The sequence below is a fragment of the Lichenostomus cassidix genome, chromosome 4 (assembly GCF_008360975.1).
Source record: "Lichenostomus cassidix isolate B80296 chromosome 4, HeHo_3.0, whole genome shotgun sequence".
Lineage (NCBI taxonomy): Eukaryota > Metazoa > Chordata > Aves > Passeriformes > Meliphagidae > Lichenostomus > Lichenostomus cassidix.
Genome location: NC_139484.1, coordinates 44,694,484 through 44,826,932, shown reverse-complemented (window position 1 = coordinate 44,826,932; position 132,449 = coordinate 44,694,484). Strand labels below are relative to the sequence as shown.

At 41.5% G+C, this 132,449-nt stretch overlaps 2 protein-coding genes across 3 annotated transcripts; one reads left to right on the top strand and one right to left on the bottom strand.

Moving 5' to 3' along the window:
- Positions 1-49,840: 49,840 nt before the first annotated feature.
- On the bottom strand, positions 49,841-81,049 carry CHIC2 (cysteine rich hydrophobic domain 2). Of its 2 annotated transcripts, XM_085058951.1 has the most exons (7): positions 80,713-81,049; positions 73,910-73,964; positions 73,613-73,768; positions 60,232-60,288; positions 60,006-60,065; positions 57,510-57,564; positions 49,841-57,089 (listed from the first exon to the last, which is right to left on the bottom strand). In XM_085058951.1, the coding sequence occupies exons 1-6, from the start codon at positions 80,829-80,831 to the stop codon at positions 57,511-57,513; spliced, it is 501 nt and encodes a 166-aa protein (XP_084915077.1). In that variant the 5' UTR covers positions 80,832-81,049; the 3' UTR covers positions 49,841-57,089; position 57,510. The 2 variants fall into 2 exon arrangements, with proteins under 2 accessions (XP_084915077.1, XP_084915078.1); XM_085058952.1 differs by lacking the exon at positions 57,510-57,564 and having other exon boundaries at positions 80,713-81,046.
- A 14,344-nt stretch (positions 81,050-95,393) lies between these two features.
- On the top strand, positions 95,394-98,142 carry GSX2 (GS homeobox 2). Its single transcript, XM_085058950.1, has 2 exons — positions 95,394-97,540; positions 97,728-98,142. The coding sequence occupies exons 1-2, from the start codon at positions 97,084-97,086 to the stop codon at positions 98,066-98,068; spliced, it is 798 nt and encodes a 265-aa protein (XP_084915076.1). The 5' UTR covers positions 95,394-97,083; the 3' UTR covers positions 98,069-98,142.
- The last annotated feature ends 34,307 nt before the right edge of the window (positions 98,143-132,449 follow it).

Sequence of the window (132,449 nt, the reverse complement as noted above, 5' to 3'; positions counted from 1 at the left end):
AGATAAAGGGATGACTTGTCTTTTGGTCCAAATCTTCTGTCTTTGAGGCCCACGTCTGTTCCAAACCACACAAAAGAAAGATTTCAGCTCTGATTTATTCTGTGATAGGCAATGGAGGGAACTCATGCCATTCCACTCCTCACTCCCATCTATGTGCTCCTGTAGCTACAGCCCTTGGTACAACGTGATTTGCCTAACCTTCATAATTTAATGAATTTTGGTAGGGGTGAATGGCATAACTTAATTAAAATGTTTCCCCCAACAAATACTATGTATATGCTCAAGTATCCATTTGTACTGAATTTCCTTCTTCAAGGGCTTCTTTCCTGCAGGAAATAATTTTTTTAAAATCAAAGCAAGGAACACACTTTTCCCCTTGACCACTAGTATCAGCATTAGTTCCATATTAAAGTTTTGTAGGAGTCCAGAAATGATACTTTCTCTATATTAAACTCATCCTTGGAGATTTTCCCTTTCAGACAAATCTGCTGCTCTGATTCACATTAGGGATGGGACAACACAAAGAGTAGTCTGACAGCACATTTTGAAAGGAAACTTTTAAGGTGGCAGAAAGCTTTGGAGATTTGTATCTGATGTACCCTAACTTGTTGGCAATTTTTGTGTGCACACCAGACCTGGTGGCTGGATTACTTGCCAGAAGCATGTCACCCAACTAAAGCAAACTATATCACATCGATTGTACACTATCTCTTAATGGTTTCTAAGCAGTGACTTCATCAGGGCTCTGACACACAGTTAGTGGTTCATGCAGACTAAATAACATTATGCAGAACTTCCTTTGTTCTAAAGCCTGTTTTTCATGTAGAGAGGGATCCAAGGCTTATCCCAGACTAGGTCTCTTTGATTAAACACAACGTAATTCTATTTTTCCGCTGTGTGCCAACAACAATCACCATATCTATCAGTTCAGCCACATAGCTGTCAAATTTAGATGCTGCATTTACTTTTCTAAAGCCATTATCAACCAGATTTGTTCACCTAATTTCAGTGGAGTTACAAGACAGAGCCATACTACGGACTTCTTGTGCTACTGTCACATCTAATTTAATCATTTTCTGCTAAGTTAAAGTCTAACCTGCCAGATTTTTGACAAATCAGAAAACCATTTCACTCTTTCTTTAACATCTAATCTCACATGAGGGTTTGTGAACAGACAGGTTTTCTGAGTGATCCACTCCATTACTGCTGTAACAGAGAGGGAAAAAATATATGAGCCTGCATCTTCCAGACAGCAGTGTGAGAGCTGTGACCACATGCAAAGAGCCAAAAATCTGAAGGAGGAATCCAAATGCTACCAAATCACATGAGTACTTAAACATGCTGGTTTTATTCATAATCAAGTCCTTCCCTTGTCACTGGGTACATCTCCACAGCCTGAGGTGGAGAGCTGCCAGGAAGTTTTCTTGGGGGGCATAGCACCCCACGGAAGAGCTTTGATGCCAAGAACAGTTTCTTTATTTTACTGTTTAAGTGTTGTTTAACAGTTCTCTGCTAATGTGCCTGAAAGCCTGAAGCTGGCTTGTACCCAGCAATGTAGCCATAGGCTTTTTTCCTGTAAACTCTCCAAAGCTCTGTTCTCCCTGTTTTTCATTATTTGTCCCTTGCTCCTGTACCCCCTTTGCTGCAGCTTCTTGGCCAGCACATCAGTGACCAGCAGCAAGGTTGTGGTATGGCTGCAGGGTCCCTGCAACCACAGTAAAGAGAGGAAGAACAGCATCCCTGTAGGATGTGCTGGCAGCCCACTGCTGCTCCTAAGGGCACAGGGAGCCAGGCGAGTTCCAGACACTTCTCAGAGTACCCTAGGAGATGGTAGGGAGAGGTGGTAGCAGGGGGTTTGACAGGAGGTTTTGAGTAGACTGAGGGTCAGCATGAGGAACTGTGTTTGGCTGTGGAGGAGGAGTTTAAAATGCAGAGATGTGCAAGTTGTGCAGAGACATGCTGGGAAAAGGCTCCGAGCGTCAACCCTGAGTGGACGTGAAACCCAGCAATCTTCACAGCTTGATGAATATATGCCATTTTGACAGGAAATGCCAAATGCCTTGAATTAATTATGTCTCTAACCTTTTCCTTCTGGAGAGAGTGCATTGGGCCATTTGAAATAACGAAGCCTGGACAAACAAACAAGAACTGAAAAGGGTAAAGTCATTGCTGTGAATCAATCTTCAGTGAAATTAATGGACATTTCCCGTCCTGCCCCTTCCCCCCTGCTCCAGTTTACTTCCACAGAGCAGAGCCCATATTTCAAAGGATTTTGCAGTAGACTCTCCACAGCAAAGCCTCAAAGAACAAAAGAAACCGGGAATTCAACAGCAATAGTCCATAGACATGAAGGGGCAGATTTAAGGTGCCTTAGAAAGCTGCAATAGATAGGAAGCAAGGTTGCTGCTGGGGAAGTACTGGCAAAGTGGTACCACACAGGGACATGCAAATTATGGTTATAATGCCAAACTGGGCCCTAAGGGACAGTAATGTTGGAAAAAATCGGAGCAGCCAAATGGAAAATTAGTAAACAAATAAATAATTAAACAAAGAGAGGCTTACATGGGAGGGCCATGAAAGGCAGGGAAAAGCACAGAAGAAAACAGTAGCAAAAGTCCAAATTGTTCATTGCCATTCAGAAACACTGGAAAAAAAAAAAACATTCACCAGAAATCATCGTCCTCAGGTTCCCTGAAGAAAAAGAATATCTAGATTAGACACACTTCATGAAGGAATTATCACATGGACCTTCAAATGAAGTGCTGATATGTTCTTTACAGGCAGAACTTCCAATGCAAACACTGAGCATTGGCCCTAGTGTCAGGTTTCTCTCTTTTATAGACAGCAAAGAGAAAATAACATTGCTGAAATCCTTAACTATTATTTTTAAAAAACTGAGCTTAGCTGTGCAGAATGATCAGTAAATCTTGCATAGATTTAGATATTTGGTGAGAGAATGAATTAATGCCAAGCCCACTGAGATATGCTACTCCCTCCCAAATTACATCTGATTTATAGATGTTTGTTATAAGAAGTTGTTTTGTCTGAGACAAAGTGCCTACCACTAAGCTACTGGGCAGACAAAACAAAGGTTGCCCTTTAAGAATGATCTCTATCCAGATACAAAACAAATTCTAAACTGAATAAATCAAGTCTTCTGTTGAAATGATTATTTGAAGCACAATTTTGGCTGTGTTCTTGATAGCTGTATTTTCACTTTTTTTTTTTCAGAATACTTCTCAAAGTTTGGCTTGGACTGAGTTTTGTATTTTAAAGAGCCTCTTTCTGTAAGTGAGTGCAAATATACAGAATGTTTTACATTTATCTGTTATTTTCACTGATCCACAAATTCCAGAGCAAGCCAGCTCTTCATTTAAGTGGGGTATATATTCCCAGATTCAAATTTCTTTGCAAGCTTACAGTCAATATTCATTTTTCCAGCAAATGGGAAAAGTCACATAGAATAAAGGATCAACCGGGAAATCCCTCTTTCTTTTATCTGTCCTCAGCTTCATAGGAGAATCTGAGGAAATTGTATTCACACTGGGACCTGGTGGGGCAGGGAATAAAAGTAGAGTGATGTCTGGCTGTGCTGAAAATTACTTTGTGCTATAGGAAAGCTGCCTGTGATGTTTCCCAGAAAACCTAACCCAAATTGCTCTTCTGCAAGATGTTTTCAGCACACAAACTGGCACTTGGGCAAAGCCCAGCTTTGCCCAGGAGACTCTCTGTCCTCGTTCTATCAAAACAGCAGGTAGGTTTTCAGAATGTATATTGTATAAGCACAGACATATGTTTAAACATGCTCAGTTTGTTTATTCATCTGTATCCACAGATGCCACCAGCCAGGCAACCACTGGGCTTGTGTTAGCCTTGCTACCTGATTTAAAAACACTAATCAGCAGCTTGCACAGGACACAAGCACACAGAGACAGGGCCACAGCATGGACTTCATTTTGATATCTGAGGAGGATGTTAATGTTCATTAATTAATGCCAGTGTTCAGATGAAAAGGTATTCAGTGAAGGTATTTACTTTTATGTTGTTTTCTAGAACTAAATGTCAGAGCAGAAGAAGGTAGGTGAGAAGTCTAAAGACAAAAAAAAAAAAAAAGAAAAGAAAAAAAAAGTCCAAACAGTTACTTCTTCCTAGGAATAAAGCTGACCATAACCTTGGGGTATTGAACGGATATTTGTACAACCAGTGATGAAATAGCTATCAATATGGACCTGTAAGAACATCATTAGAGTTCATGTCAGACGCACTTAAACCCACTGATTTCTAGACTTTGGAGAATCCTTTGTGGATGAAATCCATTCATTGACTCAAGATTCATTTTGTAATTAGATTTATACTTTTCCTACTTTGGACAAAGAAAGCTGAGATCTTTCAGAAAACAATGGTTGACAAACTGTATTAATTATAGTAGTGAGCCTCTCAGATCAAGCCCTGCCAAGCCCAAAAAAGTGGGTAAAATACCCCCAAAGCATAAAGTAAAACTTTCTGTGGCCAGTCACTGCCCTTTCAACATAAATCTCAAAAATTCTTTAACCTTTAGGATATATTACTTTCATAAAAAATAGAAAGAGTTGATTACTCAATTTCCCAGAGAATGAAGTGTAAGTATGGAAAAATTTTTCCCCAAGAACTTAATACAAAATATTTTATGGATTACTTTTCCTAATTCCTATTCCTAAATTATTGCAAAGGCAGCTGTCTGTCAATTGCAATTACTGAGAGTGAGATTTGACCAGTAGGTCACCATTCCCAGATATCCTAAACATGTCAACTTTCATTATTGTTTCTTAATATCATCCCTTCTGCAATTGTTATTTGCGTTTTACCACAAACTGGTGCCTGTTGCTTTTTTGGGTGAAATTCCTAGTTATTGAGCAGGACTAATTTATAGCTAGGCATGAAAACACATTCTTGAAAGCACTAGGCTGACTGGTAAAAGCTATTGTTTGGGTTAAAGCATAATTGAATGTGTAAGATGTACTTAGACTTGTCTCTTGTTTCTCAAAGCCTTGATCTCCCCAGTCCCTCTCAGTTCTCCTACAATTTGGGATCCAGTGCCAAAGCTTGATGTTGCATTGTTGTGTTCCTATAAACTGGTAGAGAAAGCAGAAGTACTTTGGCCATTGATTTTGGTCAACTTTTCACAAAGAGATTATTCTTTCAGGAAGTGTGAATCCTTGTGCCCAGTGATGACCTCCTACTGCAGCTGCTGTGTGTCTTAGGGAGAACAGGAGTCAAGTAAGGCAAACTTCTGTCCTTCTTCCTCTCTCTCCCAGAGCTCACTGGCTTGGAGGTTTGCCAGGATTCACAGCTGGGGTCAGATAGGGAGAGCAACAGAGGTCCAAGGTCAGACTACAGGGCTAGTGGGAGATGTTTGCTGGGGCCTGGAGGGGAGAGGAGATGGGCAATGTAATGAACTCAGAGAATGGGGATCTTGACAGAAAAATGCACTGAGGGCAAGGAGATGAATGAATTAATGAATATGGGCTCTCAAGGAACAGGGGACTTTTTTTTCTGCAGAAGCCAGACCCCATTTCTCTATCAAGCTATACAAACATTAGCTAGAAGTAGAGCAAAAATGCATTTACTGAGTGCAAGCAATTGAATTAGGGAATACAATGGAAATTAATTCACCAGCAGCTGTCCTAAAATCACCAGAAGTCAGTTTATCTTTGCCACGGGCCATCACATAGGAAAAACTTCCTGTTTGGTTTCTAAAATGTTCTACTATGGAAAAAAAAAGATACATCCACTGCGTTTCTGTTGTTTCTGATGTTTTATACCAGACCAGGTGGTGACAATAACTAGTGTCTGCATTTGACATTAGCCAGCTTTGAGGGAAGGCAGGTAAGTTGTTTCTTTCCTGCCTCAGGATGGGAAAGCTGGCCAAAGAAGGCTCTGAACTGGGGAGAAAACTTCAGATATCTTCTGTGGCAGGAAAAGTATCACGTTGGAATGGGTAAGAGCAATTTTTAGCAAAAAGTATGCCAGGAAGGGTAAACAGAAAGGTTCTTTGGATTACTGCAAGACTTTAATTGATAACACAATTAACAAAGAGACAACTCCACAGGGATGCTCAGATGCAGTCAAGATGGGCTTCTTACAAAGTTAAGTCAACATGGCACAGAAAAAAGCAGTCCCCAAGCCCTGGGGCCGAGGCCATTCCAGGCCATTGCACTCGCCATAGGGGATCTTTTTGCAGTGGCATTTTGCCATGTGTCAGCCCTTTGTTTCACCATCTTCCAGTAGCCTCTGTGCTCCTCTGGGCAGGACATCTGTCTCTGTCTGGACATCTACCTACAGCAGTGTTTGCTAAGCGAGGACCAATGGTGAGATTGGCAGTTAGGATGTGGGCAGTGAGAAAAGAAAATGTGTGGATACAGGGAAAGAAGTTGGGAGCTGAGGGAGGTGCTGTGATCAAAAACCAGAGAAGCCAAAGGAAGGGCAGGCTCACTGCAAGAAAAAGGTTGAGATATGAGGTGGCATCCCAAAGTGGGACCAGTCCCTTGCTGAGTGAGGCCCAGGGAACTGACCAAAAGAAGAAAGTAATATTGAAATACAGGAGTCAGGAAAAGGGACATGTGAGCACATGACTCAGGAACATACACTGGGCAAGGCATCACCTCTAGCACTGGTACCCAATAAGCTGGGATAGCTGCCCACCCCGGGTCAGAGCAGGGCGCTGCAGTGTGGAGGGCATTACTGCATGCAGTCTCTCAAGGCACAGTCTGGTGCCTGCCTGCCCCTTGATTGCCTGAGGCAACCAAGAGAGAACTGCACCTTGGACACATTTCTGGGAAGTGCATTTGCTATTATGAAATATAGCTGTACTTCTTGAAAAGCAGTATAATCCCCTATTTGCTAAAAGGCATGAGAAGAACTGTGCTTAGCACCACTCCCTGCTTAGCTTTGAGCTAACAGTGAACAAGAAGGAATTCTCAAAAAGAAGCTTTGAAGCTTGTTTTTCTACCTCTGGCCCCATGTGGAGCAGTTCTGCATGTGCTGGGCAGTTGCAAGAGTGCCCTGCGTTTGCACAGCTGTGAGCCCTGCAGTTTTGTGCTCACACAGAAAGATTTGCCTCACACAAACAAACAACATACCTTTGGTGTGTTATTAAGGAATAAAGGCACTTTTGTTTGGTATAAAAGAGTGAGGCAGGTTTCTTTGGTACGTTCTTCTTATGTGATTAGATAGAGAGGCTGACAAAAATAATTTTACAGCAAAGAAATCCTGGTTTCTCCAATTATTTTGCAATTATTTACTTTCAGGCAATCTCCCCCATATTAACAGTTTTCCTTTGGTGTCTACAGCTGCTGCCCCCTGCCCACACCTCTCCTTCTTTGAGTTTTGCAATGAGTCAACCCCAGGAGGTGGCTCAGGCATGGCCATAAGCTCAGTTGATATCTGAGCTGTGTTACTGAAAGCTTCTCCAGAAAGAGGAGGCTCAGAAGAGCAGATCCTCTGGGCCCTTACGTCACAAGGGAAATTACATATTCTGCACTCCTAAAGGCACTGGGGAGATGAGACTTTCAGATGTGTCAAAACAACCAGCCTAGCCATCAATCTTTTCCTACAAGGCTTGTACAACAGCCTGTTTGCCACGCATCCCTGAAGTGTGACTCTCCTGACATTATAAAACCATCTGAGATAAAATGTGGGAAAGTCAGGCAAAATGTTACAGGCAATAACATTCCTTACTTTTGCAAAACAAGCATGTTTTATGAATATGGATGTTTTACAGTGGTACAAGGGAAGCTGCAACTCGCCCTCTGCACTAGGCAGTTGGAGTTTCTGGAATGCTTTCCCAGCAAAAGCAAGGTAATAACACACTACTGAGGACAAAAAAGTGGTTGAGTAAGAAAATACTTTGAATTTGGAATTAAATGAAACCCGAGGCAAAACCAGCATTCAAGACACATTTTGAGTCATTTACTCTGCTGTCTTCATGGCTGAGGAGCTCAGCAGAAAGCCAGCCCAATGAGTGGCTTCACCATGTCCTTTTGTACAGCCCACATGCACAAGGCCAGCTCCGTTGCTCAGTGTGGGGAGAGAATGTCACAGTCCCCTGCCTGTTCCTGCAGAGGTCCTGGTGTTGCTCTTAGATGAGGCCTTCCAGGAGGCTTGGTATTCTGTTCAGCCTTTTTGCCTGAGCCTAGAAACTCCTTGTGTCCTCTTTTCCCTGTATAATACTGCCTCACTGCATCTGGACCAGGCCAGTTCCTTGGCAAGTCTCTGCTCCCAGTACAGACCATGGGCATTTTAGTAAACCTCTATGCACTGATAGCTCCTTTCCTTTGATATACTGAGCTTTAAAATGTCAAAAAGCATAGCACAGAGCTTCCTGCGCTGTGTGACCAGCCATATGGAAAATTTTGGCAGAGGAGGGAAAATGCAAACAGCAAAAACGTGTTCCTCTTGAATGAACAGAGTACCATGATACAATTTCCTATTAACACATGAGAACTGCAAATGCAGCACAGGTCCTTGTCCACAGCTCTGCATCCCTCCTAGTGCAAAATCACCTGGAAAACTCAGTGAGTTTAAGAACTGACAAAGCCTGAAGGAATGGGAAGAGGAATGTCCCCTATCAGGCATTCTGGTTCATGTCTGTTCAGTGGAAAACTCTGAGAAAATATCCATTTACACACATGGAACTGACCAAGGACTAGTGAATCCCAGCCCAAGCACTGTCTGCTCTCCCTCTTGCTGGGTACTTTGGGGCTGGCTGACCAGTGCACCCCGACCAGGCTTTCTACCCATGGATGGAGGCTCCTGAGAGCGCAGTGCAGTGAGGCCCCTGCACAAGAAGGCTCTGCTCATGCCCTTGGAGGGCCACAAGGAAGGGCACTGGAGTACACCTCTTCCCCACTGCACTCTTCATGTCCCATGGAACTGCCGCACCAGACTTGACTTCTCCCTTGGAAAAGGGATGTCATTGTCAATTTCAAGTCTTAGAAGATGGTGAAGAATTTGGCATTTGCCAAAACCAGCCATGGCAGAGTCTTATTGATCCTGTTTCTCCAGGACAGCAGACACATTATCTTGGTGCATCATCCTGCAGGTGAGAATATCTCAAAATAACAGTTGTCTCTACTGTGGGATTTGCTAGCATGTGGAAGGGCTAGCACCAGCTTTACACAGGGAATACATACAGGAAACAGAGCAGCCCTCAGACTGTGGTTGAAAATGGGGCCTGTTTTAACAGGAAGCATGACAAATCACTAAGGGTGGTTTTATGGGCTTGTGTGCTTTATTGTGCTATTTTTTCCTAAGCTCCTGTCTTCAGATGTTGGCAGCAGGTGACAAGCTCTCTAGCCAGTTATAGAGACACCTGTGTGAGTACCACCATGTGGGATGAAATTATCCTCTTGCTCCTCTTTAAACTGAAATGACAAGGAAGCTGAGATATGGGGGCAGAAAACTCCAAGGTGGAAGGGCCAACACAAGAAATAAGAAATGGCAGTGGTTCAATGGAAGACGTTAACAATTTGGAGGGTTTTCCTTTGGAAGCAGTGAAATGAAGAAGTGATGACAAACAGAGATAAGGGTAACCTATCAACATTCCTTGTAAAGCATATGGCCCTGTAAATGGGAGTTCACTGCCTGATAGTATCCATTATTGTACGTTCTGGATGCTGTGGGACTTTTCAGCAGATGCTGCTGAATCTGCCTTTTCTGCTCTGTGTTTTATTATACGGATTACAGCCTTCAAAGCTGTGAGCTGGCTTGCTTTAGATTTAAAAAAAGAAAAAAAATGGTGTTTGTCTGAGCAGTTTTCAAGTTGACTTACAACTAGCATGACCCTGAGATCTTCAGACAAAGCATCCTGACATTTATTTACTTCTGAACTTCTCCCCAAATTGTTTAAGACCAAACAAGCATGGAAAAACTGAAAAAGCACCACACTGGAAATCAACATCATGATAGTTTGAAACCTGTGTAACACTTCCAGAAAATTCCTTTGCTATTAGCCATGGTTTGCAGGAAAATACACAGCAAAGCCTGTCAGGAGCTGGGGGTCTCCACCCCACAGAACCCTTTCCCCATACTTTTCTGTCTGTTGACATTAAGTTCAAAGGCAGGTCTCTGGGAGATCTGTTTTGTCAGATGGGGTGAGTGTCTGCAGGGAGAGGTGGTTGGTAACTGGTGTGTTGTCCCCATGCACAGAATCACGGGATGCTCTGGAAAGGGACAGTGCAGCCTTGTACTCCTTATTTATTTACATAGTAGCTCATGGAGATTTAAAGGCAAAAAGAAAGCTTTGGGAGCCCAGAGCACAATGCCACAAATCTGTCCTGATGTCGACAAAGACTGAGTAGTTTAGCCTGACAGACTCTGGATTTTTGTGGGAAGGTCAGCTAAAAAAGCTTCTTTTTCCCCCAGTTTTTGAAGTAGGCATCTGTTTTAGTTTTGCTATTATTTTCCACTTGATTTATCGGCAGACTACCCAAGTGTCAAAGCCTATACAAAACAGTAGCCAGCAGCCTGACAAGGCCACCTTCAACATGCTAGGTGTCACTTTCAAAATAATTACCATGCTGGAGAAGTAAAACTTTATTTCCTGGTAGTAAGCCACATTTTCCAGCCACCTCTTGCTCTTCCCAGGAGGTAGCAATTGAGGTTTGGAGCAGCCCTGCTGGGGCTGAGATGTACCCAAACAGTCACAGAGAAGACAGGGTGGAGAGGAGAGGCAGAAGGGGTCAGCAAGGATCCATCGCCCCTAACCACCTCTGGAAGGGATGGCTCACAGCAGCACATGCCATCACTGAGGGGAGGGAAACACATCCCATTTCAGCTGAAGATTTCCTTCCTCCTTGGAGGACCTAGCTTATTTAATTAACTGGGCTATTTTCTGTTATTTATTTCTAGTCTGCAACAGAACATATCTCTATTATGTTACAGCCCAGCCCACATAAGATATACAACAAAATTTTGAGGCCTTAATTAGAAAAAAATCAAATTAAATGCTTTTAAGAATTTTTGAAAACAAGCACATATGGAGGATTTACACTATATTCATTACAAGGCTGAAGTGCTTTCCTTTCTAGGAAATACTTGCTTTTGCTACCTCTGCATACTCTGTGTTTACTGAAGTAAGAATTTTTCTCTTAGCATACATAGTTTCCCAAGTTGTACTTTTCTGTCTTCCATCAGTAAAAGAGTCTGTAAAACATTTAAAATCAAGGTAACAATACTCAAACAGTGATTTGAAAACACTGCGAAAATGCCATCAAAAAAAAGTGTGATTATATGGTAAAAAGACTGAATGAAATACATACTAGGCAGAAAAAAATCACATTGAAGCAACAAGAAATCTGAAAATGCTGAAGTAACTTTTTCAAATAAGGCAATGAAATTAACTTTCCATTGAATCATGAGCTTTTTGTTTAAGTGAAATGTTTCTTTAAGAAAAGCAAGCAACCAAGATGGGTAGAAGATCTGTTTTCCTTCTTTAATTAATCCCTGTCTCAAATTTTGAAGACCTTTCTGCCCACTGTTTTAAAGCAACATAATTTATCTTGAGTAAGGGATCCATTTAGTGATGTTCACAGTCATTCAGCTCTTTCTGCAAAGTCAGTATCCCCCCCACCCTTGATAAGACTGGCAGATTTCAGTCCAAACTATCACTGTTAAATGTCTTCACAAACATCCATCTGGCCTTGGGTGAAGGGAAATCTGTAGGCATATTTGGGTAGGGTAGCATGGAGCTTAAGAAAATATTGGAGGCAGATTTACACACTGCTTGGTTTCTATTTGCTTGCAGGGCAGAAGTTGCAAAGCTATTGGAATGCCACAATTGCTTTGTCATCTCAGATGAGTTATCAAAAGCACTTGGCTACTCCTAAGGCATAAGAGGGATTTTCTGCTAAGTGTCCAGATGCAAGCTTGTAAGAAAGTTATCTATTTATTTCAGTAGGAAAAAAATTTGACTGAAATCATAAAATTGGTAATGCAGTGAATTGTGATATTAAATCTCACATGAGAATATGTTTCATAAAAGAAAAAGTATTCCAAATACAGCAAAATTTACAGTTTAGAAGAAGCACTGTATCACTAAGAGGGCCTCTCAGTATAGCCATTTTCCCATTAAATGAAAGATTTTGATTGGAAAACCAAGCACACAAATGCAGTAACTTGACTTTACAAGGTATGGCACAAATTAAATGGAACATTGAACATGCAACTCTTATTACAGTGGTGCCCAGAAAGTCACATTTCATATATACAGGATTGTCAGAGCTACCTTGGAAAAGTGACACTTCACAAGTTACTTGCTTCGAGCTTTCCAAAGTAATTAACAATTAAAAATGGATGCAGCTGAATAGTTGCTGTTAAAACATCTTTTCCTTGGACTTACACCACAACTGGATTAAGCCCAGCTGACCTGACTCTGAAAGTGAAGGTTAAAGAGATTTTTATTTTTACCCAGTATAACGAAGTTTTACTGGTAACTAAAACTGGTGAGAAAAATACAATCAAAACCGTGTTTTGTTGCATATTTTATAGATATCATGAAAGATATATCTCCCACTGTGTTTTTAAAGACTTATTTCAGAAGCAGCATTTTAGTGCTTTATGAAAAACAGTTGGATGTTTTGTTATTTTTTGTTTCATCTTTTTCTGGTGGGTGTTGAATGCCAACACTTGCTACTCACATTTTACCAAACGTTTGAATTAAATTGGTATAAAGCAGAAAACTGCAGATAAACCCTCAGTTTAATGTAATTCGACACCAGTTTCTCTCCGATTTTAACCTGATACTTCTACGTTGCAGCAAACTGGCCTAAACCTATAATGGACAAGAGAGGGAGCTCTTTTGCTGCATCTTCTCTGCAGAAGTGTGCTTGCTTTCCTTAAAATTCAAAACTGTCTCCAGGATTTCATAACACAGGAAACAGAAGTTATTTGTTCTGCAGAAGATTAAATATTGAGCAATGTTGTTACAAAAACAAGAAAAAAGAAAAAGGCAAATAAAAAACTCCCACAACAACCCAAACCTAAACAAAAGCAAACAAGTTCCATTTGCTTTCTCTTCCAAACAGTTACTCTTTCTAAAAGTCACCTTTTCTTATTGAGCAGGAGGTCCTTCCCTCCCCCTTTCTAAAGTGTGGAAACTAGGAAAAAAAAAAAATCATTTATAAGGCTTCCTTACAAAAAATGAAGAAACCTGAAGGCTCTTATTTTCCCTGCACATCCCTGGATTGCCCATCTGAAAGGTTAATACGTTTCTGCTCCACCACATTGTTACTTGACTGCAGTTCCCAAGCTTTACCTTCCCTGGTCTCAGAGCAGCAGGTTCGCTACACCAATAAAGATCAAATTGCAAGTGGGGCAGCTTGACCTGCTGGAGCTGTGGTGCTTCAGCAGTTGAGTTCCTGGGACTCAGATGCTCCATGTGCTCCCGACAGTGAGCCACGTCAGCACAGCTCCTTCCCGGACAGCCAGCCAGGACCAAGGCTCAGGCATCCGCAGCATCCCATGGGGTTAGGACGAGTTCAGGCACTGCTCAGCATCCCTGCTGCGCCAGACCTTGGTTAAAGAACTCGTGGAAAGTGGGAAGGCACAACACCACCGCTGCTACCCAAGAGAGGGCAGAGCAGGAGCAGCGATACCCCACATTTCCCGCCCCCCGGCACCTCCTCAGTTCGGGGGGAAAATGGTAATAAATATAAAGAATACAACAAACAAATGAAGGATAGGCAAGGTTGATGAGCAAACAGAGAGGTGGGAAGGGTCCAAGGGATCACACACTGGGCTTTGCCGAACCCAGCCACATCACCCAACTGCAAACATAGAGCCCACTCCCTCCCAGCAACAAACTCCAGGCTGGATTGCAGGGAGAAAGGATCAGGCTCTTGAAGAGACAGATGCATGGTCCAAACCCAGCATTTTGCTGATATTCACTACAGCCAGGAAGCCATTTGGGCATGAACTTCATCCTAAGTTTTAAGTTGAGACGCGTTTTCCTAACAGAAGCAGGCAGCAAATCCCAAGTTCTGAGGGTGGATAGGAATTTTAAAAACATCATTCCAGTGTCAGGAAAACTGCAGCAGTTTTCTCACCGTGTCCGTGCCTACTTGAACTCCCTCCTCCAAAACAACCCCACCCAGAGATGGCTGCTGTCCCGGGAAGTGTTTTACCTCAGCACAGCTTGTATTTTGAAGAGGCAGACTGCAAGCTGTACTCATATTTTCTGATTTTAAGCTTTTTTCTTTCTTTCGTAAGTGTACCATTTGACTCAAAACCAAGAGACACCTATTCCCCAGGAATTAAAAACATTAAGCTGCGCTGTAAACAAACCAGGCCTTTACTGGACTCTAATGATGCTTCTTGTACATCTGTGCAACAGAAGTGGACTGGTGACCATAATCTACTCCATTTTTCTTCCTGTGACATAAATAATGCTCATATCCCATAAACACTGACCTGTCTCCACTCTCTGACTGGAACTTGGCAGCTCCATTCCTGCAAAGTCAGAGCCAGGAGAGCCCTGAGCAAGACTTGTGCTCGCAGGGTCACATCGTTCATCTGGGGACTGCTCGGTGGCTCAGACCCAGGCTCACTCTATTGGACATCTGTAAGGCACCAAGAGATGGAGCGAGAGAGCAGCACTGCGTTTAGCATTTAACCATCCTCTTGCACTAGGGTTCTTGGAGGGTGGCAAGGGGCAAGAAGATAGAGGTTTCCTCAGCTGTAAGGAGACCAAAGGATGAAGAATTAGAAATAAGGCACTACAATAAAAGGAAACATTAAGACATAAAAATAATTAAGCTGTTGCTTTCACCTACTCAAGATGCAATGGATGCATTCGCCATGGTCCTGATCTGCACAGTACGAAAGCCCCAGTGACAGCAATTTTAAGTGAACAATTCGTGTAGAAGCATGTGCGTAAACCTATTTAGACACAGCGGCACATGAGAGCATCCAAAATGCACTGCAAAAGAAGGAAAACCTCTCCATAAGAGTTGCTTTGGGCAAAATAAAAGAAAATTCCAGAGGCCTGGCAAAAACAAAATATGTGTACAGAGGTGAGCCCAAACCAAACAACCAGGGATCATGAGCACCGATACAAAGGATATGTACCTCATCACTACTATTCCCAAAGAGAGATTTTCCTGTTCCTATTTGAGGTCAATATGCGCACAAAAACAAACTGACAGATGTAACCGATTACAGCAAACACAAGGGAAGGGTGTGGGCAGCTACCAAAAGCCAAGAAGTGTAGTATGTCACAAGCAAATGTACAGCCTGGTGGACCCACAGTGCTTTTCCAAGCAGAGGTAGAACCTTTCCTACGCAGAGACAATGGTAATCTTGGACCATTTTTTGATGTTAGTCAAAGGATTTGGCACTGCATGAAACACAAGTGAAGTTCCTGCTCCCACAGGCTGAACTCTTAAGTCTTGTGACATGTTTAGGAGGTCAATACAATACAGCACAGATTGGTTATTTATCCAGAATTTCATGACTAGCACAGCTAAACGCAGAGCTGAATCCAATAAAATTCTTGACTGACTGTAAACTTGGCCCAACTGACTTTGATATGCAGATTTCAATCACAGTAGCGCAAAATGGTTCCATTCAGACGCAAATGCTTAACAACACTGTCCTCAGGATGGGGGGAAATAGGAGGTGAGGGATCCTAGTCTCTTCAGGCTGAGGACATATCTGAACTCTGCATCCCTGGGCAGACTCTCTGATCATTAGATGAGTGTATAACAACTGCCACCTCCTCCTCAGGCTTATTCTCAAAGACAAATGGCTAGGTGGACAGGATTTGTACACTGAACACAGAAAAGGAATTTTGAATTCCTGCCTCTTCTGGCAAGTTCCTCCCATCACCGTTTTTTGCCACTTCTTATTCTCCATCTGTTTTATTTTAATCTAAGTCGTTCTTATTTTTCACAAGGACAAGCCCTAAGAAATGCCAAAGAGCATTTGGACCCCAAGAAGTACATGGGGTGGTAATGAACATATTATCCTTCCTTTGTACCATCAGCTCGTGCAAGGGAAGGCACGTTGAAGGGCAAGGCTCTTCCACCTCCTTCTTGGACGGCTGCCCTGTAGAAGGGACTATTTTCTACTGTAATGGAGAGAGGGAGGAAGGAAAATTAAGAGACTCAGTCCTGTATCTTGCTGTCTGCACAGCTCCTGTTCAGTACAGGACACAGCACAGGCTGCTCCTCAAGATGTTTGGAGTCTGAAGGTGCTCTATGTTAAATCATTTTCATCAATGCTGAAACTGAATGTCTGGTGTCCTTACATGTGTTTTGTGACTAGTTAAAGTTTATTTAATTTTTGTATTCTTTGCAAATTCTCTCCGCATTGATTTTCTGATGCCTAACAACGTAACGCTGCAGTCAGAGCACTCAGAATGGTCCTTTTCGTATTCTTTTCCCACTAAACTACTTTGGTGAAACTTCAAGAACACTGTTATCTTTGAGAAGTCAGTGTCTATCAGGTATGGGAGAAGTTGGCTGAAGGGTCAAAAACACAGAGAGGCAGACTCAGAAAGAGGCTACTCTGCATCTGCTTGAAGGGATTAAAAGAGCGCATGGCATGTGCCTGTAAAGAAAAACATTTCATAAAAACCGCCTCTCCCATCTCTGTTTCTCTCTCGCTGTGTCTTCAAAATCTGTTGCAACAAAGGCACTCACTATTGCCCATGAGGTTTCTCATAATCAGGTTTCTGTCTCTGGAAGGCATCACTTTTCCACAGAGCACTGGATGAAATCCAAAGCACAAATTATGAGATCCATATGAGGGAAACAGATGTTTCCAGGCAATGTTTATGGGGAACAGCAAATCTTTGGGGAGACATTGAATTACATTTTCTTTAAAGCAAATACTTAAACTGTACAATAAATATCCAAAATGTAAAGCATAAGAATAGGGAAATAGACACAAAGGTGTAAGTATTTTTGTCAAAAAAAAAAAAAAAAAAAAAAAAATTAAAAAGTGCTTGCATGGATCACGTGCATTTTAGTGACTCAATATATTGGACACATGGAGCTCAGGAAGGCCCTCTGGTCAGCTAGGCAGCAGGGGGAATCATAGTGTCTCTTCAGCCTCCTGGAACTGCACAAGTCCTTAGCTGATTGTACAGACCTCACCACCTCATCCCTTCAATCACTGACCAGTGATTCCAAGGCCAGAAGGAAAAAAATCTCTTACAAGCGGAGCTTATTCCCACGTCAGGGAAAGATTGCTTTCTTTGCAGCACTGGTTTGGTGTAATCACAAGCTACCTCTCTGCCAGCCTTTGAAAAACCATCAGGCAGGGTATCTACTGAGCTCTATCAGGATGGCTTTTTTTCTTGCAGTGCAATGTCTGAGGATAGGAGCTGAGCCAAGTGAAAGAAGTGGAGCTCCTTGGACCATTTGTTTCGTAGTTCCCATTATTCTTCTCATTGTTTAAATTCAAACTGTACATCAGCATGTTCTGCCAGGGAAGAAATTAATTGCATGGGAGGAAGGAACATTCAGCTCCTGAAGCACAGTCAACATTTGCCAGCTGAGTAGCAGACGTATGGCACCCATTTGCACAGTAGCCCCACAGTCTTGTTTGAGAAGTCATGTTAGCTTAAAAAGCCATTTCTACCTTGGAGAGCTTACTCCTGTATGTAGACATTGGGCCCACATTTCTAATCGTGTATTCATCATTCCCTACTCAAAAAGATCACGTAAAACACTGGCACAGCCTAATGGAAACAAAGTCTTTGATGTGCTGCAGTTGAGTTTTCATTTTCTACACTATTAACTGAATGCTACTGTACTGGCCTGAGTCTCCTCCGAAGCCTTCTCAAAATAGATGTCTTTGCAGACTTGGTTAACTTTACGAATGATAGAGGAGAAATCACTCAGAAATTATCAACTTTTCTGCTCTACATACTGGAAAATATCTGTGTAATATGGGTATTGGAAAGGGACTCAAACTGCCAGCTGACGACACAGGACACTCTAGTCCATACAGCCTTAGAAATGCAGGGTTGGTCATGCTGGACATGGGTTGATCTCTTGCACAACCACTTCAGGGTCTCAGTAACATTTTCATCTGTGCTCGAGGCTGGCTCTGAGGCAACCATGTCCAAACCAGGCACAGCCGAGTGAACCCACAACCTGGATGAAATGCTGAGAGGTATGTCTATGCTGAGTGGGTCTTAAATAAAGTGAGGGGATGGCAGACCTTCAAAGTGGCTTGGTTTCTTTTTTTCAGAGTCAAAATGCTTGCTTTAGTAATTAGTGTGCTCCAAAATCATTCATAGCTGCTGCAATATGAAAGTGCAGAGGTGTTTATGGCATCTCAGCTAGAAGACTTGTTGATAGGCCAGTGAGTCAGGTAATAAGTTAGTAAATCAAGACCTCCAAACTCAGGAAAATTCTTAATAAGAAATTATTAAGAATTCAAGCTCAACCTATGTACTCTCAGAGACTATGGGAAAAACCTTTCACAGAGCAAGTACTTCTATCTTTTATAAGCCCAGGTCAGAAGTCTTATTGACAGACAAATATCTGTAATGACACACGATCCTTTTTGACCAGTGTTTCTAGCATAACTTCATGCTATTTCTTGAAACTGATCTAATATATGCCCTTTCTACTCAGGTGAAGGAGAGCTTCACCTATGCCTATTGAGGTCTTGCTGGTGAAATAGTCTGATACTGTCCAGGGTCACCACATTCTTCACTGTTGCTTGAGATTCAGCTGACACAGGTAAGTAGTACTTACTATGTCGTACAGAGAGTTGTAAATGAAATGGCAATATAGAGCATGAGGCAAACTGGAATTATTTTGTAATGTACTATTTCACTGTACAAAGCAGTTATGTTTATTGCATTGAAGGCTAGAAGTATTTTTGAAAGAGTGTAAAAATTCTGGTGATTTATTTGACAGTTTCTGAGAGAGGAAGATGTACCCACTGCCTTTTCACTTGCTACCTTCACAACACTGCTCCATCTGCCTTTACACACAGCATTAGGAAACAATCAATCTTTTCCAAGCATTACAAAAGCAAATACTCTTTTCCCTACCATCACAGAAGTCACCTGTTAACTCAGACTCCTGTGTCTCTCCACTTCTCGTTGGTATGTCCTCCTTAACCCTCTGATTCAGCTCTGCCTGATAGCAGCACCCCTACACCCCCTTCCTCCCCTGCTTCACTTCACTATTCTCTGGAGTGCCACCAATCTACTTTTAAAATTATTCAGAGGGATTTAGCTTCAGATCTCCAGGCTTAGATTTTTACTCTGGGCACCATCCCAAGGGAGTGCTGTGAAACTTAATTTAGCCGTCACACCTGCAAAGCTGCAGCACATAGACAGAGTCCACTAAAACTTCTGGGCTAGGATTACATTTTGTGCACTTTGTATTTTTGTGGAAATCAGCTACCAGGAAAGCTGCTGTAAACCCATGCTAGCCCAGTAAATAAATACTGCCTTTCCTACTAAGCATAGTTTCTCCAACTGGTGAAGAATGATTATACAATTAAAGCTTTCTACTGTACTTTGGTAATTTTTTTTTTTGAGAGCATGAATTTATTTTTAAGTTTGTGCATGTTAGGAATTCTCTTTAACCTCAAAAAAAAATTTCCAATTTTCATAGCAAACTTTTGTCTTCTTGGATGCAGAAACCAACTTGAAAGTATAAATCAGAACAGCTGAGATTCAACGAATATCATCAACAAGAGATGGTATCCTTTTCATTGAGGACTAGAAAAGGGTCTAATATTTTTAAACCAGTTTTTACATAAGCTCACTCTAAGTGTTAGTTTTGACAACAATAAAAAATAATAAACATTTTTTCTCCTTGGCTCCCTGTTATGTTTAGGGAGGGTCCAACAGCAAGAACAAGTGGGCAAAGGCAAAGAGAATAGATTCACAAATAAAAGCCCACTGAACAAAAATGAACTGCAGTGTTATTTACTGAGAAATTAATACAAAGGTGTGGGAAGAAATACATTGTTATTGGTGGGGTGGAGCTGGAAGCTGTGGTGGGAGATGGAATTAACCAGCTGCCATTCACAAGTGGGCATCACCCTCTTCTCCAGCCCCCCGGTAGTAGAAGATTATTTCCACTATCAGCAAATCACATCTTTCAGCAAAGGCTGGCTGTCAGCAGGGGAGGTCAGAACGGACACGTGAGTTCAGCTGTCTCGTAGTTCATGCCCAAGATCTGCTCACCAGCACCTCAGAGCACCAGAACAAACTGCACTAAAACCTACTTGCAGCAATGGCTCCAGCTTGCAGAGGACTGGAAACAAATTCCCCATCAGAGGATCTCCCACAGGCAGAGACAGCTACCCCAGTGGAGAGCTGCTCGTTTGGATTAGCGGCAGGGAGAGCCGGTAGCCCATTGCTGACAGTCACCCTGGGGGTCTGCTCTGCTCCTGTCTCCCCAGGCACTGGCTGTAAAGGTTTTGTTTTCTGTTCCCGGAGAAAATGACTCCTGCTAGACTGCTGTAAACCTATCCTGCTCAAGGACATCTTGTTTGTGTTAATCCTGTAGATTAAGCACACAGTTTTTCAGTTGCGGCTTTGTGGCTATTGTTACCAGTAAACCCCTTACAAGGCTCGTGGGCCAACGCACATTAACTTCAAGGCTGTCACTGAGATAGCTTGAACAAGGAAGAGCCCCCAAGAATCATGAGAACTGACTCTCACACCAAATACTCTAAGTTTTAAAAGAAAAGTTTGGAAGAGAATTGCCTCCTGTGATCTCTGCGTTGAAGGGTCTCAGCTGTTAGCGGCAATAGGACACACCAAAGCTGAAGATTGCAGGCTTGTGCAAGTACAGTGACCCAGTGTACACTGCAAGGGAAGCTCAGTGAGAGCTGGAGCCTCCAGGGACTCTGAGCCAAGTCTGTTGCTTGGGACTGAGCCCACAGAGCAGTCCAAATGGGGTGGTCACACCAATTGAGATAGAAAAAAAAAAAATCAGGATTTCCAATAGCATGCAGAGGCACTCTTGCACAATCTCCCCTCCTGCATTTGGCTTAGTCACACCAGGGTCTTGGCTAAGCTTGCAAGTGTACATTAAGTCATCACTCATGCACCAGGCATTTGTTGGCTTGCTGTTAATTATGAATGGCGTTACCTGTAAAATATTCACAGAAAGTTCCAGGTGGGAAGAAAAGCATAAATAACTACATATTAAGGGCTAATTTTATTCTTACAAATACACAGGAAATTAAGAACAGCTGGACCATAAAATACTTCTTTGTATACAGTGTTTTTAATATAAGTTCCATCAGTTCCCTGGACTTCACTGGTACTGAGGCTTTGCTGAACAAAAACTGACTTTTAGGTGGTGTTTCCTTGGAATCAAGGCTAGCTAAAGCATTCAGCAGGATTTTTGCAGACTTTGCTCATTTTACTTTTCTTAGGCAGATAATTCACTTTACAAACTGCGCATTGTATTTTCAAAAGAGCAATAAATCATGCAACCGATGCATGCAAGAACTTGATTCTGCACCTCATGTTTATCCTGGAGCTTGGACTTTTGTTGAGCAAGATGCAGAAGGGTCTCGCTTTAAATACAGTTAGTCTCAGGCTGACAACATTGAGCCTGAAACACTATGTTAGCTCAGAACTTCACATTTACTGATCTCAGTGGAACCACAAGCATATTTAACACGTCAGAGCACCCTGCCAGCTGGATGCACCTTTAGTGAATGCTGCACAGAAATGTGCAAAATTATCAAGTATTTTGTCTGGTACAAAGGGGCTTGCTTGCAGTTATGGTACTGGGGCATTTGTGATTTCAGCAAGACCACATTCTTCACTTGGAGAGAACTTCCTATGTCTGTGGGTTTCAGATTAAAGAGCCCCCTGCAAGTATTTCTGGACTTTAAGATAGAGAAGTCCATGTTTTCCTCACAAATAAAGACAAACTTCACCTAAAGAGGACTTAAAAGTACAGCTGCCATTCCAGAATCTTCAAATCACGATCTGGCCACACTCCAAATATCCAGGGGGAAAAAAAAGTTTGGATGCCATCAGTGCAGGGATGTTTTGGAATGTGCTAATATTTCCCAGCAGAAAGTGGCCAGGTTTGGCTCCTAGTGACTAATGAAGCTGTCATACACCATTCCTTCCTGCTGTTTAATAATACTTTCAAGAAAGGCCTTTATGGAGATGAATAGTATACTAGTGCTGCAGCTGAGGAACTGGCATGCTGTCAAAGAAAACAGAGGCCAGTTTACTATGCATGGCACTGTATTTTTCATTATACTTCACAAAGACTTGTTATTAACTGAAAATGAATTCATCATTAGGGAATAGATATTATTTAATACATAGTTCAGTATAATTTTGAGACTTGATTCAAATAGATTTCATCGTAGCAGCAAAATTATCTGTTACTCTAAATGTTGATACAGTCTTCACTCTTTTTTAGATCCTGAATTTCAGGGGATAATATCAGTCCTACCAGAAAAATTTATCGCAATGGAAATGCAGTTCATTCTTTCCACTTTCTCCTCAGTAACATATATATGCACACAAGCTGTATATCACATACACTTAATAAAGGTAGTAATTCAGCCAGCTCAGTGGTGAAAACAACACAGACATGACTGTTCCTACATTCAGATCCAGATCTCAGATTCTGCTCTGTTGGTGGAGTGATACAATCAAGTCACGCCTGTGATTTTTATATTTTTTAATCGACTTGTCAGTAACCTCAGATAATTGTGGGGCACAGCAATATTACTGCTGTGCAGCACTCATCTCAAACATGAGTCCCAACCTGTAAAAACCTACACAAATCCACAAGACTCCTATCTCAATGCTGTGTCCAGAACTGTCTCAGGCAGTTCCCCTATTTATGCACTCAGCAGGGCTGAGAAGGTGTGAAACACCTCTACACCCTTTGACTCTTGCTGTGAAGCATCTGGGAAAATCAAATGCCCTCCATAGCCACGCAAGCACTCTTCACCACATGTTTGTTTCAGATGCAAAGCAGGGAGACAAGAGACTGGCATATCTTATCAGCTCTCCACACAGAGCTCCATCAACATCAGCCAGATCAGCCTAAACTGATTTGCAGTGCGTTTGTTTGAACACAGTTGGCTTTCAGAAGCTGCAACCAGAGATCACAAGCCTTATCTGCGCAGGGAATTTTAGATAAATAGAGGAGTCGGCTTGCTATAGAGTACCTTGGGTTTGCAAAAATTCTACTTTTAACCATTTTGAATATTTGCAAGTGTAAGAGGTGGTACTGCATAGATCTAGCTTGTCCTTTCTCTATTCTGTGATGGAGGAAAACACCTCTGACCACTTTAAATCAGTATAACCCATGCATTTGGAGAGTTAATTATGGAGCAACATGGAATAAACCATTCTGCACAGAGCTCCACTCAACAGCCTCTCTTATTATGCATTCACTTATCCTTATTGAAAAGTGCAGAGTTAAAGGACTTAAAGTCAGTTAGAAGGCCCATTATTCTCTTGCAACATACTCATTTTGTCACTGCCATTTTTAAACTGCTGGCCTAGAGGTCCCAGTGTCAGATACCAGACAGCTGTATGTATTTGGAGTCACACAGGCAGATAAATTTGGCTTGGCATCTTCATACTTCTTTTGATGCTGAAACCAGCTAATTGGAGAGGAATACCAGGAGAGCTGCAATCAGTCAGTTACTTCTGTGAAGCATCTCTCCAGCAACTTCACTCTGTAAAGTGTTATTTCTGGCTTCCATCAACTGGCAAATGGCAATTTAGATAGTGGCTATTTAAACGACCTGGCCAACCATTCTAAAAACTGTAGAGTGCTCACACTAGAACTAACACACTAAAAAACCTTCAAAGGTTACACCTCTTCTTTCAAAAAGCAGAAACTTAAATCCAAGCATGAGGGATCCCTGAACCTGTTAGAAATGGGCAGGTATGTGTTTTCTTTCTTTTGTTAAAGTGGGCTTGAATCAAAACGCAGGACGATTTTGCAACTTCCAGTGTGTGATGCAGTTTTCGTGATTTAGAAAAGCCCAGAAAACAGAAAACTACAAACATATTGTTTATTGTACGAAGGCAAAATGCATTGTGCATTAGGGAAAACATTGGCAGAAGTAGCATTTTTAATCAAGGGGGCTTTTGAGCAGATCTGCAACTGAAGAATCCACAGAGTGGATCATAAAAACCAGTGAGAAGCAGTAACACCAAACACCAATGGCCAAACAACTGAATCTAGATATTATTCACCACCATTCCTGCACTACAGTCCTTTAAGCCCAGTTTGTGTTATAATACAGCTATTCCCCAACATTACATATTTAAACATGTTTAAACAACATCTTTATAAAAAACCCCTGTTTTATGGAATTTTCCCACCCCATTTGCACAGACCATATCTCTATTTATTCCTGATCCCAGTATGTAATTTTGGCAACCAAAACCATGTCTTACAGAGATAAGCAATATTTGGAAGGCATTCATAAATTTTCAATTGTCTCTCATGCAATCAACAGCTGGAAACATGCAGAGGAGCTAGTTCAAGAGAGACCACCAGCAAGTGCTGCCCACCAGAATTTCAGGGCTGTTGATGTAACGATCTCAGCACCCACAAACTGAACAGGGTGCTGTAGGCTTATGGGCACTGCCAAACACCACATTTCCCTGGGTAAGCATTCTTCCCAGTATACTTGCACTGAGTCACACAGAGCAGTGGCTTGTGGCACTGCTGCTGAAGGTGCTGCCTTTGGAATGGAAATTAACCTTTTGATTACTGGAGGCTGTGATACTGGTCTTTAGGGCATTGAGCTAGGTTCTGCTCTGGCTGAATTACAACTTCAATAGTATGATTTAAAGGGAAAATTTTATGTTAGCAGTATCACAAATGCTCACAATGCTCATGCAATATTCTGATACATGACAAAGCTCTATTCTGTAACAATTCTTCACCATAGGTGTAGCCTTTTATTTTATGTCAGTCTTCTCTTATGGCTGTCACACCCAACTGATACCAAAATATTTTAATTTCATCTGGGGAAAGCACACTGAGGAATCACAGCACTACACATGTGTTTTAAAGGGATAGTCTGGAAAACACAGTGGATGAAAGAAAATTTCTTCTAATGAAGCCATGCTGGGATATTTGAAACAAGATCCATGAACTTTAGTGTATTTGAATTGTTATGGTTCTAACAATTCCACTAGTAGTTGTGCAAATAAAGTAAAATGTTTTCATAAATTCCTGAGTCACAAAACATGGTATCAACAAATTGACAACCATATGCAGACTTGATGGGGAGAAGAAAATACAAAAAAAATCTATGGCAGATGTTTACCAGCATCTCTGCATGAATAGCCACAAGAAATTAAGAAGCAAGGAAATCTTTATTCTGTATTTCTGTCTCAAATCCACTGCCACCACTGCTTTTAGTTACCCTCCTGAGGAGAAAGGCCCAAGAAGTCCAGCTGAGCTGCTCCCTACTTGTGTCACAAAGCACTGAAGATGGTAACAGCAGCATGACACTTTTCATTGTGTGGTTTCCAAGAATCTTGAACAGAAAATTGAAGACCAGAGAACTCTGATTCATGCAGGAGCAAAACAGAAGCACTGAGAGGTTTCAGCCCATGTTATTAAGGAAGTTTTACTGAACCATCCAAGTCTGAGATATCTAGAATCTTCTTGGACTCATTTCATCCAGAGACCAAATTTCTGACAGTTTCAGGTAAAATTTTTCCCCAAGTTGTTTTTCAGTTCCTCCAGGAACTTGATAAAACAAAATGGAAAGAAGCTCTCAAAAAGTGAATTTCAACTTCACATTTAAGCCAATTTGGGCAGAATTACAAGCAGAGTACAAAAGCTATCTGAGTGATGGGAGGAGGCAATATATCCCTTGCTTCAGGAGAAACAAGAAATCACTTCTCCCTTTCCTATCCAAGAATGAATTATGTTGTCTTTCAGTCTCTCATCAAATGAGGATGCTGTTAGTGAGGGTGGCCTGCTACAGTGCCATTAGAAAAATGAAGCCTGCCCCACAGCCCATGCAGACCCACATTTATTAGTAGGCCACGGACTGTGCCTTCAGGTAGCATGAATTGGTAGTGCTGCATGGCAGCCTGGAGAGTCACATTATGCCACTAAGGGTGACTCATTCATCATAAGGTGATTATGTGCACTGCCAGTGCTCAGCAGAGCAGCTATCGGCGTCTTCTACTGAGAGGATGTTTGTTATGTTTTCCTAGAAGATCATTGCTTTCAACTTTAGACCTTCCTAATCCCCTGACAGATGCTTTAACCACAAGTTTGCTTTCATGCCTCAAGACATTCAAGTGACCACCAAATTCAGTTTCATCCCCAGAGTTTACATTATGGGCTGATTGCCCATGCTGGAAAGAGTGCCTGACATCAGGATTAAATTAACTTCAAGGACTTCAGTAGCTGACAAGTCAGCTATGCTTCCCTTCTCCACAGCTTTTCAAATCTGGCTGAAATCCCACCCTCTTCCCCCTAGGAATTGTATCCTGCCCAAAGGTATGCTTACAAGGTGTATATTTTTTAAGCCTTGAGCACCAGTTAGTTTTATATCAAGACAGTACTCCCTTTCCAAAGGATAGAACTGCTTTCCTACTGAACAATCACAGGGCTAACATCATTGCTTTACAGACTTCAGGTACCACACAACTATAGTTTACAACAACACTGAACACCATCCTACTCATCACACTTAGAGAAGAGCAGTAAATTGATAAAAGTGCAAGCATCTAAAGAGCTGATAAAAGAATAAACACTGAGCAGCCATTTATCACACAGTTTCCATCCCCGTGATCCAAGATTACTTAAAGCAATAGTTTTCCAATGTACAGGCCTAAGACTACAGTTGTTGTGCTGCAGCTCTGGAGGCAAGCTGGATTAACATATAACTTCCCAAAGTTACCAGGGGGTAATGCAACTTCAGTGCAAAAGAATACAGTTAAATTTAGAGAGAAAGATAAAGGCTAGATGGACTGGGATGTGGAAATATAGTTTGCAAATAAATCCCAATTTCTTCACTTAAAAGACTTGTTTGTGTCTGTGAATGAAAATAGAAAGATTACTTTTTTAATGAAAGGATTTGCTTGGGAAAAAATTTGTAGCCAGAAGCAGTCACTTTACATCCACAAACTGAAGGACAGATTCCACGGAACATCAATCCCAGGATGGCTAACTTCAGAGTATTGAGCCTTTCTAAAAAATATCTCCTTGTGACACATTGTCTAGACATGTCAAAGCATGAAACTGGTCTAATTAGCCTAATTAGCCTTGGGCACCTCCAGTTTCACAAGGGTACTTCAAGCAGGGAAGTTCAAGCCAGAATGCTGGCAGGTGAACTATGTCCCAGCACAGAGTGCTCTATGCCACCACGGGCATTAACATCAACTTCCACTGCAGGCTAAAAAGCTGAGCTCTCTCAGGGGTTGCTGAGGATGTTCAGCCTCTCAGAGGAGACACCAAAGACTCCAGCAAGACACTAAGCCAAATGTTAATCAGAAAACTCAACGCCTCATTAGATATGCGCTTTAGTTTAAATCCCCAGGCTGACAAGATGACTGGGACAGAGATCAGAATTCAGAAGGGTCTGTTCAGCATTGCACAGAGCCTTCTTGCAGATTAGTTGGTGGGAATATTCAGCTGTATTGAAAGAGGCAGCCATTCTTCCATGCAAACACATCAACTCCTTACAAATGTTTTGATTGCAAACTACTGCACAATGCATTCTCTGCTGCAGATAATTTGTATGTTTGTTCCTGAAAAATCCCTCCTGGTTATATGCAAACTACATCAGAGAGGAGTAGTTACTTAAATCAGTTTAGGGAATTGTAAGAAACTGGTCTGGGAAAAAGCAAATGCTGTCTGCCATATTATATCTTTTTTCAGCAGGGCTGACAGGACAGCTGCCTGTTATTACAGTGCACCCCAGGAAATGCTTAGCTGCCAAAAAAGTCCAGAGCCAGCAAGGGATTAGCAGACAAACAGAATTTATGCACCTGGGAGTCATGCAGCTAGATATGCCATCTTTGTAAGATATGATACTTCAATCTCATTTACAAAGAAACAAGTACAAACAGAAATGACTCAATGCCATCATAATTATGATAAATCTAGGAATTACTGTATGGTTTTGTGACTAGATTAAGTGGCAGTAGTTTTCATTTAACTGCAGTAATCTGTTGAAGGACTTATATAATGTCATAAATATAATGCTCTCTATTTTATGTTTAAGCTGTTCCTAAATAATGCAGCCTTAATACCACGTTAAGTGACCAGAACCTTAATGGCTCTAGAGATGAATAATGCAGATGGTGCATAGGACTTAATGATTTCATGCAACCTGTGTAATACAAAACTTTCATTTCCTTCACTTGTATCTTTTTAACAGCAAAAACTCTGTTAGACAGCCCTTTCCTCCTTGCACTGCTGCATTTGCCCTTCATAGGCATGCTCTCACAAGCCGTGGCATCTGTGTTTGCTGGGTTCAGGTGATGCCTGGTGCCAGACCCGTGTGCTCAGCCTGGGTGGGAAGGACTGGACAGCAGCCACCACATGAAGCTGAGCTGTGTTCTAAGCAACTCCCTCATTGCATTCCCATGGACCCTCATGCTCACTGCCAGCAGTTTTAAGAGGAATCAGCTTGTATCCTTATCTCCACAAAAACAGCAGCAGCAATACTGACAGCCTAAAATGTCTTTTCTGACCTCAAGATGGCTGACACATATCCAATCCAGTGTCAGTGAACTTCTAACACAGTTGCTGCATAGTCCACTGAGAAGTATCATACAAGCCTCAGTGTGCAATGGAGGTCAGATGGTCCAGGACAGTTCAGATGGGGACTTTTCCTTATGGTTATGTACATACTTACTATGCCAACATAAAGAAGTTAGTAGGAGAGACACAAATATTTAAGAATTCAATAAATTAATTCTACCCTTATTTTAGAAATACCTTCTCAACAGGCTTACAGACAGAAGTGAGAAATGCTTTAAGAAGCTTCAGGAATCAAAATTCAGAAGAGCTGTCACAACCTTGGACACAATAGCAGAGAATAGCTGGAGAGTACCAGAGTTATCCCAATTGTGGCTGGAGAGTGGCTTTCAAAAAGGAGACACCACCAACTTGTCAAGGTAGTTGCTATATCATCAGTACTGAGATTATACATTGCAGAAATACCTGGGAATAAACCTGTACTAGTAAGCACAGTGCATTTCAACAAAATTCAAGTTTGTACTAACAAAGGCTACCAATGTCTTCAGTCACTGACTTGAACATCAGATGCAGAAAATGGACTCTGATGGATCTACCATAATTGTATACAGAATTCTTTTGAGAACAGTGGCTGTGCAATTGCAGTAATAGCTCAAGGTTTGAAAACAGAAGTTAACAAACAATTCTTTCCTCTGTTTTTCTGTAAGTATAATTTAGCTGTAAAAGTTTTCTTATACTTGTATAATTTCAAGCTTACTGTTGTTATAAATTAAGAACTGTATCTACTGGATCCAGTTGCTCACTGCACTACTGAAAAGCTGAAGTTAGAAATAAAGGTCTGTATTTTCCTATATTCTGCCATCTTCTCTCTCAACCACATCTTAATCCATAACATGAAAGATGCCCCATCTGCTCCCATCTATTTTATATGATAGCTGCAAAGAGAAATCTGCTAGAGAACACTGTTCTGGAGTTGCTTGGATCAGTTAACTCAGAGGGAACTAACTCCCTGCTATGGGGATGGGAAACCTTGAGGTCATGTGCACGGAGGGGGTAACAGCAGTGGAGAGCTGAAGCCAATTACAAGTGTGTTCACATCTATTGACCTTCCCTGGAAACTCAAACAAGTAAAATGAGTGGTAGCAATTCACAAAACTCCATCAGTCCCATGAGGATGTTACAAGCAGCCTCTTCTCTTCATGAATCCCCAGTGTACAATTTGTTTCTAGTTTTCTTGCTCAGACAAAATATTGAAAAAACAGAAAACTTGAGTCTAAAAATAACTTTCCCAGTCCCTTAATTCCACTAAGCAATCTCCCAACTGCAAGCTCCTCTTCCTTATGCAATAGCATGACTAATGCAAATGCACTCCAATCTCCACCAATAAAACAAAAAAAAATCCCTAATTTTATTTGTGAATCCCACTTAGTTTCAATGTAACATAGTTGCAATAAACAAATTTCTCCATGTACCTATTGCTCAGCTCTTTAAAAACAGAAATTATCACAAATCAGTGAAAATAATACTTGCCTGAATGCTCTATATAAGCAAAACTTTTTCTAGCAAAATAATACTAAAAAGTCATTCTGAACGTAGACCATGTAACAAAATCACTGTATCAGTTTTTCTTGTCACCATTTTCAAAGTGTAATCACAAGCCATACCATTAATCAGCAGATAAAACCCATCACACATGTAGGCTTTTAGTGGTGATTTCTGCCCTGCCCCCCTCTTTCGGTTTCACTTTGTAAAGTCTCTCTCTGGAAACCTTGTGGAAGCAGAAGATTGACAGAAACTCACCAGAAATAAGCTCGAACAGTGATTATAGGGTGCTGATTTGCTCACTACCTTTCTATTCATTTTTCCATTTCCAGCAACCAGCCTCCTGCATGGTGCCTTCAGGAAAGAGCTCCAAACTGCACCAGTCACTCTATTTGCATACAGAGTGCTGACAAAGCCACGATTTACCTCTTCTGAACCCATCACTCCTCTGCATTATTCTGACAGAAATTATCTGGAGTAAAAGCTTCCTCTGTGACAAAGAAATAAAAAGCTACATAGACTTCTTTAAGTAAAGCAGGAAATCCAATGGTAAATAAAAGGTCATCTTTATCAAATTATTCATACAACAAAATACAGAAGTAGTCATAAAAGTGGGCATGAAATACAAGCCTTTTGACCTTCCAGTATAAATGCATGGCTCCATGTCTTGTTGCCTCATGAACTTTACTTGTGTTGCCTGAGGAACCCTGAATATTCTAAAATGCTGCCAAGTGAATATATAGGGGGTGGCATATAGACAGGCATCTGCAGCAATCTCAATGCAAGTGGGATACCCTGATTTCAACCTGTGCTATATGAATGGGGCTTGAACCTCGGTTTCCAGACATATAGTCTAGCTTGTAAAATGGAACTGGAAAACTGGGATATTAACAGTAGTCCAGAAGAAGCAAATGTGGCCCTGGGGGAAAAAGTAATCTACAAAGGGGAGCCATAATCCACAAGAAAAACATGTAGCCACAGAAGAGGCCACAGCTGCCTTGCATTTTGGAGAAACGGGAGGCATTTACATTGTTTATGTACACACACACACCCTTATCTCCTCATATTTTTTCTGTGGCCATAAAATGCCTTCATCAAGATTTTTGAGGACTCTCAGCATGTCTCCAATCAGGGAGGGACATGCAAGGCAGCCCACAGTAACTTCACTTGGGTACTGGCAGCTGATGAGGCACCACAGCACAGCATGCCAGCAGCACAGGCACCTGAGCCCTGTCCTCAAAGCTACTGTGCCACCCGAGAGCCATGGCACAGTGTGGTGAGGTGGCACTCCGAGGGACTGACACTGACACCAAAACCTCTGTACACTCAGGGACTTACTGCTGATTCCTGAACTAGTAATCCTTGTCTCCCCTCTCACATACTGCTTTTGCAATTGCATCTACAGTGAATGCTGGCCCCCTCCTAAAGCTGCTGAAAATCAAAATCTTTAGTCCTGAAGCTGCTTGGAGAGAATATCATAGCAACTGCAATCCTGGATGTCCTTCCAACACACTAACTCACTTCATGCTACTAGGCAGGAAACATCTGTTTCTCTTTGTTCAACCAAGTTTTCCTTATAAAGTGGTCCTAAATGTGCAATTGTGGGTCAGTTTGGACATATACTAGCAGATGAGATATTTTTACTGTATTATATAAGTTGGAAGTGAATTATACTGGAATAGCTTCAGGAGGTCCACCTAGAAATGGCAGCACACACATGGAAGTAATTTATTTCAAAAATAGAAGAGTTTGAGTGAATTTACACAGTTCATAGGGTTGTTTTTTTAAAGGCCTTTTTCTGCACTATTCCCAAGTAGGCATTTACCTAAAAAATTATTTGGTAGACAGATGCACATTGTGCTTGAGAGTACATCTACTAATGTTTCGGTATTGGAATTTAATTCCCTTTTCTCCCCAGTGGTGAATTTGCATACGTCTGGAGAAAGGAAGACTTTTACTTCAAGCAGTGTGGTTCACACAGATGCATCAACAGTAGGTGACAAGTTGCACTAGATATTTCCATGGATTTAATTTACCCTATGCTTACAGGTAAGACTAATATATAATCACTACTTTTTGTAATATTGACACTCCTTGGCTAAAGTTTCAAACACTGTAAAACAAGACTGTTAAAGCATAATTTAAAAAGTAACCTTTAAGACCTTAAAGTAGCTGGAGTCTTTAAAAATAATCAAATAGAAGGGAAACTTGAGCACTAAATTATGCTTTGACCTAGATTTTTTACATATCTATAAAATGAAATTTCCATTTGTTTGCACAAAATTAAATACATAAATTACCAAGCCATGTTTAAATTATCTATAACTGAAAGTGATTTTGCATCGATTTACTTCATAGAATGCATCCATTCACCTACTGCAGAATTCCTTTTCCTTTATCTGTTAAAGTATCCCAAAGCAGCAAGCTCACAAACAGTGACTATGTTCCCAGCTACTGCAGGGAAAAAAACACCACAAGGGATGTAAATGTTAAAAAGATGCTATCCTATAACCAGGCAGTACATAATCCTTTTGTTCCCTCAAATAATAAAGGGTAAGGCACCTGCCCACAACGCTAGACAGATCATTTCTGGATCAAGTAAAAAAATCAGGTAGTTGCTCTCATTTCCAGAAATGTTTAAGCTTACACAAGCATGTAAGCATGGTTCCTGGAAAACCTTCCAGTACAAAAAGGTCCCAATGACTCAGTGCAACAAATATTAGGAGTTCAATATCAATTTTGTGTTCTATTGCAAAAAGACAACAAAATTACACAGTCACAAGCCACTGAGAAGTAAAGGATCTGCAGAAAATATTGCTTTCTAAGGCCATAGAAGTTCATGCATAGAAAACCAGTAACAATAATTTAAAGTCAATAGAACAATTTAAGATAAATTAAATGTTCAAATGTGCATTTTACCCTTCTGTTTTCCAAAGCAAACAAACCAATACACAGAGCTATTAAGAGGGGAAAAAGAGATCACAAGGCAAGATACTTAGAGACTTAGGTATTCTTAAAGAGGAACAGAAGAAAAAAAAAAAAAAAGGAAAAAAACCCTAACCAAACCAAAAAACCTGCACCTTCTCTTATCAGAATTTCTCACTAAATTCACTGCACTTCTCTATCAAGGTTTATTTCTCAAACTGGTAGAAGTAGCAGTCAAATGATCCTGTTAATGCCATAAAAACTGAGCATATCAAATACCTTCCAGTTAACACACAAAAGGGGGCAAGCAGGTCTTCAATACACCTTTCTGACTTCCTCTGAGTCTTTGCATTTGCGACTGAGAACGGCATATCGGTTTCCCCCAAAACCATCCATGGCAACTCTTTATTTTAGTATTCAACAACTCCCCCGAACCATTTCTCAGGGCATGCTTCTCTTATGGTTAACACCAACAATCAAACATGCCCTGCTTTTTTTTTCCCCTAATAACAATAGAAGAGAGTCAGAACTGAAATAACAAAGGTACACAGATAATTCTTCCTGTGTCAGACAAGTGAACCACAGGACCATTGCTCTTCATGGCTCTCCCACTTCCCAGCCCCAAGGCAGGCAGACACCAGCCTGCACCTACAACAGGGCACATGTGTGGTTTTGTCATTTCAGTTGGCATCCAGGTGTAATAGCACTGTGACTGCACTGTGTGACCCATCCAAAAAGCTCTGACTGTGACTCTTACACTGTGACTTCCCTGGCATCTAGACTTCAAGAGTGAAAGACTAAGGGGAAGTCTTTCATGTCTCTGCAGATGAAGGTTAACTTATCTTTATTTTTACAAAGCTAAACAGATAAAAACAGCAGCTGCAGATGTACATGTAGTTCTGGATAAGAAAAGCTTCTTCACATAGCCAGCCCTGCAGTATCCCTTGTCCTAGCCAAGATTTCTGCTGAGCAAGGGTAGAGAGGCATTCAACAGATCTGTCCGTATTCTAAATCAGCAGAATGCAAGCCATTTCTAATACAGAATGATTTAGAAGCTTTAATGTTCCTCTTACAGCCAATCTATATTGACAGTCTTTATTTTTAATCCACAGGACCCTGGCCTCCCTCAAGTGCATGGGATGTACTTTCTAGCAGTGCCACAGTCCCATGGTAAAGTAGCTTTCAGTAGCAAGGTAAGTGCAAGAGTAAAGACAGTCATACAGTTAAAGCTATTGAATATTTTTGGGAAGACCATATTTTGTCTTGTAAGTTGCAACTTAGAGACATAAAAAGAAACAAGATTTTATGCTAAGCAGCCTAAAGTATGTTTTTAGAGTCTTCTGAGCAAGGACAAAGAAAAAAAAATAAACATTATGTCATAATAAATCACTAGAGAGCACCAGAGCAAGTATGCATTTAGAAGCCCAATTAAGCAATTTTAAGTCAAGCTTTGGATTGCTTGGCTTTGCAGTTTTGATGTAGGTCTTTCAGCTTATTTTATGCAACTTAAACCACACAGCATGCATTGATAATCAAGGAGCAATTTCCTCAATGTTATTCAGGTAGAATTTGATTGATTCTTCTGTTTCCAGAGTGTGACCAAAAGCCTGCTAAAATGCTTGCCAGTTAACCTGCTGAAGAAACATGGCATGTGCGCCTGATTACAAGTTAGTATACACATCTCACAATAAAACCTTAGCATGTACCTTTTCTGCTGCAGATGTGATGAATCCTTTCCTGCTTTCTGAAAAATCTTGCTTGGAACCAAGGCACTTCTACATCATCGGTAAGGTGCTCTTTGCTTTGCCAGTACATATAAGTGTTCAAGGTCAGAAACTAAGCACAAGTGAAAAATAAAAACGACCCCATCCCTGAAGCAGCTGTGGAAAAGCTGGCAATTATCTCAGAAACAAGAAGCAGCTGTGTTCAGTTCCCAATTCATCTTTACAAAGCAAACAAGGAGAGGGAGGGTCTTATATAATGAAGTGGGATTGGGAGTGGTGGGAGAACAAGTGATACTGGGGGGAAAGTGTAGAGTTAAAAGGCTGTTAATATACAGTTGGACAATCTGCCTAGAGGGCCTTGTGGTTAGTTACTGATGGCGTGGGGAGAGTATAGCCTCAGTGTTTTGAAAAAGTGTGTTTGAGTAGTAGAGATACTGAATGTGGATCTGTGAGTTAGGCATACTTTATTTGGAAAACACCAGTAAGAGCCTGGTGATAACTGTGACTGAAGAAAGATAGTCTGAAGGTGGATCTGTGTATTTTGTTTATTTCATCTGCTTCTTCCAGGGAGCCCTGCAGATGGAGGGGAAGAAAAGATCAGAGGAATTTTTTCTACCTGCTCTTTATCTTCCTAGCACACAGTCATATATCTGTAGTTGTAATGTGTATGGCTCACAATGGAGCTTTGAAAAAAAAAAGGGGGGGGGGGTTAAGATGAAAAGAAGCACTTAGCAAAGTATTATCAATGTTCATCTTGTTTTTCTTGGTTATGTGCAGGGACTGAGCTTGCCTGTATAATGATCTATTTGCAAGTTTGTCACTGGAATTACCATTTGTACATAGAACACATATATTTGCATTTGTGGCTCTGTAGGGTGACTGACCAGGTAGTTGTAAAACTATGGTGAGTTCACAGCACTGTGAGCTATTCAGGACCATGTGATACTGCAGTCATGCACATGCAGGTAACTGGGATTCTCCTTTAAAGAGTGAGAACCATTTTTGCTTTTATTTCAAATATGACTATTCTGCAAGATTCTTTTTCTTTGCAACTGGTAATTATGCATTCAACATCTATATATGCCACATTTTCATAAAGAGAATTATGGTATGCTGGGATGCACTGGGAAGAGCATTGCCAGCAGGTCAATTCCTTACAGGAATTCAGATGCTCAGGAAACTCTATCCTTTCTGGCATACGTTAGTTTCACAACAGGTAAGCAGGAAGCAATGCAGCATTTCTCATTGCTGGATGGGCTACATGGTCTAGATTGGAAATAAAAATGTTCTACCTCTCTGTCCAAAATATTTTATTGAATGATGCAAATGTACACTTGCATGAGGTTAAGGAGACATCTCCATAATGAATTTCAAACAACTCACAGTACTGCTTAATTAGAAGAGAATGCTAAAGGTCATATGAATTGTTATGGGTTATTTTCCTATTTTTTATTTCCATAGAATATTCCTCATTTCCCCTAGGCAAGTTAAAAATATTAATCTGCTAATACATCCTACAGGTTCACACCATAGTTGATGCTCTTTAACTATAATCAGCTGTAATAGCACATTTCACAGAAAAACAGGGAAAGTACAGGCAAATCTGACCAAGTGTCTTCATTTAAAATAGCACTGTCAACCCCAGGTCATTAGGTCTTTTATGGAAGAAGAGGAACTTGGGAGATCTATTTTCCATTCTGTGGCTTGATACAGCTGTTAGTGCTGTAGCTAAAAGCTGGTATTCATCTTTGAAGATAAGCTGCCCACATGTGTCTCTGGGGTTAGCCAGATGGTGGTAGCAGGCTGCTGGTGCACAACTGCGGTGTTAGTACAGCCTGAGTGGAACTAATGGGCAGAAGCGTGGGTGGGATGCTCAATGACTTAAACATTTGTTTCTTTTTTCCTCTTTCGATGATACTGGTGGTCCAGGCAGGCTAGCAAACCTTAGCTTCAATTAAGGTTGCAGGTGTGGGTTTCACACTTGTTTTTTGACATGTGGGTATTGAGAGTTCTCCTCGTCGCACATCACCGTCAGATATGCTGTACTCTAAACCACATAAACAACATCTAAAAGTATATTTTGTACTTCACACAAAAGTAAGATTGGGCTAAGATTTCTCATATAGTTAATATATTTATAATATATCCGTTAGAGGGTAGACACGCAAAACACCATTTAACAAGGATTTACTGAATATTGATTAAAACAGTCTTGCATTTAAAAATTAAAAGCTATATTTTATATCTTACTGGCTTGGCAATGCAGTTAGACAAGAATCCTGCACTGCACATTACAAATTCATATGTGATTTTTTTTCTGCAATTTGTGCTTCACAGATATTTTTTCTGAAAACCGTGTTATGGCATTTAAGGATGCTACCAAAATTCTTAGAGACAGCCATAAGGAAGGGAACAAGAAATCTCCCAGGAGGACAAGAGCATAAAAACCCAGCACTGAAGTAAGCAAATAAGAGCCCAATCTGTTGGTTTTCTGTTAGAAGCAGGCTAAAACTGACTTTTGGAAGAAAACAAACCAAACCTTTCTGTTTTTCCAGCATTCTGCCTCATTTATACAGAATCTGCTCACACTACACAAAGCTTCTTGAAGAGAAAGAAAGCTTTCTTTACCACCAGAAAATGTCCATTAATTCTATGGAAAAACCCTCTCCTTCCAGGTGTTTTTTAGACTTAGATAAATCACTATTTTAAGCACTTTACAACGTAGTCATTTTTTCACCTTAGCATTTCAAAATGGTATCCTACAAACTATCAGCTTAAATATAGGAATGCTTACTTAGGAGCTACTTCACAGTCATTCAGATTTAGTCTATTATACTAAAAATTAACCTATAACTAAAATTATATGCCCTTCACTTTCCTAGGTATATTGTAATTTTCCACAATTTCTCTTTTCAACTTTTCAACACTTAGAAAACATGAAAAGAGTTAGACTGATTTCTTATGAAAATGAACCGTCTACAGTCACAGCAGATCTACATTGGCTTATAGCCTGAACCACAAAACTTATATTATTCATTGTCCCTCATAACTTTCAGCTCATGTTTTCCTGAGTTAAATTCCTGAGTTAGACACCACAGTCCCTGCAGAAAATAATGTAATATATTGTAAAGGGAGAATTAGGAGTACCTGAACGGGACGTGCAACCGTGAGCACAGTGACTGGAGAGAAGCTGAACACAACACCCTGGGAACACCAGAGATAGAAGTATGGTTATAATTCAGCCCTCTCTGAGACCTAGGCTCTTCCTTGCAGCTTGAGATAATCTCCTTTCTCTGAGGCTGAGTTTCACAGCCCAGAAATTCTCACCAGGACACTGGCCCCTGGGCAACATCTCTCATTTCAAGTTTGGCAGAAGAAGAGCAGTGGATTTGTGGCTCTTCTTTCCTCCCCAAGGACACAGATACAGTCCTATGGCTTAAGCCAATTTCTGAAAAGTAATTTTCTATTTTGATTCCACTCTTTCAGCATGCAGGCCTGCCTCCTGTGTACAAAACCTGACTTAGCACATCTGAGACTGTCTCCTAGCCCTCATTTTGCCTTGCCACTACCCAAGCACATGGGGTACAGAATGAACACATTTCCCTTGGTTACTTCTTATTCCCTAGGGCCCCAAAAAGAAATCCCGTAAGGGTTTGGTGTCACCTTTGACTACTGAAGCAAGGGCAGCATTCAATTTCTGTACTGCTCAGTAGCAAACCTCCATTAATGTCAGTCTTCTCTCTGTTGTCTAACTCTTTTATCAAACATGAAGAATGTGGCAAAAGCCTGTCTTATATTTACATGAATTGCAACAACTTTTTACTCTCTGTTTTTCTATCACAGACAAAATATCTTCCAAACCATTCCTAACATTGACAGAAGGAGGAAAGTAACTCTTCAAACATTCAAAACCCAGTATTTTTCTAAAGTTTTCAGTTTCAAGTAAATATCACTGAAATGCTTGGTATATATCAAAGAAATCAAAACTACAAAGACCAGCAGTTTTGAAAAAATGAAAACTGTCCATGTTTTTTCTTAGTTTGAATAATGAAAAATGACCACAAGTCATTACAGGGAAGCACTGATTTTTCAAATTCTCTGCAGGATGCCAGTATGGGAGAGCACAGAAATCAAGTATAAACCACTATAAAGCAGGAAGCCATCTGCTCCTGCCTCCTACTGCTAGAAAGTTTTTAGATGGCTGTGAAGGTTGGCAGGCCTGCTCATGAAGGTGATGGCCTCAGAAAATATAGAGACACTGTGGTCAGTAAATAACTTGAGTTACAGCAGTAGGTTTTTACATTGTTTCATATGATATCTGTAGAATTTTCCAATTTTTAGGAGAAAAATTCAGCACACTCATCCTTCTGGGGTCATACTGATGTCAGAGGTGTTATAGAATGAATTATTTCAGATCTGAGAAGATAAGAAGCATTGGCTCTTAGTTATTCTAGGTACTGAAAGTATTTATTTCCCTAACATTCAGCTACGTTAGAGTCTTATTCATAATTATGTCTGTAACCAACTATCAAGCTTTTTTGTAGTCTGTTAATACAAGCAAAATTTGATGCCCATGAAAACCCACCGACATTATATGATGTTTCCAAGGTATGTTATTTGTGATAAACAGCAGCTGTGAAAGTGAAGTCCCTCCAAGTGAATGCAGAAGTCATCTTTCTTTGCAATTATTTGTCAGACTGGACTCTGGAGTCAGCAGAGGCTTGAATGTGAATGATGAACTGCACAGCAGCCCACTGTGTGTCTGTAGCCTCGGGAAGGGCAGGCGCAGCCCTGACTTTTAAACAAGGACACATAAACAGAGCCAAAATGCTGAAAGCCATCATTATAAAGCCTGAGACAAAATGTAACAACAACAACAAACAGTTGGGTAACCTTTTTGAAGTGGATATACTCCTCTTTCAGTGTTTTCTGAATCTCCTTAAATTTTGATTGGCTTTAGATTTGAAAGCAGTTGGCAGACGGTCAAAATTTAAAATTGATGAAGTACAATTGGTCTGTTCATGGGATGCTTGGAAAAGAAAATAATGATCTTTCAGACAAAAATGTTCTGAGGAAGCTAAGCCTCCATGTCAACAGATAAGAAAGCAAACAGTGGTACTGAAATGACTGGAACAAACAGTATGTAAAAGAAGGTTTTGTCCCGGAGGAATTGTAGCAAATTCAGAGGGCTCTGTACTTGGTGATCTTTAGGACATCCTTTTATGCTTCCAGGATATGCTGGCAGTATAACAAACTTCAGGGGTCATACCTAATTTGTGCAAATTGCATTAGTCCAGAGGGGAGACCTGAAAATCTGCAGCTCATAGCATAGAAGAATGATATACCCTGTATTGATCCAAAAATTTTAATACGTCAGACCTACTTATCACAGTCTTTTAGACCACCCCCCCCCAAAAAAAAAAAAAAGGGGGGGAAAAGAAGCCAACACCAAACCACTGTTGAGGTAGCTTTCACTTGTGGACAAATTCAAGAAGACATGTAATACATGTAAGTTAGCCTCCCCTTGGCAAGATGTGGGGCAGTGCTGAATCACTCTGTGTCTGTCACTTACTGTCCTCCCTGAATGAAAAGCAATGAACTTAATGGGACAGCTGCTGGGTCCTGGCTCAGCAAAATACTTGGCTTTCTAATCTCCACTGGGTCCTGAGGGCAACCTGTGAGATGCTAAGAGACTGACTAAGCTCATGACTTCTGAAGTACTGGGGCTTGAATTTTTATATCAAATTTGATCTACTTTTGCATCTGGATGACATGTCATTGTTGATGTTAGAGTAGAGAAAAGTGTGAGAGACAGAAAAACTAGAGGTGTGTAACAATGTCACCCAAACTGTCAAATACCTGAGGATTCAGCAAATTTGTCCTGTCTTCAATAACGAGGCCAACAAGATTCGGTGATCTATGAGACTTGTGTGAAAGAAGGTAAATATAAGGAAGAATTTGTTATGTGAGGGTGGTGGGACCCTGGAACAGGTTGCCCAAAGAAATTGTGGATGCCCCATAACTGGAACTGTTCAATGTCATTTTACAGGGCTTTGAGAAATCTGGTCTAGTGAAAGATGTCCCTATCCATCCTGCAGAAGGGATGGAACATGGGCTTTTTGAATGTCCCTTACAACCCAAACCATTCCGTGCTTTTTTTATGTTGGAGGATGAACACTGTGGTACCTTACGGTGAAGGGTTTGTGACATAGGGTTACACCTCTTTGGCAGATCTAGGCCACTTATTGGCATCTGTCAGACAATAAAAGAGTAATTCATAGAGTAAAAATGGAAATTATACCTTCCTGTCCCTTTCCAGACAACAATTGCTGTTAAAAGTAGAGGACGTTTTATATAATTTATAAGCCTGCTGCAGGTGAATCACTCTTTTGATCACCCAAGCTCTCAGGGGCACCAGGCAGTGTGCTGAGCCAAAGTCTGGCTTTTCTTCAGCAGGAATGGAGGAGCAGGGACAGGATTAAGTGAAGGACCTATTCTTATGGGTTTATTGGTTGTCTGCTGGAATCATTTGAACAGGTTGGGGCAGGAAAGAGAGGGCAGCAGGCTGTGCATGTAGTGTGTGGGGTGCTGGGGAGGGGATGGAAAATCTGTAACTAATAGGCATCTTTTCATCTTTCTCACTCTGTTTTCTTTCCAATGGTGCCCAGATAGGGAACAAATCTTCCCATAAACAGTAATCCTTTAGAAAGTGCTCAAGTATGGCTATTACTTAACTTCCTGATTAGTAGCAATCACCACCTGCTACTTTTGCTCCACATTGTCCAACATAATGGAAGTGCTCATTTCCCTGGCTGTGAAAAAGTAATGGGAGGGCAGTCCCTCTTCCCTGTTTCAGAAAAAAGAGCAACAGTCCCTCCTTTTCTTCTGTAACTAATCCCAGACCATATTTATCCAAGAAAATAAAATTTTATTTCTGATGACAAATAGCTGGTTAACAGATTATGATCACTAAAAAAACCAAACCAAAACCAAAACAACAAAAACCCCAAATCACCAAAGTAATCATTCTGATTTCTTTGCACTAAATTAAGGGTTCCTGCTGCAGGGCTTTTTATTGCCTGACTATGGCTTTGAGATCTCAGGAAACACCAAGCAAAGGCAATATATTCAATATTTTTGACAACTCAAACATGCCAAGACTTTGTAAAGACTTCTGCTTTCTTCAAACCATACAAGCTGAAGCTGCCAAGAGAGCTGCACATGTTGCCTTGAAAGACAGCTGTTAAAACAGTCCTCTTTGATCAAAATTCTTCCATGTTTATAGCTAGAGCAAGAGAAAGTATTATAGGATTTTCTTAGAACAGACTAAAAATCATAAAAAGAATGAAACTTGCAAAACCTGAAAAGTGCATTTGTCATGAGCGGGCATAACTTTTGAAATGCCAGTTAAAAGGAGACAACCCACGAATAGACTATGAGGATTTTCAGATTTTCTACTTCCCTAAAGTCCTCTTTTGTTTTACACTGGGAGTGGTGGTGTCCCTTCCTAGAGAAGCACAGGCAGGCAGTAGATTAGTCCTTATTTAGATGGTAAGTTCCAGCCTATTTGAATTGTATTAAGCATTCTCCTTACTTCTGTGGGATTTGTCATAAATCTTGAGTAAATATACTTAGCACAATCTCAAAGACTGAAGTTTTGATTTCTCAGAGGGCTCAAATCTTTAAGCCCTAAAACTTCTCTTGTTTAAGAGAGATAAAGCAAAAGAATCTACTTGTCAAAACAAACACAGGGTAAAAAACCCTCAGTACAACCCTAGACTTTATCTCAATGGGAAGTGGCACTCATTCGGGGCTATTCCATAGCATTCTTTGCCCAGGAGTGAAATCTATTATAGGAATTAGTATTGCCCCTTAAAATGGTAACATCACTAAGAAGCAAATGAATCCTACTCTCTTTCCCTCTCTTTTCCTATCCATTCTCCTTCTTCTAAATAGTATTCAAACGTTTCTTCAAAGGTCTTCATCCTATCTTTGTTGCCATGGTCTCTCACAGAGTTGAAACAACATTTTCAAAACTAATGCCTGCTCTAAATGCATTGTTGTTGGGATGCTGAGTCAGTTCTCTGCTGACGAGGGTGAAAGAAAGAGAATCTTTGAAAATCAGTTTTAACATTCAACTAACCTGAATGGGGAAAAGCAAGACATCTATATGCCACTAGACAGAAACAAAACTTTTCAGGGGTGAGATGCCTTGTATTTTGGAAAGAAAACCAAACTGTCATTAGGGTTTTTTGTGTCAGCTATGCTGCTTTTACTCTTTATTCATACCAGACCTGAGAAAAACAATTGCTTCTCAGAAGGAAAAAAAAAACCCCACAGAAGAATCTTGTTGATTAACACACACCTCCCCCCCAACTAAATCCTTGCTGTGGGGGTGACAGAGGATGCTTGGTATGTAGTTGTGACAGGCAGGGCTAGTTTTGGCACGGCTGAAATGAGTAGGGGGAAATGATGAAGAAGCACCATTATTTCTAAGGGAACTAACAAGATATTTTGCTTGTATTCATTCTCTGTTTGCCTCTCTTGTTTAACTACTTGGACATTTTTTGAAATAAGGTCCATCTCTAGCACACATATTTGTACAGCACAAAGGGAAACAAGCTTACTTTTCTAATTCAAACCTTTAAGCTTTATTATATAAATGAGAACATCTATTTGCTATGTAAATTAAAGCACTCCACACTCTGTACACACATTTCAAGGAAAGACAATCTTTGTCACAGACTTGCTTACATCAACTTTAAATTGTTTTTATATGCCTGGCCTCAATTTTTTTGAGATCCTTTGAACATCTGTCCTTAGCCCGTGGTCTGGCATGGCATGCTAAATTCTGTATATTTGTTCATTATTCCTACGGGAGGAATTTACATGAAAATTCTGTTGGTCTAATTATATGCCTCAGCTAGAAAAACCTATTCATCTGTCTGCAGCAAATTTCACCTTTATGAAACAGATGATGACTTTGCCAGAAACTTTCTGGACATTGTAACAACTGAAGGTTTTACAGCCTCCATTTGTAATATGGGTCATAAACTGAATTGAAGGGGGAAAAAAACCCTTAGATCATTACAGTGTTTTTGAAAACAACCCTTCATCTTCAGGGGAAAAAAAAATCACAGTTTAATGGGAAAAGATATTTGCAGCAGCTTATTAAGAGTAAAATGTAGCCTCCCCTGCTACTCGTATCTCCCAGTGTCAGGGAATGCAGGTTGTGAATGAGAAAAAGCTCAACAAGGATCCGAAACCAGCATGTTGTGGGTCTGAGTCTCTGAGAAAGTGGGACTGAATACTGGAAGTGTTTCAGGGTGACGGGATGCAGAAAGAAGAATAAATGAGGCAAGAGTTCTTCCTATACGTTAAAAATCATGAAGGAAAGTGCATTCACTAAATGGGAATGGCAAAGATCTTCCCATTTTTTCATCCTAAAGGATGAAGATGGATACACCAAAACAGAGCCAGTAATCTTGGAGTTTGCAGTTTTTAAAACTATCCACATTTTAGAAGGTTTAAAGGTATTTCTAAAGAGATGAACATAGACTGTCCATTGTGTGTACACTTCTGCTCCTTTCCACCCAATTTTCTCTGTGACCACATTGCTTTCCCCCCCCCCATTATTTTCATTCACGTCACTCTCCCCTTTTCATTTCTAATGCCTTTCCCTCCTGGTCTTTCAAATTTACCCTTTTTCTTTCTTATTTGCTCAAAATTTGCTAATTTTCACTAAACTTTTCCATGTTCTCCTAAATTCCACACTCTCAAAACTTTCATATTCCCCTTTTCTAGTCTGTTCTTGGCTTTACAGTCTTTTTAAACACTGTTTATATACTGTTGCTGGGGCTTCCATTGCCTTTTTAAGGCTTTATATATTTCCTGTCTCCAATCAGCCATATCAACCCATCAATCCTATTGCCTAATCTACCACACACTCTTCTTCCTAATCAGTCTCATAACCTGAAATCTATTTCTCCAAATAATTTTCCTTTTTGATACCAGTGCTACATCTGCGTTAATCTTTTCACTTTCCATGGCTTGGATCATCCTAGGTTCATTTGTTTTCTGCCCAATAAGCTCCTCTTCTAATGACTCCATTATCTGAGCTCCTCAGTACGTATTTCATTATCCTCATCTTCTTCCTAAATGGGTTGCTCTTTTTTTCCCCCAGCTTGACTAAAATATCCCCCCTTTTTGTAGCCATCACAGTAGCATCAGAGAGCCTGATGACCAGAATGAAAGAGAGAGCACTCTCTGCTTGCCAGCCTGGGCTTCCCCTGCTGTGTTACTTCCTCATAGCTTGTGGACTTTCTGTGGAAATTGTATATTCCCTAGGGATCCATCGGTGGGATTCACAGAGCCACGGGCAGAGGAGGGCAGCACCTCTCGCACTGCCTGCCCAATGTGCTTCAGCTGCAGGCTTTCACTCTTGATGCGTTGCACCAGAAGAGGAAGAGTTATCATCCTCATCCCCATCCTTAGAGCACAGCCGGCTCTGTCCTCGTCTTCCTCAGGCAGATTCACTGGCTGCCATGGCACAGTCTTTGGCACAAAGTGAGGCAGGATTTGCCCCCAAATCACAGACCTCACCAATGTGTCATACGAGTCAGCGTGAGTGTCTGTCGGTGCTCGGGAAGGGCTAAGAGCTAGAATAGCAAGGGTATTTCAGGTCAGGCCTGAGGCGAATTAGCAGACAAGTTGTGAAGCTTACACAACATGTGGCCACATTATGTGTGGCTCCAGTCAGCGCTTAATAGCCTGTCATTGAGCTCCACGTTTAAACAATTTGAGCAAACAGCAAACACAGAGGATGGGAGGAGAGAAAAAGACCTTCAAGGAATAAGAAAGATCAGGCTACTTAGTACACTTGATAAGCAAATATTGCAGCGGTGAGGACAATGGAGTATCTACCAGGTAGTTAGAGACACGACCAAGTTCCTACCATGCAAAAGGAACAAAATACAAAATGAAAAATATAGAATTTGCCCAGTTTTAAAATTCACTTGGCCGGCAGTTTTTTAAGCTACATTGGAAACCAGTTGTTGGTTTAGGCTGTATCTGATCATGTACATTGTAAGAGAGAAAATATATATATATATATATATGGTTTTGGTTTAGCAGCAAAGAAACCAAAAAAATGGAGAACAGAGGGAAAAAGAACAAACCAGTTTTAGTAGCAACAAAGAGTAAAGTTCAATCACATCCATATAAATAACATCAATATTAGCGCTGGAAGTAAAATATAAAATATTTTATAACAGAACTTAGAAACCATACTGCATTGTTTAGTATGAAAATAATAGCCTTTTGAGCCAGTACTGTTAGAGTACTTATTTAATCCAGTGCAGAATTGGCTATGAAACCATCCACTCTACCATGGGAATGCTTAGCTCAGTATCTGGTAGGTTGCCAGCCATTTAAAATGTTTTTGTGTTGGTTTAATGATTGTTCCCATGAGCACTGACGGTAAGGGTTGACATTAATTAAAATACTAAGTCATCAGAGCTTGCATTATGGGGAGAGAAAGAATGGGCTGGATCCAATTGTCTTCAAGGTTTTTTCGGCCTTCCACATTTTTCTCTTAGCTGCATCATTCGTGCCAAATATCCTTTTAGCTGAGGTGTTACAATGTAAACAGAATGTCTCCATAAATATAATCTTTTAAACTTTTCCACATACTTCCATTTAACTGATTAGAAGACAGTCATTAAAATCAGCTAATCATGTAATGTGGCTGTGTTCTGAATGCTAAACAAAATGCCTAAAAGACAGAGGATTTTAAAGCAGTGTCTGCTTCTCAATTTATTTCTACTGTATACTCAATAGCACACAATACAGTACGAATTCTGGGCCTTATCCTCATTAACCTCAAAACTCATTATCTCACATAAAACCAGGCCCTTTCCATAGAGTGTGTTGCAAAAGGTATGAAAAAAACCCAAATTAGAGATATATTTTGGCACACTCTGGAAACATGATGAAGTATTTAATTTAGAACTGCGAAATTAAACCAGAATGTCAAAAAATCCTGAGTAAGACCCACTGCTAAAATGATTTTTGCATCATTTGGATAGAATAGTTATCCTTATCAATTTATCTCATTTTATTAAACAATTACTCAAGATCTGTATCTTCGAAGGCACACACACAGAGGAAAAAGTCACTTAACACCTACAGTCCTCAAAAGGTCCCCCCAAAAATCAGTAAAGAGGTTGAGTTCTTCTACTCCTCCCATCCATTCCACCTGTCTATGCTTTCATCCTCCTGGCAGGGAGGGCTTAATATTACAGAGGGCAAGAATGCAAGATGAAGTTTATTCTACATATAACATGATCAATAGCCTAAGAATGAAGACTTCTGGCTTGACCAATGTGAAGAAGCAAGTTGAGCCTACATAAATGGAATGAGACATTTTCTCTGTCAGCAATATATATCATAAAGGAGACTGCTATTTACAATGCAAAAGATAGAGCAACCCTTCCTAAATATCAATCACGTTTGCTCCTTTGGATCAGAAGTAATGTGCATCTGCAACTTTGGGTCACCTCTACCTTGGTGTGAAAACCCAAATCTAAGCAAGGTGCCTGAAACCAGTTACCATCCCAGCTGGTTCACCAGCACATAGCACAGTGCTCACACTGCTTCCCATCACACCAGGGGGCTGCAAAAAAGAAATCTTCATGTCTGAGTATCTGCAACCACCACTGTGCTTTGCACATACAGACATTGCTCCTTTACCTTGTTAGTGGACAGACCTTCTCTGCTGTCCTGACATCAAACTGGGCGCAGAGGTTTTAGACCACCATAGGCAGATTTCTGTGGTGGCAAACCCTGGAACACGGGAACACTCTTTGGGTTTTTGGTGTGAATGGTCTCTGAATAATCATGTTATATAAATACACTACCTGGTCTTTGAGTTATTCAGGAGCTTATCTATGTAATGTAGAAGAGGCAGAGCAGGCAATGGAGCTCCTTGCCCTCCTACGTAGGGGCAGGAGGCCTAATGTCCTCCTGAGGCTTGTCTTCAGTGGAGCCACCTATGGACACGAGATTAAAAGGCTTGGAGTGGTTTTAAAATAATCTTTTTATTTTAAACTCTTGGGTTTATTTTGGGTTTTAAAAATTTGTTTTTCTGGTGGAGTTGCTTTTTCGGGGTGGTGATGTTGTTCTGTTTGTTTCTTTCTAAAGGACAGGCAGGCTCGCAAGGAGGAGGCAGTGCCCAGACAGCCCCACCAGCCCCTCGCCAAGAGCACCACGGAGCCCTGGAGCCAGAGTGCCCGGGTGCAGAGCCTCAGTTCAGCCTGGCCGTGGCGGTGCATCGATGAAGGCGGTCCCGCTGCTTTTGTGCCCCAGCCGAGAGCCGCGGGGAGCCGGGGTACCGCACGGGGCCCGGCCCGGAGGCCAGGGGGAGGGCGGGCGGCGAGCCCACCGCTGCGGAGGCCGAGGCGGCGCTCCTGCAGCTCCCCGGAGCTCTCGCTGTCCCGCCGCTGCCCCGCGCCCCGGGGAGCCGGGAGGGGCCCCGCCGTGCCCCGCGGCGGCGGGCGCTCGGAAGCGGCAGCGGCGGGTAATCCGCGGGGCCGGGGCGCGGCGACTGGGTGGTCCGGGCGGCCGGAGCCGCGGGCTGTCCCCCTGCCCCGGCGCCGGGCCCGGCCCGCTCCCGCTCCCGCAGCTGGGCCGGAGGCGGCCCGCAGACCGCTCTCGGCACATTTCTTCATTTCTCACTTGAGTGCCCTTCTTTAGTTCCCTTTCAACTGCCCACTTTATATCGGCTTCATTACACCACCGCTCCATTTGTGATGTAAATCGGGAAACTCAGGGAAGTTTTTCTTTTGGCCTTGTCTACGGAAGAATACCGAGAGGTATTCAAAACGTATTAACACAAATCAATGGCACCAATAAAAGCAAAATCTCCTTAGCAACATAATCTTGATTGCAAAAGGAGAACTGAGAGCATTTAGCAGAACAGTGGCCCACATGGAATACGCATTTGTCTAGAAGAATGCAGCACAAAGCCTTAAAGAGAGATGCTGAAAAAATCCAAAATTAACTCACACTGAACAGTTACTCTTTTTTTCAAAAGTACACAATTGGCTACATTAAATCTATCGTGCGCTTTTCTGCTCAGCAACATTGTATCATACCGCTTTGCAAGCGCACATTACAACACCCGGAATGCTTCACAGCGCCGGGCGGGAGCACCCCTCCCCACCCGCACGTTGGGACAGGAGCATGTCTAACACACCCCCTTATATATGTTAGAGACCTTATACACATGCACATTATAAAGAGGCTGTCAAGACTTCCATACTAGAGTAACCAAACAGCTCAAAATGTTTCATGCAAGGAAAAGCGGCTGGGTGATGAGAACCAAGGCTGTCCTCAGCACGGCGGAGAGCACAGACTTAGTTTTTGTTTATAAGGTTCAGGTTAACCACCATTTCATAGCGGATGGTCTGAAACACACGTGAGTTGCATGGATGGGACTGATTCCTTTCTGAATAGGTGGCGTCTGCCTCAACTAGATGGAGGAAACCCTATTTTGTTTGAGAGCACACTCGTATAAAACATAAAAGCATACGAACGGCCTCAACATCACCATTCAACAATAATGATAGTACATTTAATAAATCCTACTATCATTAGGGCTTGAAAAGCTTAAAGAACTCCAAATGCAGACTTAATGAAAAACCAGTTTGAAACAGTTAAGGCAGGCAATGCCTGTAATTTGGTAGCTCCAGTGTTAGAGTCATCTGAATTACCGCGAATCATTTTCTCTCCCCTCTCACACCCACACCCCACATCCCCCATTTAGACTAAAAGTATTAACTGGAAGTAAGATGAGACCTTGCATGATACAGCAGTTTCTCAGGTTTTTCCTTTTCTTCCTCTCCCTACCACCCCCTCCCCCCAACACAGATGAAAAACGGTAAGGCTTAGTAGATAGGTTAACAATTATTTTATTAGTTTATAATACATACAACTTAAGAAATGCTTTTAAAAAAGTTATATTGTAGTCCATTCCAATTCTGGGTCAGGTCAGGAAAACCCAATGTTGATGTATTAAATAATACTCTTAAAATTCAACAATAGATTAGACTCACTAATTTAGCAGACATGGTTAAATATTCTTAAATATGCATATATACAATTGTGCAGCCTTAAAACAGTCCTTTTCTTCCTATCTTCTCCTCCCAAAGCTGGGTACCCTGTGAACACAGTACTGGCTTCTAAGCTTTGAGTCTCTCACTCGGACTTAGGATATTTGAAGAGGAATGTTACAATAGCGGAAATTGCAGCAACCCCATCTTTCTAAACTCTTTGTGAGAGGAGAGAGGCCCAACAGCCAAAATTTACATCAAGTCTCTCTATAAGTAGCAGCTTCTTTAATATCCAGTTTTAGGTTAAATTATTGCTTATGCATTTTCTGCTTGACGTGGATTTTTAACATACTCTAGAATATTGGGTTTTAAGTTTTCCCTCTTGATGGTAACATCCTTTCAGTGACTTATTTACCATTACTGCTTCATCCATTTAACAGGTCTTTCCTAAGCACACACAGTCTGATCCAATTCTCTGCAAATTCTCTTATAGCAACATGAATTACACAAGTCAAATTTAGCACACAACATATAGGCACTGTTTTGTAGTTTACTGTTCTCTTTCAAATTTATGTTTGGAATGAGCTCATATTCTGATTGCCATACTCCAAACTTTATGAAAACAAGAATCTGAGTTACACTTTTCTAATCAGGAACTACTTTGCATTCCCTGTTATCTCACTGAGCCAAACTGTTCATTGACAATATTAATTAGAAGGTACACTGCATATCCTAACAAGTTAGAATGCCTGTTGCTAGCATAAAAGAATCAGAGATAAACACTTGGAGTGGATGAGTTAGATATCTATATCAGCACAATGAAACCAGTTTAAACATAGAGCCACTAAAAATATCAGTTATATTGCATCAGGATATCTGACTTTTCAAAACATTACTAAACATGACTTAAAAAATGTATTCATAAACCTAAAATATTGTAACAAAAAAAAGTCTTCAGCTGACTACTAAGTCTAGTTTTCAACACAAGGCAAAGAAACTTTCAATTATTAAGCCATAAATGAGGAGCAAACAACAACAACAAAAGGATGTTTAAATAAACATAAAAATCTGCTATCTGTCCTCTTAAAGTGAGCATTTGTCAATGGTTCCCTTCTCCGTAAAAACTACAATTAACTACAAAAAACTTACTTACCTGAACTTAAATTGTACTAACTGGATCCTACTTGTGGGGCTTAGATATACTGTCACATGACAGGAGCTGTCTGGACAAGTCAAGAATTTTCTTTGGAAACAATTAGCCATGCATTACAGGCTTCAGCTTAGGGAAAGACTGCTCTGCACTCACAGCGCAGCTCTCATCAGCAATTCCATTTTGGTCTGGCTATTTTAAATGTAGAGATGCTGTGTTTAGAAGGAAGCTTACCTTCTGCATTATTAGTCTGTATGATAGCAGAATTGTCTATCAACTAGAGCATAATAAAAATAAATTAATAACGTGTATCAAAATAAAAAAAGTTAATAGAAGTTAACACAGTCTACATAATTACTGAAATGGATTGCTAGCTTTTACTTAACTTGCATTATTCAATACCATTTCATTCTGTTCAAAACTATTTTCCATCATACTCACAGAACTCCAAACCTAATCCCAAATTCAATCTTTTGGGTGTTGCTTCTCCTAATTCCTACATTTCATCTTTTGCCTCACTAAATTTTCCCTACTGGTCTGCTATATTTTGAGGAGCCAAGCATTTATGAATCCTTTCTCAAGAAAATAAATCTTAATGAAATATTAATGAGCTAAATAAACCAGAAGACTTTTTTTAAAGGACAATTTCCATGAAAACAGTAAAATGTAATTTTATAAAACATTTATATTACCCAGGTGTTATGTGGTAGGAATACATACACCAGCACAAGCGTCAACACATGAAGTTTCATGCAAGGATTCAGGGGGTTTTAAATTTTCAAACCATCTTTAATTCAGCCTACACTGACTGAAACATCAGTGTGCAGAAAGATGAAAGTTCAAAAATTAATGAACTGCAAAGTACTGTTACCAACAAAACAATACAAATGGATATCTAATAAAGAATAAATGCATGTTTCCAGCAGTCAATTTTTTTCACTTCTAGAGTACTTCTCCCCTTGAAATTTTTCTACTTCCTTAAGAAGAATGATACTGTTTTCTTAGTACACCAGTATTCCCTGATTCACTCAGCCTACAGAGATAACTTTACAAAGAATAAACACAGGAATTAAGAAAGTAGCACCATTAGAAATAATCACTCCATCCAAATCAGAAAAAAAACCCCTTCATTTTTCCTTACCCAACATACTTTGACATTCAGCAGCCTAGTAATACAGGGTAAAAGAAGCTCTCATAACTGTATGTTGATAACATTCATAATGGTCATGCATATTACAATCAAGTTTCTAGGGTAACATTTGCAAAGTAAGCCTTCATGCAGATAGGCATTCAGCTCATTAACTCCATTTTCATATTTCCTATTAGTCCCTGAGAAGTTAATATTCTACCTACAATATGGCTATTAAAGGCATTATGATCATACACTTAGCTGTTTGTCATGGAAATGCAATGTGGCTATAGGGAGAAGCACAGAAATTACAGCAAATTAGCAATGATGAATAAAGATTTCTGAAATGCTTTCTTTTCATAAGCAAGGTTGCTGAACAGCAACATAAATGATTTTAGTCACAGATACAAAACTAGCCAGCACCACTTACCCTTAGTATGTCACTACTATGAATCCAAGACATTTGATGCTCTGAGACCTCTATAATTGAGCATTTCCTTTACACAAAATCATGTGGATTTTGACCTAATGTAGGGTCATCATGATCCTTCTTTTAATTATTCAACAGCAGTGCTGGGAGAACTTAAAAGAACCAGGGATTTTCTTCACTTAACAAGTCTTTCACCTCTTCAATTAAAGTGATCTCTTTAAATTGTTCAGAATTCAAATGGGGTTTTTGGTGGACAATTTGCATTATTGCCAGCTGCTCAAAACCCATAAACTAGGGCTCCAAAACAAGGGGACCAATTTAAATTTAAGACTTTGGGGTGGGGGGCAGAGGGAAGAGAATAAAGACAAGTTCTTTTTCCCTGGCTCCTGGCTTTTAAGCAGTTAGAGATTACATTTTAAAGCTCTTCCTACAATCTCTGGGGCTAAATAATGACTTTTAGGAAAAAATTAAATTAAAACTGACTTTGAAGTAAGCCTGTATCTGAGAGATAAAGTATTACATTTGAACACTATAGTCTTGAGAATTACAAAACCATACCTTTTAACAAATTGATTTAGAGATTATAATTTACATCTAAGTACTGTAAAAAGTCTTTACAATCTATTCTACTTAGGTTTAAGTATCGTGGGAAATTTTGGATTTGCATAAATAGGTTACAGGAAGTCAGTACATTTTTTTGTAATAGGTCAGTAAGAGTAACTTTAATAAACTATCTCCATAAACATTTTCATTTCTGGTGAAGTTTGCCAATCCCAATATAAACTTCAACTCACAGCTATTTAACAACAGATGGGCTCTTCAGAATGCTTCATGGAGGGTCAGACAGAAAGCCCTTCTCCCTCAGAACTTATTTCCACCTATCACTAAAAAATTAAAAAGAATTTGCTTCTATTATATTACAGTAAGGAAGAAACCCTTATATAGTTAAAGGCCACTATATGTAAAAATAATAATTAGCTCTCACACGGATGCATCTCACATTGATGCCTTCACCTTTAATTTAGCAGGCTAAAGATAAAATAGGCATAATTAGCATCATTTGCTAAATGATTAATATCAACTTGGTACCTAACTTAACTGTTCAAGGAAATTTGAAATAGAGACGATTATTTGTAGAAACTGCTGAGTTGCAAGAAATTGAACAAGTTAGTACAATGTAGTATTTATTTTAGCAAAGAGTAGGCTGCGTCCTGGATGTCCTACTATAGCTTCTGGTTCGCTCAAACTGTGCAATTTCATTCTTTGCCAAGTGGACAAAAAGGGTAATATATGTCTTCTCACTAGCAATCAAAATAAATAGATTTAGTATTTCAGAAACAACATCAAAGGAAAATTCTGACAACTGCCGCAGGCATTAAACAGTTGATTAAGGCTCCTGCCATCTTCAATTTCCATCATTGTAATTAATGAATTGAAAGGGATTGTATGAAAAAGTTTTGTAACATTCTTACTAGGTGAATGTACTACCTCTTCAGAAAAGTACCACTTCTGAGATAAAACTCATTTCTCTATATGCAGTTTCTCAAGTTCCTGATTATATTTTAAGTCAGAGACATTGTTTTAATAAAATATCAAAAATATTTTTGAGGGAATAAATTTTTGCCTCCTTACTAAGGGATTTAAATTTTTAATTGCTCAGAGCTCTACTCTGGATATTTGTATTAGAGTTCCTAAAGAGAAAGGCACAGCTAAAATACAGAAATGCCTGCTAACCAAGCCCATGACTGCTGATGCACCTAAAAGCAGACATGATCTTAACCATCACTATGTTTAATGTGGAAGCTTTACTAATGGGATACTCAGCAAACCTGTAAGCCACACTCTATTCACTGCTCTGGTCTCAGCACACTTCATGCCCAAAGCAACTTTATTGTTGGTGGATGTGGGTGCTGCTGGCAAGGTAGCTGTGGACAAGTACAGAACATAGTATGGGAAGTTTCGGTAGTAAACTAAGGCAAATAGCTCACGCTGAATGCGGCACTGCTATGAACATACCACAAGCCACATCCGCCACTAGAGTGGAGGGGTAGGTTTCCACACCAGTGGAAAACTGCATCCATGACACAAATTACCTGTACAGTCAAATAAAAATTTTTATAAAATCTAGGCTTCAGATGATCCAATATTCCTTTTACTGAAAACTGACACTTAATCAATATATATTTCTGGTCATTAGTATTTATCACCAGTTATCACTTCTGTTCAATTCCAACCTCTCCTCCACACCTCCAACCTCCTCAGTCTCAGCTGCCATCAGTGTTAGGTTTCTGTCCTCCTGCAGGCTGAAACTAGTCCGAGGTTATAATTAATACTTCTGGGTGAGAAAAGGAGTGCAGAAGACCCAGATTTGTACTAAAGAAGAGGTTGAAATTGAATTGATTTTTAGAAAATTATGAACAGTTACTTTGTAGAGAAACCACTGTGGCACTCTGAAGACCAAGGCCAGCACAAAATTAGGATTTGGTAACTAAAAATCATGTTCTGTCAAGTCAAAGAAACACACTTGTAGGCTGGTATGAAGAGCATAGCTGAGCTAATTTCAAAGTGAACAGCAGGAATCCACAGATGAAAGCTGAGCAAAGGATGAATTTTGGGAACAGATACAGAAGGCTTAGATTTAAGAAAACTTAAAACTTTCTAGACCACTCCTACTACGAACAATTTAGGAATATAATACTCACTAGAGAGTATTTTAGAGAGAATAAATATTTTTGAAGACATAGAAAAATAGTTCACAGCATCAAGGTACCTGTAATGCATTACCTTGAAATAAAACTTGTATTTAAAAGATTAAAAAGAGAAGACTATTCTTGTAGTGGTATCAACTTTTCATTCATACAAATAGTAAGCAGAGTATATCTGGTTCTTTTTCATATATACACATTATTGCTTGCTAACACAACTGTACAAGGAACATGTTCTTAACTTACATCAATTTTGTGTACAGTAATTTTAGATACCTAAAGTAAATTTTAAAACATGAAAGTTGCCATTAAAAAAATCCCAAAAGCTGTGTGTGAAGATATGTACAACTAAAGTATAATCAGAAGAAAAAAAATACAACTGGCCTGACCCAAGCATACATCACATATCCAGTTTAAAAAAGTCTTACACTTGTGCAGAAAATAACCTTTGTAAACCAAAATGAGCAAAAGAAAAGGTGCAATAAATAACTGCCTAACATACTTAAATTTACACTGTTGCCCAGTGTACCCTGCTTTGATCACTTTTAATACATGGCATTTGCATCTCGAACTGCACTGTTCAAGAATTCTTCAATAACTTTTTTCTGCTTATGTGGCTTTAAAATAAACAAAAAAAATCCATGAAAGGTCTTCTTGGACAATTAAGTTTTAGCAAAACAAGTCCTTCTGCACCCCTGTGTAAAGGATCTGGTAAACAGTATGAATAAAACTGGCACATGGCAAGTGACTGAATTAAAACAGCTACATTATAAAATGCAGTAATAATTTACTTTTGTGATCTTGAGTTCTACTATCCAGATGCATGCAATTCTCTCAGTGATTCTTCTAGTCTGAGTAAAATAATTCCACTTGGCTGCTTGGTTTTCTAAACTTTTTAAAGCTGAACTTTTTCAGAACCAGCTGACAGGACTTCGTCATGAAAAGCACAGAGATTTCTACTAACATCTGGGTTCCAAAAAATCACAGTTTCAAAAAGAAGTTTGTCTCCTTTTGCTAGAAGAGACTAGTCAATATCCCAAAAAGAAATAAAAGTATTTACAATTGACTAGTCACTGACAGAAGTTTCAGAACATCTTAGAAGGAACTTCAGCATGTAAATGAATGACTAAAGGGACTTGCACAATGTACAGTCAATCAGTTGTATCATATTGGGATAAAAAAATATCTGTTCACTTGTATATAATTTTCAGCTGTGTATTTATAGTAATATATATACGTACACACACGCGCGCATACATATAAAAGACTCTTTGAAAATCAAGATACATTAATAAACAGAAGTAGCAAAAGTAAAAATAACTTAAGTAGTAATTAACATTTGTGTGAAATTAATTTGCAGTTTGACCAAATGCACTTAGAACATATTCTTATTTAAAAAAACCCAACAGAAAACAACCAACCAACAAAACAAACAAACAAACACGAAAAAAAGCAACAATAACCAAAACACAAAAAAACCCCAAACCAAACAAACAAAAAAAAAGAATGAAAACCCCACAAGATTCTGTAGAACCAATGCTATGTTACTACCAGGAGAGCACCAAGCAAGGCACCATTGGAAAGACAACATACTTGAATAAGTCTCTATAAATAAATCGAACACTAATCTGGTCGAAAAATCGGTGTCTTTGGTAAAAATTCTATAAGGATGACCTGTATAAAAAGAAAACAAATATGTATTAAAGATAACAGCAATCCTATTATCTATCACAATGATAATTCACATGGTTTTGGGGTTTTTTTTAGTATATCAAGTCGTGATGAAAAGCAAAAATCACGGCGCTTGTCTGAGGTGGGAGACCATTAGAAAAGTCATGTATGATAATTGGTTTGGGGTAGAAAACCAATACTCAAAGAATCAAATTCATCTGGAAAAGTTTGCCTACTGATATGAAACACATAAACGAACTGAAGTAAGCTAATTATGTTAGAGAATTATTAAGTAGTAATTTATTTATTGGGAAAAAATTATGAAAGAGATAAATGCATTCATTAAAAAAAACAAAACAAACGAAAAAGCACCCTGAATGCACAATGCATGAAAAGTTAATTTTCAATCGCAATTCCACTTACTTCAGAATTGTTGCCACTTAATACAGGATTCTAAATCATGTTTATAGTTCAATACCTGTATAAAAAAGTGTATCAACTTTTGCAAAGCTCCCATATCTACAAATGTTCAAGTAGCTAACAAGACCTTGACAAATGCGTTTGGCATGATTATTCTTATGGTCTCAATCAAATTTAAACTATGTTTTTCTAAGTACACTATAGGGTCCACTCCAGAACACAATCCAAGTATTTATTCTCCTCTAAATAGGAAACTTAAAGAAAATGTTCACTTGTGCATTTTCTTTCTTCAGCAGCATGACCTGATTTATAAACAAATAAATGCATCTGGTAACACAAACAAGGATTCTATTTACTTGTAAGGGGAACTCACCTTTCTAAGAAGTAAAAAATTATTTCTGAATATTTTTGATTATAAAGGACAATACAACTTAGCTGCTTAGAGAATAAAGACTTCTATTTCTGCAAGCATACCAACAATCAGAAAATAAGTAAGTCTCCGATTTTACTTCTAAGGCAAACACTTTTGGAGTAACGAATACCGAAATCAGGTGTGCAAGTTTATTTTTTGAGATATTTAGAAGGGACTTATTTTCAGAAGTGATCCAAACTGCTCAAAATCCACTGATCACTGACCTGAGCCAACCACTGGATTCTGTAAAGATACCAGGGCGTCTGATACTCAGGCAAGGTTTCAAAAAGGGAGTCAGAAGTAAACACTGGAACACTGCGTTTATGCCAAAGGTTTAAGATTACCTTATCTTTCTTAATTTCATTAATTATTTACTTAATTTACCATCTACTACAGTGGATTTCAAACATCAATTAAGCAAAACACGAAATTTTGGGTACATTTCTAACTTAAAATGAAGTTTAATTTAAATCATCAGTTCGTGAAGAGTAGAGGATAGTCCTTTATTGTTTAAAATCAAATCACAAGCATATTAGGACAGTTTTTAAAGACACTAGTAAGTCAGGTCACTGAAAGCGAGAAAATGGTACAGCGAGGTTTTGTAAAAATTTTCTCATTAAGTATATACCCAGAAATAATACCAGACATTTCACAAATTGAAAATTAAATCTTTCACCTTTATCGTGTAAAACTATATGCCCATGCATATATTATTATTGTAAGCAGGTCAACTGATTTTAAATTATGTTTAATAGAATGAATATTAATCTGTAAATGTTGCTGGGCCATAGTATTTACAAACTCGTATTGTGGTTTTTTTCAATTGAATCTGCAGAACTGTTAAACTGGGTTTAACAATGTTTCCTGTAGAAAAACAAAGTTTTCAGCAAAATAAAAACACTTAATTTAGGCAAAGCTTAAGTCTACTTTCTGAACTTTGACTTATTCCACTTTCAGTAAAACTCATATCTAACCTAAAAAATTTTGTAGAATAAATGTTACAAAAACTACTTATTCAGTGAACTGAATAGAGCCATTCTGTAAAAAAAGCATTTTGAAGACCTTGTATTTCAGGCAAGAGATGAGATCTAGTGGAGAGACAGAGAAAAGAGAAAGACTAAAAGATAAAGATAATTTTAATAGAATTTTGAACTATTAAATTGCATTTAAAAGTTTTACATGCATTACAGCTTTGTTATTTCAAAAAATAGACAAAGTACTGCTTAATAGAAGATCACAGATAAGTTAGAACTAATGCAGTACATATTTCTCAAAAGCTAATCTTTGTTTTTAAAAAGCTAACCTTCCTATAGCCCAATTACGAAATCATTGAAAGAAATTATTGAAATTCCAATGTTTCTCACATTTTAGCAGCTTAATTTCATCCTATCCTATGTACTTCCAAGATATACTGAAAATGGAAATAAGCACAGCACCAAAAAAGAACAAGTTGCACGCTAAACAAACTGAAATCCGACACAGGACATCATTCATTTTAAATCACATATAACTTCTCACTGTATATTTCCAAGAAAGGTTTATGGAGTCTCAGCCAAAGACTGAGTAAATTAGAATTCCAGAGATGGACTTAAAAATATTTTTGTGACACCAATTGGAGATAGAGATACTTTCAAGATAGTTGAGGTAAGGGGCAGTGAAAATCTAAAAAGGCTAAAGGCTTCTTAAGCTCCAACAGCTCAGTTGAAAGGTTTTCTTCCATACTTTTAGACTTGATTAGCATTATATAAAATAGCCATATCTGACTTGCTGCGTAACCAAAGTTGTGGTTATTCTTTATACAGCATCTAAAATTTCACACTCCATCAGCACATGTTCAAGCTATTTTATCTTGGCAATTAATTTATTATTTTTCAGAACACAGTGAAGCCTTGTTTTCAAGTCATTCATAACTTTATAAATCAGTCCTGCACATGAAACCATGCATCTGTGAACCGTAGAAAATCCTTGCACTCAGGCGATTAAGCTCTTGACACCTTTACTGATTAATAATCATGAAAAGAATAAGATCAGAAGCAAAATAAATGATCATTTAATAGAGAAACTCACAAAACAGCCCTTTAACTTACATATTCCATCATGTTATTCGTTTCACATTTCCTTTTGCTTAGTCTCCAATGCAAGCACAGCTAGACAAGGAGGAAAGAAAAAGAAGAAAAATGAGCTGTATTTTATTGCAGCACACAGACTAGCCCATTTGTCCACCTTTCATATTTTTCGTTCAACAAAAGCATCTGTTTCCATACTGTGCAATTCAAACTCCAACAGTACGAAGCTGCTCCCTGCGGCACTCACCTTGTGGTATAACCTATTGTTTTCCCATTCTAATAACTTCTCAATCGATCTTCGTGTCTGGAAGACAAATGAGAAAGAATTTTACTCTTGACTGGTTTTAGAAAAACTTTGTTTTGCAGCTGCTTTTGTGTGAAAAGGAGAGAGGTACAGGACAGTGACTGAGTACAGGGTGGTCCACAGTACTACCAAAACTTGTCCAGTATTTTAAAGTATCTAGAACAGAAACAACTTTTTATGATAGCCAAATAAATACCTTCAACCACTTTGGAACAAGAACTGTTCATATGTATGCTCTCCTGTTCTTATGGCAGTTTTAACTTTAAAATCACAGAAATTTCAAAGGGATCTAAATATAAAAGCCAGAAACACTGCTCCTGCAGGATCAGTGGTCTGAATGCACTGCTTCTAAGGTCAGCACTTAAACTCACAAATGTTGCAAACTATTCTGCAATGCCGTAGGTCAAGTGCAAATACACAACACCCTAAATAAATGAGAAAATTGCTACACTTATATCCAGATTTTTGAGAGTGAAAAACCAAATGCAGAAAATTACAGTAAATTGCACAAATAAGTATTACCAAGTTTGTGATCAGTACACAGAGCAAACCTAATATGTGGGATTCTAAAGGAAAGGTTTACTGCCTGTGTCATCTAGATTTGACATTTCAGATAGAGAATCCTGAAAGCTGTTCTGCACAGCTTTTTAAGATTATGCATGCTAGAATTAAAGGACATTCTGTGCTGCAAAGTTTCACAGCCTTTTGAATATAATTATTCAGTTATATTTACATTTGAGAAATACATACTGACATTTATGGTCATTTGACTGCCAGAATATATATTGCCTAGCTCTAAATGGGATTTGCTACAGACTGTGAATAAAAAGAGGATAATTCATGGTGCCAGGTGTTAAGATGAGACCAACAGAGCTGCAGGTGCAAAAGGACAGAGCAATGACAAGAATCAAATACAACTTAGTGCAGCTGCAGCTTCCTTACAAGGCGGAGAGGGGTGAGGGGAAAGGATGAGAAAGCATCTTGCTGTTATTACTACAAAATACTAGTACTGTAAATGAACCTTAACAAACCAAACTAAATGCTATCATGGGAAACAAGAACGTCTGAGTAAAATAAAAATTAGAAAACAAATTATTCATTTCACCCCAAATATTAACATCTTGGTTTTCGGTTTTGAAGCATCAGCTTGTCTCTAATTTAATACTGATGCAGTTGTGGGGAAACACATCTAAGCATGTACTGTGGTCACATGATTAAAAATTAGATCATTGCTATCTATCAGTATTCATTACAGCAAATTTTTTATTACGTTTTATTTTAAAAGCACAAGTCAAAGAATTATGAGAAGGTGGACATACCAGTAACTAATTTATCACATCAATTGGAAATTGAGTATTTTTGGGGTTATTCTTATTATTATGTTTTTAAAGACAGTGCCCTTTAACAATAATCAGTAGACCTCACTTGTTTCTTTGTAAAGATAGCCTTTTAGAGTCTGCACTCCTTTTAAATGAAAATAGGGCAGCAGTTATGGTCACACTTTTGTTAATTTAGTTGCCAGTCAGCTCCAAATCAAAAGAAAATAAGGCTGCAGAGTGTAATTAACATTCAGTTCAGTCGTTTTGTCCCTTGTCTAGCCCCCAAGCTTTGTTAAAATTGCCATCTGAATGCTGAAGGCTGTAGGGAAATCGATTTGATTCTAATCGCACCATGAAAAGAACATGATCTAACTGCTTTCAGCCCTCCGTAAATCTGTACTAGGTCTTTAGCACAATGCAACTTCCAATTTAAAAAGCACTGAATGTCTCGTCAATGACTTTGTGAAGAAAAAAGAACAAGGAGCAGACATAAAAATTCCAATAGTTGTTTAAGCATTAAAGTTCATTTGCATCACAGCAAACCTGAAAAGGGCTGACCTCTCAAACCGCCTCTCAGGTCTATGAAGTTGTAGCCTTGACAAGCTCACATTGACAGAGCTCATTGACTCTGAAAGGCTACTCTATCAATGGTGAAAAATGGCAATAGGTTCTACTCTGAGCAGGCATCTGCCTGCCCACCCGCTGCTAAACCAATGGCAAAACTGATTCAAAACCTGAATCTACCTTGTAATCTTCCTTTCCAGGACCTTTTAATAATAGATTAAGATCACTATACAATTTAATTTCATTGTTTGCCCCAAAGACTGTGAAAAACATCCAAGCTTTTCAAATTCCAATAAAATTATATCTATATTACAATACATACATATAAATAAGAAATTGATAGGTACTATTAATTGCTTTATTTAAAGAAGAGGACAGTTTAAAGTCATTTGACTAGCATTAGATAATACATGCAGACCCGAGACCATGATTCTTTATCTTTCCAGAGCCTTAAATACAACACTTCCTATAGTACAATCTGGGATAGTCATAGCTCCCAAACACACCATATTATCAATACAGAAATGTTAATGAAAATTAGACTGTAAAATATTTCTGCAAAACTCAGAGCTTGGAATAAAAAGAAATGAATTAAACAGCATCACACAATTCACTATAGTAAGTTTTCTTCCTACTTGACAGGTGAAAAAAAGCACTTGCACGTGCAGCTTAATTAATCACTGCTCTTGACATCTCAATGATTTACAGTGAGGAGCAGGTGAGGATATACAAAACCAGAAAGGAACACTTGATTTGAGTGTAGCATTTCCAGCACACTAGGATGACAAGCTTGTATATTCTATCAATGGTGTACAGAAAAACCCATACAGCAAATTATTTGTTAGCCACAACAAAAGCACAAATTAAGTGGAAGAGAGACTTGCTTATTAGGAAGATTTAATACTATCCAGCTTTTAATTTTTTTCTTAACAAAACTAGTCCAATATGTGAGTAAAGAAAAAAACCTGCAATTCAAGTACACTTTTTAACATATCTATGATAAGAAAGTATGCTTTGTAACATATTTCATGAAAAAAGCAGATAGTTTTTAATGCTATCCACAGAATTTTGTGAAATAGACCTCTTCAAACATCTAGATGCAATGTTTAATGAAACATTTCTGTAAAATAACTAATTCTTTAAGGATCTTACTGTCAAACAGTGTCTTTTGAGAAATCAGACTACCGAAAACACCAGCACAGAATACAGTTTCACTAATGCTTATTGCTCCTGATCCAGTAAAATAAAGTTTTTCCCTTAAACATGGAAGAAAAAAAATTCTAAGCCTAAATACAAACTTTTCATGCAAAAACAAGGTAGTATTGATTATATTACCAACTGCAAGATGTTTCTGTTGTATCTTCGCAGTGCCTAGTGCAGTTAGCTCTAGATGGAGTTATGATCTGGACAGGAAGGCTGTGCAGCAACAGGGCCCCTCTTGCAGTGCATGACCAGGAACATACACACTACACTAAACCACACTAGCAAACGGGCCAAGGCCCCCTCAAGTCCTGCTGTAAATCAGTGAATGACTCGTACAATATTAAACAAAAGGATCTTACATGACTCCCAAAATGGTGCTAATTTGAGTACCTCCCTTTGTCTTTATTATGTGGGGAAACAACGTGGATAGCAACAACAAAATCCTTCACTAACAATTGTATTCACAGTTGTTTGGGAAAAACCAAAGAATCTCCCACTACATGCATTTGATCTCTGACTTCTCATCTGAAAATATATGTATACATAGTGCAATACTAGTCCAATAAATAGCATGAGATTTTCAAATTCCTTCATACAAAACTTTATCACAATCAAGTATTATTAGTTTTGAATATTGCCCTGAACAAATATACTTTATGCTTAAATTTCAAAATATAGAGACCACTCTAGGCAGACTTTTGTTAAGATCCTCGCATGACCAGAATTTGCATTACACACCACATAAAAAAGTCAAAGGATCCTGTTTGAAGTCCAAACTATACTATCTCCACTCACTCAAAGACAGAAATGACAGAAGCAGGAATTGCTATTCATTCTGACTACAAAATTTATACCCAAGTAATTTAGCTATCAGCACAAATGATGAAATAGAAGATGACTGAGTCACATATGCTCACTTTCAACAAACCAGAACATCCCCCAAGCCAATTTTGAGGCTCATATTGGTACCACAAAAATACCAAAGCTGTACTCAGAACACACATAACTGAATGACATACATCTGTGTTGAGAATGTCCTCATCTTGAACGCTATACCACAAGTAAACCAATATAAACTGCAAATTGGTAAGATTCGCATCTTGCTAAGGAATTCTCCATTTGTGAGGGAAAAAGATGATAAAGGTGAGACCTGAGCTGATTTCAGATCCTGACATCCTGGACTATCTGCTTCAGCACACAGCAGTTTGCAAAAGTGTCTATTTGACTACATAGGTGAACACGGAGATCTTGCATAATTTCTCCTATTACTAGCTAGGATATTTCTTTTTAGAAATTTTAGACCACTGTAAGGGTACTTGTCCCAGAAGCCACTTCAGCATCCATGCAAGAAAGCAAGTGAAACCCATACTAAACAGAAGGAAGAATATCTAGAAATAAATGTAGCAGTCTGGTGCTTCTTGTATCATCTTGAAATAACTGCCTTGTCCAACCAGATTACTATTGGTGCATCTTGCCTTACCATATCTACCACTCTGTGCACAAAGGGAGTCCAGCCTAAAGCACAGATCAAAGCTCCTGATCACACAGTGACAAATATAATCAACAGAATTCTGGAGCAGGAGAACCAACAACATCAACCAGACTTCATGAAACTTCCCATTCCAAAAAATAGCCCTGAGGATAGTCTCACACTTTCACACTATCCATAAACTAACCTCATTTGTATGGGTCTCAACCCTAGGTTGGTACATCACAAATAGATGAATTTAAAGCTTAGTGAATCAAATCACTCCAGTTACTTTCTGGAAAGGTCTCTTCCAAACTGTTTGCTGATATAAAGAGAACATCAGTGTTATTTGACACTACTGCATGCAAGTTTTTTTAATATCTAAGCCCAAGATGATTCCTCAGTTACTCTGGTTGCCCTGACTGTCAAATTCCTAGCATTTAAGAAAGCACTAAAGCCATTGAACATGTGCAGGATAGAGAAGGTGTACAGAAACATACACCCCATGTATATTACCCAGGAATAAAATGGAGAGGGTATTTTATTATCACCAATGTACTAATTGACAGATACTGGGTGAGTATATTCCAAATGCAATTTGGTCTGCAACAGAAGAACTTAGCAGAGAGAAACTATCAAAGAAAGTTCCTAGAAGTCAATTAAAGTCTTCTCTAAGTTTCCTCTCAAATATACAAAATCCAAAAGATTCAAGATGCTAAAGAGATATTTTAGCTGTCCTACAAGAGCTAAGTCACCAAATAAGTGTTGCTAGCTACTTTCTGTAATGAGGTGACAGTGACTAGAGGCAATCATTTGCGAAAACTTCATACTTTGGAGAAGCCTTGCAGAAGAAATAGTCTTAACCTTGGCAAAAATAACACACTTCCCTTGAAAAGGCCTTGAAATGTGGTAGAAAACACATTTCACAGGCGGACAGATGTTGAACTGATCCATGAAGCATCATAACTATGCTTAATGTTGTTACTTGAACTTTTCAATAAAGATTTGTAACTCATTCATTCTAGGATTAAATTCTAGCTCTGATTCTCTGTCATTATAAGGAAACAAAACCCATGAAGCTCTGATCCCTCCAAGCAAATTATTCAAATCTGGCCATGACAATCTGAAGCATCCACCTCCTGCTGAAGGACATTCTCATAGAAAAGGCCACAGAAAATGAACATGTAAAATGGAATTGACTGTAACAGGGATGAAAATAGGATCAAATCTCCACCAAATAACTCATCTGGCATCATTCTCTGTGGGAAATTTTAAACTGAATATGAATGAAAATTCTGCCTCCATCTTCTCTATTACAGTTAGAAATATTAATTTCGGTCCCTGTCATTTATTTCCAAAATATCCAGCAGTATGCTATGGAACACAATTCAAGGCCAGTGTAGGTTGAGAAGCTAAAGGATCTCTGGTTACATCTCTATTAAGAAATGAAACTGTGCCCAGAAACATTCCCATTCACTTCAAGCCAGCTGGCAGGGAATAGCTTACATCTCTATCAGTAGGTTTTCATAACCTCCGAACCACTCATAGTGCCTGAAGCATTCTGATAATGCCTATGAATTGTTACACAACACAGACCCAGAGCCTGCCAGGGACCTCTCTAGAAGTACAAATTATAAAGCACCAATTCCTAGGAACACTCCTAGGTTTAGTTTACTAGTATAGAGGAATTCTTTGACTCCTGCTGTTAGGAGTGCCTAAGGGCAGCAGCCAAGAATGGAAGAGAAGCTACATGGCCAGAAAGACTGAAAGGCAGCACAACTGGACAAAACTCCATAAAGGATTGTAAAATTCAACCCTTCACTAGTCTGCATGCTGAAGGGAATGATCCCTCTCAAAGGGACAGCCTCTACAGTCTCTTGTACATCTAGGACTGAATCAGAAAAATACAGAATCCCAAGTATGTTGATCCTGTGGCTACTTTACCAATTTACAAAAAGTAAAACTGGCTCCTTTAAAAATATTTCCCATCATCATTATTGCTCTAAATTCAATAATTTTTTCCAAAACTCAGCAAAAAATATTTTAGGAGCTACAAAATTAGAAGTACTTGGTCACTTCCCACTTTACATGTGTTTGATATGACACAAGATTTATTAATTCGTTCTATCTTCTCTTTTGGACAGCTGCCCCCCACATCCTCCCAACTGTTTTGTCAGCAATAATAGTTCTTGAACTACTATTTTCTTTGTTAAATAACTTTCTTTATACATAATGCTTGAGTTACTGAGAGCGCTACACTTTGGCAGAAAATAACATTTTGCTCTGATTCGTTTAATAAAGTGGAAAAGTGAATACTTTCCAGACCTAGGCTACTTTGAGAAAAATCAAGAGAAAAGACACAGAACTTCATTCTAGTTTTCTGTTTTACAGTAACAGTCTAACTAGCTATTGTTCAGTCAAGTGCTTTCTACTTAGTTTAATTTTATCATACAAATTTCAGGTAAATTTGCCTTCTAATTCTTCCCTCAACAGTGTTTGCATATGTTCCCTATTTGGCCTCACCTATAAGTTGCTAAAGACAGAATCCTAAAAATGCTACTTTCAAAACTGATTTCCAAATCTGACAAGTAACTAGACCATTTTTAGCATGCTCTTTTGAAATAGCTCTATGCAAATTTCAGCCAATTCACACTTGTATTTTCAGGAACATGTCAAACTGGACAGTAAGTGCAGTATGAAAAGCAATACTAACCCAAACCACGGTGTGACCTCTTTATATACCTTAGCCATCACAATGCAAAAGGGGCTGTAACATGGAAATTTTTTTGTATTAAAATGTTCAGAGACGTAATTCTAATTACAAATGCAATTAAATTTTAAATACCATTTTGAATATTCACTATACTACCCAGAAATATGCTATATTTAGGCTTTACATAAAACCAAGAATAAATGAAATCACAAATTTAACTTCAGAACACATGTTTTTGAAGTACTAAAGGGGCTGCATCTGACCTATAAAGAAAAAAAAAACTAGTATACTGTGATCTACTTATATCTGTAGTGTATTCCTCATGCCAATCTTACTGCTCTCCACCAAGCAAGTCTGCAAATTAAAAGACAAGGTTAAACTAGCTGCTCCCACACCTCATTATGCAGCAAATCACTACTATACTCTTTCAGAAAGCACATGAAAACCCAATAAACTTTTGTAGGGTGCAGTGAAGGAAATAAAATCTGATTTCAGATATAGGAAACAAAATAACCACAGTCATACACATGATTTCACATTTATTTATTCTACAAGCATTGCTACTTGAAGTTTCGTCTATGGAAGACTTGGTGACTCTTCTTCTGTCCAAAATTATAGTGAACAATTTTTAAAGCAACATATACCAGGCCGGACTCTTCTGATTCTTTTAAAGTTTCTTTTCATAGTTAATACAAAACAAACAAACAAACAAACAAAAAACATTAAAAAACCACCAACAAACCAGACCTCTGAATGCATTTGAAAACAATGGTCAAGAATGCATATTTGATACATGCAAGTTCTATTTCAAAAAAAAGTTGTTGGGATAAACATAATAAATACATTCCAATTTTAAAGATTCTTCCAAACTGAACTACAGCGTAAATTGTTGTAACAGATACTTCAAAAACAAGGCACCTTCTGTCTTAAGTAATTGCCTTGTGGAACTCCTCAGAAAAGCATTATGCTGTAAAGAGTACCTCCAGTGCAAAGTCCCTGGCAGATAAGCATAGGAGAAAAACAAACATTTTCTTCAGTTTTGAAAATAAATGTAATGTATTCATAGATTCAATAAACGGATCTAATGTATTTTAACATCAGCACCATCCATTGTCAAGCAAGACTATCGTATTTAAGAAAATTAATTCCAGCTCCTCCACCACATATTTAATTTAATCAATACTTTGGAAGTTGTAATTAGCTATGTTTATACAGCACTCTGAAGATGTGAACTGCTACAAAAGTGACAACTAATGATGAGGCTTAAGCAGCATTCATAAGCTTTGTGTGAATTCACAAACAAACAAGTAGCTCTTGAAAGTATTAGTGCAGATCACCATTAAATATCTAATTCTATTCATTTTAAGAGATTGCCCATGAAGCATTTGAAACATGCAATTTACTTGTACAATACCAGCTTTTAAGAAATCTAGCAGTACTGCAATTCTATCATAGCTTTCATTGTTACTGTTTCTGTTGAAATTATATATCCTATTTACCCATCAGAAACTACAGCATTTAGTTAATACTGCAAATGAGTGCCAATTCATTTGAAAAAGTGGCTTCAAATGGGCACCTCAGCCTGCAGTGTTTTTTGAATTATAATTCACTACGCCATTCTTTTTATTTACAGAACAACAACTTAATGTTCATTTGTACAACCTGGAATTTGTCTCAGAAAGGATGGTGCATTCTACAAGTAAAACTGCTTAAGATCATTTATGATCTAGATCTGTAAATGAGGGACTGTCGTTCCTGCAACTTTCTTGCAGCTTTTATTCATTAGAATTTAATCAAGACTATATAAAAGGAAAGAGGCAATAAGATACTGAATCAGATAAAACAGTTATTTTACTGCTGAAGAGTAAGTAGCAGGATTTTTCCAAATACCTCAGCACAAATGAAGAAAGGAAACAACGCTGTATAAAGAGTCCAAAACCAGCACTGAAAAGAAAAACCTCAGTGAAGGGAAAGCTTTCACTGCGTGGAAATGCATTAAAATTATATAATTAACAATTAAACTTACAAACATCCATGGCTTAATAAATTCCTACTTTGAAGCATTTGATGACTTAAGGAGACAAACCATTACCTTATTTTTCACTGCACAAAAAGAAGCATGTATTCCCATTACACACCAACTTTCAAAAATTCTAACTTCAGAAATTGTACTTACATTTGTGATAACTTTCCCACATGAGAACTTAAAAGTCAATGAAAGGTGGTAAAAACACAGAATGCAGAGAAAGACTAAGAAAATTATTTTAACTCTGAAGCTGCAATTGTCATTTTATCTACCTCAAAAAAAATAACCTTTTTCTGAAAAAGAGCCTCAAACTATACTAGCAATTCAAGACCATGGCAGATTGATTCAGACTCATTAAAACAGATGTTTCTCAACTGGTCATTCTGAGAAAAAAAATACTCTTTTATTAAAAGTAAGCAATTGTACAGATGAAACTGTTGTTTCATTTAGTAAAATCCTTGAGAAACATTCCCACTTGTTAGCTCACTATGTATGTAATTCAGCAAAACAAATTTATTAGTCTTCTATTTCAGCAGAAAAAGGCAAAAATGAAAACTTGTATATTTTTATTGTGCAATTAAAACACGATCTGCACAAATTTCAGGATGGAAACACGCTCATCCTGCTTTCAGAAACCGAACTCTAATTGTACAGTCAAGGGAGTCTTTTGTGATCACAGCAGGAAAGGATATAATACAGTCAGTTCCAAGTAACTGTCCTTTCACTGGGAATCACTTAGGACAGGGCTGAACTAGCAAAGCTTTCAGAGTAAAACTTCTCAGACAAGTGCAAATAATGTAAAAGAAGCAACATTTTATTTATTGATCATTTGTTATGCTTGTTTTACACAAGTGGGAAATAATTCATTGTATCTAAAATTAAAGGGAAGAAACAAGCACCTATCATCCTGGACCCGTTTCCTCAGGAAGCGAATCCCAGCTGTTGTGACTATACTTATGGCTGAGTCCAGCCAAGGAAAGATATCTGAAGAAGTCAAAGCATAGAAGATAATTTGACCAACACAACCCTCTTCCAAGACACAGGTAAAGTCAAATACAAGCAGTCTAAGAGCTCAAATGTGAGTAGTTCACACTGAATCCATGAGTCTTATGTATCAGCAAAACTGTGGCACTAGCAGCAAACCAAAACAGTAAACTTTTTTAGTTTGTTTGTTTAGTGGAAGAATATGAAGTTGCTTCTTGTCACAGTTCTACCGGAATCTATTGAGCAAACAACAGACTGGAGCCTAGATGAACCAGGTGTTATTTACAACTGCTATTTTTGCTGAGCAGCTCCGTGTTATTCACAATGCACTGTCTCCTACTTTCTTTCTAGGAAAATACATATTGTATTTCCGTGCTTCTAGGAAAATACATATTGTTAGTTTCCTGCACTTGTCACAGAACTTTCACGTAAACTGATGGAAAGTCTTAAGATTTTTCTTTCATGCAGAAGCTTGCAGATACAATTCAGTACTGAGATCTTGCAGGGTACAGTTCCAGATAAGAGGGATGTAAGGGATATATATCACTTTATATTTTCCTGCTCGGGGTCTACCAAGACAAAGTTAAATCCACCCACATCTATACAAGCAACCCAAGTGGCAATAACTTTTCACCATTTTTCTGTAAATAGCAGCCTTAACTAGAATCATTAAAATTTTTTCTGCTTGTTTCTTATACTAGAATTTCCAAATATGCCCTTGAAAAATATTCCACAGCTTTCCTCCTTAATTCCTCTACCAGAGAAAAATATTCTTTCCCAGCCATTTCCAGGATTAAAAGTTAGGAGGTTGGGAAAGCACTCTCTTCCCTTTTGCTTTGTCTTTAGGCACACAAGTTAATTAATTCTTCTCTATATATACTCTCCAGATGCCCAACAGAGACCAAGTTCTGAGTTTTCTGTCTGAGAAACAACCCTGTAAGCACACATTCATTTGCCAAGCTGCTGATCTGAAATCTCCAGAATGATTTAAATTACTTTTACTCTGGAAGAATAATCAAACTGCCATCAGTGTCTAGTGCCATTGTGCCATCTACAGTGGCACAAGATACTTTGTTTAGGCAGCTGAGTCCTAGGTTTCACTAATGCTGGACATCCAAGTGCAGAAAAGACGCAAAGGTCCATAAATGTCTTCTGGTACCAACTTTAACAGGAAAAATGCAGTATTTACTGATAGTCTGGGCCACACTCTAGAATGACTTGCAGAAGTTCAGTCACAAGTCTGTATCTATGCTACTGCTGTTTATACTCCGTCCAAGACTTCTCTCCTTATGCTTTCTATATTACAGCAACAATGACATCATTACCCTCTTTCCAGCCTCATCTGAAAAAAGGATCTGTGGTTGGGTTGGGTTTTTTTTCAGATTTATCCTTTTGGAAGAAGCTTACCTTTTTACCTTATCCCATCCAATTCTCTAACTGTTGCTTTACCATGTTCTCACACACAATGTCTCTCCTCAGCTTCAAGCAGCTTTCTAACCCCAGATGTCAGAAGCACTTGTATTTTTTCTGACACTGTTTAACAGCGTATAACAAGTTGATTAGAGGAGCCAGTCTGGAAGATGAGAGCTTGCGATGTCAGCCCCTACCAAGTTACAGCCTTTTATCATGTCATGCTACAACACATTATGTGAGAAAAATCAGTCAAACTACGTAACACCAGAAGTATTCTCGTTTAGAAGTTAAACACAGACAGTAGCAATGGAAGCTTCCATTCTGTTTAGTATTTACAGAGTTAGGCCTTGAATGGTAAAGGTAGTCTTCTCTACAAGTCACCTGCTTACCTGTTGAAGCAATCACCAGATTCTAATTTCTTCTAGCAGACTTTTGGGCTATGGATATACAATCATACTACAGGACGCTTACTAGTTTGTGACAGCTTGAAGATAAAAAACTTAGGGCTTGACATAATTCACACTGACACCAATATTTTTGTTTTGGTTAGTTTCTTCACAGACTCCAACATTACCATGAGGCTTTTCTACATTATTTTGTATTCAATTAAAACTCTAGCCTTAAGTAATCTCTTAAAGGGACTAAGCATTAAGATCTTAACACAGATAGTTAGATGATATAAAAATACCTTTAGGTTTTGTTTTAATCAAAGTTCACCTTATAATTAATTTTTCATTATTTATACAATTATTATTTATTAACTCTAAAAAATTAGGACCTTGATAAAGAAAACCATGATGATGTTCAGTGTACTGAATTGTACACAAGTTGTAGCATTAAGAGGTATTACATGAGAGAACATACACAAGCCATGACATGAAATGGAAAGATGAAAAGTACTAAATAGTGAGGAGACGATGGGGAAGCACAGAGACTTCTTGCAAAGTAGTGAAATAGAACTAGCCAAAGACAATCTTTACAGACCAGAAACAAAATAGGTGGGAGGCTAGCTTAATTAACTGCACTGAGAAAAAGGAAGTGAAAACCAGGCACATGTAATAAGCTTCTGTTGTGAACGATACACTAAGTGCCAAGTATACACATACAAAAGACTACTTTTAAGTTCTTAATGTAAAAAAAAAAAAGCATCTTATTTATCTACAGCTCAGAAGAAACACCCAAAAAGAAAATCAATTACTCTTTTTAAAAACTGCCTTTTTAACAAAAAACGTATGCTTCTTTGGGGCCACAGTGGAATCAGAAGCTCCTCAAAAAACACACTGCCACTCATGCACTGCCAAATTCTGATAATCTCAGTGTATCACAGAGAAGATGCACCTATTAAAGAGTATGTTGAAAGTTAATTCAACAACAGTAACTGTTTTACAATACATGGCTCTAGGAGGCATTCAGCTATACTACCTCTCACTGAGTTATAAGCTCAAAGTCCTGACTGGTGTCTCTTGTAACTTTAACCAGTACAGCAACTGCAGATATAAAAACGTATGAAATTAAAATGATATAAGAAAGTACTAGCACACAATTTTAATAGTGAAGGAGTAAAAAAGAAAACCAAAATGAGAACAAAACCAGTACAATCTAAGTATCAAAATTATATGAATAATTCAACTTACTCTTTTACTGAGGCAGATAACTGGCCACATACTACAACCTAAAGTGCAGCAGCAGCAAAGGCATCCACATAGTAGCCATCGTACATTAACTGGAAGATTCTTCTTAAGACAACTGTTAACTCTACTGATACTGGCTTTGAATTCTTCAGGTGCAACCTACAAAGGAAATGAAAAAAAGAAGAAACAAACTACTACAGCAGTGTAATTTATTACTTTTGCAGTGGTCTACACTTGGAACACTTGTTTTTGCAATAAAACCTCAACTCCAATTCCAAACTTCTATTCAAAGACACTCACCTTTCCAGTTAAAGATGAAGGAAATTCCGCTTCAAATTTGTTGCTTAGTCCAAACCTGCAAAAACAAAATTTAGATTGTACCAAAATTATAAACAACCCTAATTCATGCCACAAATTACAAGCACCTCATAATACTCTCAGGGTCTGTATCAGTTACAGCATTATCTTCAGGAAAACACTAGTTATTATTAAGAGTAATTCTTAAAATTATGCTAACACGCAAAAGTACACCATTGTACACAGACTGAAATCTGTCCTGCCCATAGTCTCTTCTCATAATTCCCTTGATACTATTGACTCTTCCCCAAAATCAGCAAAACCTATAAGCAATAGTGGCAAGTGAGGTAAGTGAAGTACTTAAGGGGAAAGGAGAAGCAACTTAAGGCCACAGTTTGAACTACCTCTCTCCTGTAGCAGTAGAGATATATCTTGAAGAAAAGCTCATCCAGAGCTAAATAACTGTCCAAGGCATAAAAACGGAATCAACACCAGCTTATTTTTCAGAAAATAAATGTACAGTAAGTTTCAAAACACAAAATACTAAACAACAAAACGTGGATTAAATAATAATTTTAAAGAAACATACAAATTATAAACGTAAAGCTGCAAAGCAACTTGAAATGATCTAGAGTTACTGAATCTACTGGGTTTCACAAGATCTAAAGATCAAAAGAGTTTCAGCTTGTCTATTAAAAAATGTTTTCCACCTTACAGTTGTCTGGTTGGGCTCACAAATGGATGAACCTCAAAGAAAATCTAAATATTTTCTGGCATCTGGGCTGGAGAATAACTTCTAGCAGAGATTATACAGACTATAAAGTCATTAATAACACTATATGACTGGCTACTAATTTGGTAAACAGCAGTCAGTGTAATATTTAAGTTGTAATTAAAAGGATTCTGAATACAAACCAGAGCAGTCTGTCAGATACTACAAGCAAAAATCAGAAACTAAACTGCTCAAGACGAAGTACTGGCAGCAACACCTATCACACGTTGCTCAATTGTATGCAGAAAAGCTTACCTGAGCCTTGACAGCTGAAGACTTTAAAGACATAATTCGCTTTTGCAATTGAGGAGCTAGGTATTCCCCAGAGTTCTGGGGTTGCTTTTTTTTTCTTACTGAACTGAATGATTTGCATGCCAATGGAGAACTTTGGCCAAGTAATCAAATAGGCAGTTACATGGTGAGCTGTGGTAACTTCATGAAACCCAGTAGCCAAAAGGTTGCTCAGATTATTTCTTTGCATATAAATAAAAGGTAGTGAATTTTGGGATTGCTAAACTATGTTTATGTGAAACTCAACTAAAGTTTGACAGGTACAGTTCACAAGAGAGATCTTTTATCACCACTCCTGATTCTCTCGAATATCAGCCCAATGCAAGCAGAAGCCACCAGAAACAGCAATAAAACACTGGGCACCCCTGGGAAGGTGATTAACAACATCATTTTGACTCTCCATAAAACCCTCATATAACCACATATTCAGTACTGGGTGAAGCTCTGGTACCCACATTTCATTAAGGACTTGGAGGAGTTAGGAAAAAGCAGGGAGAAGGAAGGCTAGCATAAAAAAGGGAATAAAATAGCCGCCTTAATAGACTAAAGATGACACCAAGCTGGAAAAGAGAAAGCTGAGGGGAGCATATGATTAAAGTGCAAAATTTCAGGAAGGCAGTGGATAAGGGGAGTGCTCATCACCAAATCCCACAACAGAGAACGTTGACTGAAATAAGTCAGAAATTAGTTTAAAACAGTTAAAAGGAAGTGCAGCTAAAAATAAGCCGCAAGTAGCTAACTTCTGGGTTTGCTTCCACTTGACATTAGTGATGCAAACTGTGCCAACAGATTTGAAGTGAGATTACACAAGTTCCCTGGCAAACACACTAAAGGAAAGATCATGTTGAAGGATATATCACTCACACAGCCACAGATGCCAGAGTACAACAAGAATGGACACCAGGAACAGCCAGACTTACAAGCAATTCATACACAGCAATGCCTGTTCCCAAAGTTTGCAGCAGCACACTGGGCTAGATAGTTTGGTGCTGCAGGTGAGTTTTACATAGGGTCTTAAGGCAAAGTAAGCAGGTAATTTTCTTATTACTGATTACAGGCAGTAGAATCATGGAAATGTAAAATTATTTTTGTTGGAAGGAACCAAAGATCATCTAGTCTGACCTCCCCGTCACTAGATCAGGTTGCTCAAAGCTGCATCCAACCAAACATTGAACACTTCCAATGATGGTGCATCCACAACTGCTCTGGGCAACCTGTTCCAGTTCTCATCGCCCTCATCCTTATATGCAAACTAAATCTATGCTCTTTCTGTTTAAAACTATTCCCCACTGTCCTGTCACTGCAGGCCCAAGCAAAAAGTCTCTCTCCATCTTTCTTATAAGCCTCTTTTGTATATTGAAGGGCTGCAATAAGATGTCCCTGGAGACCTTATTTACACAGAAGTTATTTACCATATTTCAGTATTTGTAACTAGAATAGTAGCTCTGCAAGTCTGTAAGTCTCTCAAAACCGGTGAAATAACAAATGAGAATTGTCAAAGAGAGACACATATGGCATGTTTACTACCTCAACACAGAACAAAGGAAACCTAACTTACTGGAAACATCTCTACCATTGAAAATCCTGTTGAATATTCCATGACAGGAGGACCATCCACCCTTTTCTCAATGCTGAATGAAACTAAGCACTGAGGCAAAAGTTATGTAAAAGTCAGAAAGTGTCATGCCCTATCAGTGAAGTGTTGTACCCTACTTAAAATTGCCAGTAAGTCAAAGTGGAAACCAAAGTCTGAAAAAAATCCCTTCGATCCACATACATTTCCAAAGCAGCCAAGCCTGGAGAATGACTTCAAGCTCGAAATATACAGCCATCATCACAAGTCTCAAAACTAAAAGGTAACACAAATTTACTATGTAATTAGTTCATTAAATCAATATTTGTGAAGTATTCAAATATGGACAGCTTCATCAAACACAAACAAATATTCATGAGGATCACAAAAGCCATGCCTGATAAAAGCATCCCCCACTGGAAAAGCTCTACAGCTATCTGAAATGACAAACACTGAGGCAGAGAGAGGCACAGAAACTTTCAACCAATGCAGTTACCCTTGGTTGAAGTTATAAGCAAATAGACTGAGAGCCTGTACTCAAGGCCTGCGGTAATGTTTAATACATGGTGGGGTAGCGAAGCTGAAGCTATCTCAAACAGCTACCGGCATAATTTTGAGCTTGACACATCAGAGTGTTGTCACCATATGCAGGTAGTAAAAACGGGTGACTCCATACATTAAAAACATACCATACATTGTAAGTAGTTATGTGGTCTCAGAATTGTCACTCTTGAATGCAAGCTGAAATTTGGAAATTAAAGTATTAGAAACTCCACAGAACACTACTACATGTTCAATGTAAATACATACCTGCTCTGACAAAAAAAGCAGAAAAAAAAGCCTTAAAATGAAACATTGGAAATCAATATTTTGGAGATGAATTTCCTCAGACAGCTGTCCTGCTGTAGCACTAGATTTCTTTAGTACAATACTGGATCTCCAGTGACACGCAAGCTTCTCTGCTTGCTCTACGCCTTTCCCACTCTACATCATGTCTTAACAGATCTTCAGCAGATCCATGTTCACCTCATGCATGAGTACGTTCTTTACCTTTCCTGGACCTGAACAAGTGTTTCTTGAACCTGACTCTGCATGAAAGGTTCAGACAAATTCCTGTCCTTGTGTACAGCAGAGAAAGAAATGGTGAGAGGTGAAAACTTTAAAGCACAGAAGTTTACAGTATAGGACACAGCCAATTTATAACCTTTCTCAGCATGCAGTTCGGATCTTCCTAACACAAAAATCTGACACATGCTATTCTCTTATTTTTTGTCCTCTCTTATGGGGACACTCAACCACTTTTTCACTGCCTTTAAATCTATTCTTTAGGTCCACATGTTCCCAACCCCTAAAATATAAATACATATTTCACAAATCTTAACACCCTCCATAATTCTCACATAACCCTCTTTTCACTCATATGTCCTTGATACAGAGTAAGGTTGAAAAATATATTAACAGACTTCAGTTTAATATTAAAGAAACTTACTCGGGTAAATGTATCTTTTGTAAGTTCTTTATCCCCCTACAAAAATTTATCTTGCATTAAGACGTAAGGTGCTGTAACAACAGCACAGAAAGGCATTCATCAGCACATCACAATGGCTCTCTATCACTCCAGTACTGCAAGAGACTAATAAATCCAGTATGACTAGTTAATACAGTCTACTGTGTATATGGTACATGTCTCAACTTGTCGAGGAACACAAAAACAATCACCGAAAAACACAGACACCTATCATAAATATTCTCTTCATGATTTCAAACACATCATGTACAAACACAAACACATCCCTTCCTATCATAATATGATTTTAGAAACAAGTATGAAATACCTTGGGCTTTCAGTTCAGTTGTAAGCAAGAATATTTTCTCAGCTTTCAAGTTTTTTGCCATTACAAGAGATAACCTCAAATTCTTAGAAACCAGGTGAAATGTTACTCTTGTCTACCAAACTATCAGAACTCTGCTGGTGTGAAAACAGTTTAACTGAATATTTAAAAACCATGTTTAAAAAAAATAGCATTGTCTGCAGCATGCTTCAAACAGTGAGTTTAAGGAGAAAACTCGGTGCTAACCAAAAGCTCCACACCCTCAAAAGGCAAGAACTTCATATGTTTTATTTGGATAACATTTAACTGCTTTCCTTTAATTGATTTGAACTACTCAGCTTAGAAAAGACACCCTTCTATTATCTGTTGGGTGAAATAAAGTAATGGGAAATGTCTTTCTGATGTTATTACGTAGTCACGGAACTGATGTATTTCAAACTCATCGTTATGACTCCTATGTAAGATCAGAAAGAATATGACAACAGACTATGGAAAGAGAGCTTCTGTTTAAATATACACACAGCAGAAGCAGCCAGCAACTCTTCAAACTGCAGAGCCAGATCAATCCAGTATTTGCTTAACTGCTGACCATTTTTGTCAGACCTTCAAAATGTACACATGATTTTATACTGGCAAGACTAATTCACCATATACATTGGACTTGACTTATTCCTTATATCCACCAAGTGAATGTTCTAAGAGTGATCCAACTTTTAATAATAAGCTTCTGGATCAATGACCAAAAAGGTTATAGGCTGTACAAAGGTAAAAGTGGCTGATGCTATTTAGTGAACTGTTAACACCTGGCACAGTAAAGAAAATAACTGTAGATCAATGCCTAATTTTGGAGGCACACGTTGGTATTTCATTGCTCATCCAATACCTAAAGAACAAGTACTTTAAGGAAGATCTTAAAGAAATAATGAGCTAGTAACTATTAATGAACAATTAACACAGTAACCATCATTCAACCACAATGCCCTTACTAGTCACAGCCAATGCTTCACAAGCTTCCCCAACATTCCACTAATGGGCCTCCATCTTGTCTTGCACAATTTACCTTCAAGTGCTGGAGAAAAAAAACTAGTGTTTGCCTCTGTTTCAGTTCTCTATACTTTCCATTTGCTAACATGAAAACTATCAAATTGTGGTTTTGCTCTGCTTTTCAGAAACAGACTAAGGCTATTTTCAGTGAATCACTGGAACAGCTTCTGTTCACAATAAACAGTCACAAGTTGAACACACTGACTACATGCTTCTGTTCTTTCACAGGGGCTCCTTGGCCTCCTGCCCCATCTATGTCCTTCTAACTGTCCAAATTTCTCTCAGTCAATCCATGTCTTCCTGTTTTTAACTAGACAACTAACTGCACTGCCCAGCTATTAGTATTCGTGTCAACCAGATATTAAAGCAGGAATGTACCCAAGTGCCACAAAAACTCCTCTAACTTTAACCCTGAATTTCTGGACAGGTCAGTATCTGAAAATCAATAGAGTTTATGAGACTCAGAGCAACAGACCACAATATCTTCAGCTTTGCTGTCTCTATTACAAGCCTAGATCTGCCGAACACTGAATACAAAAAACCAAAAGTCTGTACTACTGTGTCTTGTCTCCAGGTTTGTATTTCAGCTTCTGACACTATACATCATAACCGACAACTACTACACTTCAACAGAGTGAGCCTAACAGACCTGATGGAAGGAAAGATACCCTCACCTCTTACATTATTGAGAAGTACTACACAAGCTTATGCTCATTTGGTGTTAGACTCAGGTACCAAACATACACAAAACAAAATTAAGTTGCTTCAACGTCAAGCACAGGGAAACAACACACCAATCACAACTAACTGATGTCTTTTCTTTGTTAAAATCCTCAGAGCTAGACTAGCAGCCACAAGTTAAACGGGAGTGGGTAACAGGTCCATAAACAACCCTATGCAATAGTCCAGCCGGTCATACGCTGGCACATACCTGTTATACACAGGAACACAGGCACCTTACTTCCTGACAGCTCATCATTTTGGACAAATACTTCACATTCCTCTGACAGTCACAGCCCAAGCCAGCCTTGTTTCCTCAGCGCCTAGTTAGAGGTTTGCACCCGCTTGCGAGTTCCAGGCGGCTCCCAGCTGCCCGGTGGGGCCGAGAAGAGCCTTCTCGCAGCTTCATGGACGTCGGGGAAGGGCAGCAGTCCCGGCCCGGTGCTCCCCCGCCTACCCCACGACTTGCCCCAAGTTGTACCCGTGGGCTCGGCGCTCCCGGCCGCCCCCGTCCCGCCGCCCGGGCCTCCTCCACCGCCCGCCCCGGCCGCGCAGGCCCCGGCGCGGCCCTTACACGGTGACATGGCCGGAGCCGCGCACCACCACCGGGTCGGGGGAGTACTTGAGGAGCTGCTCCTCCAGCGCCCGCTCCTCGTCCTCCTCCTCCTCGTAGATCTCATCGAAGTCCGCCATGGCCGGGCCGGGGCGTCCGCTGAGCCAGAAGAGCCGGAGCGACGCGACGGGAGCCGGCCAGGGAGGCGGGCGGGAGGGGGCCGGCGGGGGCGCCCCGGAGCCGGGCCGGGCCGGGCCGGGCGGCAGCGGGGCCGCGGCGGCGGCAGCGGCTGAAGCAGCAGCGGCGGCTCCGGGCGGGGAAGCGCCCGTCACCCTCCGCGGGGGGAGGGGGCGAGGGCGGGGCAGGAACAACAACAACAACATCCGGCCCCGGCCCCGCCCCCGCCCCGCCCGCCGCCGGCCGGACCGCACCGGGGAGGAGAGAGGCGGGGCGGGGCGGGGCGGAGAGAGGCGGGGCGGGGCGGAGAGAGGCGGGGCGGAGAGGGGCGGGGCGGAGAGGGGCGGAGAGGGGCGGGGCGGCCCGCGGGGTGCCCGCGAGCGCCGTTGTGCCCGGGCCCGGCTGTCCCACAGGCGGGGAGCGGGTCCGCCTGGGAGTGCCTCGGGTGCAGGTCATTCATCCTGGAGCACAGGGCACGGCATTGTACCCAGACAGTGCCTGAACATCTCCAGTGCGAGAGTCCACTGGACAATCTGTTCTAGTGTGTGGCCGCCTCCACAGTAAAGAAGTTCTTCCTCATATTCCGGTGGAACTTCCTGTGCATCAGTTTCTGCCCGTTGGCCCTTTTCCAATGGCTTTGCACTGCTGAGAAGCACCTGGCTTCATCCTCTGACATCCTCCGTGCAGATTCTGATAGATACTGATGAGGCCACCTCTCAGACCACCTCTTCTTGAGTCTGAACAGGCCCAGCTCCCTCAGCTTTTCCTCATAAGCGAGATGCTCCAGCCCCTTAATCACCTTTATGGCCTTCCACTTGACGCACTCCAGGAGCTCCACATCTCTCTTGTCCTGGAGAGCCCAGAATTGCCACAGCATTCCAGGTGTGCCTCACCAGGGCTGAGTAGAGGGACAGGATCACCTCCCTCTACCTGCTGGCAGTGCCCCTCCTAACGCAGCCTAGGATACCACTGGCCACCTTGACCACAAGGTTTTAACCCTTTTTTGAGCATCCATGAAGTCAGCAAGGGGGTTTGGACACCTGCTGTGAGCTGAGGGGTTGCCAATTGGTCCCTTTGGTTTAGTGCTGGGAGGTGTGTGAAAAGTGGCCCCTGGCCAAGGCTGATTTGCTCTCATGAAGGCTGGGACCAGGTGACTGCACGTCCCTTGGTGCTGTCAGTTCCTGGATCTGCCATTCCTGTGACAGCCTTGAATCCTTCTTGGAAAGCACCATGCTAAGGCCACTGCAGAGCAGATGAATAATGAATTTGAAGCCCCTTTAGGACTACATAGATGAATGCTAACCATAAAAACCTAAAAATTATGGGGAGAACCACTTCACTCTCTCAGCAGTTTTGGTATTTCTCATAACTGAAACTTAAAACAAAGCCTGGAAAAATGCCAGTGTGAGCATAATGGCCTTAGCAACAGGTCAGCCATCAGCTGTTGTGACAATGGCAGAAGGTAGTGCTGACATGAGATACAGCAGTAGTAGGATGATATTTTAAAAAGGGAGAGCAGACTTTTTTTTATTTGACAGAGTGGACTGGTGGATCATGTACTTGCAGCAGTATTTAATGTATGATGTCAGAGGGTTCAGCCCGAAACAGTTTGAAAAAAAGAAGTTTAAGCTGTTTCTCATGGAATCATAGAATGGTTTGGGTTAGACAGAACATTAAAGATCATCAAGTTTCACTTTGCCCTGCTGTGGGCAGAGACAACTTTCACTAGACCAGGTTGCTCAAGGCCTAATCTAACCTGGCTTCAGACACTTCCAAGGATGAGGCATCCACAGCTTCTCTGGGCAACCTGTTCCAGTGTTTCAGCTTCATAGTAAATGTAAAAAATATCTCTTTACCCTCACAGTAAATAATTTCTTGCTAATATCTAGTACACGTCCTTGTAGAAGGTCCCTCCCTATCTTTCTTGTAGGCCTCCTTCAGGTACTGCAAGGCCACAATCAGGTCACCCAAAAGGTTTTTCTTCTCCAGGCTGAACAACCCCAATTCTTTCAGGATTTCCTCTTAGCGAAGGTTCTCCATCCCTCTAATCAGCTTGGTGGCACTTCTCTGGACTTGTTCCAGCAGGTCCATGTCCGTCCTGTGCTGAGGACCCCAGAGTTGATGCACCACTGCAGGTGAGCTCTCACCAGAGCAGAGCAGAGCAGAGCAGAGCAGAATCCCCTGCCTGGCCCTGCTGCCCACGGGGCTTTGGATGCAGCCCAGCACACGTTTGCATTTCTGGGCTGTGAGTGCACATGGCTGGGTCATGTCCAGCCTCTCACCCACCAGCACCCCCAAGACCCTCTCAGCAGGGCTGCTCTGGATCTGTTCATCCCCAGCCTGTGCTGATACCGGGAGTTGCCCCAACCCAGGTGCAGCACCTTGCACTTGGGCTTGTTAAATTGCATGAGATTACCATGGGAGCACTTCTCAAGTCCAGGTCCCTCTGGATGGCATCCCATCCTCCAGGTGTGTCAACCACACCTCTCAGCTCAGTGTTATCTGCAAATTCAAACACAGAATTCACCTGAGTATTAATGTACTTTCATACTAGTGTGCTTAATTCGTGGGATTTTTACCTAGTTGCACTTCTTACGTGTCTCACACATAGAAATTTGATTTAGCAAGATTGATGGCTCATTAGTTCTGTCTAACAGTCCTGCAATTGAGAAAATTGACTAAATTTAATACTGGCAAAAGTAAGAGAAAATCCTGTAATTTCAGTGAAGCTGTGCCTCCTTGTTCTGCATCACTCTACAGATGAATTTGGTAACCAGTCTGTATTCAGATACCCGTTTCACAGTAGCTGACAGGTAATCAGAGTTAATGCCATGCAGCACAGCAGCACCATTCTGGAAGTCTTGGAAAAAACATTGAGGGGATGGGCTTACCTACATCACACTTAAGCCCTTAGAGCGGTGCTGCAGAGACCAGCAACCCTTTGAGGTCCAAGATCCCTGTGCAGTGTGGCAAGGAAACTCCTCATTTTGTGCAGCTTGTTCTACCACACACTCGGAAGAAGGTGGGCCTCTCCTCTGTTTCAAGAAGTATCAGTGAGTCATCACTGCTTCTCCATTGCTGAGACGTCCCTGCTATATGCCAGCCCTGCCACCAGCCACACACTTCTGAATCCTTGCCTTTACATCACGGAGTTTTACTTGTGAGTGTTTTGGTGTCTACTCTAACCTGACATGGTGGGATTCCCATTTACAGTTCATTGTCCTTTCTCTGGGAACAGTGAGAGTAATGCCAGGCTCATACTGATTGCATTTCAAAGCCACTTGACTCTCTTCATATCTAAATAGAGAAGGTGGGCTGAAAGTCCTGCTTGAGGAGCATTGTGCTGTTGTTCCAGGTAAGAATGCCCTCCCTCCCCAGTAAATTTCCTTACTGAATTAGGGGAGAATTGATACCATATACAGATCTCTGACAATTTTACTCACTGTCTTCAGAATTGCTCTAGAAGAATTGAGTACTGTAATCTAAAGGAGACTTTAAATAATTTCTTTTTATGCAGCTCTTTGTTCCAGTTCCCTCTCACTTTTTTGTTTTTTGGTTGTTTTTTTTTAAACTTTCCTCACCCTTATTGTTTGTCCCTCTCCTTTTTTCTGTGTTTCTATCCCAGCTCCCCCTTTGTCATTGCTCCTTTCCCTGCTTCCCTCTGACATCTTCTCAGTTGTTACTCACCTCATTCCTCCCACAGTCTTTATCTTGTTTTGCCCTGTGTTTTCCTTTGTTAATTAGTACATTGTTGGAACTTCTGAAGAAAATTGTTTCACGTAACAGGGCATCAAGCAGCAGGTGCAGGCGTAACCTTGTTCTTTGAACTCCTACCACCATTCAACAGCAAAGCAAAGCTGGCAGGAATAGCTTTTCTTTCCCTGATTAATTAAGAGAAGAGAGGTAGCCAAAAAAAAAAAAAAGAGTGGGTGGTGATAGCAAGGGAAGGGGGCAAGCAGGGGAGGATAGCATGGTAGAGAAGCCAGAGAAGATAGAAGTAATATACACTGCAGAGGGAGTTTAACAAAGCTACAAAACTGTAACAAGCCTCCAGGGGTACTCACATCAGTCTGTGCTTTGCTTGCTCTGCTCTGAGACCTGGTCTCATATCAGTCCCTTCCCTTAACACAGAGCCCCTTACCTCTGGGTTGGCTCCTCTGTCCTGCCTCAGTGTCCCATTGCTCTTGACAAATTTGGACAAAGTGCATCTGATAATGCACACATTTCTGCTAATGGCATCAGTGACCACTATGCCCTGAGTTTTAACAAAGTAATAAAAAATAAAAAATTAAACATAAAAAGAAAAGTATTTTAGTTATACTATTGCAGAAGTGTGGAAAGGCAAAGTCAGGAGCAGGTACATAGCTACAAATAACGCTGCAGAACCTATTGTTACGGTCACAGGATTGTATTTGTTTCTCTGACCAATTTCATTATGTCCTTTCTTGCTGATTAACTGATTATTTTGGAAAATCCCTGTAAACCACAAATAAACTAACCAAGATTTTCTGTACAAAAATCAAAGGGAAATCTTGACACCAAACCATTACAGTAAGTCAGATTTGTGTTGCTGGCTTTATGATGCAGGATTGTGTGAACTCTTAGAGTAAAAAGATATGTTGAATAGCTCCAATTCATGTCATTTTTTAATAGCCTTTTTTCCTTCTGTCAAGCAATTTATTTTGTTTTCCTGTTGGTCCAGCTTCCTATATTTCATGAGGTTAATAAGAGGTGAAAAGATACGTCTACATAGAAAATAGTATTTCTTAAAGAGACTCTTTATAAGTCCTAAATAAAGTACAGAAAACATAGATTGCATGTAAAGAGAAAAGCAGATACTTCCTTTTCAGAACTTCCTTAACATGAAACAAAATGACAAATAGAGTCCTTGTTGTTTCAAATCCATTGAAACTGTGGATGAGTGCAGTTGGGTACTCCTGCTCTTTCAAGGACCAAATGACACCATGTTACTGAAGGCAGAATCTCCTAATCCATAATTTGTGATAGTCTTGACTTAAAGACCTACCTCTGTTTCACATAACCTCCAGGCAAGATAAACTCTTGCCTGTTTTTAGGCATTACACTGGGTTTTATTTTCGTCTTGTAGGGCACACTGACATGAAATATATATGCATGGCAATTTGTTTCTTCTCTTCCTGTCAATATTAGAATCTAATGCAGCAGAATCCTTGCTGCTTTGCTTTTGTGTTTTTTTCCTATAATCACATCAGTTAAACACAAACACGCAAAAAAATATGATTTTATTTGAGATTAATTTAGCATTGAAACTAAGGGGGTTTTATTCAGTACTGGGAGACCAAAAACATAAAGTCCAGTAAAACAAAATGTAAACAAAATCCTATAAACATACAAATACAACAGCAAGTTCTAGGTTTTAAAGACATTCTTTTAATGGCAAGTGTACAATATCAATCCTTTAATCAAAAGGTAAGAACACTATCTGTTGGAAGTGCTGAAAACAGGTATAAAGGAATAATGTGAGTTGTGTCCTCTGCTGTATATATTAGAAATACAGATGCCGTTACTTGGGTAAAGCTGTGATCAACTTCTATTCTAAACAAAATGAACTAAAACGTACCCCAGATCAAACTGGTCAATGACAAATGCAGGCCTCCTCTAGCTGTTATTGAAGTGAACAATCACACCTCCCTGAACACCAGCAGGGATTTTAAATTAATGTCTTTTTTTTCTTTCTTGTTTCTTTGTTTTTCCATCCTTCAATGCCTTCTTGTAGTTTATACTTATTCTGAAGACAACTGTTTTCCTCTTGGTAAATATGACTGAATGACTAAATTGTTTACTCACTGTCTTAAAGAAACAGTGGGTGACTACTTAACTACTGCAACTGAACTATAAATCTCAAAGTCACTGTAAAAAGAAGTAGCTTTTACATGATGAAATTGTTAAAATAAGATTTGCTAATCTGTATTAAGGTGAAATGCCTTCATGTAACATATTTTAGAGAATTAGACAATGCCTTTGTCCTTTTTTTCTTGAGAATAGAAAGTGCAAAAGTTTTTATCCTGCTTAAAGGCAAATACCCTCTGTTATGCCACCCACATGTACCCAATCTGTTGGAAAACTAGAACTATGTAGTCCTTTAGGATTGAGAACATAATTCTTTGCCTGTCAGATTATTCTGACAAATTACATTATAATTACTTCCTCATTAGTTACTGTGACAAATGTTGATCTAAAGAGAACAGGGAAGGATGTCTTTCATTTAAAATTATCAAAACATGAACAATTGAGATTTCCTATGAATGCTTTCAAGTTCATTAATATTTGGGAATGCTAACATATTCATTCCTATTGCATATAAGCAAAGAGAGATTTCTAGCACCAGTTTCTTTCAGATTTGTCAATTTTCTTTCCTTTCTAACATCTTAAAATAGCATCCTTTCTGCTTCCAAGTAGATATTTTTTCTCTCTGATAGTATGGAGCATGATCCTTAAAGCATGAAAAAACAGACATTCTTATTATGAGTTGTTTAAAGTGTGACAAATTCACTTACAATAGAATATATTACATTCCTAGTGCAAGATTTCCTCAAGGGAGGTAGAAAACAAATAATTCCAACCTGTGTGGTGAAGCGTGAGAGAGAGGAATAATCTGCAACCTCAAAATAAACTTACTTTCCTTTCAAAGCAAGGGAGACATTGGAAAAAATTGCCTTTCTTCAGGATCCAGTTCCTTCAAGTTCATTTTTGGCTGCTAGCAGTTTCACCCTAAGCATCACCTGATGCAGCACAGTCAAAATCTGTGCTTTATGCCATCACTATGTGAGTGCTACAGTTTCTTGCTATGCATGTAAAGAAGCAGCAGAGGAAAGAGTAGCACATCTGATTCAAAGGTATTACTTTGTGATCAGAATCACTGCATCTCATTCGAGATGTTGGAGTAGCGTTTTGCTCCTCTCAAAGAGACTAGCGCATCAATTCCAGCCTGCAGCAGAGAATTAAATCAGTGAAGTTTGGGTAACTGATCTGTTTGTACGCAATGTCCAGCTTGTACCAGAATGTCCTTGCAAGCAGTATAACCTATGTAAGTTCTTACCCACAAAGGAATGGGAGAGCTGCATTAGGCTTCCTTTGCCCAATGAGTTATTAAAATACAATCAGATTCAGCAGACTCTTTACAATTCTTCAAGGTGCCTTATGAAGTACTATTATATACTGCAAGATGCTGAAAAATAGCAGATTTTGGGTCAAATCCCAGTTCTGCGACTGTCTTGTTCTGGGACCTTGGACAAAATTGTTTGAATCTGTACACCTTTCACACAGTGGGTGAATTACTGGCAGGACTTTTTATTAACTGGGATGCTCCCAGGGCTTTTTTCACCGGGTAGTATCTTAACATAAAAGTGTTTTTTCTATCTGTGCATCTAGGAAGTGTGATCATGGCTTTTATTTTTATTTCTTTGGTATTCTTGAAAGACCTTTTGTAGCTCTGGAGAATGAGCTGACCTCTTTTGTTCCCCTAGCCTGAAAAAGGTCATATTTTGTTTAACTAACCTTTGAAAACACCAGGCCAAATTCTACTCCCACTGCACCATTCAAAATAGCTGCAGAGTTATTTTGTCTTACAGCTCTGAACTGAGAGTAGTGTTTTACCCAAACCTTTCCATCTTCTGACTTGTGGCTAGTCTGTCTTAATATGTCTGAGAGTGCAGACAGTCACACCTCTTATACACTGTAGTGTTAATTGTATTCCAGACGCATACATGTTTTAACAGGAATATTAGTTCTTTGGCTCAGCTGAAGTGTAAGAGAGAGAACACAGACTCCTTATGTGGACACAGTTGTGTCTGAATTGCTCTTAAAACTTTGGACTCCTTTTTGGCTGATGTTTATTCATCTGGTCAATGTATCATAGTAAATTTTTTTGCACACAAAATTTGTAACTTATACCTTCATGGTTACATCTTCTACCAGTGTAGGTTCCAATACTTCTTCCTTCTTCAGAGGCTTCATACTGTCTTAGGTTCTTTGGTTGATTTGGGTGGTTTTTTTCATTTTAATGTATTTCTTTTTTTTTCCTAGGAGAGTGCTTTGAACTTAGTAAAATTATTTTGAAGTCTCCTATCATTCTCTTTCCATTAGATTTTGTTATAGGCTCAATATTATAGCATATTAAATAAACTTTGAACTAATATACTTACACAACATCATAAAACATGAAGTTATTTTGTTTTCATGATTTTTCAAACAGAAAGCTTCAAATACAAGCTTGGATAATGTATTCACAAGAAATAAGAAGAGGCAGACTGTGCAAAACTTTTTTTATATTTTCAAATAAAAACCTTCATTTTGGTTTTGTTTTGACATGCTCATATTGTATCCTTCTTCAGTATGTTACTTTCTTCTTAGGAAAGCAAAAGTAGGGTACCTCTAGCCTGTACTTCACTGAGACTCTGCTTCCTGAAACTTTCAGATTTGTTCCTGTATTTTAGATTGATGATACAAATACATACAAAAGGATGAATATGATAAAGGGCCGATTCCAGCTACAGGCATTAGATGTTTGTTTTCACGTAACAGCTGCTCAGGTAAAGCTAAGACTATATTATGAAAACGGAACTGAAGAAATTAGAGGATTGGTTTATTTCTTGTAGAGGTTTACAGATTATATCAAAATCAGGCCAAAGTTTATTCTGACATATGGAAAACCCTGAGTATTTTGGCACATATGGCTTTTATTACACATCTTATGTAATCAACAAATGTAAAAACAGGGGAAGCCCCAAACAAAAGTGACAGCTCCTCTTGGAGCAGAGGCAGTGTCCAGAACACTAAACAGGCAATGAACAGGGATGGTGTAAGGCAGAAGACAGGAAGGATGCAGCAGAGCACTGCTTCCAGACTTGCTCTAAGTTGTCTGTGGACCTTAGTTTTTAGGAGTAAAAATCCAGCATATTTCTTAGACAACACATTCCCTCAAATAATCAACAACTGTAAAAATTAAGTAAGTACTATTTCAAAATGGATGTTAAGTGTTTGTGTGTCTTCAAAAAAAAACCATCTTCGGGGGCTATTATATAATGGTCAGAAATGTGTCAAGTTTTCTCTTAAACCTAACTCTGTTTCATATTCCCATTGACAAATCCCACAAGGAGTTCCAGAACTTAATTTCTCTCATAGTTAGAAGAAGGTTTTTTGCTTCTTTTCTATGCTAAATTTCTACATGGCCGGAGTGTATCCACCTGTTCTTGTGACGATACTCCTCTTCAGATGGAGTAGCTCTTCTCTCTTGTGGTTATTTACCTCACTGGTATATGTAACGATCATGACTCCTCTCTCTGAGTCTTCTCATGAGGTTCCATGTTCCTCTAATACTGTACTTCTAAAGCTTCTCACTGGATATGCTTTGATTTAGTTTTTTGTCTGAGATGGATATGAAAAACTGTCTGCTATCACAGACAAGTTTCTCCACCCACAGTGTCACGGGCTTTGACCATCTACATGGGTTTCCCTACGCATGGCTGGCATGTTTCAGAGTCCACATGCACAGTATTTCTGTCTCCTCAGTGCAATGCCTTTGCCTGTTCTGCTCTATGATACCTGTCACCTGACCATACCACAGTGATGCTTTGTAAACATGGATTAATGTGTCCAGGTACCCCAGTCACAATGTCATATTCAGCCATGGAGCTCCTAGCACATGTTGGCTTAATCATTGCACCTCTTCCTGTATGACACTCCAGTCTCCACAGCTACTGGCTTCATCTCTTTCCTATGAATAGTGAAGTCCTACTGGCTGTGGCAAGAAAACAAATTAAACAAAGTAATTCAACTGCTTCTGATACTTATCCTTGAGGAACTCCTTAATAAATGTATTCCTCTCTGCTTTCTGAATTTGGAGGAGTGGTATCTCTCATTAGGTAATTCCTTCATCAGTCTACAGCTCTTGAACTATCCCACATCCTTACTTTCATTGCAGGAAAAAGAAAGAAATTTTTTATAACAATTTTATTTGTTTAGTTTGCGTGAACTCAAAATTCACACAGTTTTCTGACTGTTAAGTAGTTGCCTCCTGCAATATGATTATATGCTTGATGACCTCATCATTTTTCTCACAATCAGCATTTAATGTCCATTCCTGTTAATCTGGTTTAAAAAAATGTGACACTTCCTCCAGTATAAAATTCAAAAAACTGCTTCTTGGTCATTGTCAAGCCGAATGCTAACCATGACACCTAAGGATTAAAATGCATGAGGCCTGAATTTCAAGGGTAGAAATGGAGTGGGATGGAGTGGTATTACACAGAAGTGAAGAAGTATTACACAGAATCTCATGTTCCTTGTTGGATTGGGGCCTGTATTACTACAAAGTGTCACTTTGGTGTTGATTTGTCGTAGAAGAAAAACAGGCCATGATTCATGTGTTCTAGAGTCCACAGCAGCATTTTGAATCCTTGTTCTGATGCTACCCCATACCTGAAGAGTACTAGAGACATGGCAAAGGCAGACTCAGAAATAGCAGACAAGACTGGCTAACAATCTCAGTGTGCAATTTCTTCTTCTGTCTCCTTCACACAATCTCTTGTAGAAGGGCGCTGTGGTGAGGAACACAGACAGGAGTTTTTTTACTTCCAGACACTGAAGGGAACACATTAAAGTGCTAACACTCTTTTTAGGAGAGTTGAAGAGGGAGAGAATTAAGGCCTACACCTGCATATAGATGAGCAGACCTGATTGACTTGAGGGAGAACCTCCAAAAGTGAATAATGAAAGTTTCCACTCCAAATAAAATGTGTAACAGAATTAAGCCTTCTGGCTGGTCATTACATGAAGGACAGTTGTCACTGTAGGCCTGCAGGTAAAAGGCACTGAACTGGGCTGTGAAGGGAGAGAGCGGATGAAGGCTGCTGCTGGAACATTTTTGAAGCACTCATTCAAATGCAAGTGATCGTAGTTGCCCTAAAGGACTGATGTAGAAATTTGCTGCTAATCATGTGAAAAAGTGACTTCGTGAAATGCTCCAACAACGTGGAGCAGCATCATCTCTCCATAAGTTGCTAAGGGCTTGTTGAAGAAGGTAGCAAGTTTCTTCCTAGGGAAGGGGGCTCTCCCGCTCCAGCTGGAGCTCCGTGTCCCTCCATCCACCACCACTCCCACTCCACGAGGTGCGATAAGGCACTGGGGCAACAGGGGCTCGGCAGTCCCGAGAAGGGCAGCCAGGGGCTTGTCCTTCCTGAGGGAAAGGGCGCCCTTTCATTTCCTCGGAAACAGACCCGATTTCCTGGAGGGAAGAGGGGGTTGCCGTGCCAAATCTAGGTGGGGTCATTTATGACCAAGGATGAAGGCAAAGGAAATCTCTCACGGAAGGGAAGGTCACCGAGGATCTTCATCTGCGGGGAAAGGGGAGAAGCTGCCTTCCCTCCCTCCCTCTCTCTCTCCTCAGCCCGTAGTGAGCCCGCAAACCCTTGGGTGAGCCCGCTGGCCGCTGCCGGGCTGCGAGTCGGTCTCCGGAGAGAGGCTTCGCGCCCCTGCCCTCCGGGGCCGAGGAGGGAAAGGCGGATGCCCCGAAGATGGGTAGAGTTTGAGGGGTGGTGGGGTCTCGGCCTCGGCTCTGCCCTCTTCCCCCAGGCAGCGAGGAGCTGCTCAGGCGGCACTGAGAGTTCACATCCCTGGGGCACGGCTCCTGTTCCCGGCTTGGCGGCCTCCGGCCCCTGCCCTTAATGAGATTCTTTGAAATCCAAAAAAGCGAGATTTAATGTTACATCCTTATCTTTGGAGAAGCGCGGTTTTCTTGCCGCGGCGACGTCACTTGTTAAACAATCCGCGGCTGAGCCCCTGAAAAGAGAGGCATTGCACCCTTCGTGCTGAATGCGCTTCTCAGTGCGCATAACGCCACGGCCTTTTGATGTCTCACAATGCGTGTTACGCCCAAAGATTGTCTCTTTGGACAGATCTACAACGCTTGGCTTCATGTTTGGAAGTTAAATGGACAGCGAGGTTGTAGAAACTCCCACGCTTGAAGCTGGCGCAGACACCCGGTACTTTCGCCTGTTACTCTCCATGAGTGAAAGCGGCAGGGGTGGAGGGAAGGGGCTGCTGGTTTAATCCGTGCTCCGAGGCAAAGGGAGGGGGGAAAAGCAATCCAGACTTTTCCTCTCTTTTCTTTTCTTCAGTTTATTCTTTGGCAGCCTTAAAATAAGAGCTATGTGCAAAGCGTACGCCCTGCCTAGGTAGCTTCTGTCTGGAAGTCGCTGGCAATGTTGCTACTCCATGAAATCAAAATTTATGATTATTCAAATGTTGGGGACTGTGAAAAGAGAGGAAGAAAGAGAGAAAATTAATATTGCAGCTGTTCTTCTGATTAATGAGAGATAATTGCTCATGAAAAGTCACCCCTGTGGCATTTTGTTGTCTCCTGGATCTTTGTTCTTTTCCACTATTATTGAGGACTTTCTTGAAGACTAAGCGGTTCTTTTCAATTTTTGGTATTCAGAAAGTGTTGCTTGGTTACAGATAATGGAGAAATCTCGAGCTATATTGGGTAAGATGTGCCACAGACAGCAATATCACAATGCCACTTTCAGAAAAGGATGGATACAAGTTAACGATGCGCTTTCAATAAAACATTAATAGACTTGTTCACGCTTTTATAATGACCTCCTTAATGGGAGCTGGGGGCAAGTCCTGTCTTTTGCTTGCGTTCACTTCAGAAAGGCCGGCGTCGGGATCGCCGATCACTTTGGAAACTAATAGGAAATCAATGTTAGAGTAGTGAATAAATGCGATTATAGCGCAGGAGCCCGCGGCCCCTCGCTTACCCACGCACGGCTTTATTTTGAGCGGGACTTTCCCGTGCGGAAACTGCCCCAGTCCGGGGCGCATCCTGCCCGGAGCCACCGCGTGTCACCCCGGTGTGAAGTTTGCGACCACGGCTGCTCTGCAGGAGCTGTTTTGGGGTTGCTGTTTTGGGTTTTGGTGGTTTTTGTTTTTTTTTTTCTGCTCGAAACGTGTTCCCGGGCTGCAGAGCTTTCCACTGAGGTAGCTCCTCCCGTGAACTCCACGGAGATGCGCGCCTGAAAGCCGACGCTTTCTCCGGGCGGGCATTGCTTTTTCTTCTGTCGGGAGCTGCGGGGGCTGGGGGATGGAAGGGAAAGAGTTGCTTTTGTCATTTAAGCCGTGAATCTCTTCTACATAAAGGTGTTAGAGACATCTGGAAGAAAAGAGGGACCAGCACCCAGTCCTGCGCTCGGCGGACCAGGGGATCGGCTCTGATGTCCTTTTTGAACTGCTCCACTTTCAAAAGGGGGCAATTTCGTTACATTCTCATTTGTTACACTGTCTTGAACTAAAGGCAGACAAAGCTATACTGTGTCACCCCGAGCAGAATGAAGGGAATCAAAGGATTTTCCCTTAAAAGGACTAATTTTCTCCTTGAATTATGAAAGTAATGGCTAGGTAACAGCCTGTGCTCTGTACCCAACTGCTTAATACCTTCTAAATCCTTCCACGTGGCTCTCCCAGTCGTAGCAATTAGAGCTCATTATAGGCTCATAAGAGCTCTCATTTCGGGGATTACTTAATGGACAATGAAATTTTATCGGACAGAATTATTGAAAAATAAAATTGTAACGAGGCCGATGTGATGTGGGCGCACGCCTTGCATCATTCCGCCTGGTTTGGGATGTCTTTGCTTTCAAATGACTTCTTTTCTTGCTCTGGCTTTCAGGGGTGGGTTTTTCTTAGTGATTTTTTTCTCTCTCTTTCTCTTTTATCACTGCATTTGGTTTATTATAACAATTACAAATTGCAGTTTTGATCCGATTTTTGCTCTGTCTGCCTTCCCTTGCGACAGCCCCCTCCCCAGATCTACTCTATCACTGCAGACAGCTTTTTCCACTGAGGTTTGGGGTTGTATTATCATTGTTGTCATTATTTTCATTTTCCAGAATAGCCTTTCTTAAAGGAAAACAAAAAATTAAATAAATAAATTAATTTTAAAATTAAAATCAAATTCAGATATTAGTTCAAATCTTCTCCAGACATGCTTTCCTTTAAACGGGAAGAGCCGGACCAAAAAATGCAATGTGTGTGCACGGTGACCACGACTAGAATCTCACCGGCCCCACCGGAGCTCCGGAGGCAGAGCCCCCGGGTCCCCCCGAGCCTGCGGACTGCAGGGCCTCGGTGGCGGCGCGGGCAGCGAGCGCTGGGGCTCTGGGGCCCGGCGGCTGCGGGGCCTCGGCTGAGCCCTGGGCAGCAGTTTGGGAAAAAGTAGGTGAGGTTGGAGCCGACCCGCCTAAACCCCGCGAGCCCCTAATTGTTGTCACAAGACGCAGGATTAGCGCATTGCTGGAATAGCTGTCTGTTTACACTCCGGAGCCCCCGCCGGCCGGTAAACACTTTCTAATTGAATTCTAATCACATTCAAATAGCCACATAACCAGCCTCAGCTGCAATTCATAAAACTTTAATTGCTATCCATAAATCCTCAGATCACTGAGTACGGAGGGTCCCTAAAAACGCTGTTGCATAGTGCCAGCCCGGGGAGGTGCGGGGGGAAAGGGGAGAAGGGCTGGGGGAGAGTCTGCCCCTGCTCAGGGGGGCCCGTAGAGTGGCATTGCCCGGGGCAGGTTGGGGATGGGAATGAGGACGGGACAGCGCAGCACAGCCGGCCGAGGCCTGGCCCTTTCTTCGCAAGGCTCGTGTTGCGCCGCCAAACCTCGCTGGTCCCAGGGGCGAGGAAATGCCGGCTCCATCAGAAGGCGGTTTTATTTTGCTGGGTTTAACAGCGGGAGAGTGGGTGTGCGGGAGGGCTGGTAGGATGTCCGCGGCCCGGCCCGGCCCCTGCGCAAGATAACAGCTTCTGAACACAATTGCTGCACACCCAAGTTTCTGTTCAGCCTCTGGTAATCAGGCGTAGTCTGTGTTTTCTGCTTTAGAGCGCAATTGTCACTTCCCTTTCCCGTGTCAAGTGGGATGGGATCCACAGTCTGTTTCAAACGCCGCTTCGCATCTGCTAAACAAGAGCGCGATCGTCCTTCTATTAACGATAAGTCTCTTCTTAAACTCCCATAAAACAGGTCATTGGAAAATCGCGTAATATGCTGCGAATACCTTGGCTTTTTAATGCACTCTGAAATGCTTCGGAGCCACCGACCGTATTTAGCTGTTTATCCAATTTTACTTTGAATGATTGCTTCAGCAAACTTGGTGGAGATCAAAGAATCCCTCCCTGACATGTTCGCTTTTCATTAGCGCTGCGCGCTGCGGTCCTGGAGCGGGCGGGGAAGTTCGCTTGGAAGTTTTCCGTTTTGATACCGTTTGACTGAGAAGTGTCCAGATATTTGAAGGCTTTGTCCGTTGCAGTAATTGCCAATTTGGCAAGATTCACTCGAGGTGAAAAGGGCGAGGAGAAAAAAAAGCCACCCAACCCATCCTACATGCATATGTATGCGCGGACACACAAACGCGCGCCGTCTCTAACTTTATATCTATGGCTGCATCTGTGTCCCCGGCTGCTCTGATGCAGAAAGGGCCTCCTGAAGACTCCTGAGTGCAGGGAGTGGGCCGGACTGTGGAAAGGTGTTGGTCCCAGGCCTCCGTGGGATCCACGGCCCTTTGAATGTTATTTTACTGGGGGTGGGGGGGGCGGTGTTGAACGGCTTGTTTCAGCTCATCACCTGCTCTCACCTCTCTTACTCTGCCGGCGGGGGAAAGGAGCATTCTCCTCGGGGAACAGCCCCGAGCAGAAACTCCTTCCGATTAATTTTATGCCCAGCATCCCGGGTGTGTTGACAGAGGGTTATGCCTGCGAGCGCGGCGTGTGACGGGGCCGCGGGGCAGCCGCCCCCTCCCCGCTTTCTCTGCTCCTATAATTTATTTGAGGCGGAGGCAAAGGAGTGAAGTCATCGGGCAACGAGCAAGCACGCACACTTTGCCCCCCTCCCCTACCCTGCTTTGGTCCCCCCCGGCAGCCTCTCCTGCCGGCCTGGGAAGCCGGGGAGATTTAGATCTGCGAGGCTTTCAGCCATCACGTGTTTAAATAGTTGATATAAAACCCCGGCGCAGGGGATCCAGGCGGGGGGACTTTAAGACCAGCCCTCTCCAGGGACCCTTTTGTTCAGCTCTCAAACATAAGCACCTTCTCGACTCGCCAGGACTTCAGTGGCAACTTGGCCAAGCAGGAAAAACCCGACTTTGGGAGAGCCACCCCCGGCCTCGCAGCCCTTCGCAATGTCCCGCTCCTTCTATGTCGACTCCTTAATCATCAAAGACTCCTCGAGGCCGGCTCCGTCCCTTCCTGAACATCATCACGGCCAGGACTTCTTCATCCCTCTCAGCATGCCTTCCCCCCTCGTCATGTCGGTGTCGGGCCCGGGCTGCCCGTCCCGCAAGAGCGGCGCCTTCTGCGTCTGCCCGCTCTGTGTCACCTCGCACCTGCACTCCTCCCGCGGCGGCGGCGGCGGCGGCGGGGCCATCCCTCTGCTCAAGAGCCAGTTCCCCGCCGCCGCAGGCGAGGCCCAGTGCTGCCCGCGGACCGGCCACGCTCACCACCCGCCGCAGCACCCGCCGCCCGCCGCCTCGGTGCCCGCCGCCGCCGCCCTGGGACACCCTGCGCATCACCCACCTGCCTGCGCCGCCACCACCTACAGCGTCAGCGACCCCCGGAGGTTTCACTGCCTCAGCATGGGTAGGAGCCCTGCGGCCGCCGGGGAGGGGGGATAGCGGGAGAAGGGGTGCCCCCAAGGGAGAGCGGCAGCCCCGGGTCGGAAAGCTGCTGGGGAATGTCTTCTTTCTCCCTCTCTCTCTCTTTCTCTATCTCTCTCCCCCACCCCTTTCCCCTGTCCCGCTTAAATTCGCGCTTCTCTCCCCTTCAGGAGGGTCCGAATCCAGCCAAATTCAAAATGGGAAGCGGATGAGGACTGCTTTTACCAGTACCCAGCTCTTGGAGCTGGAGAGGGAATTCTCCTCCAACATGTACCTGTCCCGGCTGCGGAGGATCGAGATAGCCACGTACCTGAACCTGTCCGAGAAGCAAGTGAAAATCTGGTTCCAAAACAGGAGGGTGAAGCACAAAAAAGAAGGCAAAGGCACCCAACGAAACTCGCACGGGGGCTGCAAGTGCAGCAGCAGCCAGGGGCATTACCCCCGGTCGGAGGATGAAGAGTCTCTATCCCCCTCATCGGCTACCGAGGATAAAGAGATCTCCCCGTTATAAACCCAGCTCAGAGCTCCGCTCCCGCCGCCGGGTCCCAGCCCGCAGCGAGGTGGCGGCACGGCGGCTTACCTGGCACCGCTAACCTGCAGCGGGCTGGCCCGAGCCGCCGCGGAGGTTAATTGTCACTCATTTGCAGTAATAGAAAGATATATATATATATAAATATATTTTCGGAATGTAAATGTTTTAGTCTTGAGAGTTCAACGAAAACGTTATTTATGTAACCCCAGGAGAGGGCACCTGCTCTTTCTAAAATGTAACATGGGACAGGGCTCGCATGGCCCTGGGTACCTTCCCCTATATCCCCACAGGCAATTTAAAGGATAAAAACAAACGTATTTGAAACTGAAAGGCGAGACACAAAAAAAACTGAAAAGCAAACTAAAACCTGTACAGAACCTTCTGGACGGACTTCTTAACAAAAATAAGAAAAGTCATAGAAATCGGCCGTTTGGGTTTGGGACGGCTGTTTCCTCTGTGAATAGTTTTATATAAAAATTATATTTATATTTATTTAAATAAATGAGGTCAGACGAGAATTTAATTTTTTTTTCTTACCCTCCCCTCCCCCCCCGACTCCTCCTTCCCCCCACCAGGTGCCAGCCCAGTCGCAGCAGCGAAGGTGGAGTGGCTGGGCAAGGTGCTTTTCTTTGCAGTCCTTGTCCTTCGTATGGTGAAAGAATCGCTGTATATGTGTCACATCTCCGTGAAGAGTAAAAATAAAAGCCATCGGCTACTAACACGAACATGTTTTCTGTTCCCCTGTGACTCGGGACGGCTGGGGGGTGGAGAAGGGGGGGACTCCGCTCCGGCCGGAATGCAAATACAGCCGGTCCTCTGAGTCCAGCAGCTTTGTGTTCTTTCCCAGCCGGAGCCAACGCACGCCCTCCCGACGACTGACAGCTTTCTCCCGTCTGCTGGCCCGGCGGCACCGCATCGGGGGCACCCGGCTACCGCTGGCCCGGGGCCGCCGATCACTGCACGGGGCTGGGGCGAAGGGCTGGGCTCGGCGCATCCCGCGCCCCGCCGGGGCAATGCTGCCCAGCCTGGTCACCCCGGCTCTTCCCTCACCGAGGGGGCTGGCTGCACACATCGACCCTTCACCGGGCTGAAACTCCACTTAAGTTATAGAGGTTGATGTGAAGCAAAGATCAGGGATTTTTTTTTTCTCTCAGGCGCCGGAACAGCGTTTGCTCTTTTCGTTGTTGATTTCACTAAGTGCCCTGACCAGGCTTAGGGAGAAGATCTGATTGCAAACCTGCTCGTGAGGTTAGGCTGAGACGTGGTTGAAGTGCTCTGCAATTGGCCTCTGGCAGCGCCCAGCCACAGATCCCATCCTGCCTCTGACTTGGGCAGCCCATCCTGAGCTCCTTGCAGGGGACTGGTGCAGAGTGGGATGGAGCTGGAGCTAGTCAGTCCCACATGAACCCCTTTATAACTTTTTTCCTAGTCCCTGCAGTACTGGCAGACAGTATATGAGCAAATCTGAAGTGCCTTTTGCAGGTTATTTTATTTCTCTCGCCTTTTCCTTGGGTGGATTTTATACTAATTCAATATACATTTTTGACTTCGACCTCTGAAACTGTACCAAAGTATTTTCCGTACATAATTCCCTCAACAATCCCTATATTTCCTGTGTTTGGTCCCTATCTTCGGAGTTTCAGCTCAGAGGTATATCTCCAGTTTGACTTACTGCAAGCACCCTGGATGCTGAAAAGAGAGGCAGCCCCAACACTGTTACACTTGCACTGCTTGACTGTCTTGGAGGAGAGGCCAGGCGCATGGGCAGGGCTGGGGTAGGATGGAAAGAGCCTGGGGTGGGCACTGCCCCACAGCCAGGACCAGCTTCAGGGCTTGAGGCAGAGGCAACACACCCACGTGTAACAGGAAGGGAAAGGAAAGACAGGACGAAGTTTCTAGCCTGGACTTGGAAAACAAACAGAAAATCTCACTGTTCCATATCACGACATTTCACTGCCTGAGCTGACTACAGAGGCCAGCAGCCCACATGCCACCTGAGTGGCTGGGGATATTGTTTACTCAAGTGGCAGTCCTCTCACTTGCCACGACGAGGAGATGAAAGAGCCAAAGTCTTGAGGCCTTTGTGACTCCCTCCCAGGGGACCTCATGGAGGGTCTGTCTGAGGGGTTTGTCTCCTCTTCCCCTAAAATCTGCTGAGGTGGAATGTGGAAACTGTTGATTCTCTGCTTCAGTTCACCTGTGTCTAGCTTGCTTCTATAACTACAGTGGTCCTTTTCCAACCTTGAAGCTCTGGGAGGAGGTGTTAGTTCCACAGAAAGTACTGCCCACCCTCTCAGCAGTGTCATCCCATACTATAACAGACCTGCAGCAGCCTGGGAAGGCAAAGCTTTCCTGGATGAGAAAAAGCATCACAGACTTTGAAATCTAAGACTGAAAAACTCAAAGATATTTTAAAATCCCAAAGAATCGCTTGATAGAGTGTATCTGTTCTCAGTGTAACTCTGTGGAAATATGCTCTTCAGTGAATAAATTGGTATTTCCCTCTGTTTCTAGAAGATACACAGCAAGGTTTCTCTTCTTTGCAGTATTTAGCAATTTCTTAAAAATAATAGGAAAATTAAGTTAGTTGCTCTTTCTTGTAGTAATAAATGCTTGCACATATCTTTCAAGGGTTGGGAGGTAATTGTAACATATTATTATTATCATAATCATCATAATCACATGTAAACTGTCATTGAGACAGTTGGGAAAATATTAATTTTCTTTCAAAGTAAATGCTTCATGCAAAAAACTTTGGAAGAGAGGAATGATGCGATGTTTTGCCCTGACACATCTCAGAAGGCTGATACAATCAGCATGACCTGAACCTGGCACTGAGCAAAGTCAGTGTGACAGGAGCACCACTGGAAGTTGACTGTACCCTAATTTTCAGGAAAAGTATTGTAGGGTTTCCATATCCAGCATTCAACATTTTGAAATGTAGACAAATTTACATTAAAATATGTTGGGTTTTTCCCCCCTCCCCTTCTTTTTTCTATCATTTTTTTTCCTCCCACAAAGTGTGAAGTTCAATTTTGTCCCCTCACACATCCAGTGCCTCAGACAGACAGTGTTCAGCTCCCTATTTAATCTCCCTCATACAGTTAGTTATCTATGGAAATAAGGATTATGCAGTCGGATGTGCTTATCTGTCTGCAACTTATTTTCATTCCCTCATAACTTGTAAACTCTGTGATTAATATCAATCAGTGGGCCAACATGACAGCTCTGTGAGAGTCTCCAAGATGTTGAGTTCCTATGAGTTCTGCAGAGCTGAGCAGTGAGCTGGGAGGGGCAGACCCAGGGGAGACCTCAGCTGCTGCTATCCACTCTGTCAGGAATCAGGTGACCTGTAACTGGGGGACAGAGTGATGTCTTTTGCCAAACAGCTTGCTGGAAGAGGATATCTGCAGGTGGAACGAGATTATCCAGGGGGGCAGACCTGCTTGAGGCAGACCCTGGAGGTGGAGGGTATGGCCAGCAACAAGGCTGGCTACACAAGCTATACAAGAGTCTGAAAGTCTTAGGGGATATGGCACAGCACCTGGACAACAGCTTTTTCCTTTTACCACTCAATGTGAATGTTGGATTTCTTGAATTCTCTGAATAAGAAGCAAATGCTAATCTCTCACTTTGCTTTGGTACTTGTCTCAGTGATGTTTCAGGGCACTGGAAACATGACTGCATATGTCTTCATCACTCCTATGAGAGTCGTAAATTCAATTCTGTGTTAAAGCTGAGGACAAAGCCATGGAGCAGTTCAGACTGACACTGCTGTACTGCTCTCACATCATGAGGCTCCATGCAACTTCCCATCCTTATTCCCACTTTTAGCATCGGATATGGCCCAGGCATGGTCCTAGGTGCAGTTGCTGTACATTATCTACCTGAAGTGCCCCACTCCAGGCAGGAGAAGAGAAGCATGTAGCAGATTATTTTGTCTGCTGCTGACGGAGCCACTCATCCTGGGCATAACTTGGTGGCAGAGGAGTTGCCTGTGTCCTGGGTGGCTTTCAGGTATGGAACAGCCCTAATGCCCTTACGGGTCAATGAGGGCCCCCAGAAGCCACTGTTCTGGACCCCCCACAAGCAAGAATCCTCAGGGGGGAGGTCACACAACTAAAGCCTGAGCATTTGCACAAGTGATGTGAGTCATGTTTGTATGAGTGACCCTGCTACTGACCTTCTGTAACCTGTCGGGTTAGCAGATCTTTCCCCTTGAGATATTTATTTACTTACTGTAATTCAATTTAACTCTTTTCCATTAAAAAAAATCCGAAAAAGAAAAAGTCCATCTTGAGGATTGCATGGTCTGCATGGCCAAGATCAGACTCACAGCACCAACTTCTCTGCTGGTTGATCCCCCAGTTGAACCTGCTCCCATGCCCTGATCAGATGTGTTAGCCCACAGACAGCATCAGCCGTGGGTTGCTGGACTTCGCAGTGCCAAAGACACCCATGCTCCCCTGGCTGCTCTTTCGAGTCCTGCCTTGAAGTCCCCTCAGGCGCTGCTGAAACCTTTCCCTGCTGTCTCAGCTCTGGCCAAAATGTCCATCACCAGTATCTCGCACCTCTACCCCGGACTCGGGGAAGTGGAGGGCCTCGGGTCAGCTCCTTGCTCCCACCCACAGTATAGCTGGGGCACTGTGGCAGGTGCACTCCAGAGACTCCCAGACCAAAGATCTCAGTGGTCTGGCCAGCTGCACACCCTCCCTGGGGTGGATGGGGCAAGCTAGGCCTCATCAGTCAGGCCCCAAGCACTCATGGAAAGGAGGGCTCACAGTGCAGGGATCCAGAGCAGGGGACTGAGGGAAACCCTCCTTCCTCAGTACATCCCGTCTAGAGCTAGGGCAGAGAGGGGACGGTCTGCCTAATCCCGCTGCATTCACCTCTACTTAGACCTAATTTCCTACTCCCGCCGCTCCCACGGACCCAACCCCCATGGGACACGGCAGGGGCACCCGAATCGGCAGCAGCACTGCTCGGTGGCTCGGCTGCTGCCCGCAGCTCTTGTTCCCTCTTGCACCGTTCAGCCGACAGCTCAGCCGCAGGACGAAGCTACGGCCAGAAAGGATCAGGCCCATTCCGAGAGTTTCTGTTGTGCCCATGGGGATAAGATGGCCACGAAGGGGCGAGTCCTGTTACCACCGCTCCGGGACCCTGGCGAGCGTCCTGACACCAGCTCGGAGGACGCGGGCAGGGCGGGGAGCACTCCCATTCTGGATTCGGAGCCTGAAGATGACCGCACGCAATCCTTCGGGGGAAAAGCCAGCCATAAACCACCACCCCCTCTTTTTTTTCCTTTCTCTTTTTCTTCCACTATGCCGTTAGGTTTTGGCGGCTACTCGAAAAGCATGTTAAGTACCAGGGCGGGAAGCGCACCCCACAGCCTCCGCGCACCTCCGTCGGCTGAATCCGGTCTCGCTCTGGGGATCCGCTCTGACCCCCGGGGAAGGTCGGCAGCCCAGGCCCGGTGGTCCTCGGTGGGACCCCGGCCCTGGGAAGGCGCCCTCGCTCCGCCGGGCCTCCGCCGGTGGCGGAAAGCCGTGCGCCGGGCAGCTGCCGAGGAGTCCCGCATGACAGCGGAATAACAAACAGCCCAAACCCACTGTGCCACTCGGAAAAGCTCGGGGCGTGTGTCCGCGCTGCAGCGCGCTCGGCCTCGCCGTGAAAGGGCCGATTTCACGCAGGATCTGCTCCGCGCCCCTCTCCGCCCCCCGAGCGCCTCGCAGCCGGCCCCGCTCAGGGCGATGCGCCGGCCTCGGCCCCTCCACGCCTCCCCCCTGCCCCGACCCCAGCCGGCGTGTCCGGGGGGATTTAAACTGTTGGAAGAGAACCCAAAGAGATCGGAAGCGTGTGCTGTGTGCTCTGGAAAAATAACAAGTTTCAGATTAATGAAGGAGTGACAATTTCAAGGCTAACGTTGGCACTGCCCAAGTCAGAGCGTGGGGAGCTCGCCAGGCTTTGCTTTATATTGTCTGCTTTTCTGAAGAGCAGACAAAGATGGATAGAGAGACATTGAAAAGCAGGAGGCGTATTTCAAACAGTTCAATAAAGAGGGTTGTCACTTAAAGACAAGAACCATAGTGCTTTGATGACTTTGTATTAGCCTTACCGTTTCAAATAAGTGACTCTACTCTCTTTGCGGAATTCACTGAGTTTCAGTAGATGACACTTCAGTGAAGCCGCTTTAGACAGGAATGAGAGCTTGTAACTACGGGGCAAAGCTTCTCTTCGGAGGCTTTTACACAGAAGACTGCCGACCCGGGGCTGCTTTTTTCTTCCCGTCTTGAAATTAAGGAACCTCGGTAAAATCGAGGTTTACAATTTAGCTGCATAAAATAGGGGAAAACGCACCGCCTCTGTGTGAACGTAAAGAAGGCGAAAAAGAGACCTCGACACCCCGGGGAGAAACGCTGCCTCCCGGCAGAGTCCGGCAATACAAGGGGCGGTCTTTCCAAACCAGTTTCTACACCCTCGGGAGAAGTACCGACGCAGGGTGTTGGAAATAAAGTTGTATGGAATTCCCCAGGCAACCCATGCGTGTTCACACCGCGTGTACGCGCAGTCTCTCCGTGGTCCTGTCCCCTCCTGTCACCGGCCCTTCCCACGGGCATCTTGCTCTGGTGGGACAACTTTGCAGCCCCCGAGTGTGCGCGGTGAGAAGGGAGGGACGGCGCAGCCCTGCCGGGGGAGATTTTGCTGCCAAACTCGATAATTATTTTATATATATAGATGTAAAATCTTTTTTAAGATGGGGACCCCCAACCGCTGCAGCCCCCCAGGCTTTGAAGGCACAGCGAAAGGGCTTCACTGTGGGTTTGAGAGAACCATTTAGTCACTGTTTCATTAGGCACTATTTGAACCTTGCAACATGTGGTAATTTCTGGGGCAAGCTGAAAAGGGGGGATTATGTAGGAGGGACACAAGGAAATTAGCTAACGGTTAATTTAACTCGTTTTCTGGTAGAATTTTCGATACATTCCTAATTGACTGAGGAGGCAGGTGAAGTCTTCAGTTCCAGGCAGACTCATTCACGGTGAGAATAAATGGCTCTTTTTCAACTCTCACTGCTCACAATATATCATCAGGGAAAAGACATGCAATGAATATGTTGATTTAGGGTTTTTTATCATTATTATTAATGGAATTACACCCTGCTACGCAGGTGTGAGGGTAAAACCTATACTGCGATGAAATCAGATTAACAATGAAATGAGAATTTTATTAGCTTTCTATGTCATACAGACCTGGATTTAAACCGTCAAAACAAGAAACAAGAGGGGGAAAAGATAAGTCTGAAGAAAGCAATGCCAATCAATGGGCAGAAGTAGTAGCTTGGATTCCAAATTATAATTAGCTGTAATTCACGGTGAATATTGACACTCCCTACTCTACATAATTTATATCAAATAGAGAATGTATGATTAGCCCATAATGGCAAAACTCTTTTGAATCCGGGGTTTGCCAATTAACCCTCACCACACCAATTTGTTGGGAAATTTGAAATGGGGACACTTGATCATAAGGTCAGAGTATTAATAAAAGGTCGTGTCGGAAACAAACTCTGTCTGGCATTCTTGCCGTGTTCGCAAAGGGAAAGGGATCCGGCCAAATCGGAGTGTCCCGGGGCCGTTTGGGACCAGCCCGGGGAGCAGCGGAAAAGGAGCTGTGATCCTGCACGGGGCAGCTGCGGGCAGCGCTGGGCTGGAGGTGAGCCTGCGCCCGGGGCGATGGGTTGGAGGGTGGCTGGTGGCCGTGGCCGTGCGCAGGAGGGCTGGAGGCGGCGGCGCTACCTGCGCCGTGCGCGGAGGTGTTGGGCTCATCCAGGCAGGACCCGCAGTCGCCAGAGGAGCCCGCCACGTCTGCCAAGAGCCCCTTTGTAACCTGCTATAGAAAATGGAGGTATTCTGCATGACAAAGCCCAATTAAGCTCTCTATTCAGGACTTCTGCAGCTGGTAGCCCATTGGGAGAGTGGGAGGAAACGCGAATATATTAATTATGCGGAGGGGCGGTGAAAAGTACCAACAAGCACGGGTCTGGGTTGGGTGTTGGGTATGTTTGTTTGGTTTTTCATGTGTCATTCCCGTTATCTATATATGCAATTTAGTGGCAGGGGTGGTGGGAGGAGGAGGAGTGGGTGGGCCCTGCCCGGGGCGCACAAGTCCCAGCCTACGGAGCCCCCGGCGGGCCCGGTCCCGTCACACCGGCAGGAGCATCCCCTTGCAGAGAGGAGCAAGGAAGGCTGCCTGCCAGGCTGCAGGAGAGGGCTGTGAAACTGTCCGTTAATTTACTAGCAAAGCTGCCGGTTTTCTGTAAGAATTCTCTTTATCTTAATTGTCACTCAACAGGGGTCAACTGTGAACTGCCAAGGGGCTTTCACAGGCTGAGGGGCATGAAACCCCACGGTGGACTGAAGGCCATCCAAAGAAAATACTGGAGACCTAACATTAAGATTGACCCAGACAATTCATTTATTCATTGGCTTTCCAGTTTTACCTTCCTGAGCCAACAGGCCATAACATATGCATAGCTGTAGCTGGTTTGTAAAACACAATTTCAGACTCCAAAATCCAAAGTGTCTGAGAAGCATCATGCATGAAGTAGTCATCCTTCTCTAAATAATGTGACTCCTATAATAGCAGAGGAGTTTTAGTTCAGACCTATGTACCACTGTACACAGAACTGTACTTGGGATCACAGTCTTCAACCTTGACCACCAATGCATAGATGTGAGCACAGATCATTCCCATTTCTTCTGTAGAAGTATACCATGGCAGAGAAAATTCAATCTGTTTTCATGCCGTGAGTGCTTCCAGTCTTCTCATATGGCGTGAAGTTTAAGCCACAATGTGGTCAACAACATATGCAGAAGGTGCAAATAACATAAAGCCAGGCAGCATAAGACATGTGCAATGCATTTGAACACAACTGGGTATTCTGGTTTTTTCTCCAGTATGTTTAGATTTTAACTAACCCTCCACCCTTATTGTATTCTTCTAGAACAGTTTTCAGGGAAGTCATGGCCTCATGTCCTCAGGGTTTCCAGAGAAAAGCAAGTAGACACCCCCCGTTTAGGTACTGTGAAGGAGACAGACCTTGTTTTTTTGTTTCACTTCCTTTGAAAGACAAGTCCTGGTTTATGATACATCTTCTGGAGTGGATAGACAGGGATCCTATGCTGAGTTGGATAGAACTAGTAATCATAAAGACACTACAAAGTCTTTACACATGTGATTGACTCAACTGAATACAGGAGAACAGGGTAGGAGGGTTTATCTTGCTAGCCTAAACCTGTAATAATCCTAAGGGGAGCTAGAGAAGTAGCAGAAAGCATTGGTACTTGATGCCATTAAAACTAGTTGTAATTTTGCTGTCATCATTTTCATCCACTCCCATAGTTTTGTGTTGAAGTTGCATTTTTTTTTTTTCGGTCAAATGAAAAGCCATAAAGCCATAAGGAGGAGTGTTTGTTTGTTTGTTTGCTTTGTTGTTGTTGTTGTTTTTCAGCAGGACCTGCCAATTTTATATTATGAGTTCTAAAATCATTATTGAAATGATGCTGCCATTAGAAAAAGATCACAAGAGCTTTTGGGTGTTTTGGTATTGTCTGTTTTCTCTCACTAAAACACTTTTCAAGCTCTGATTTGTCTTTCGTAATTAACACAGGACTGAGTGGGTTTAGGCAATGTACAATTTAATAGATTGTGGCAGTTCAATCCACTGAATTTTCAGCAAAGTTGTCAAATTGCAGTAAAGCTGTAAATATTTTCCTCTTTTCCTATTTCTATTAAATATCAGTAAGTGGTTATATGTGCAGAAAGTAGCTCCCAAGTTTTTTAAATCTTTTACTTCTTAGTCAAAGGAAAAATTCATTGAGTTCCAAATGCAAATTACTCACCAGTAGGCTTCCTCAGCAATGGGTTGCCTCTTGGAACAGTCTCCCAGTTTGTAATAAAATGAGCAGACCTTTTGATCTTCAGAACTAACTATCAGGATGATTTTAAACTAAAATTTGATACAGGGATGCAACCCAGACCTTGCAGGTTAGCTGTCATTATAGATGAGCATGAGAAGAAAGAAAACCCCAGCTAAAGATCTTTTCCAAAACAGGCACCAAGTCCTTCAAACACCTTGATTTGGGACTTGATGCTTTTAGAATTATCCATGAACAAGACTGAGATCATCACCTTCATACTTGGACGGTTTCTTTATGGTCTGTACCATGAGCATAGGTAATAGGGCCAGCAGTTATTGGAGGTTGCCCTGTATCAGGAAGTGTCTCCATGGGGTAGGAGGACATGTGTCCCCTGCCACAGTGCTGACCTGAGCCACTTGATGCTGCTGAAATGGGAGCAGCAGCGCTGGAGCTCACCATCCTGAGGGTACCGGCATTGTGCCCATCAGACAAGCAAAGGGGATGATGTTACTATTTGCATTGAGGGAAATCCTGTGAAAGTAAATGAAAGTGAACCCTGAGAAATGCAGGCTGCCAGGATGACGTGTCTCAGCCTTGTTTACGCTAGAATCTCATGAAAGAGGACAGTGTTGTTGCTGAAAAAGATGGCCTTTGCCTCTGGTCATTCACAGTTCTCTGGACTGTCCCATGCTTTGCTCTTGTGTCTTTCCTATGGAAACTTCTGCCCTTGCTTTCATTCTGTTTCTTGAGAAATACACAAAATCAGAGGATGTGATCAGATCATCCTGTTTACAACCCTGCACCTACATGGGAGGAGAGAGCATCAGTACATCAGTATGACTCCTACTATTTTCTAACTGACATTGGCTAATAGATCCCAAAATAACAGGGGAGTTGAGTGGGTGGGACATGCTTGAGAGACAGACAGGGGAAGAGACAGGCTATCATAAATCTAATCTCTTTAGAATGTGAGGTTTAGTGTCATCTACTGGCAGAATCTGCACTCCCATAGCTGCTAGGTCAAAGTTGAGATGGTTTAAAAAAACCCTTCAGTGTAAATGTAGACTTTTTGAAAGAGTTTTTTCCAGAGGAAGACTTCTGCTGTGCTTGAGATACAGGAATATCAGCAGGAACCATGGTCTGCCTGAAGCCATAAAGCTGACATACTTCGGTGGTCCTTTGCCTATAAGAACTACGAGGTTCTGACTTAAAAAGAAAAGACAAATAAAATTACAGGAAGAGGAGAGAGTAAACATAGTGCATATTTGGAGCAAAGGACAGCATTGACCTGTTGTTGTTTTCATAACTGTTTTTTTTTCCCTTGTTAGTCTTGTGTTTAGTTCTTCCCATACTCTAAAGAGAAATGGAAGAGATTCACTATTTTTTCCCTCGTGTTAGAGTTCTCCCCAATGCCCTTCCCGACAAGGCAAACTCCAGGGCATTTGAAGAAATATGACATTTGAAATTAAAGACTCTCTTTTTGTGTAAAAGGTAAACAGGAGATACAAATATTTGAGAACTATTTCTACCTTACACTAATTTAGAATGACCAGCTTCAGCTTCCCCACCCTCATCAGCAAGCTGCAGTCCTCAGCCAGCATGTCTCCCCCTGTATCTTCACCTTGGCTTTCTCATTTCATTTTACTCAGATTTCAGCTTATCTTAAGGGAACTTGGAAATCTTCTAGGTCACATTTTGCAGTAATAATTTTTTTTTTCATAGGAAAGCAGAGAGCATTGTACCAAAGCCTGTCTACTCTATAATGCTGTCTTTCATAGAATTAACAACACAGAAACAACTATTTTTTACTGGATTTGTGGCATTCCCTTTTTCTGTCTTGGAGATCATTTAGGAATGAGATAAGGAAGCACTTGCTTCTCTTTCGCCTTCTAAGATGTTTACCCTTTGGAAAAAAGTGGAATAATGTTGCACAATGGTTTATTGTTCTTTTGTTGGTTTTATACACGTGTGTTCTATTAAAAATGTGCATGCACAGTTCTTTCTACACACTGAAAGGAGCTAGAGAAACTCATAGGAAACTGTGTATTTGAAAAGATTATTTGCTAATTAAAATGGTTTACATTTGCAGAGGCATGTTTTTGGCAGGGGACGCCAGCAAGCCTACAGAATTAACAGCTCTTCAGATGGGAGACATCCAGGTCTGAGACAAGGAGTGAAAGAAGACATGGTCCAGCCATCTCTAAGAGGGACTTGGATGGGATACACCGGCATTGGAGCAATTTGCTCCAAGATACAATTTGAACTAATGCCACCTGATGGAGAGTGGGAATCACTGCAGCGGGAGAAAAGATGGGAGTTTGGGGTCAGTTCCGGGGAGCTGGGCGGTGGCTCCCCCCAAGCTCTCTTTGGAAGGTATGGTGAAAGCAAAAGGTGAAAGTTGAAAAAAAAAAAAAGTGGAGAACAAAAGTTTTCCCTATGAAAAGGAGTATTTTGATTCATTGGTGATTTTACTGTTCAGGCTGCCAGACTGTATGAAAGAGGGAACAGGAATGACCATCTAATCAAAGTGGGGACGGGGATTTGAAAACTTCATTGTTATTGTAGCTAGAAGAGAAAATGGCACAACATGAATCCATTCTAGGGGCAATGATTGTAAATGAGAATGGGAATGGCACAAAGGTAACCCTTTACAGTCCTAACAAGGTACACTTGTGTGGTCCTAACACCCTTTGGCTCTTTATTTTGTGTAATTTGCTGGTTTCTTTGCTAGAATGACTGCATGCTTGTAGCCCTGGAGCACTGAATTAGCAAATACATTTTCATCTTTGGAGAACAGTAGTTTCCATTGTAATTATATTAATGCTAATCAATAAATGTATTTTAACTGCTCTATAGCATAATGAAAGTGATGTTACAGTGACTGAAGCAATACTTTCTGTATCAGTCTATTCCAGCCACCTAGAGTGCTCCAAAAAGTGGATGTTTTTTCTAAGATGAACTGTATTTGTTCTCAGCAGAAAAGGTCAAGGGACAAACATTTCAAACCCTGTGCCTGGCTCAGATATATGCAAACACAACTGGAGCTACAAACAAACCTTGAAGTGTCCATACAAACATCAGTTTGCACATGCAAAGCAGTATGCATACGTAAATGGGAGTTTGCTCACAAACACTAGCTAGCTGGAGCAGAAAGCAGCATGGAAGTTTTGCTTTAATTATTTCAGAAAGTGAAGAAGGATGGTGATATTTGCCTGGGCCACTTCACACTGCTGGCCATCTCCCACCCTCTTGGGAAAGCATTGAGAAGGCTTTTCTGGCTTGTCAGCACAGCTTGGAGGGTTTGTATACAGCTAGAAGAAAAGTGGGACAGGAATTCAGGAGTGAATTACAGCGAGGGTCAAACAGATCCTCCTTATGGACAAACCTCCTGGGGACTGTTAGAGAGCTGTTGACTGTTAGAGAGCTGCTAAACTTTAAAGCCAGAGTTCGAGTGGGGCTGCAGCAGGACTGAGAGTAAGTGTGGGCCAATGTGAAAGCCAAGTCTCTCCAGTTAGATGATCCTCTAACTCCCATGGTAAATTTTTTATAAACCATTCGAATTTTTTAACAGAATTTGTTAAAAACTGAGCAAAAGATTTTGTGACTACATTATATATCCATGTGTCTTTATATATACTCAGCATATCATCAGAACACTCAGAAAATCCCAGCATTATACATTTTTAGCAAACAAATGACAATTTTAGGACATACTTATGGTGAAAACATACCTAGGCTAAGTTTATAATGTAAATTACATCTTAAAAAAAATATATATGTACTACAGTTACGGAGATGGGGTGGGTGATGGCTTCACTTTTAGGCCTCAATCAGGTTTTCCATCTAACACAAAAGCATTTGTATACTTCTGTTTTAATTATTCACGCCTGAGGAATTAGCTGTTTTTCCTAATTTGTCTTTTTTCAATACTTTTTTGTACCTAAAAATCCCAAAATGCTCCCTTTATAGGACCCTATTGCCCTTCTGCTATTGTAGTATTTGGAAGTTACCCATAATGTATGTATAGCCACTGATCTCATCTTAAATTTATTATCAATATTCTGAGTCAAAGGAATAGGTTTTGAAGCACAGAAGACTGGAAGTGCTGCACACTGAAGTAAGTGCAAGTGTTCATTTGAATGGATCCCAATGCATTACACATCTAAGCTACAAGAGGGCAAAAATTTTCCAGATATGCAGGTTATGAAATAGCAGGAAGTGTTAATGTGTTGTCTAAATGAAATGTGTTCTCTCTGAAGGTTCATATCCAAATGCAAACCTGAAGAGACTGATGTGTGTATTGCTTTTAGAAATCCACAGGAAAAGGAGCTAATGCTTTTATAGAGCCATTGCAGCAATGGCATCATCAGCAATGCTGTGGTCAACCTAGAAGTAACAGCAATGCAAGAGAATTTCCATAGGCTTTCTTTTTCTATTCTTTTAAGGTTTCGTTCATTAGTCCAGTATTAAGCCTCAAGGAACCAAACTGCTTTGCTGCATTTGCTATGCAAAGCAAACCACACCATGATTTAAAATAGTTCTCTGCTAAAATTGTATGGAAAGCTGTTGCTGCATTTACACTGCCTTTGTTGTTTTTATTTATTCATTTAAGTTTCTCAATTTCTTGCAGAAAGAACTGTTTGCTGGAGCTCTCCCTGATGTATTTCTTAGAGAACAATTACTGACATTTCTTGTTCTTATGTTGAGTGAGCAGGACGAAAATAATGCAACGAGTGCAGATGATCAGTGACAAGACCAAAGACCAAGTTTTGCAAATGCTATTGTCTTTGTTACTCACTACTAAAGATCAGCCCAATACAAAGGAGTGCTGGTGAGTGCTGATGCATTTGTTTATACCCTTGAGCCATCTACCCTTTTGCATTCAACTGTCATTCCAGTCTACGTCTTCCTATATGTTACCTAGAAGGTTTGGAAGAAGAAAGTGTTTCACTTTGAGAAACGCCTACTCTTTTAGAACATGTTTCTCTGAAATCAGTGACAAAGTACTCTTCAATTTCATTGGCTGCAGGATCAGTTTCTAAGATAATATTGACTGACATAAGAACTTTGAGCACAGAAACCCTAGATTGTAATGTCACACAAGACAGCTGTTCCTATGATATTCTTCTATCCATTGTTATACATTACTCCTCTAACACCTACATTTTCAAACAACGATAAAAAAGAATGTGCTTTACTAAATGCTCAGGGAGAGAATTTTTGCATTTAATTACTGTGCACACTAGATTTTACTGTCATTTTGTGGGCAATAGACAAATGGCTTTGAGGTCCAGGTAGACTACTAAAGCTTTACTACAAATTATGAGAGATAAATGTATTTCTGGTACTCAGTGTGAAAACTTGCAGCCTTTGCTCTGAAGATGGTGAAGCACTATAACAAGTGCCCATTCATTCCAAAAAACCCAGAAAATACAAATACAAAAAAAGTTTACATACAGTAAGACACCTTCAGTGGAAATGCCATTGTTTTCTGGTTTTGTTTTTTTCTTTCAAGTGGAAATGTGTACATAGGTTATTTTCTGTTAATACTGAATGGTAACAATTAAAGCCCTTATTTGCAAACAACCTTAGTTTGAGTGCAACAATCCAAGGAAAAATAAAAGAACATGTAAAAAGCACAGGTTTGGCCCATTCCAGCATACTCATTTTTCTCATGGACTGTATTCCAGCCGGCTTAAATAAACTCTTAGACTGGATGTCTGAAGTGAGACAAAATGAACCCTCACTGGCAGGAAAAAAACCAAAGTACAAGAATTGGCAATGTTATATATTTTACAGGGTGTCAGAGCTGCCTGTTATTGCACATTTCCTCAGACTGCAAAAATGTGAGAACTGTCAAAAACAAGACAACCACCCACCCTCTGCTCTAAGTAATGATTATAAAATGTTGTAAATATGCTTCGGCATTTACTGACATACTTTCTCTTTAATTTTTTTTTTTTGTTGCTGAAATTGAGTATACAACATTGTCGAGGGAATATTTTTACTTTTAATGTGCATAAACTATTCAGAAATTTGTTCAAATTCTTTGGAAAACTGTCATTATACTGCATAGAGGATTCCAGCTTAAAATGCTCAAAGAGCATCAGAGAGAGAGAGATGAACACACTTCACTGTAAGCAAACACTTTTGTTGCTTTGAACACAAAAGCTGTCTTTTTTACAGTGTTTCAAGTGAACCATTTTGGAGGTACTGTAGTGGATTTACAAGATGAGTTGACAGTGCTGCTGTTAATTCCACTCATCAGTGTAAGTGTGCAGGGATTTCCCCTTGGGAACCAAGTCCAACAGGCTTTTAAGTCTGAAGAACTTCTTATTTGATTACTTCTTTACTGACCTGGTTCTGCTTCTACCTCTGCAGTAGGTCAGATTAGCTAAAGGCATGTGCTCTGAAGAGAAATCTTGAGAGTAGTTTCTACCTAGAAGGAACAGGGGATTGATGCTCTTGGAATTTAGTGTCCATTGCATTTCTCATCACTATGGCTATACATGGGAAATGTTCTCTTTTAATTAGAGGATTTAATATTGTTTTAGCACACTTCAAAGGTTAAGCATGTGATTAAGTGTTTTCCTGAATCACTCTCTGGAGACACCTCTCCCTTTCCATGAATAGAGGTGTCCAACTCAACCTGGGTACCTGCATATTGGAGGCTAGAGCTGGCTACTCAAAGTTCCTTCTCGGTAGATATATGACTGTAAAAGAAAGCTAGACAATTTTTCATTTTCAGATGCTTAGTTTGAGAAGTGTCTCAGGTGATTTCCTGGAGTAGTTTATGTAAAATGGCAGGTAACAAACACCCACTTTATTGTCTCACCTGATTGTCCTTTCATATATCAGGGGTTCAGGGATGGTGTTAGTTCAATGGGATTCCTCCTGATTTGGACCACATCGGCAAGTGTGGGATCTCTTTATTATGAGCTGATGAACATTTTGTTAAACTACTCAGGAAAATATTTTGACTGATGAAAGGAAATGCCTGTAACACAGCATTCAATATGTTCAGTTGGCATTGCTGTGATTTAAAATAGTGGGCTGAGCTTTCACAACATGAATGTTTGTCATCTTTTCCCAGGAAAGTAAAAATCTTACTTGACTTTAGAGGTGCAAAATCTGGTCTATCAAGAAAGTATTGTCTTTTCCAGAGAACTTAGACAATTTTCAGATTTATGGGGTTAACTCTCTTGCAGTTTGATTTAAAACATTGTTATAACAGGCCAACTGAAGGTTTCAAATTATTAATTAGAGTAATACTACTTTTTGCAGTGAAATGACCAACTGTTATTTCCATTCCTCTAGGATTCATAAGAGTTATAGCCTCTTCCTGGAATTTTGAAAACAGTGTTGATTCACTTCACTTTAAAAGTGACTTTAAGGCATGGTGGGAAAATGTTGCATACCACATCTCCCTCCAGAAAAATTGCCACTGCTGCCTTTCTGATATTTAGGAATTGCAACACTAGTGAGACACCTGCAATCGGTCTTTCTTCTCACATAGAAACAGAATAAACTGTCTCAAGAAGGAATAACACTTGACAAAACCAAAGCTCAGGAAAATATTATCCCACCATGTTGGTGTTTGTATCTTTAGGATGGCAGGGAAGTTTTTCTGCTTAGAAACCCATAGCAGATGGAGCAATACTATTCTCTTTTTATGTTTGCTTTCTCTCCTGTAAGAACTGAAATGTGACAAAAGAGGTTTGTATTTTTCTGATTTTACTTGTAATTGCTCTACTTGCATTTGATGCCTTTTTATCAATATGAAGCTGAATCCCAAATTCCTGACCACAGGCTGAGCTACAGCTTTGCTCAAGAACAAAACAGTTATGCTTGTGTAGAAGGCTGCAAGCATTTACTGGGCTAAGATGTTTAGGACTCAGTTCACTGTTTTTAAGAGACAAAAAAGGCACAGACAATTTAAGATGCCAGACCAAGGTACCACTTCTGGGGTAAACTCCTTGGTGGCAGCTGGGTGACAGATGTTCTGACACAGCTGTTTATCCTTACACTTCATCTGCCCATGGAGCACATCCCATAACGCCATTGCTTTTTTTGTAGTCAACAGAGATGGACCAGGTTAACTTAATTGGCTTAACAAGGTGATTTGTACTAACCTGAGCTGTTTTATGAGGAACATATCAGGAAGCAATGCTATGAGCAGCTGAGTGGATAGGGCAGAAACTGGTGGAGTTTCCATGTGGGGATGGGTGCAAAAGCAGAGGAGCTGGGAAGCTCCAAAAGCCAAGCTGCTATGATGTTAACAAATGATGTGGCTCAGCAGGTCTGATAAGCCTGGGCATGGAGCCATGCAGCTGAGGGGACAATGTGCAGGCAGGAGTGGCTATGGGGTCTCTGTAGAATGCCCTGCTGTGTAGTGTAGACATCTACTTTGTGTATTCTTCAGACCATTCATGCTACAACTGTTTTTAAGAGGCTAAAAAGGCCTCAGACTTGACAAGATGCATGGATTTACATGGAAGCCCAAAATCAAATTATTTGTACATCTAATGTGGGCTCACATATATCTCAGGATGTTAAATTTCACCAACTTGTTTTTTGGAGTCTGGAACAAATCCAAAGCCTACTTCAGCCTCTGGCCTTACTCCAGCAAGTTCAATGGGTTGTGATTCAGGCTTTGAGTCAAGCCTCAACTTTATACATTTTTAATTATTGAAAAGACTCTAATCCCCTTTTGCCTCCATGTGTGCTGATACAGAGACAGCATTTTCCCCTGGTTAATGCTCAATTTTGTCACCTTTTGCAGGAAACATGGAGCATTTTTACTCAATGTAGTCAAAGAGTGTATTTTTCTAATAATTTTTGTGAGTGTATCAATAGAGTCATGTGGCACAGACTTAAGATGCAGTTGACATAGATTATTTCTAAAACTCAATAAGCCGTGAGCATAGAAACAGAAGTATTGTCCTTCAGCTTCAAATTACAGATCTCTGCTCCCTGAATTGCAGGTGGTTCTCCAGAGGTGAAGGGTGAGTCACACCCACAGGGCTGTACCAGCAAGTATCCCTGTTCAGGCAAGTATTCCCAAAGCTTTGAGAAAAAAAGTCTGGCTGACTGCTAGAGTAATGAAAAGCAGGCATTTGCCTTACACCATTCACAAAAATAGCAAGTGGAATGCAGAAAGTTTATTTCAAGACAAAATATATTTGTTTCTGGAAGCAGAAGAGAAGAAGGGGAGATAGAGAAGCGACAAGGAAACTCACAAAGCAAGGGTGACATTTGCTGTGTGAGCCTGAGCAAGCAGAATGAAATATTTTCTTCCACCTTGAGAAAATCTTAATTTTGTGTCTGTCAGCAAGAGGCAACAAGTGTATTCAAATGAGAAGAGGCTGGCACATTGCCAGCCCCAATATACAATTATTTGAAGAAAGTTAGATGTGAGGGCTGAAGTAAGGAGAGAAATCCCTGAGACCATGCAATGATGGCAGCTGTGTTCAGAGTTACTTAAGAAACACCCAAAAACTTCATTCTCTTTATCATTTTAAAGAGAAGATAGATCTGAGTGTTGAATGAAGAGTGCAAGGACTATTTGTTTTATAGACACAAATAACATGAGGTCCAGACCACTCTGCAAATACAACTTCCAGCTGTGCCTGATTTCATAGATTTGCTTTACTCGTGGTGGTGTTACAAGAGAATTCAGCACCCAGCCAAGGTATGTAGTGAAATGCTGTCACCTCCAGCCAACCTCTGAAGGGCTGTGTGCTGAGAAGGAGCTTTCACAAACTGATGCACTAACCACATGCTGAGCTGCTCTCAGGGGAGTGTGCCAGGTGTCAGTGAAGTTAGTGGATTGCTGCTTTGGTTCCATTCCTGATCTTTTTCTTGCCTCCTGTCCCAGCATTTTGATTCAATACTGAAGAGTAACCCTAGCTAACAGCTAATTACTGGAAGCTTCAGAAAGGTGTAATCTTCCTGATGACCTGTCCAGTAATCTAGGAAACCCTGAGCAAACACTGAACTTCTAACAAGACAATTAATGAACTATCAGTGCAATTAATGGTTTCTTATATTTAGGACCTTTAAAAATAATAAAGAGATATATTCCTCTCTGCACTGCAGTGGTTAGTGGAGTGCCATAATTCAGCACTAACTCTCAGCATGGGCAAATCTCTGCCTCTTTTATGTATCTAAAAACTCTGGAATAATCAGATTGCAGTTACTTCAGCCATCAGAAAGGGTTGAATTGGTGTTTGTATAACAGAGGTTGTTGATGAGGGAGATGCCTCCTCTCCATAATAGGAGCCATTGCTTCATGGCTTGGTTCCCCAAGCTGCAGATTAGATACAACAGTTTTGATGCCCATTTGCCTCTGTGGTCCCTTCCTTCTGGCAAAACAAATGCTCTTCAGGATTGTACAGTCTGGTCCTCTGAGGCTAGGACCACGAGAGGTCTTTCACCTCTCAGACTGCTCCAGAGCTCCTGGTGAAAAGCACACCATTTTAGAGCACAAAATGGAAGCACTTTATTTATCATCAATATTAGCTTTGTTGCTGATGTGTTATTTACCAATATATTTTAGCACATTTATTGTTTTGCTTTTTTTTTAATGATTTTTTTTCCTTCTGGTATTTACTCTGTTGATACATTTTCAAGACATTTATACTTCTTCAGTTTTCTTCTTTCTGTTTTCAGTTTGACAGACTGACATAGCCAAGCTCTCTAGGTGTCTTCCCACTGTCAAAGTAGCTCTTCTTCTGTACCTAGGATTTACTCTTCATGGGTATTCTTGAATAAAGCTGAACACGGTAAACACAGTGCCTTGCAGAATGGCATTTATTCTTCCCTCTCTGATGTTAATTTCTATCCTGATATATCTTGTTGTCTGCTTGCTTTTTTTTTTTTTAAATATTTTATTTTGACTGTTGTATGTGTATGAGATCAAAATTATCCCAGCAGTCTACAAGTCTTATATCCACAGCAAAATGTGTTCATATCCCAATGGTAGATGATCTTGCACTTTCTCATGCCAGATTTCATCTCACTTCTCTCACTTCAGTCCTTAACTTCTTTTTTGCCTGCTGTCCTGGTCCTTTTGCCAACCAGTGATTCTTCCCAGCTTGATGCCAATAGACTATATTGGCAGACTCTTCCTTGCTGTACTGCTCTAGAGAGGCTTTTGCAGAGCAGCTGTGGCCTTTGCAGTCCTCTGGTCACCTGGAAGAGCCACCATGGATGCTGTATGTTGTTACTAGCTGCTCAGCAAAACCAGCCTTGAGCTTCATCACAGCCTTTACATATATATAACATCTGGAACTGGAAGCTTACTGCACGGCGAATTCTGTTTCTGACTTTTTCATCTACATGATGGCCTAATGGTTCTTCAAGGAAGTGACCAACTTCAGTGCAGACATCTTTCCATATTTCTGATGACAAGTACACATGAAAGGAAATCACCTAGCTTCTTAGCAATTGTGTCTCTTTTAAGTTTTGCCTTTTATCCTTAGTGACCCAGCAAACCCCATGTTCTTTCCACAGGATCTTCCTTCCAATAGAGGTAAAGAACCCCTTACTGGCTTTTTTAAACAGTTTGGTGCTTCTCTTTATGAAATTTATGATGACCCTTCTTATTAATTTCCTCCCTAATATTTGCCTACTGTAACCTATCTTTTTCTTTATTAGCATCTCAAAAATCTGATTTCCCCTTTTGATTTTGAGTCTTTTCAACCCTGGCAGTGTCTGTATTGTTTTGTGGTACACATCTCTCCAGAGCCTCTAATGATCCTTCTTTCCAAGGAGGTCCTTGATCCTGGATGTCCAGGGGCTAAGAATCTGCTGGGGTAAAATGAGCAACTGGAAAAATTAATGGACATTGGGAATTATTAAACATAAAATATTAAATGTTTCCTTCTGCATTTGCCTGTATTTCTGACCTATTGACCATAGGCCTGTGGTCTGGCTCAGTACGGCTTTTCTTACAGTCTTGTCCACAGATCCTGGACTTTCCTTTTCTGATTTCCTTTTAACTTCAATAATGTGACAAGCTTTGTGTTTTACTGCAATGTCCCCCTGTGAACCCCAGCAGGTCTGGTGAGTGCAGAACCAGCATCACTTCCTGCACAGAGTAGCTGCTGCATGGCACCTGAGCTCTGCAGACCCACTGAGCCCCATCTGAGCCAGGAGTCATATGGTTTTTTCCAGTTCTTTACTCTAGAGAGTAATGAAGCTGTTTGTGACAGTTTCTGGATTAGTTAGAACATAAAATAATAGATTATGATAATATTTCTCTGGAAGAGGTGACTTATGAAGTTATCTACATTGCTCCAGAAATGGTGCAATATCCTTCTCTTGTGAAAATTACAGCTCTGTGCTAAGAGATGAAAACACAGGAAAAGAATTGCACAACTTTTCTGGTTTATGGGAATCTGTCAGGTCATGTCAATAAAACAGCATTCTTGAAATCAAAGTTTAAGGTAACACTACCAACTTGAAATTATGCCCATATCTGCCAATTAGGTAACTATCAAAGTGGCAAGTAATATATAATACACTAAGCAAACTTGGCATATCTTTTTTCTTATGAGAGAGTTATTCATTTTTTTTTTAATAAAAGGTTCCTTGTGAAAATATAAAACTCAAAGATTAGGAAAACAAACTAGTAAGAACAAATAATGTGACAAAAATATTTCAAAGGAATTTCAAAAGAAATGCTTAAGATAGCATTTCAAAACTGTGCTAGTGGGACTTGATTTTTTCAAAGGTTTTCTCCAATGAGAACCATAACAACCCGATAGTGATCAAAGTTTGTAATGAAGCAAATTTAATGCCATGATATAACTTTTTGATCTATGTCACCACACCCTTTAGAAAAATGAGTAACCTTTGCACCTCAAAATCCTTTTAATATGAGTATACAAAATGAAAAGTCTTTCTAAAATTCTACTTTTTGTTCAAAGCAGTTGTCAAATAAAGGGAAAGTTAGCCTAAATATTATATGCAGTCATATCCTCCTAACTTCTTTTGTATGAATGTATGAATGTATGAATATTACTGAAAATGCTGCATATCTCATTTTCCTGAGGCAGCATACTCAACAGTTATTGATATTTTCATAAAACTATGTATTTTTTCAAACTTTCCTGTCTATTCATGTAGTGTAATCACTCTGCCTCTTCAAGCCGTAGCTAGCCACATCAACTTCAACCAGATGATACTGGAGGCAGAAGAGACTAGAAAGGAACTATGTGCATTTCTTTGATCCTGTTCCTGTTTTTCACCACTCTCTGTTCTCAAAATTTTTGGAGAAGCCTTGCATCCTCAGGTTGTCCAAATCCATCACAATCTCCTTCCCTCTCGGGTATTTATCTGCTGACTCGGTCCAGAGCTGCAGCAAGCATCTGCTCTGCCTGTGACATAGGCACAACTTAAAGCCTTGGCGCTGGTTTTGCCACAAAGGAGCAAGCACTGACCTGTCTTTCTCTTGACCCAGATTTTGTCTGTCCCTGGTCCAATGAACGGGAATGTGCTACAGTCTGAAGACAGACAGATGGAGGAAGACTCTCAGGATGTGACTGTTGCAATAGCTTGAAAGTGAGCCAACACAACTTCATCGTTGCACAAAGGAGTAAACAAGCTCAATTGGAATATGGAGTTGAGATAACCCCAGTGGTCAGTGTCAGCTCTCAAGCTGGGGAGAGTCACCATGCTGCAGGGATGCTTCCCATTCTTCTCTCTCTTTTTTTTTTTTTAATGTTTTGAGAAAAAAAAAAAGAAGAGAAAAATTAAACTCAAAGAAATGTGGAAGATGTGAACCTGGTAGTGTTTTAAATAGTTTATTCCTCTCAGCTACAATTTGGATCTTCTTAATTTTGTCTAAAAGGAAGATTTCTCAGAGAAAAAGAAAAAAAATTCCACAAGAGTCTGTTAAAAATTTCCAGCAAAAAAGCAGCGATATGTTTGGGCTTATTGAAGCTTTTTAATTTATGTTAACAACTGCCAGATGCTCATCTGGAGCAGTGATTTTGCACTGTTTGCCATAGAGGAATTTGGGAAGGAAGATATCCTACTTGATTATAGAATATTTATCCTGTCCTGATGAGCTACATTCAATGTTCTGAGTTTCTTCCATAGTGATGCTGAAAAAGACCCTCTGACATGAGGAGATGCACATATTGGTATAGCTTGTTGATTTTTTTTAACCATCTTTTAGTGAGTTTCAGGAACCCTAATCTTAACTCAGGCTTCAGGTAGTATGGCCAAGCAGAAAGGCTTCTATATACCATGTGCAGAGGTGTGGGTTTTGACCAAATGCTTCTGGAGTCCCTGATTGCTTCTTATGTAGTTATTACAAGAAATTTTTTATGTTTGAGAAAGAGCAATGCTTGCCAAAATATTCTGTTGTGTCTAATTAATTATATTTCAAGATGAAAAGCTACTATGTCATCTCTGAGTAATGTTGTTCACTACTTAAATCCCTCAGCAATTTAAGAAAATATTTAGTAAAATATTTAGTATGCTATAGCACTTTTAAATGATTTTTTTAAATTATACCAGAGTGGACACCATTTGGTGAGAGAAGGGGGAAGCAGGAGGGTGGTAGTTTACCAGTCAACAGCAGGCATAGGCATCCCAACAAATTTAAGACTTTTATTAACCTGTTGTCCTCAGGATCAGGACCTCTAAATTTTAATAGCTGTCTGGTGGCTGCAGAAGCCTCTTTATCTGCATCCTTCCTGTACATGATAGCAGCAAATCCAGTGACTCCACCAGATGCAGTGCACAACCTCTTTTAAGAGTGTCAGATGCTGCTAGAACGATGCACTTCAAACTCAGAGAGCATCAGCCCTGCTGATCTGCAGGGAGTGAAGGCCTGGCTTGGTAATATCTGCCAGTTCAGAATCCAGAGCCAGAGAATTTCTGCACATTTTTGGGAGTATGCATGCAAAGCAAGGAGGGTGCATGCTGCCTGTGAACAGAAAGTAGAATAATGGAAGACCCTATGAAGAGGAAGGAAAGAAGCAAAATCTGAAAGCAGTCCTTACAGGGCTGTGGAAGGATTTCATAAAGCTCTGAATCTACTTTATGGAATCTAGTCCCCTGCAGGGTCATGAGCTGTCATGTTAGTCTGGCTTCAGACAGGAAAGGATCTCCTGGCCCCATCGCTCTGTGCACTGCTATCAAGGGGCCTTGAGGCAGCTCTGTCCCAGCAGCTCTGTGCACACTGGAATCCTGTTGTGTTTCTTCCAGAGGCGCCTCTAAATCTCCAGGGGCAGGAGTCAATTTTGGATGGCATGCAAGAGTGCTTGAAATGCCTGCATAGAGCCTGCTCCTCTGCTGTGAGAGGCTGAGGAATCTAAGTGAATGGTCAACTTCTTGAGATTTAGGAAACAGTCTGGTATTTAGGCTAGAGTAAAAACAAATGTTGCCTGCAAGAGCAGATGAGGATGCAGTGTCTCACTTCCTGGAATTTAGGGCTGGCAAAGGCAGAATCCTTTTAATTCATATCATATCAAGGTCTTCTGCACATTCCTTCTGAATGGGAGATGCTGGAAGTGGAAAGTTGGCTCTGATTTTTATTGTTTCCAAAACAAAGTCCTTTTGGTGATATTTCTAACAAAAACACTAAAAACTTTCCTTAGAACCCCACCTTCAGGATACTGATTTTTCTGAGAGACATCTAACAGAACCCTGTAGGTACAGCTTGCTACATATAATGTTGTCCTTACAGATGGTCTGATTTACCATTTCAGTTTTCCAAAAGTGAAACACATCATGAATGATCGCTATGAGTTCAAAGAAAAAAGACTCATCCTCTCCGTCCCATTCTTTGCTCACTGTAATTTTGTGGATTTCAACAATTATCCCTCATTTACACCAGTGAAGTTACTCTAATCACTGTGACGTGACTGGTCTTTCTCCCTGTACAACAAGCACTAAACATGAGCTCATCCATTTCATTAACTTGGTTGAATCCAGTCTTCTGGACCATAAATCCAAAGGGTATTTCATGTGCTGGTATACATGGGCTGAAAGTTTTCCAAACTAATATGAATAGAAACAGCATAGATGGTCTGAGCTTTCACCTTGGTAACCTTGTAGCTGCTTTAGTGAATACTAAGTGCATAATTAACTTAAATGCCAGCATGAGGACACTGGCCTCTGCCTATGCTTTTTCTAGAGTCTTAGCTGTTCTGTCTACCCTGGGTTTTCCCTGTCCCAGAAAAACTTGTGCCCCTAATGTGAACCTAATCATCTAATCATCTGCAAAAACCCTCCCCATCCAAAGGGGAGATGTGAGGACTGGCACCAACGCATTCAATATACCTGGAGCCCTGTCACCAGCACCTCGGCGACTAGGAGGTACTCTGCCTGTACCCTCTGCATGTGGCATTTCTCGCACTGTGGGCCTGTCCTGGTTCCAGGTCTCAGCATAATCTCTGACCTCAGGAGACCACAGACTGCATCCAGGTCTTTTCCAACAGAAAGCCTGTCCTCCAGTGTGTTATTCTCCTGTTGCTCTGGCCACATCTACTGGCTCAGATATGGGTGGGACTTATCCTTGGGCCTCCCCAGCAAATGGTAGACCCAAGTCCATCGGAGTTAGTCATTATGTTGCCATACTGATGTGACATTCAAGCTGACATCAGGATGACATAATATTTCTCAGCACTGACTCCTTACCAAAGCCAAAGTCCTATGGTATTTTGGATTCATTACCTGCTCTCATAATGAAAGGGCTTTTTTTAAACCCAAACAGGTTAAAAACCATCACTTCTGACACTTTTTAACCTCTGTTGAGATCTAAAAGCTTGTATCCCTGAAGGACTCCTCACCACAGACTACTTTGAGTTTGACTTTTGTGGTGTCTCTTTTCTGTTGTGGTTTCTGGAGATGCTGCAGGAGTTGCAGAGCTGGCAAAGATGTGGAGCTGGGTGGAGGGAGCCCATGGTGCCTGTCCTTACAGACGATGCTCATTTTATTTTTGCTTCTGGGTGAGAAGCCAGCAGTTGGTTTCAATCCCAATTTGAATGTGTCTTTCTCAGAGTCTGGCTTTCTTCTTGTGTAACACTGAGACTGCTGAGATATTCTGGGACACTTTTACTAACCATGGCAGAGATGCATTCCTGGAGACTGGAGCGAGGGTGTTTTCAGTGCAAGGCCACATGTTTGAGTGACTCCAGCTGGAAAACCTACTCTCTCTGGTGGTCTGATGGAGCTGAGGTTTACTGACCTTCATAACTGTGCCACCCACTGCAGTGTGACCACCTCCCCCCCGTCACACATCCCCCTTCACACTGCATACCCCTGTGACCTGGGCCTTCACCCTTGCTTCTCCTGGGTTTGGGCAGGCTGAGCAGCTCAGAAACAATGATGGCAGCGAGAAGGGAGGAAACAAAGCTGCCCAAGAATGACAGCAGGCTTTATGCAGGCTCCAGTGGGCGCTTTGAGGGATCCAACATGGTTTTTACATCCTTAATTCCAAATAATCCTTACTGCTGAAATGGGATACAAACATCCTCCACTTCCACCCTTCTTCTCTCCTACTCTTCAAAACAGTTGAAGAGTGATACTTACACAAGGTGACTGTCTACCCTAGCCCCTCTTGTCCCTTTATCTTCATTCAGATGCTAATGATGGTTTAAACTAATGTTTGTGATTCACAAGCCTAAAGCAAAGCTAGGCAGAAGGTCTGTAGACAGTAGGGGAACTAGCTATTTTTAACTCTCCTCCTTTCCTAAGTCAATATTAGGATAAGCAGCAATGAAAAAGGCCAACATAAGGAGAAGGAATTTGAAGCCAGGAGAGCTTCAGAAGCCGTCAGAACAAGCAGCCCCACAGGGCAAAGGGCAGCAGAGAGACACTGGCAGGTGCTAAATGGGCTGGAGGACCATTTGTCTCCCACAAAAAAAAAAGCACTAGACTCCTCAGATATTTACAATGGCTTCTGTCCACTCAAACTGTCTAACTACCTATATATTTTAACCTCCCCTAAACAGAGATGTGTGCCTCCGACATCTCTGTTAACAGCAGAGGCTGGAGTTATACTTCTGAGCACTGTTTTGATCAGCTCCCAGCTGTACAGCTGCTAATGTTTCTGGAGTAAAGCATTTCCTCAAACCCTTCATCTTGTCAAGTTGACTAAATCCTACAATGTTTTGGAAAAGGATAATCAGAGCAGGCTTCATAGATTCATTCAGATTACCAGAGACTCTACTTGAAGCTTGCTTAGGAAGAGATTCCCAACAAAGGTTCATAAAGGCATGGATTTCAATAATACCTTTTCCCTATGATAGTATAAAACATGTTGGGAGAAAAATAACTAAGAATATAAAAATATAAGTTTGGTGATGGATATGATGGATAGGAATTCCAAGAATTTATTAGGATTTACATTGGCTTTACAAATGTTTTCTCCCATCACAAAGAGACGGAAATTCTGTACTCTCTTGACAATAAGGAGAGCACGCTTCTATTTCCTTTGGCTATGAAATAAAAAATAGAGATGAAGTGACTTGTGCCTATTTCTTCCTTGTGGTGTCCATGACTGATGGACCAAGAGAACTGTTCTGAATTGGGCAATGTTTTGCATGCTTACTGCTATTCCTTCAGCACTTAGCTGTTAATGAGGGACAAAGGAAGCAAAACATGGATGGAAATAGAGGCCAGGAAGGTGAGGGATTACCCCACAATTCACTTTCTCCAAAAGAAATCTCAAATGTGTAAAATCAGAATCTGCCCATCTTCCTGGCTCTTGCAGTACAGGTTCTTTCAGAGCTGCAGTCTGGGCTCTCCTCCCATGTGTGCTTCCTGCATCCCTCCAAGGCACTCATGCAGGGTGGAGAAAGAATGGTGGATAAGCTCATTGCAACAGAAGGTTGGGTGTGATGTGTGTCTTGCTGCTTCCTAATTCTACAAACCTGCTCAACAAAGAGATTAAAAGATTGCTCTGTGAAACAGTCAGCTTCACCGTGGTGTCTTTGTTCACTGATTCAACAAGAAGTCCTCTACAGAAAAAGAAGGCTGACAAGGCTTGATGTTCATGTACTTTTGAAATAAGAAAAAAGATTTGACTCTTACCAACCCCACTTAAAAAGAGCAAAATATGTTTTCCAAATCCACATCCTTCATACACCACAAGGAGTCAAAGATAAACGACTCTGTCCCCTTCCCCCCTTCTTTTCTTATACACCCTAAAGAAAGATCTGATTAACCCATGATGAAGAGCTGGGGCCGCTCAAGAGAATGACAAATGCCCTTGTGATTTCTTTGAGGTTGAAAGCCAGACTTGGAAAAAATTGAAAAGCATCTTCTCCCCAGTTGCAATCAAATTATGGTAACATGTTCTCTATGAGAGGCCTAACAAATAAAGTGATATTTGACACAGAAACTGTTAAATGACATCTTGATTTCTTATAGGAAATTGTGTTGTAATTTATAGTATTTCAATGTTCCTCTAGGAACTTCTTTCGGAGTTTGCTTCCCAGGGATACTAAAGAACTGCCTTTTGACAATTACTCCTTCTCGGTGTGTTGAGTTTAGCAGTCAGGTAACAAGGTTTGCACCATGAAAAACCCATGTTGACTAAGGTATAAATTCAGAATTATTTCAATGCTCATGTTGTGGATAAAGAAGTGAAATTCATGACTTCACCAGCAAGCAGGAGCTTGCTACTGCCACAGCAGCAATCATGTAATTTTAATGGAATTTGTTTTTTGTTTGGACAATGTCCTGCAAAATTAGAAGTTTCTGTACATAACATTTTAAGCACAGTTGGTTGTCAAGGGTTAACTTAGTGGAACCAAAGTGAAAGTTTTAAAATACTGCTGTCATAGAGAACAAATGCTTTCAAAGTGCCTATAGCATATGTTATTTAAAAGAGCACTGAAATAAAGTCCTGGTTTTAATTATTTTTCTTCGTAGAACTTCTCTAACTTTTTTGCCAAAGAAAAGAGTTCCAGAGCCAATTTTTAATCTTAATTATACCAGATTCAATCTGGAATATTTCCCTTGAAGTTAGAGTTACACCAGGTTTGCACAAAGCAGAATCTGACCCAGTTTCCATATTAGACTCTTTCTCAAAAGATAATTTAAATTAAAAAGCAAAATATCTGACTAAAAAAGCCAGCAGTCTAAGCACCATAATGGAACTACATGCTGCTGTGTTCGCTGTTCTTGAGCCACACCAGATCTTTCCTGTCTAAGCCTGAACTGTAGCTTCACATGCATGGCTGCAGGAACCTTTACCTGCATTTTCCTCTCATCTCACTCTCTCATTTCTCTCTCCACAACCACCTTGCTCAAGGGGAGTGCATATAACTGAGTTCTCTAAAGGATTGTCAACAACAGACAGGCAAATAATCATGTAACTGAGGCAGAAAGTGCTCTCTGAAGAATTAGATGAGGTCCAGACTAAAACAAGGCGACCTCACAGAAAAAGGCCAAACAGTCTTTTGGAGAAGTAACAAAAAAGGAGAGGAACAGTTTCCCCTGATATTTCAGTATTTAAGTCTCTCCTGTCTCTGAACTAAATAAAGAAAAATGAGCACATGGGCTTTGGTCACTCCTTGGAATGGCTCAAGGTGTGATTGGTGCCTGCTTGGTTTCTTCCATCACTGATTAGGGCCATAGAACTCAGTACAGGAAACACACAGTGCTGCAAGAATGACAATGTGATTCATGCCTCCTGCTGACATACCTCCAGCACAACCTTGGTAAATGTGAGTAAAATGAGTTAACAAATTCAATGACTAAGAGGAATGGCTACATTCCTTTTTAGATCTGGAGCTTTTTGCTGACTGTGACAACACAGATGCTGATTCTTGCAGCTCCTAATGGTGGCTCCACACAAAACCCAATTCTGCAAGCTCTTAGGAAGCATTAATGGCTTCACATCTTCTTAATCCTTAGGATGGGGATGATCCATGATCAGAAACATTTCATGCCACAGAAATAGAGGGATAGTGTTTTGTTTGTGGAGGTAGTTTGGAGCACGAAAGATCCAGTGAGGAAAGGCATTCTTTTAGAACCCTAATTACAACTCAGACACCTTGGCTGTGGCTCCAGTATTTCCACAGCAAATCACCCCAAAGGTGTGTGTTAATCACTAAGCGTCAAAAGAAGACCTGTTGTGGGATGAAGCAGAAAAATTACATCCTTTGCCTAGAGCATAGGCAATTCATGGTACTCGGTAAACAGATATGTTGTTTCTCTCCTGTGTCTGACACTTTATGATGCTCAGCCGATCTTGGTTCTTCTGTGCCCGTGGTAGGAATGTATGGTGGATGTGACCAGCCCAGGCATACGTGGGGACTGACATTGACAGAGAGGTTGGCCCATGCCCACCGTGTCGGGGTGACCATGACCACGATATCCAGGGTGGCCTCCACACCAGCCAGCTTCCCCGTGCAGAACTCAGGGCTGGATTCCCAAGAACAGTAGCCCGAGGGGAGCAAAGCTGGTACTAATAGTAAATAGCTGCAGAACGAAAGCAGCTTGGCCTGGCTGTGGTTTTGTCCTGCTGTAATCCATTAATTGCTGCAGCTCGAAAGAACAAAGGCAGAGATAATGGTCTCGGGAGTTATGAACCGAAGTCAAACCTGGGCTGAATCAGCAGAGAATCCTTTGATTTTAGAGGAAAAACTTTTCATTTGTGGCACGGGAGGAATTTATCTCTCTGCTTTACTTGCAACATGCCATATCCCCCGAGCTGCTGAGCCCGGCCTGGTCTGGACCTGCGGGGCTGGACCTACAGGGCTAGAGCCATTAGATTCCCGGGAGGGGGTGGACAGCCCCTCTTGGGCATACTCTCCAGAGCCGGTCGCTCGCTGATGAAGCACGGAGGCAGCAGCAGCTGGCGGGGCGCGGTGCGGCCAGGCTCGGTCGGCTGCTCCCGCGGGCTCCGGTGCCCTCTAGTGTCGCGGGCTGCGGTGGCACTGCCCGGGCGCCCTCGGCCGGCGGTGAAGGCAGCCCGGAGGCTCCCGCACCCCTGCCGCGCTGCCTCCCCTCCCGTCGGTGCGGCGGCGGGGCCGGGGCTCCCCGCCCGGGGCTGGGGGCTGGAGGCTGGAGCGCAGCGCCGAGCCAGGCGGCGGCGAAGGGCCAGGCGGGTAACAACCCTTTCCCCCCTTGCTTTACCTCGCCCCTAAACTGGGTTCAGGCTGCTTCTGGACCAGAGCGGGCTGTTTATTCTGTGGCAGTAAAAAAAGTCAGGGCGGGAGCAAAAGGAAAAACAGAGTCTGTTTTTTAAAGAATAAGGCTTCCACAGCTGTTTTGGCATCTTTTAATGTCAAGAGCCAAACGCAACAATGAAAGCAAAACAGCTCGACGTCGTGGCAGCAGCGGCCTCGGTGGGAAAACGACGGGTATGGGGAGGAAAAACGACTGATACGGGGAGCTACCTCAACCAACCATGTGGGGAATAAAAATAAAGGCTAGGGAGGGCAGGCTGGGCAAAGTTAATTTCTTTTGTCTGGCTGCCTGTCCTCCCGGTGACACGGGATCCCTGCTATTCAGAGCCAAATTCTGTTGAACAAACAAAATGAGGGAATCTGTACTTGTGGAAAGACGGAAAGAAATAAAAATCTAAGAATCTGGTAAGACTGTAAATGTACACAGGACCCTCCCGTCGGCAGAACACATCTCCCGGAGAGGCTTGGGCCCTTGGCGGTCCCCTGACTAGCTTCCCTTCTGTCTCAGGAAGCCCTCGCCGCCCTGTTCTCCTCCCTCCGCAGTAGATGTGAACACAGATGTGAGGCCGCTCTGCTTTCTCCCTCTCTCAGGGCTTTGCGGAATCTCTGCTCCAGGCTGTAGCTGCTCTTCACCACGCAGGGGTCCCTGCTCCAAAAGGTAAAAAGGGTGACTCCTGCTCCGTGCGTCGCTGGACTTGGGTAACGATAATCAAACTCAGACATGCCCTCCTATCCAGTCAAAAGGCTGCGGCCCCTCAGCGGGGATTCCCGCGGAGCACGGGCCGGGGCACCTCCTCTCGCCTGCCCAGTCCCGTCGGTGGCCACACAAGCCATCGATTAGGTTGTTCAATAGGCTTATCCAGTTAACCTCTCCCCGGCTCACCCTTTGGAAAGAGCCGCAGGAAAGGGCTTGTTACTTGAAACAAATTGTGATTTCCCCAGGGAGGAGGATGCTGAGCGGGTGGAGGATGGGGATCACGAAGGCTCCCAGTCCCCCTGGTAGCGTCCGAGAGCGGAGAGAGCCTAACCCACCCATTCGGTGCTCCCGCTGCCCGGACTCTGCTCTGACGGCGCCGCAGGACTGGGAAGGGGGACACGGACACACACACCCATCCCAGGGGTCCGGCTGGGAGCATAAACAGGCGAGAGTGGCTCTAGCCCGAGCGCCGCACTTTGTTTGAGACTTGCAGCTTCCATCTGTTACCACATAAACACACGCTAACGGGATGCTTTATGCTCCAGCCCTTCAGGGGAGGGGAAGGCGGGAGGACAGGGGAGAGGAGAGGGGGCCACAGTGGTAAAAATCCCCCCACCCCCAGCCTGTCCTCTCGCTAACCCCACGTCCCCCTCGCCTCCCTGGACGGGACCCCCCTGCACCACACGGGGCGGGAGGCAGAGCTCAGCAGCCGTCCCGGACGGTTTATTTTAGCTACCACCTCCTCTGCGCGGGACCAATCCATAGGCACCGCCGGCACTGCGGAGGGGATCGGCCCAGCGAGGAGAGCGGGCAGAGCCCAACTCCCGCCGGCCCGGCGCTGCTCGGGTGGCGGGCGTGGGGACGGCGCGGCAGGGCTCTTAGAGTGGGGAAGGGAAAGCATGTCGGGGAAAGTGTCACCGTTCCCCAGAAGGGCCCCTGGGCGACGGTACATCGCCGTCCCTGTCTCCACAGAGCCGTCGGGCCCCCGCCCGAAGCGCCAGTCTGGCCTAGCAGGCAGCCACGCCAGCCCCCCAGTTTACAATTTTTATTTTTCGCTGGGTCTTGTGAGATCCCACGTGGAAGCCGTTAACGACCTCTCGATAATGATCACGACAAAGGCATTATTCAAATGAGGCAGGTAATTGCAACCAGAAGGCGCCTCCTCCTCTTTCCTTTTGCTCCTTTCTTTTCGCAAGAGTAACTCTCGCATTACATCCCATCCTGATGGTACTTCTCCAGGAATCACCCCACACCGTAAACCAGACACGCTCACGCTGGTACATCGTGGCCCGCGCCCTGCAGGATCGTCCTGGAGCATAAGCAGTTGGCGTTCATCTTCGCGGGTCTTAAATTTGCGAGAGCCCGCAGCTCTGATCCAAGTCACAATAAGAGCATTTCCCTCCACAAATTAAGAGGTTCAGGCTGCTGGGTGCCCTCGCCCTCTCAGACGGAGAGTTCCAGGGTGCGGTGTGGGGTTTTTTTCCTCCTGTGTTGTTTGTTTGCTTGTTTTGTTTTCTTTTTTTCTCCGTGCTTTTGACTCACTGGGAGCCTGTTGTTTATTCACAAGCATTACGGTATCCTGT

Excerpts from the sequence above, each read along its gene's own strand:
- CHIC2 (XM_085058951.1), bottom strand. The coding sequence starts at position 80,831 with ATGGCGGACTTCGATGAGATCTACGAGGAGGAGGAGGACGAGGAGCGG. Across the intron at positions 73,965-80,712 it reads GGCTCCGGCCATGTCACCGT|GTTTGGACTAAGCAACAAAT; the intron begins GTAAGGGCCGCG and ends TTGTTTTTGCAG. Across the intron at positions 60,066-60,231 it reads ACAATAGGTTATACCACAAG|CTGTGCTTGCATTGGAGACT; the intron begins GTGAGTGCCGCA and ends CTCCTTGTCTAG.
- GSX2 (XM_085058950.1), top strand. The coding sequence starts at position 97,084 with ATGTCCCGCTCCTTCTATGTCGACTCCTTAATCATCAAAGACTCCTCG. Across the intron at positions 97,541-97,727 it reads GTTTCACTGCCTCAGCATGG|GAGGGTCCGAATCCAGCCAA; the intron begins GTAGGAGCCCTG and ends TCTCCCCTTCAG.